This window comes from Schistocerca americana, chromosome 5, assembly GCF_021461395.2.
Source record: "Schistocerca americana isolate TAMUIC-IGC-003095 chromosome 5, iqSchAmer2.1, whole genome shotgun sequence".
NCBI lineage: Eukaryota > Metazoa > Arthropoda > Insecta > Orthoptera > Acrididae > Schistocerca > Schistocerca americana.
Window position 1 is genome coordinate 609,292,780 of NC_060123.1, and position 144,179 is coordinate 609,436,958.

Sequence of the window (144,179 nt, forward strand, 5' to 3'; positions counted from 1 at the left end):
ACGTTGATCATCCAACCAGGCGACGTCTCCATCAATCCATGGTCCAGTTTCGACGATCCTGCACTGCATTCATAATCCACAATGTCTTTGCATCAGCATAGGAAGATTACTCAAACATAGCAGAAACCCAAAATATATAGGGGTCACGCTTGATATAATACTTTGTTACAGACAACATCTATTCAGAAAAAATGACAAAATCCAAACTCGAAATACCATCCTTCACAACATCTGTGGCACATCGTGAGCATCAACTACATCAAGACTCCGTACTTCGGCTGTGAGGTTGGTTTACACTGTCTCGCAATGTTGCTCATCAACTTGGATGAGTACTGCTCACACAAATATAGGTGATATACAGTTCAGCCATACGATGCGGCTTATAACTGGTGTCACCACTCCGACACCTACTTTCTGGCTAATCATATATATCGCCTCCATCACTTCGGCAGGGAAGTGCACTTGTACGGGACTACAAACGACTATAGAAAAATCCTAACCTCCCTCCTCTTGTAGCCGTTCCAAGCATCGGTAAAGGTAGGCTTGCGTCCAATCATCCACCACTGGAAACCGCAAGATTATTAGTTGATAATAGCTTTAATACTGACGTATAAGATGCATATTTGACGATCAGCTGATTTTTACTTAAAAACCCAAATATCGACCGGTTTCAGTCACAGACCATCTTCGCGGATTCCACTCAAAGATACAAAAAAATATATGTAGTATACAGGAAATCTTACAGATTCTTTCTGAGGAAGTGAAAAATATGCAATTTAAGACACAACATCACGTCTGTCATTACTTAAATAATGGCCGCATTTCATGTGTAGATCATGCCATGAATTCCAGTATACGACACAGGACTTTGAAAGGTAAACACACTAATGACATGCGAAACAAAGCAGTACTGAAGAGAAGATCTGAGGTATAAGTGTTACAGTTTTACAAAATATTGAGCAATTGTTCAAAGATCTTTAGAAACTGTTTTCATCCTACTGCACAAAAACACCTCACTGATAAGTCTTTTGCACAACATAGGAGATGGGCTATCTTTGGCTAACATCTTTGGTATACTTCCACATGTAAACAGAAAAACGAAGTTGCTATCCCCAAACATAAAATAATATCGATCATACAATATAAGGTAGAAATCATTATAAAACTCTAACGTTAAGTAGTAGTACAAATATCCCATATACTCGAGGGGAAGTGTTAAATAAACGTCAGTTACATCATAGTTGTAATGAGAATAATATCCATAACATAAAAAATACAGCGTTCAGAAATGGATTAAAATGTCACCCACCATTCATATGCACCTGTTACGGTAGTTAACCAGTCCCACAAATTATTGACTACATTTAAACAATCATATGTAAACAAAGTTTAGTTAAAGTGTTTAATTAGGAGCCTAGAATACCAGTAAAAGTAATGGAATAAAGAAGGGGAGGGAGATAAATAACCACAGCACAACCAACTATGTGTTGGTTTTGGCGAATGTTGTTAAGACATTTATAAAATAGCGGTAGTGATGAGTAACTTCCTTTTTAAGGGTAAAACTTTAGGTAAAAGGCTCAGCAACTAAGGATATTAAGTGGCAAATAGAAAAACTTTAGCTAAAAGGCATTAGAGGCTTAGCAACTAAGGATATATTTTAAGTGGCAAATATAAAAAAACTTTTTCATCTAATCGAGGCAAGTGATTACTAAACATGATATGTGCCTGCACGAGTAGAGACTTGAGAACACTAAAACAGAATGTAGACCTCGGGCTACAGATGACTCAACTAATACATCAGTATATGAAGATTATGCACATAAAAGAATTTGACAATAACTGTTTTAATTAAAAAAGAAAAATGTGGCCTATTCCTTATAAAATTGGAACTACACATTGAGAGTAAGAATCTACTTCACACAAAAGGCTAGATGTTGACCAGAAGTCCATGTCAAACACAATAAAAGTTACAAATTGAATTGTTGAGTGTTTTACATACTAAATGTAAAACAACAGGAGAGAAGTTACAAACATTTTATAAAACAGGAACTAATCGAATAAAGCTACAGTAAATTTGTACCTTAATTGAAACATTGGCTGACAGGACCATGAGTTATCATATAACTCTTGGAATAGCTGTTTGCTATATGACAGATTCACAGTGAAATATAATTCTTCTGAAAGATATTAAAGAGAAAGCAAGAAATTAATATTGTATTGCTGTTTAACGCCAGAAACCTACATAATAATATTGATAGGATACACAAATACACACATATGTAAGAAACTACGAGGGGAAGATCAGCTTTGGTATGTACATCATTAAAAACAACAGCAAGGACTAGACAGGGTACATTAATAGTGAGTCTCACAGCCAAAAAAGTGTGTGATGTAACATTGTATTATAAACTGTGTGTTATAAGGGAGTATGACAAATTCAGACATATACACATATCTATGGCTAGTAAATTATTTGGATATTAAGCAACATTTTATGATAAACAACATTAATTACATAGGATGTGGATAACAAAGCATAATACAATCCATCTGTAGTGCAGTTGCATAATGAAGAAACATGACAGAAAGTACAGGAAAATTATGTGTCATAAAAGTGTCATTAGCATCAGCTATTGATATGAAAACAGTTTATGAAACTTGTCACATGTATGTCAGATTATCTCTTCATATTATAAAACTGAGTCATAAGGTATATCATGAAGAGAAACCTAAGGGACTGGGGGGAGGAGGGGCAAGGGTAGGAATAGTGGTAGAACTCAAGGAGACAAGTTATGGAATGGAACCAGGTAAGTGAAGGAAATCAGAAAAATTCTCTAATTTTGTTCATTGAAACCGTCATTTGGATGTTTTTTTAAAGTTACAAAATATTTCAATTCGATCCAGAAGGTTCATATTTCACCCTTTTCTTGCTTGACACAGTATTTTCTGTGTGATTACAAGCTTTAAGATGGTAGCCTAGGGCTGAAGTTTTTGAATGTTGTGTGTGTTCAAGAAAATTTGTGTTTAGTTTTCACCCAGTTTGGCCTATGTTAAGCTTTTCACATTGTTGACAGTTAGTTTTCAGATGCCTGGTCGGTCACATACTGACTTTTTTACACCTAAGTTCTTTTGCAGTATTGTTGCAATGCTATTATTAGTTTGGAAAGTAATTTCACATTATTTTTCTTAAATAGACTACTTAATTTATCTGAGATACTACATACATACCGAAAACGTATCCATCGTTTTTTTGATACTTTTGTCTCTAGTTAGGGTAATTTTTTTATTCGCCCTGTGTGCTTTACCTTTTTCCTTTTTATGTAAGACGTTGTCAACTAGCTGTTTTTGGTATTAATTAGTTACAGCTGCTCACTTCATTGTATTTGCTTCATTGTTAAATCTAACAACAGACATGAGGGTTCTTAGCAACCTGACAATCTTGCTATGGAATTATGCATGTTTATATCTATTCGGGTGCAGGATGTTGCTTTGTTGCTTTGACATCGACGGAGATGGACGATCTGACAGTGCACGACACCTTTCATATGTAGGGGGGGGGGGGGGGGGAGGTGATCGAGATGCGGGGCGATTACAGTAAGGTGACGAAAGTCATGAGCTAGCAGACATATGCAGATGAAGGCAGTATCACGTACACAAAGGATAAAAGGGTAGTGCATTGAAAGAGCTATTATTTGCGCTCAGGTGAGTCACGTAAGGAGGTTTCCGACGTGATTATTGACGCATGACGGGAATTAACAGACTCTGAATGCACAGTGGTAGTTGGAGCTAGGTGCAAGGGGCATTCCGCTTTGTAAATCGTTAAGGAATTCAATATTCTCCTATGCATAGTATTAAGATGTGCCGAGACTACCACATTTCAGGCATTACCTCCCACCATCGACAACGCAGTGGCCGACAGCCTTCACTTTAAGACTTTCCTTTGTGTAGAGATGCCACTGCTAACAAAGAAGCAATACTGCGTAAAATAACCGCGGAAATCAATGTGGGACGGACGATGAATGTATCCGCTAGGACAGTGAGGCGAAGTCTGGCATTCAATGGGCTATGGCAGCAGACGACCGATGATGGTGCCTTTTCTAAGAGCTCGGTGTCGACTGTAGCGCCTCTCCTGGGCTCGTGACTACATCGATTGGACCCCAGACGACTGGAAAATCGTTGCGTAGTGAAATGAGTTCATATTGCAGTTGATAAGAGCTGGTGGTATTGTTCGAGTGCAGCGCAGATCCCACGAAGCCATGGACCAAGTTGTCAACACTGTGCAGGCTGGTGGTGACACCCTAGTGCGAGGGACTGTGTTTACATGGAGTGGACTAGGGCCTCTGAATGTTCGGCTACTTGGTAACCTTTCGCGACCATTCATGGACGTCATGTTCCCAAACAACGATGGAATTTTTATGGATGACATTCTCCGTATCACCGAGCGACAATTGTTCGCAAATGGTTTGATGAACATTCTGGACAATTAGAAGCAATGGTTTGGCCATCCAGGTCACCCGACATGAATTCCATTGAACATTTTGTGGGAGATAATCGAGAGGATATTCTGACCCGCCAGGATTGCCGAGACCGCTAACGCACTGCTTCTTGGACTTCGCCTGGCGGTTTAACGACGACGGCCGATGTGCCGGCCAGCCTGGATGTGGTTTTTAGGCGGTTTCTCACATTCTATAAGGTGAATACCGGACTGGTCCCCACGTCCCGCCTCAGTTACACTACTCGCAGACATGTGAAACATGTTCACACTCTTTCACGATCTACACTAGACGCAGACAGCTGGGGTACACTATTTTCGTGCCGGGGGGGTATGGGGAGGCGGCAGGAAGGGCATTCGGCCACCCCTTAACTTAACCATGACAAATCCGTCCATAACCCTGCCGACCCTGCGCACAATGCGGCATATAGGCAGTAGCAAAAGAAAGAATCGAGAGGACATTCTGTGGATAAAATGCTGCGTAGGCAACACTTTCACAATTATGGACTGCTATGGAGGCAGCATGGATTAGTATTTCTGTAGGGGCTTGCAACGACTCGTTGAGTCAATGTCGCTTCGAGTTGCTGTGTGCGCCACACAAAAGACAGTCCGACACGATTTTTCCCCCCAGTGTATACTAAGGATATGTAGTATGGTGAATGTGTGTCCATATATTCTGGCCGAATTGTAACAGTGTGGCCACTGTTATTTTTTTCAGCCCTTCTACAAATGCTGACAACATAGCATGGCCATACAAGCTGAAGATGTTATGTAGAACACACACATGTTCGTGCATTCATTACAAACATTAGTTTTGAACAATGTACACAGGTGATGTTCTCGCTCCAGTGGACCGCCAACCCTCTTGTGATAAGTGACCCACAATGCCGATTTGCTGGATCAGAGCTTTCATGATCTTCTCCGTGCAACATGAAACAGAAAACATCAACATTTCATAATACACATAATACACTACTGGCCATTAAAATTGCTACACCACGAAGATGACGTGCTACAGACGCGAAATTTAACTTGACAGGAAGAAGATGCTGTGATATGCAAATGATTAGCTATTCAGAGCAGCACAGCCTGGAACCCTGCATTGGGCCGGGCGGAGTGGCCGAGCGGTTCTACGGGCTACAGTCTGTAACCGCGCGACCGCTACGGTCGCAGGTTCGCATCCTGCCTCGGGCACGGATGTGTGTGGTAGTCCTTAGGTTAGTTAGGTTTAAGTAGTTCTAAGTTCTAGGGGACTGATTACCTCAGCAGTTAAGTCCCCATAGTGGTCAGAGCCATATAAACCATTTTTTCAGAGCATTCACACAAGGTTGGAGCCGGTGGCGACACCTACAACGTGATGACATGAGGAAAGTTTCCAACCGATTTCTCATACACAAACAGCAGTTGACCGCCGTTGCCTGCTGAAATGTTGTTGTGCTGCCTCGTGTAAGAAGGAAAAATGCGTACCATCACGTTTCCCGGTTTGATAAAGGTCGCCTATCGCGATCGCGGCTTATCGTATCGCGAAATTGCTGCACGCGTTGGTCGAGATCCAATGACTGTTAGCAGAATATGGAATCGGTGGATTCAGGAGGGTAATACACAACGCAGTGCTGGATCCCAATGGCCTCGCATCACTAGCAGTCGAGATGACAGGCATCTTATCTGCATGGCTGTAACGGATCGTGCAGCCACGTCTCGATCCGTGAGTCAACAGATTGGGACGTTTACAAGTAACAACCATCTGCACGAACAGTTCGAAGACGTTTGAAGCTCGGAGACCATGGCTGCGGTTACCCTTGACGCTGCATCACAGACAGGAGCGCCTGCGATGGTGTACTCAACAACGAACCTGGGTGCACAAATGGCAAAACGCCATTTTTTCGGATGAATCCAGGTTCTGTTTACAGCATCATGATGGTCGCATCCGTGTTTGGAGACATCGCGTTGAACACACATTGGAAGCGTGTATTCGTCATCGCCATACTGGCGTATCACCCGGCGTGATGGTATGGGGTGCCATTGGTTACACGTCTCGGTCACCTCTTGTTGTCATTGACGGCACTTTGAACAGTGGACGTTACGTTTCAGATGTGCTACGACCCGTGGCTCTACCCTTCATTCGATCCCTGCGAAACCCTTCATTTCAGCAGGATAATGCCCGACCGCATGTTGCAGGCCCTGTACGGGCCATTCTCGATACATACAATGTTCGACTTCTGCCCTGGCCAGCACATTCTCCAGATCTCTCACCAACTGATTACGTTTCGTCAATGGTGGCCGAGCAACTGGCTCGTCGCAATACGGCAGTCACTACTCTTAATGAACTGTGGCATTGCGTTGAAGCTGCATGGGCAGCTGTACCTGTACACGCCATCCAAGGTCCGTCTGACTCAATACCGCCGGCCGGTGTGGCCGTGCGGTTCTAGGCGCTTCAGTCTGGAACCGCGTGGCCGCTACGGTCGCAGGTTCGAATCCTGCCTCGGGCATGGATGTGTGTGATGTCCTTAAGTTATTTAGGTTTAAGTAGTTCTAAGTTCTAGGGGACTGATGACCACAGATGTTAAGTCCCATAGTGCTCAGAGCCATTTGAACCATTTGACTCAATACCCAGGCGTATCAAGGCCGTTATTACGGCCAGAGGTGGTTGTTCTGGGTACTGATTTCTCAGGATCTATGCACCCAAATTGCGTGAAAATGTAATCAGATGTCAGTTCTAGTATAACATATTTGTCCAATGAATACCCGTTTATCTTCTGCATTTCTTCTTGGTGTAGCAATTTTAACGACCAGTAGTGTATTTTGTGGGTTGGCAGGAGAACCAACACCGTATTATTAGAGGAAGCCGAAAGGCACGCGGTTTAGCTCACGCAGGCTGGCGTGATGTCTTGAACAGGACAAGGAAATTAGACTTTAGGAAAACAGACGTAGCTGGTGGATGAGCGTCGCTCTTGACGGTACATGATTACAGTATCAATAGTAACGGGTACTGGCGCCTTGCTAGGTCGTAGGAAATGACGTAGCTGAAGGCTATGCTAACTATCGTCTCAGCGAATGAGAGCGTATTTTGTCAGTGAACCATCGCTAGCAAAGTCGGTTGTACAACTGTGGCGAGTGCTAGGAAGTCTCTCTAGACCTGCAGTGTGGCGGCGCTCGGTCTGCAATCACTGATAGTGGCGACACGCGGGTCCGACGTATACTAACGGACCGCGGCCGATTTAAAGGCTACCACCTAGCAAGTGTGGTGTCTGGCGGTGACACCACAGTGTATAAACAAATTTACATAATTACAGCGTATAGGCCTACTACTATGGCCTACCTGATGTTGCCCAATAAGATAGTAGGTACAGTGCTGCTCACTAAATTTGGAGCACCACAATGGGCAGACATTGCTGCTGCTAAGAGTCGCCTCCACCACACAGGGTCCGCGGCGTGGTTATGCACTTCCTGCCCAGAGCCGCGAGGCAGCTTCAAGACTGTACGGCCGCTGTCGTGATCCGCTGACCGGCGTTGCAGCCGGTGTCCTTGGCGAGTCGCTGCCATCATCATTTCATCGGCCAAGTGACAGCCAGAGGCAACAAGCCGCTCGGTGACCATTGCACCTTCTCACAGACTGTGTACAGGTCAGGCGGACGTTGGCCGCTCCGAACATAGTCATGACTGTTGTAATTTGTTGAGCAATAAATGACTTAATAATGCTTTTCTCGTGCCAAAACGTCGGACGATTATCACGTATCGACTAGCCGCTCCACCAGTGGTGAACTACTAGCTTCCTGACCTCTGAGAACCCACTTCCGCCAGCCACCAAAGAGGCCGACCATGTTCGACCTCTACATTGCTCAAGGCGAAGAAGATGACTTCACTCGCCTGTTGTACGACGAGGAATAACCTTGGGACAAACTGGTCTCGGCCATTACTGCTGAGAGAATGCAATATGCTTATATCAAGCAATTGTGTAAAACTGCATCAGTTCTAACACATCACACCTGCCGACTGTGAAATAACTCGCTGTGTTTAGTTTCCTGTTTTCCCTTGCGACTCAGTCTGTAGTTTCCTCGTTACGGATCCTGCAACACGTAAACAGTAGCTGCTCACAACTTAGCACAGTGGCGCAGACAAAGAAGAGATGAATAATTTGATACAGGACACTTGTGGCCTATCAAGGCGGAAACTGTCCAACGAGCTAGGTGGCTATGGCAGTGGCCAGCAAACTGGAGGACGACTGTTAAAATACGCGTCTGACCCTCCAGATGTAGGTTTTCTGTAATTTCCCTGAATTACTCAAAGCAAGTAGACAGACGGTTCCTTTGAAAGGGCAGGGCTGATATACTTCCCCACCCTTACACAATCCGAGTTTGTGCTCATCCTTTAAAGACTTGGATGTCGTCGGGATGTTTAACACTAATTTTCCTCCCTTCCTTGCGAAAGTACTTCAAATCGACCTACTGCGGCACATGTGCACCGCCCGAGTTTTTAAATTCCTTTCGCCCTCCTATGCCATCGTTGTAGTCAATGAGTGACGTTTTTGAAATTTTTATTTTGTTAAAATTAGTAATTTCCACTTTTCCACGATGGTAATGAAAGTAAAAGACTTTTGTGAATGTTAGTAGAAAAGGAGAACCAGTTCAAAGATGGATATACGGTGGGCGATGGATCACTTCCAGTGATAAGACAAAGCAGTAACTGATAAGTAGTAGGATATTAGTGTATCTTCTGGTCCAGATAACAATCTTATGTCAAAGTCACTGATAAGATTTCTAAGGTACTATGTTACGTACTGACGCAATTGGGCGAGATCACCCCTCATTTCTCCATTTCTCCCCCCCCTCCTCCCCCCTCCCAGGGCAGTACCGGCCCATCTATATACCTGAGACAAATGTATGTGCTACATTCAAGCTCAGCCAGGGGAAATCCTGTACTGCCCACATATCTGAGGTGGTAAAAGAAATAATCTGATACAGGTCATGTGGCCGTCGTGAAATTGTGTGAACAAAAACTGATGGGAAACCCCTCTCTTCCTCAGCCAGTGGGAATACATTAAAATGGCGGGACACCCCATTCCCTCACCCCTGGACCAATATAATTTAAGCTGCCCCTCTCCATCTTCATGCTTTATACTTAGTTCAAGTGTGTGGACAGCGTGAGTCTTGGGCTGAGCACTATGGGGAGATGATCATATTTGTTCTAAACAAAATATTATTAACAATAATATTTTCTCTATGGTGGAAGGATCAGGAAATAATAACAATGGTGTAAGAAGTTAACTTTTGGCTTTTGCTAAAAGTTTCCTTTGCAATACAATTATTTAAGGAAATCCCAGAGAAAACCGTGAAGTAATTAATATCAGCATTTGAGAAGAGTCATAGGAAATCAGAGAGGAATTAAAACCAGCATTTACGGAGAATCAAGAAAAGCAACATACGGCCATATGTAATGAAACGCAAAACGCACATATTCTTTTTCCAGAACGTTCAGTAGCAATGGAACTACATTCGAAAACACCAGAATAAAAAAAAAAAGGCTCTGACATTGTGGGACTTAACATCTGAGATGATCAGTTCCCTAGACTTAGAACTCTTAAACCTAACGAACCTAAGGACATCACACACAGCCATGCCCGAGGCAGGATTCGAACCTGCGACCGTAGCAGCAGCGCGATTCCGGACAGAAGCGCCAAGAACCGATCGGCCACAGCGGTTGGCCCACCAGAATTAGTTTTGTCTGAGATATTTAGTTTCAACCTTAGCATTTTATACATGCGAATTCAAATGACAAGGTGGACAGTAACGGCACAGATGTGATGGTGCAGAATCAGATGCTACCATTTTTACTAGAGTTTCATACACATAAATTTGAAGCATAGCATGTGAGGATTACCCTTGCACAAAACCTGGAAACATGGAGTGTAAAAGTTTGTTTAACTGGGAGAAAACGTGAAGAAATGTTATCTTTGAAGGAAGAAAAGAAAATTTTGGTGTATGCGCAGTTTGAGACGATAATCATCGCAAAATACTGTTCTAAAAGCAAATAAGTTGAGAGTTTAAATCTGATTTGCTACCATCGACACAAGCGGCAGTAGAATGATGTGAAGTGGTAGGAGGGGACGCGGGAGAGGTCAACCGCACGCTTATTGGCCAGCGCAAAACATAACGTTTAGGAAGAGGTAAAATTTATACCGTGGAAAAATAGGCCAAAGAAGACAGTGAGGATGTCAACCATGATGGGATTGAATATGGTGTACGAGAGCCAGACGACTTGAGTGGTGGCCACAAAAGAAAGAAACTCTCAAATTCTGTGAACAGTGATTAATATACTGACCTTTCTGTCGATGTCATTGTGTTGTATGCGCAATGATTGCTGTTATCACCAGACGAAATTACAATCGTCCGGCCATAACTGAGGACTCTAGAAGATGGCTCATGTGGACTACAACTGATGAAATATTAGTTCACGTTACTATATGAAGGATAAAAAGGTTTACTTAACTTGATACAATCCTTTGTCACAGGAGTGCTTGATAATTTACAACTGTCATTGACTGTTGAAACATTCCTTGATGCGCTAATTAACAAACTCTTTTCTTGAAGAACAGTGTTCAAGATTTACAAAAGTACAATTCCAGCTGATACTTTAATAACTCTTTAGTCCTACTCGATGATGTTTAGGCCACGAACTGGGGCAGAGATCTTCCATGCTCGGCTGCACACTGACAGCCATGCGAGGGCGCTGCAGAGCTGAGAGAGATGGCGTGTCTTCTTTAGTCTCTCGAATTCTTTGCTACGGATTGCGATCGATAAGTCTGTGGTATCGATGCATGATGCCGAGTGTGGTGTGGTGACGCGGTATTTGGACGATACCACAATAGCAGTAAAGCACATTGCCGTTTTTGCGAACAGTGGAACTTGACAATTCAGCAAGGGACTGATTAACAGTACTGCTGATTCTAAGGACATTACAAAAAGTCTGTGAGTGCACAAGCGGTGGTTTATGAACTTGCTATATTATCCGCAAGACACTTCTATGGTCATTGTGCACCCGCACAGTCGCAACAGATGGCTGCTGGCCATCTCTACGAGGACTACAGTGGGTCTGCACCTTTAATGGCCCACCAATACCATTATTTCGACAAGGACTGCAGTGGGTCTGTACCTCTGGTGGTCCACCAATACCATAATCTCTACCAGAACTACAGTGGGTCTGCTCTGTGATGGCCTACCTACCAATATTCATCAAAACTTCGACTGACTCTGCCGTGGGTTTGCTCTGTTGTGGACCATTACCTGTCTGCATGTCGAGAGTTAGCACTGTCTTTCCGTTGGAAGGGCAACACTACTACTTCAAGATTGCATGGAAATCCACTACTACCGTGTGCATTTTCTTTCACTAATCAGACTTTGTGCAATGTAATTCCTACTGTGATGAATGATCAGGACTGTCGTTATGGACAGTGGAAAATTTTTGCTTTTTACCAACATTATATCGATAAGTGTGTGCATTTAATATATTTATTAGTGTTAACATAAAAAAACTTAACAAATTTGTAGTGGCCATTGTCTAAAAGAAATTGTAAAAATTTTTGTGGGGAGCATGGGGGCTATGTAAGTAGGCTGTTTAGGTTTTGTTGGTAACGCCACGTAGTGTCTGTATGAAAATCGCTGACTGCACTGTGGGCAGTCTGTGGCTGGTTGGACTCATGGTTGGTATATTCGCTTGTGTAGTGTTGGGCAGTTGGAGGTGAGCTGCCAGCGTGCGTACTGTAAGACCTTCGGTACACACGCCATCAGATTATGTGACTTTTCGCTCTAACGAAGTAGGCGAGTGTCAGCAATATGTCTCGTGGTCTTATCGTGGCGTGTTTATCGTCTGCCGTTAGGTCAGACGATAGAAATGCCACTTGCACGCTTAGAGTAGCAGATTGACGGTCACCAACTTTAAACAGAAGTTGATTAATTTTCACACACATTTATTAAAATAATAACAAGCATAGATATTGCGTAACTTGATTCTGGATGCTGTTTACAATTGACAAAAAAAAAAAAAAAAAAAAAATGGTTCAAATGGCTCTGAGCACTATGCGACTTAACTTCTGAGGTCATCAGTCGCCTAGAACTTAGAACTAATTAAACCTAACTAACCTAAGGACATCACACACATCCATGCCCGAGGCAGGATTCGAACCTGCAACCGTAGCGGTAGCCCGGTTCCAGACTGTAGCGCCTAGAACCGCACGGCCTACAATTGACAATCGGAAGTTTCTTTGGTCTTGGTACGTTAATCTTATTCTCACATATCTCTGATACTTGAGAAAGTGTATAAACATTTCTCTTCATGGCTATTACAGGAATATGATAATCTTGTTAGGCGCAGACTGAAACTTGACTACAGACTAATGCAGACTGACTAATCGGAGGTCTGTACACTCGTTATAATACCTCGAGCGTTCAGGTATCACTGCGCTAGTGTGATCCTCGAGGAGAAAAGGTTCTACTTTAGCAGCAATCTCATTGGCAGCGTTACATATTAATACGCGGATCGGCGGAAGCAGAATTTGATCCGTCTCTAAGGCAGCGTCATCTCGGAGTGCGGAGAACGGACGAGCGCTGCGCCTGCGCTGTTGTGCTTAGCGGGGGGCGCTCTAGTGGGAAAGTTGTGTACGCGCTGACTACGCGGAACTATGTACACAACAGGTGGATGTGGGGAGAGAGATAAGCGGACGATCTGGACGTGTCTGCCAGCAAAATTCTAAAGATGGATGTCATGAATTTATATTATTAAGGTGAATACATTGTTTGTTCTCTATCAAAACCTTTCATTTGCTATCTATGGCTATCAGTAGTTAGTGCGTTCCGTAGTTAGAATCTTTTATTTACCTGGCAGTATTGGCGCTCGCTGTATTGCAGTAGTTCGAGTAACGAAGATTTTTGTGAGGTGAGCGATTCATGAAAGATATGAGTTATTGTTAGTCAGCGCCATTCTTTTGTAGGGATTATTGAAAGTCAGATTGCATTGCGCTAAAAATATTGTGTGTCAGTTTATTGATGATCAGAATAAGTAAAGAGAGAAATGTCTGAGTACGTTCAGTTTTGCTCAGCTGTTTGAAAATCAAATAACGTAAGAGGTTTACCAGCACAGTAATTTATGATTTTCCGAAGGGGACGCTTCCAAAGCAAAACGTGACACCCGGTGGGTGGAAGGCAACTGAGGCTCTCCCCTCTACCACCGCAGCCGTACGCACCCCCACCACCCAGCACGGCAAGGGCCGGCGAGGCGTTAACTATGGACCGGCAGGTACAAATACACGAGCCTGCACTAGACACTTCGGGGTTAGAAGCCAGTGGGAGGCCGCAGCAGCCACTTCAGTGGCTGAAGCCATCTCACCGCCCTTCTCCCCTTTCTCCTTGGGTCGCTTCCCAGAGGACGCATGCGTCGCGAATAGTGCCAGCAAGGTCGAGTTGCACCAGGGGTAGAAGACGCCCAGTGGGAAGAACTTCCCCACACGAAGATCACTGCTGAGAAGACGAAGAAAAAGAAGAACGTCGGAACTACGATCTACATGCACCTCTGTGCATCCAAACAGAGCAAAAAGACGTGAAGGGCTCCATCTCACAGCTCCTGCGGGTCACTGCACACTTAAATCGTTCAAATGCCTCTGAGGACTATGGGATTTAACATCTGAGGTCATCAGTCCCCTAGAACTTAGAACTACTTAAACCTAACTAATCTAAGGACATCACACACATCCATGGCCGAGGCAGGATTCGAACCTGCGACAGTAACGGTCGCGCGGTTCCTCGCCGAAGGACCTAAAACCGCTTGGCCAAACCGGCCGGCCCACTGCACATTCCCTGGTGCTACTCAGCGCCCTCAGCGACGCCGCCGAGTCGATGCCAAACAGCCAACGCTACAAGCAGGGGCTGTTCCCGAACATCACACCTGCCGCCATCGGAGAGGACAACGACGCCGCTCAAGACGGCACGAAAGACCTCATCCCTGAACCGATGGACCAGGAACGCATCTGTCTCAAAAAGAATACAGACCACACACCCGACACCAAAGAAGACGAGGCCTCGGACAAGAGACGATGCAACACAAACAACCCAGACGACCTGGACTTTATAGTCCGAAAGAAGACCGCCCGAGCAGCTACCCTCACCGCAGCTGCTCCTATAAGCACCCACAACCCCTTCTCACTGCTCACCAAGCCACCTGAAGACGCAGTGGAAGCAGCAGCACTGAGCGCACAATCTGCTAAAAACGAGCAGACTCGCACCAATCGTCGTCACATACATGTACGTAGAGCTCCATGAAGCCTTGGAGCAAATAGCGCAGCACACGTTCCAAGTGAAGACCGCTGGAAACGACACACTGAAAATCACTACTAAAAACGCGGAAGACTACGATAACATCCTCCGCGAACTGAAGAAGAGGGGCATACCCTTCTATACCTATTCCTCCAGTAAGGAGAAGCCCATCAGAGTGGTCATCCGCTGAATGCCATACTCATTTACAGCAAGTAAAATGAGAAAGGCGCTCACTGACCTCGGATTCACACTGCGATCAATCACGAAAATCAAGGTTACGAAGTCCAAGAAGGAAATGCCACTATTTGAGGTAGTTGTTTTTTTTTTAATGAACACGTTTCAATATACTTAGTGCCATTTTTAAGCTTACAAAATATAACAAAAATTTTAAACTGATAATAGCATCTTCAGTCCGGACTGAGACGTAGAACCAAAACGCAAACATATTAAAGAGAATTACAAAATACATATATAATTGACTGTCTTAACTAGAATATCAGTGCAATTGATTCACAACCGCAGAAACTCTTCACAGAAAGTCATTTGAAGCATACAAACGAATAACAAAGACATGCACAGGCAACATAAATTACGGAAAATGTCAAATGAAGTTAATAACATCGTTGAGAACTCGGGAGCAGTCCTGGGAACAGGTGTAACTCCTTATTTGTTGTGTATTTTGTCCTTTACATCGTCGTGCATGTGATTTGTGTCCTTACCGGCGTCGAGAATCACCCTATGCCTTGTTTTTCAAAAATTGTGTCTAACATGTTACCAAACATCGTCCTGAAATTTGGGTAACGTTTCATCTTCCAACGTGCAGTTCTCAAATGGCTCTGAGCACTATGGGACTTAACATCTATGGTCATCAGTCCCCTAGAACTTAGAACTACTTAAACCTAACTAACCTAATGACATCACACAACACACAGTCATCACGAGGCAGAGAAAATCCCTGTGCCGTTCTCATATAAGCCTCTAAACTAATGAGATTATCTTCTCTATTGTGGATGATGATATATGTCACAAACTGTCCTAACATCCACATCACGGTGTTGTTCTTGGTAGCGTGAAAATGTTTCGTGTCCGGTCAGAGCAGAATGTCGGTGCAGTGGCTGGCTGGGCTGCTGCGGGTAATCAGGCCCAGCCTCTGCTGCACCCATTCCCAGTTAATGAGATGACCGCCACAAGTGAAGCGATGCCGTAAAGTATCGACTAGACCACGGCGGACGCATTTATCACTGTCACATAAGCCGATTCTATGCAACCTTTCATTAGTGGGGATAACATCGTTTACCACTTTATACCGTGTGGACGCCACCTCAGCAGTGTGGACGGTCAAACTTATGTTGTCCCAAACTGCCTTCCAATGAACACTCGGGTATATAAGTTCAATGGGATTCCAGACTATTGGAGATGTCCATCTTTTTAATAACAGGTGCGTCGTCGGTAAATCCTGCGTGAGATAGTTGCCATCTAAATAGCTTACTTCAAGAAAAAACTGCTTGACATGTCGTAGTTTGTAATACATTTTACCTACATCAATGGGAGGGTGCATATCGGTGGGTTGTAAGGTTCGGAAGAGCCAACTGGTTACGCTGAGAGGTTCTTTGTCCAACAACTGGGTTATTAGTTTAATATATAACGCAGTACACCTTCAGTTGATGTCAGGCATGTTGGGTCCGACGCCCTGTCCGGAAGACGTCAGCGTGGTGTATTTCATTTTAAACAGATGCACTTGCCAGATAAATCTGTTAGAGAGTTTCATCACGTGTTTGGCCTACATCTTGGGGACTGGAAATATCTGGGGGCAACGAACAACCTGCGACATAGAGCACTGTGGCACCTCAAGACCATTAAGGCCGTAGACGTCATAGTGGAAGACCCCAAAAACAAGAGGCCACTAGCGCAATGCTTTTCATGTCTGCACCCCGGACACATCTCCAAATACTGCATCAGACTTCAGAGATGCGTCAAGTGCGCTGGCGAACACACTAATAAGGACTGCCCGCTAGCTAACGACCAGAAAGCAACATGCTACAATTGGGGGCAAAAACATCCCACCAGCTATGGTCGCTGCCAGAAACTTAAAGAACGCCAGAAACTGCTCCAACACGGCGCTGGACGTCACATAAGCCGACGCGCTAACGAGAAGACAGCAACCCTGGAGGGCCGCTCCTAGCACAAGATCAGCACAAGGACCTGCCACCCAGCACCGCCACAGGCAGCCGAGACCCCAGGGGAAGACCGAACCATCCGCCGCGCCTGTGCAGCCCGCAGGGTCGAAACAGCCCACCAACGCACCGCCTAGGGACCAAGAGCCACCCGCAGCAGTCCCCAGGCAGACGACTCCAAAGCTGGAGAGCTGCGTCCAAGAAGAGGCGGCAACTGCTGACTACCCTAGGCCCCGCCCACCGCCCAGAGGAAACCTACAGCCCATAAACACCAGAACAGAGCCGGCCGCGGTGACCGTGAGGTTCTAGGCGCTGCAGTCCGGAACTACGGGACTGTACGGTCGAAGGTTCGAATCCTGCCTCGGGCATGAATGTGTGTGATGTCCTTAGGTTAGTTAGGTTTAAGTAGTTCTAAGTTCTAGGGGACTGATGACCTCAGATGTTAAGTTCCATAGTGCTCAGAGCCATCTGAACCACAAGAACAGAGGCCCAACCAGCCCAGGCCGGCACTCGACAACAATCGCGCAACACATGGGCATGCCAGATGGAACACGACGAAGAAGACACGCAACAAACAGCCACAACCGCAGATCTCTCGACGATGGTTGTCGCAATGAAGGAGGCGATCGCCACTCTCAAAACAGTAGCAGAGAAACTGCCCTAGGAACTCACGTCCGCCGTCAAGGAGGCCTTCATGACCAACACCCAAGAGGCCACCGCCAACCTGTATGACCGCTAGACCAGCTACATTAGCTGGCTGGCGTCCTGCGATTACGGGACAGGTTCCGGCAGCCAGCCATGGCCAGACCTTCTGCGAACTGCCAGAAGAATCGACATTGTAATCTAATTAAGAAGATTGTAAATACCCTCCCACGAAGATCTGTTTCCTTGTAAACAGCGATGTGTGTATATATGCTTGAGTGAATGTGTGTGTGTGCACGTCAGTGTAAAAAAAAAAAAAAAAAAAAAAAGAGAGAGAGAGAGAAAAGAAAAAAGGTCACTGATGGTATCTGTTCTTTCGGACATGTCTGAAAGAACAGATACCATACATAATTAAGGCTCACCGGCCATTCGACCATCTTCTTCTGTACCGATGCACAAACAGTGCTCGAACTCTTAACGGGAATCGGCAAAAGTCGCTAGTAATGAGTATAATGGGCAGGGGCACTATGAATATAGTGCAGGACGATAAGTTGGGAATGTGGGTCTCACGGGAGGCGTGCCAGAGATAAGTCGCTGCAGCCGCACTATCTGTGTCCTCGGTGCCTCAGATGGATGGAGCGTCTCCCAAGTCAGCAGGAAATCCCGGGTTCGAGTCCCGGGCAGGGCACACAACTATCCCCGTTGACTTATATCAATGCCTGTATGCAGCTAGGAGTATTCATTTCAATAAAAAAAAAACCACTACCACAAAAAAGTAGCAACAGCAAAGATAAATAATAAAGGCATCAAAAGAGAAGATAACCATAAAGTGTATTGTATAAATGTATCCAAGTTTTGTTTAGTAATTCGCAGGCGTAACTCAAGTGGTTTGAACAGCATCAGACAACGAGCAGAAGAAGACGTCCCTCAAGAAGAAGATGCAGCGGCAGACACTTCGGAGCATGTCGCCATCTCACTGCCGCCTTAGGGCTGCTCTCCCTCAGGAGTTTTCGTAACTTTTGGCAAACTGTTTTGCGCTCCTCTGGAGCAAAGATGTCGTGTGCCACCTTGCGGATGCTCGTGTCGCGATCGTAGCGGTACCGTTTGCCGGTCTGCTTGCGAGTGCGGAGGCTGCGACCGAAGTTAGCGGAGCCGGTTTTTTGCGGCGGCCTTGCCCCGCCATCTTTCCTTGGCCGCCGCAGGTCAACCTCCCTGCTTCTCCATAGGTTACCCGCGTTTCCTGAGGCACAGTAACTGCCTCTGATGTCGGTACCTGCCGTTTGGCTGCGGAGGTGAGAACTAAGCATCAATCAGCGTCCCACGGTGCTACCACAAAAAATCTATCGACTGGCATTGCTTCATCAAATACCTGGAGGGAATCCTCATTATCAACCCAGTGCTGCAGTTGCGGGAGTACCCGCAGACAGAGTAGGGTCGCACAGACAGCACATGTCACTGCGAAAAAATATGCTTCAAATGACTCTAAGCACTATGGGACTTAACATCTGAAGTCATCAGTCCCCTAGACTTAGAACTATTTACACCTAACTAACATAAAGACATCACACACGTCCATGCCCGAGGCAGGATTCGAACCTGCGACCATAGCGGCAGTGCGGTTCCGGACTGAAGCGCCTAGAACCGCTCGGCCACAGTGGCCGGCCACATGACACTGACGGTGCTGGGCAGATGGTGCACGAGGGAGACAGTTCTGCCGAGGAGTGGCTCGTCATTGAAGAGAGCGAGAAGGCGACAGAGAATGATGGGGGGAGCAGTTAGAAAACCAGCCACTTATAGCCAATGACAAATGGAAAACGAAGACGCGGAAGGCGAGATGCAGACAGTTTGGCGGAAAAAGGAGCAGGTAGCCTACCTTACCCAGAGCAGCTCAGCAATTCTGAAGAAACTGCAGCACGGCATAAATGGAAAACTGACGACGGTCTACCACCCCAGGACCACGGAAATGCAGGCAGAGTTGACAGGGAACTAGCGGATGGTTAATACAGAACTCAAGAAAAAGAAATTGAGCTCCATACTCGGTGGATCCGAAACAGGCACAGAGCGTTATACTAAAATAGTCTATCTACAGATGCAAAGGAGGAAGATGTAAGAAAACTTTGCGGAAGGATTTTTAGTGTCATTTGTACACCATTCTCCAAATTGGTTCCGGTGGGGGAGGAAGAACACAGCTGCAAGAAGTAGCCAAACTTCTTGACGGTAATGGTGAATAATTAGGAGGACAAGAGGGTAAGTTAAGGTACATACTGAACTTCTGCGTAAGGGTAGAGTGATATAGCAAACCTGAAGGTCCAGGTCAGTGTCATAGGTACCAAAAATACAATTGCGCCAGCAAGAACTGCAGTTTGCAGCCTAGTGTATTAAGTGCACTGGTCCTCACCTATACGAGCTATGCAGAAAGGAGATAAACAGCCAACCTCATCTCCACCAACTACAAGAGTCCACTCTTGGTTAACTGCCGTGCCCGTGAGGTTTATCAAAAATATCGGAAAGTCAGTGGTAGCAAAAACTCCCACTGCTGCTACCACCACCTCGGGATAGCAATACAAGAGTTTTGAGTTCACCTCGGTCAGTTTTCAGCTCTACGCCGAAGATGGGCACCTTGGACATTCCCCTCCATCTCTGCTGTCGCGGTGTCCCATCCAGCTCTGCAGGAATAGAGCCCACTCGCATCACCAGTCCACCTCCATCACAGTCGCCCACAGAGATTAATGTAGGTACCAGTACAACCACTGAGCCAACCACACAACCACCTCAGGTGGAGCCAGACGCTGGCACTAGTCTTGGTTGCTGAGGAAACTCAGAGATATCAGGTCACTGTCCCAGGGATGAATCTGAGTTCATTAGTCCGTAAGATCAAGGAGGAGCTGAGGGCAGTCCACACTGACAAAGATAGATTCGCATAGGTATTGAGCTTAGCTAAAGCCGTTATGCTGATGGACCATCAGAATTTTAACATGGAATACCGATGCAATTTCTGCCAAAAACCCCCAGATACAGTGCTTGCTAGTCTGGAATGACATACATGTCACCTGCATCACACAGATGCATCTATGAGTGACAGATCGATTTACGGTGCACAGTTGGATGGTTGGTTTTGGGGGGATTAAAGGGACCAGACTGCTACGGTCATCGGTCCCTTGTTTCAAACTTTCAAACACACACACAGAATAAAAAAACGAACAATGGAAAAGACGACAGACGACACAGGACAAAGAAAGACTTAGACAGAGACCAGACAAAATAAATTAAAATCACACAGAGTGTGACAGTGGTTGGTCGACCATAGAAACAAAAACGGAAAGGCCAACCACTGAGAGACTCATTAAAAACTCAGTCTAAAACCGTAGGCTAAATGCCAGACTCAACACAAAAAAGGACAAACACTTAGATTAAGTGATAAAAGCCCCCTGCCCGAATAAAACGCAAAACTAAGCCTGTCATGGCAGTGTCATCTGTTAAAAGGGCAGGGAGCGTATCAGGCAGCGCAAATGTCTGCCTGACCACAGCTAAAACGGGACAGGCCCACAAAATGAGGGCCACTGCCAAAGCCGCCCCGCAGTGACATAGAGGAGGGTCCTCCTGACGCAGTAAATAACTGTGCGTCAGCCGGGTGTGGCCAATGCGGAGCCGACAAAGGACAAATGAGTTTCTGCGATTGGCTCGCATGGATGACCGCCACACAGTCGTCGTCTCCTTGATAGCATGGAGTTTATTGGGTGTGGTCAGACTGCGCCATTCAGCGTCTCATAGCGCAAAAACTTTGCAGCGTAAGAAAGCTCGCAAATCAGTCTCCGGGAGGCCAACGTCCAGAGATGGTTGACTGGTGGCCACTTTCGCCAGGCGGTCAACATTTTCATTGCAGGGTATCCCAACATGGCCTGGGGTCCACACAAAGACCACAGAGCGGCCGCAACGGCCGCAACGGGCAAGAGCATGGAGGGACTCCTGGACAGCCATCACCAGACGAGAGCGAGGGAAACACTGGTCGATAGCTCGTAAACTGCTCAGGGAGTCGCTACAGATAACGAGGGACTCACCTGAGCAGGAGCGGAGATACTCTAGGCAGAGGGGTCGCCATCCACGTGAGGCAGAGGGTTTTCTAGCGAAAGAGCGATAAGCGAAACTTGGCCTCAGTCGAGGCTGCCAGTTGCAAGTAGTTAAACACATTATTTCGACAGTTTCCACATACAAGCCTCCACAAACAAACTACAGCATACAGGGCCTTCAGAGTTTGTTCAGCACTCCAAAATCAGGGACTGGGGATACTGCACTAGAAATGGCAGTTGGTGGATCGAACAGCAATCCCTTTGTGGGGAAAGTTGCTTACAGTGACTCTACTCACATCCCATACCAAGCAGACTACACACCAGATATTCTGCATATCTTCCTTTGTAGTGGCCTGCATTGGAGAGCACCACCAACAGTGCACTAAGATCTGGACTCAGACCACAACCAAGTCGTCCTGAAATGAGGCAATGTCGAAGATAGAATCCGGAGTATGGCAAAAACAACATACTTAATGAGAGCAATATACACCCTAGGAAAACACCACTCTCCTCCTACAGATCTGTGCTTGGGAGACGAGTACCAGGCTGGCACTGAACATATGCTAGGGGTCTGTTCCTGGTATCTGGAACCCGAGAGTCACTAAGTGGCTCGTGAGGAAGGACTGGCAACAGCTTCCCCGCCGACCGTCGATTGCTTAAGCGGCTTGAAGCTCAGGTGAAAGAAAGATTACGGAGCCCAGAGGCCCTTGTTGGGAAGGACGGTAGAGAAATGTCGAGCAGGACACGAACCAAGTGTGGAAGGCCATGAATGCGCAGAAGGCTACTCCCAGGGCAGACAGGACAGTCTGAGCTGAATGTAGACTAGTATATGAAGACGAGAACAAAGCAGAAAATACTGGCGGCGTCGCTAGAGTCGTATTCCAAACTCACATCATCAGTTATGACGGGAGTGATAAGCAGGAGGATATAATAGGAGTGTTTAAATTGAGGCAAAGGTCCAGAGACAGATTTTACGACGGTTTCCGTTCGCCTTCTGCGTGCCTACATCAGACGACTAGGGAACGATAAATCTCCCAGTCGTGAAAATATCCGTGCCCCATACCAAATCCACCTACCTCCTACTGCAGTCGCCTACCTAACCTCTTTATACAATCAATGCCTCTTCCCAAAATACTTCTCAACTGTCTAGAGATGCCCGCATCTCGTGGTCGTGCGGTAGCGTTCTCGCTTCCCACGCCCGGGTTCCCGGGTTCGATTCCCGGCGGGGTCAGGGATTTTCTCTGCCTCGTGATGGCTGGGTGTTGTGTGCTGTCCTTAGGTTAGTTAGGTTTAAGTAGTTCTAAGTTCTAGGGGACTTATGACCACAGCAGTTGAGTCCCATAGTGCTCAGAGCCATAAGCCATAAACTGTCTAGAGAACTGATCAGGTCATAACCTTACCTAAACCAAATAAGTACCCACTCCTCCCTGAAACCTGTCGACCCACTTCACTCCTGTCCTTCCTAGGAAAAGTACTGGAGTGTTTTATCCACAAAGACCTCACCAAATTTCTAAGTGACAACAACATAATCATCCCTGAGCAATTTGGATTCCGTCCAGAACATATCACCACCATCAGCCCCTGCGTCTGGTGGAACACATATCTAGGGCAAGGGATAGGAAAGACAACAGCGGTGTTTCTCGAGATCGAGAAAGCGTGCGATAAAGTCTGACATAATGGCTTAATTTGTAAATTATCTCTGTCAGACATTTCATGACACACGATCAGCACGACTGACTCGATCTGGTAGGAAGTCAGTACTCTGTCAGGTGCAGCAAACGTGTCAGTACGATCAGGGATGCTGTGGCCGAGGTTCTGCAAAGCTCGGTTTTAGGCCCCATATTTTTACTCGCTGTCCACCAACTTCGTGCCAAATTTGGCAAGTGCTGAAATAGCGCTATGTGCCAATGATTCGGTGGTCTATAAAAGCGGCTGCAGCCCCAACTTCAACGCTAGGAAGCTACAGGGGCACCTAGGCGAAATCGTAAACTGGTGCAACAACTGGTAGATTAATATAAATCCAGAAAAATGCATAGCAGCGACTTAACGAACGAAAGGTCTCAGGTTCGAGTTCCGATCGGGCTCATAGTTTAAATCTGCCTGGAAGTTTCAAATCCATGCGTACTCCGCTGCAGAGCGAAAATTCATTCTGAACCTGATTACACGTTCATGGAGGATTTTGGCTTTGTAGCCGCTTGCCTTTGGTTAGATGCGTGTCCCAAAACTCAAATACATATCTGTTCGTCCTTTACTAAAAACTGAGCGTATTGTGGAAGGTGTCAGTTGAGCGAAAGTTTTAGACGTGTTAAGTAAATATGCGTCTGACCGGTCATTTGCAAGTAGGTAAAATACTATTTACTTCCGGCCGGCCGTTGTGGCCGTGCGATTCTAGGCGGTGCAGTCCGCGTGACCGCTACGGTGGCAGGTTCGAAACCTGCCTCGGGCATGGATGTGTGTGATGTCCTTAAGTTAGTTAGGTTTAAGTAGTTCTAAGTTCTAGGGGACTGATGACCTCAGCAGTTAAGTCCCATAGTGCTCAGAGCCATTTGAACCACTGTTTACTTCCGTCCAAGGATTACCACGTTGTGCAGAAGGAGTTATCATAGAGAAACAACTTTATTGTGGGTTAACATAGAAATGCTAAAGGTGTCTGTCAGACATTGCCGCATGTGACTTTCCCTTGTTTTGTGCTAAACTTATACTCGCTAAAAGGTAGTAATGATTTTTTGCCTTCTAGTGTTGTGTTCTTGGGTATCATTAGTATCATCGAACCTGAATGGCTACTTGAGAACTTTTCTTAGTAAATACATACGTATGCATAACAAGACTGTATTAGGCTGTTGCGTAAGTTAGTTGCGTTTATACTTCGCATGTTGGTGCGCAGGTTGCTATACGTTTATTTACCAACTGTCGTCTTTTATTTGTAGTTCAGTGTTGCTGTTTGGGATTACATATTGTCATTTGGAGATAGTGAAGCTGTGGACGCTATAAAATGGTGTGCCAAGTGGCGCAACCGGAACATTTCAGACATTGTTCTCCTGGTTGAGTTCAGTAGAGGAGTGGCAGCAGTGCAGGTAGCCAGAAACATTTGCGCCGTGTATGGGGTTAATGACACTGGACAGAGCAGGGAAAAAAATGGTTTTCTCCTTTTAAGGAGAATCGTTTTGACATTAGTGGCTCACCACTTTCAGGAAGACTTTCGTGGTTTGGTGAAGACCGTTTAAACGCATTAATCCGCAATGATTCATGTCAGTGTAGTCGAGAACAGGCAAATGTGACGGACCGTGATCATTCCGTCATCATGCGACGTTTGCATGCAACGGGAACGTTTCAGAAATCAGTTGTATGGGTACCGCACGTTCTAAGCCTAAATAACAAAAATTAGCGGGTGGCCATGTGTGCCTCTCTGCTTCCACATCATCATCTGACTCGTGAACAACTCCGACCACTCCTATACTTTACCGCGACTGGTGACGAGAAATGGTGTCTTTACGCTAATATAAGCAAACAAAGCCCAAAGCCCAAAAAAAGCAGCAACTGCCCGTAGGGAGACCTGCACGCATCCACAAAAGATAATGTTACGCATCTCGATGAACTGCGGCGGTGTGGTATACTATGAATTGCTTCTCCGAGGTGTAACCATCACTGCTTTATTGTCAACAAGAGAGACGACTTGCAGACGCAGTGCAAGAACAACGACGAGGGAGACTGTGTGAAGCGATGGCCCTCCTCGCTGGCGCCCGCCCGCATTCTGTTAGATTGACAAACAAAACCACATAGAAGTCGTGTTGGGTAGTCATTCCGTAACCACCTTAGTCACCTGACCTTGCGCTCTCAGATTTTCACCTTTTCCGCTCTCTATCGAATAACCTTCAACGAACTTCCTCCCCGGATGAAAATGCGCTCCGGCGCTCCGAACCTGGCTACATGAGTTCTTCACCTAAAAACCACGTGATTGCTACATACACGGAACCGAAAAGTCATCCCAGCGCCGGAAGATTGTTGTAATTATTGGAGGTGTATATACAGGGTGATTCAAAAAGAATACCACAACTTTAGGAATTTAAAACTCTGCAACGACAAAAGGCAGAGCTAAGCACTATCTGTCGGCGAATTAAGGGAGCTATGAAGTTTCATTTAGTTGTACATTTGTTCGCTTGAGGCGCTGCTGACTAGGCGTCAGCGTCAGTTGATGCTAAGATGGCGAACGCTCTACAGAAAGCTTTTTGTGTTATTGAGTACGGCAGAAGTGAATCGACGACAGTTGTTCAGCGTGCATTTCGAACGAAGTATGGTGTTAAACCTCCTGATAGGTGGTGTATTAAACGTTGGTATAAACAGTTTACAGAGAATGGGTGTTTGTGCAAAGGGAAAAGTTCTGGACGGCCGAGAACGAGTGATGAAAATGTAGCACGCATCCAGCAAGCATTTGTTCGCAGCCCAGGAAAATCGACTCGCAGAGCTAGCAGAGAGCTGCAAATTCCACAATCAACTGTATGGAGAGTCCTACGAAAAAGGTCAGTTATGAAACCTTATCGTCTGAAATTGGTCCAAGCACTGTCTGCAGCTGATAAGATTAAAAGAATCGATTTCTGTGATTTTATCCTTGCTCAAATGGAAACAGATGAATCTTTCGTTTCAAAGATTGTGTTTAGTGATGAAGCAACTTTCCACACTAACGGGAAAGTCAACCGTCACAATGTCTGTATATGGGGCACTGAGAATCCGCGGGAAACAACTCAGTATGAACGTGACTCGCCTAAGGTGAACGTTTTCTGTGCCATTTCAGCCAATAAAGTTTTTGGTCCCTTTTTCTTCGAAGGTGCTACTGTAACTGGACTACAGTATCTGGAGATGTTAGAGAATTGGCTGTTCCCTCAGCTCGAACAAGAAGCACAACAATTCATATTTCAGCAGGATGGAGCGCCACCACATTGGCACTTATCTGTTCGTAACTACCTGAACATCAACTACCCGAGGCGATGGATCGGCCGCCAGGCAGCCCGTGACAGAGCACTTCATCACTGGCCTCCAAGAAGCCCTGATCTTACCCCCTGCGATTTTTTCTTATGGGGGTATGTTAAGGATATGGTGTTCCGGCCACCTCTCCCAGCCATCATTGATGATTTGAAACGAGAAATAACAGCAGCTATCCAAACTGTTACGCCTGAGATGCTACAGAGAGTGTGTAACGAGTTGGAGTATCGGGTTGATATTGCTCGTGTGTCTGGAGGGGGCCATATTGAACATCTCTGAACTTGTTTTTGAGTGAAAAAAAACCTTTTTAAATACTCTTTGTAATGATGTATAACAGAAGGTTATATTATGTTTCTTTCATTAAATACACATTTTTAAGTTGTGGTATTCTTTTTGAATCACCCTGTATTATTGACAGCTAAAGTGTCTGTTATGTGTACCTGTAAATTCACGGAAAAACACTTCGAGCTTACGAACCAACAGGACAGTTAATATTCCCAACTGCGTAAACACTTCATGAATAGGTCTACGTTTACGAACGTCACAGGTAACTGTGATTACATTCCTTTGTGGAATGAATACTTTTCACCTACGTGAAAACTCACCTCGGAGTGGCTGAGTGAGGCCGAGGACGGCATTTGATTAAAACGTGCAGATTAAGTTCTTGGAAGCTATTCACGACGTGCTGATGGAGGTGAGCCAGAAATAGCGGAGGCAACTTTCTCTCACAGCTGCCGGAACCGGTCGGTCGGTAACGTCTAGGTTAAAGAGGAAGCGTTGTTGCGCACCGATGAGGTATGTTTCGTTTATGATTTTTATCATTTAAAGAGAGTTACATTCTAATAAAGTACAAATGAAATGCTGTTTCAGCCATTTCAGTGAATTACATACTTACAACAGAAGTAAGTGACGCAGAGAATAGAAGTTGCTAACACGAAGAAAGTCTTTGTGTACGAAAAAGCTCCTACCGTTGTGAGAGGTAGTCGTGAAGTTTGAATTGTCGCCTCGAAAATATTAAGTTACGTAATTATTTGTTTGTTTGTTGAAACCTTCCCGTCTCCTCTATATCTCTTTTGTTACGCAACCTTTCCTTCTACAATAACCTATGAAACCTTCGCTTAGGATTTCTATCTCTTGCTTAATAATAACAAATGAAATCTTCCCTTTGAAATTAATTCTCTTTCTCAATCTTCGCATACAAATTTAAATGCTGCTTATTAAAAGTGATTTTCTGATTATTTGGACGAAACATAGAATATGTCGTCGTCGTGGCCCTCAGTCGTTACCTGCGATAACCCAAAACTGTTCCTTACCTTTTTACTGTTACTGGATCGCCATCTGACTGCTACATCGAACTGCGATATGAGTATACTTACTCTGTTTTACTATACTCTATTAGCTGCTGGTGGGCTGTCGTAATAAGTGGCTGTATTTATTACCAAAGCTGATGTTATTCTATAATAGCAAAGCTGACGTTATTCTTTAATTAATTTGACTGAAGTTACGTAATTCATGGTTAAACATTTTCTTGACAGCAATAAAATTTTGCAAAGTTTTACGTTGATGGTTTTTGGGATGGATTATAATCAGTAATGCAATACTGCTCGCAAAAATTAATTATTTTCTGAATGAAATGATTTTACAAACGTTCAAATGGGACTTACTTTTTACAATAATCTTACAACTAGCATTGCGCAAACATACCTTCAGTAGTCTTGAGTTTCTCAAAAATTAATTCAATAATATTAGTTCCGCTTATGATAATAGTTAGCTGATGTCTCTGTACATCCGTTTATAATCTCTTGTAAATCATAGCTGGTGGCTGGCAGGCACACCGCTCCTCTCAAACTCTAGCTTCAGACCTGCTACCGACTCGCTTCACTTCTCGCTTACTTCTGACTTCCTACGAACGCTTAAGTGCGGTCTCTCCAACCATCAATGCTTTCTGGTGCAGACAATCCCTGATACCATTACAAAATGTATCAATGCGTGGTCTTTCCCGCACTTTTCTTAAAATGTATCCATACGCGGTCTCTACATCTACATCTACATTTATACTCCGCCAGCCACCCAACGGTGTGTGGCGGAGGGCACTTTACGTGCCACTGTCATTACCTCCCTTTCCTGTTCCAGTCGCGTATGGTTCGCGGGAAGAACGACTGTCTGAAAGCCTCCGTGCGCGCTCTAATCTCTCTAATTTTACATTCGTGATCTCCTCGGGAGGTATAAGTAGGGGGAAGCAATATATTCGATACCTCATCCAGAAACGCACCCTCTCGAAACCTGGCGAGCAAGCTACACCGCGATGCAGAGCGCCTCTCTTGCAGAGTCTGCCACTTGAGTTTTCTAAACATCTCCGTAACGCTATCACGGTTTCCAAGTAACCCTGTGACGAAACGCGCCGCTCTTCTTTGGATCTTCTCTATCTCCTCCGTCAACCCGATCTGGTACGGATCCCACACTGATGAGCAATACTCAAGTATAGGTCGAACGAGTGTTTTGTAAGCCACCTCCTTTGTTGATGGACTACATTTTCTAAGGACTCTCCCAATGAATCTCAACCTGGTACCCGCCTTACCAACAATCAACTTTATATGATCGTTCCACTTCAAATCGTTCCGCACGCATACTCCCAGATATTTTACAGAAGTAACTGCTACCAGTGTTTGTTCCGCTATCATATAATCATACAATAAAGGATCCTTCTTTCTATGTATCCGCAAGACATTACATTTGTCTATGTTAAGGGTCAGTTGCCACTCCCTGCACCAAGTGCCTATCCGCTGCAGATCTTCCTGCATTTCGCTACAATTTTCTAACGCTGCAACTTCTCTGTATACTACAGCATCATCCGCGAAAAGCCGCATGGGACTTCCGACGCTATCTATAGGTCATTTATATATATTGTGAAAAGCAGTGGTCCCATAACACTCCCCTGTGGCACGCCAGAGGTTACTTTAACGTCTGTAGACGTCTCTCCATTGATAACAACATGCTGTGTTCCGTTTGCTAAAAACTCTTCAATCCAGCCACACCGCTGGTCTGATATTCCGTAAGCTCTTACTTTGTTTATCAGGCGACAGTGCGGAGCTGTATCGAACGCCTTCCGGATGTCAAGGAAAATAGCATCTACCTGGGAGACTGTATCTAATATTTTCTGGGTCTCATGAACAAATAAAGCGAGTTGGGTCTCACACGATCGCTGTTTCCGGAATCCATGTTGATTCCTACATAGTAGATTCTGGGTTTCCAAAAACGGCATGATACTCGAGCAAAAAACATGTTCTAAAATTCTACTACAGATCGACGTCAGAGATATAGGTCTATAGTTTTGCGCATCTGCTCGACGACCCTTCTTGAAGACTGGGACTATCTGTGCTCTTTTCCAATCATTTGGAACCGTCCGTTCCTCTAGAGACTTGCGGTACACGGCTGTTAGAAAGGGGGCAAGTTCTTTCGCGTACTCTGTGTAGAATCGAATTGGTATCCCGTCAGGTCCAGTGGACTTTCCTCTGTTGAGTGATTCCAGTTGCTTTTGTATTCCTTGGACACTTATTTCGATGTCAGCCATTTTTTCGTTTGTGCGAGGATTTAGAGAAGGAACTGCAGTGCGGTCTTCCTCTGTGAAACAGCTTTGGAAAAAGGTGTTTAGTATTTCAGCTTTACGCGTGTCATCCTCTGTTTCAATGCCATCATCATCCCGGAGTGTCTGGATATGCTGTTTCGAGCCACTTACTGATTTAACGTAAGACCAGAACTTCCTAGGATTTTCTGTCAAGTCGGTACATAGAATTTTACTTTCGAATTCACTGAACGCTTCACGCATAGCCCTCCTTACGCTAACTTTGACATCGTTTAGCTTCTGTTTGTCTGAGAGGTTTTGGCTGCGTTTAAACTTAGAGTGAAGCTCTCTTTGCTTTCGCAGTAGTTTCCTAACTTTGTTGTTGTACCACGGGTTTTTCCCGTCCCTCACAGTTTTACTCGGCACGTACCTGTCTAAAACGCATTTTACGATTGCCTTGAACTTTTTCCATAAACACTCAACATTGTCCCGCCCTTTTTAAAATTATATCAATGTGCGGTCTCTCCTGCCAACAATACTTTGGTGCAGACATTCCCTGCTACCACAATTATTTCCAACATAACAAATATTAATTATTCCTACATAATCCTATTAATAAAATATAAACATCTTTCATACATTGTGGTGTGACAATAGACAATAGAGATATACACGTCATACATTGTTTACAGTTCCTTGTCCGCTGTCGGGGTACACATTGAGATTCCTGCGGCACAGTACCGTACCAGGCCGCTACAGGAGTGACATCAAAATATCGTAGCCCATTATTGAAGGGGACTTGGATTACAATTGAATAGAGATTGAGCAGACCCTCTTGCCTTTGCGGAGCGAAAACTGCCTCTAAAGGCGAAAGAATCAGCAACGCTGAACGGCAAGACGATGCGGAACGATGGAAACCACTGGATCAAGGAATGTTGATTTGCATCCTTAGAAAATATATTCTTTAACTGAACTAAGTCATGATGATTCTCCGTTGGCAAAAGATACCTTACAGACTAATTCCTTGTGTGGATGTCTGGGAGGGGACTGCCACGAGAAAACCATGAGAAGACCGTGGGAAAATGACTGAATAGCCAACGAGAGGGTAACGTTCTGCGAGATGGAGCGTGCAAAGCTTGAAGTCCGACCCTGGTATGGAAGACAGGAAACCTAAAAAGAAAGGCCTCAGTCTAGATGTTCAGTGAAGTGAAATGAAAAGGAAAACGAGTATATGGTAATACCAGCAACGGCAGAATAGGTAGAACGGAAGCAGCATCCGTTTGTTGTAGGAAGGAAGGGAAAAGAGTAAGTCACTACTAACAATTTAGCGATAGGAATATTCTCATCAGATCTGGAACGAATCCAATCCAAATACTGTTCCTCAAATTGACGTGCTAACGTAACAATCACGCGATGACAAAATGGAGACACTATGCGTGGGAACTGAAACAGTAACTCGGTATATAGAGAGAGTTGAAACTCTAATAATCATGGGACACTTGACGTATATAGCATAGGAAAGATTATGAAGCAGAGTTATGGAATGGACAATAAAAATGAAATAGGAAAAAGACTTCATGAGTACAACAGTAGCGCTGTAGGTGATAGTAATTGTAATTTATACTTCTGTGGTTTTCATATCATTCACAAAAAAATTGTGTAAAGAAAATGAATCATGAGCGTATGAGGATAAAATCCCACGATTGAGTAAATCAACATTCAAAGTGCGTATCTTCGTTGTCTCAGGTGTAAGAGAACATTTCAGGAGCAAGCAATTTGACAAAATGTAGCGTGGCGACGAGAAGGGTGCCTAGCAAAGTTTTAAAGAAGTTTGCTTCAGTTTCTTGGAAACAAGTAAGCACAAAATTATAAGGTGCCTATGGGGAATTTGTCTCATGTTATGAAAACCTTGTCTGTAACATGTCACTGGAATTCACTTCTTTCATGATCACCTCGAATTCTTTCCCCAAGGTTCTGGAGCGTTTTTTGACAAACATAATTTTTTGACAAACATAACGAGCTATTTCATTAGGACGTAGCAGGCATGGAAAAGACGTACGCAGGCGAGTGGTCTCCTGGAATTTCGATGGAGGAATACTGTACTGCCGGTATGGATGTTCCAGACGTAGTTTATAAGCGAAAAGCCATGCGAAAACGCGCAGCCGATTTAGTGTTTGATCAAAAACTGTTCGCAATCTCACGTCAATACATTGATGCTGATAAAAATTTTCATAGTGCTGAATATTATGTATTCTAGCAGCAGTTATCGTTATTTTCTTTATTCATTAATGGATTTTCTGTGCACACTTGATAAGTTTTTTAAGAAAATGTGAAAAACATGAAAAACTCTTCAGGTTTTTTGTTTAACACAGTAATTTATGGCAGTTGATGTTTATTGACTTTCGTCAGCGCTGGAGTTACGTATTATTCAAGTGATTCTTGACTTCAGGTGTTCGTAATTATTAACAAATTTCTAGTGTATATTGTTACTAAAATAAATGTCTACGAGGGGCGTTCAATAAATAAAGTGACACGTTTTTTGTCTTCCTATTTCGATTTAAAACTTGAGAAATTTGTTGTGGGACATCGTGGCCCGCATCTCGTGGTCGTGCGGTAGCGTTCTCGCTTCCCACGCCCGGGTTCCCGGGTTCGATTCCCGGCGGGGTCAGGGATTTTCTCTGCCTCGTGATGGCTGGGTGTTGTGTGCTGTCCTTAGGTTAGTTAGGTTTAATTAGTGCTAAGTTCTAGGCGACTGATGACCTCAGCAGTTGAGTCGCATAGTGCTCAGAGCCATTTGAACCATTTTTGAACATCGTGGAATATTCCCACTTCAGATCCTACAGTTTTATGAAGTTCCGATAGGCGGTGGCGCTATGCATAAAAATGGAGTCTGTAGCGAAGATGCGTTCCAAGCAGAAAGCTGTCTTTGAGTTTATTTTGGAGGAAAACCAAAGCATCGCAGATATTCATAGGAGCTTGCGGAATGTCTACCGAGACCTCGCAGTGAACAAAAGCAGGATGCGTCGTTGAGCGAAGCGTCTGTGAATATCTCAACAGGTGGGCGAAAACCTGTCCGATCTCCCACGTGCTGGCTGGCCGCAAACTGCTATGACACCTACAGTGGTGGAATGTGTGAACACTCTCATTCGATGTGATCGAGACATCACGCTCGCATACCTCGCTGCAGAACAGGACGAATCTGTTGGTAGTGCTGACACGCTTGTCCACCAGATGTGCTGCTCAAAGGTGTGTGTCCCGTGAATTTCTCAGCGCCTACGGAGCTTTCATCTGTTTGGTCCAATGGAGGATGCACTCCGCGGGAGGCAGTACTTGGATGATCGGGAGGTTAATGATGCAGCAAGATGTTGGTTCCGACGTCGACCCATAGAGTGGTACTATGAGGGCGTACAGGTATCCCAGTAAGGTGGCGTAAGACTGTCGCATCGAATGGAGATTATGTTGAATAATAGAGTTTTTAGCCAAAATGGTGGGGAATAATATGGAGTATTGGAATATTGAATAATATTTGCTTTTAGAAAAAAAAAGTGTTGCATCACTGATTCAGTGCATGAGGTGTATTGACAGTATAAAAAAGACACGGATTTCGAAAGCTGAAGCTATTTGTTTTGATACCTGCATACAGGTATCCCAGTAAAGTGGCTTAAGGCTGTCGCATTGAATGGAGATTATGTTGAAAAATAGAGTTTTATAGCCAAACGAGTGGGGAATAATATGGAGTTTTGGAATCCTGAATAAAAATTACTGCTTCTAGAAAAAAAAGTGTTGCATTATGATTCATTGCGTCGCGTGTATTGATAGTGAAAAAAGGAAACGTATTTCTAAAGCTGAGGCTATTTGTTTTAATGGCTGCTTTACGTCATACACTGTGAAGTCACATTAGTATGACCACCCGTCAAAAGCCTGACTAACCACATTTGACAGTGTGGACTGTTGTGAGATGTGCAGGTAGAGATCTTCTGGAAAGTACTGACGGGGATGTGGGGCCATCCTGACTCCAGTTCCGTGGCCAGCTGCACTAAATTTTTCGGTTGAGGATCAATGGCGTGTACAGCCTATTACAGGCGGTCTCACAGATTCTTGATTGGGTTTAAACCGAGGGAGTTTGGTCGTAGATGCCATTGTGCTGAGGAAAAACAGTCTGCATCTAATGATGGACATAGTTCCCAAGGATAGATGGGTATTTGTAGTGGTCCATTGTGCCTTCTACAATGACCAAATCACCCAGGTTGTATGGTGACAGATTGAATGGATCTTCATCTCGCACCTTGCATGAGATTCTATACGTCGTAACAAGTAGATGGATATGTCACCTGGCATACTTCAGTGATAGTGAGCAGATTTGGCTATCAGAATGTACAGTATGTAATGCAAAGGGAGGATATTCGATTCGACGGTAGTAACACACTGAACCCATTTTGTATCCCGCCTGGAAAGGCGGCGCGTGGGTCTGCTCCTGGGAACTGCTTCTGTAATATAGGGCGAGACTGAAGGAAGCGAGTAGGGGCAGTAGAGGTGGAGCACTTCGGTGCTGCATATAACTTTAACACTTTTAATAGAGTCAAAAACAAAAGTAAATATCAAATGCATACATAAATTTGGCTAGGATGAGCAATGTCTAATCCTGTGAAGTTAGGATGACTGTTCTGTATAATCTCAACGTTAACAAATAGTCGTTGCTGTCCAAATTTTAACTGAACAAGACTATATCTTTACAAACATTCATGAAAATACGTATCCTTCATCTAAAAGTAACACTTTATCGCTTCCTCGAAGTTTTGAAGTTATTCTGATGAATATGCTTCAAGTCTTCGAAAACAAAAAAGGAAAAGAAAAGGCCAGAGGACTTCATCAATTTGAATTCTATCAGAAGATAACGCGATGGCTCTAAATTAGAAGTACAAAATACTTAGGTTATGCTGATTATACCAGTATGTGGCTGCTTTCCTTTTTAGAAAAGACTACAATTACAGGTAGAAAAAGAGGATGGGCATGTTCACTAGATAGCATGTAACTATGTGAAGTACAAAGTACTTATTTCTTAAAAAACATCAAATAGCAAGTGGTGACTGAGAATAAGGAAGGTCCTCTCTTTGCCTATTATCTCAACATAGCTTTGAAACAGGCATTGGCTGACTTAATTAAACTTCAAAGTAAGGAATTATTAACTCTAAAGTATTTTTCATTTGCGTTATATACTTTTCCGAATATGAGATTAGTAATTAAAATCACAGTTCCTTGTGCCAGGATTAAGTAGTTTTGAGAAATTTCTTCATTTGAGTGGTAAATATTGAAATACTGATTTTATCTAATAATAAGTAGTCTTCATGCCCTTAAGTGGCTAGGCGATGGCATTGGATTTGAGAAATATTTGACTGAACATAATAGAATGTAGACTCGATGTCTTCTGACGTCTAGCGGACGGTAGATCAATTCAGAAAATTTTTACTGAGTGTAAATCAAAGTAGACTCCGTGTCCCCTGTCGGACTGGCGCCGGTAGATGAATTTAGAGCCGCGTTGACAGGCCGCGTTGTTTGAGGCGCCTTGTCACGGATTGTACCGCCCCTCCCGCTGGAGGTTCGAGTCCTCCATCGAGCATGGGTGTGTGTGTTGTCCTTAGCATAAGTTAGTTTAAGTAGTGTGTACGTCTAGGGACCGATGATGTCAGCAGTCTGGTCCCTTAGAAATTCACAAACATTTGAACATTTTTGAATTCAGAATTTTTTTCTGCGTATTAAGCTCAGCCGACTCGTTGACTTGGGACGGACATGCGGCGGGAGATGAATTTAGAATATTTTTGCTGAATGTTAAACAAAGTACACCCGTTGTCTTCATATACTCAGTAGCATCAAGTTCAGCCTGGAAAGGGCCGCTGGGCCCCGCTCCATCTGGCGTTGACGTCAGAGAGGCGCCAGCACGTGATCAGTTCAGCTGCAGCAGTCTCCATAAACAGCTTTTGATCGCGTACAGACAGGTGGACTAATGGTGCTGCTGCCAACTGCTTCCAGTTACTTAACGTGCTCGCTATCCGTAGCTGTAGGGACTGATATTATTCACTGGTTTTACGCTGGTGCTAGTATTTATATTTGCTGGCTTTACGAAGTTCTATTTCTAAAATTAAACTGATTTATTTTGCTCCTAATGGAATCTGTGGCTTAGCGTTCTTTTATTTATTTGAAATACTTTGTCACACGCACTACAACAGTGTCCTTTCATGGCAGAAGTGTATAACCGTAGCGTACTGGATATGAAGCATGCGACAATTGACAGGTAATCGGCGTGACGTCACGAACTGAGTGCCAAGCCTCGGGGTTTCCGAAGCGGTATTCGTGCGTTCATTACACTTTTAGCGATAGTATGAAGACCATCGCCTGAGCTTTTCTGGAGTTGAATTTGTTTCAATCGTAGTGTGTCTCCATATTAGGAAATAGTCCGTCAACTGTCGGAGATAATACGTGATTACAAACAGTCCTTGCTCAATCGTGAGTATCACGGTTTCCTTGCTTTTTAAAAAGGAGATCTCGGTCCGTTACTTGCTGTAGGTGTTCGCAATGTGGCGTACTTGCTGTGGACCAGGTTATACTGCAAATAACACGACGAACGAGGAACAAAATATTTCAATATTTTCATTACCAAAATACGCTAACACTCGGAAATTTTTGGAAATATGTGGTCGCTAACACTCGGAAATTTTTAGAAATTTGTGGTAAGGTCTTCTGGGACCAAACTGCTGATGTCATCGGTCCCTAAGCTTACACACTATTTAATCTAACTTAAACTTACGATAAGGACGACACACACTCACACCCATGCCCGCAGGAGGACTCGAACATCCGATGGGGGTGAAGGGTGGGGGTGGGGGTGGGGGTGGGGAGCTGCGCGGACCGTGACAAGACGCCTCAGACCGCGTGGCTACCCCTCGCGGCTGCTAACACTCGGTTCAAGTTTAATATTGAATAACAAGTGCAACAACGCGGGCTAAGTGTTTGCGGTCAATTCATGGCGCAAATTTCACACCTGGAGAGAATTCTGTAATTTGTGCTAAATATTTCGCCGAAAAGCGCATAATTACTTAAGATAAAATGAGGAGAGCAAATGGTTCTGTGCTGACAGTTCGTAGGACGATTCCCAAGTTGGTACGGGATGCTGTTCCTTCCCTACAGAACGATCCTACATGTCTGTTCATTCGTCTGCTGAAAGAAAGTCGTCAGAGGAAAGAACAGAAAAGATTTTGTGTCGAGAGGAACGAAATTCCAGTGCAAGGTTTGCACAGAACGAGATTACAAATTATGATGCTTTTACAAATAGAGTACGTGAACTACATGTGACTTCTCCTTTAAGTCTACCATGGATCTATTACTTTACAGATGTGTCAAAGACATTCCATTTATTTTATATTTTATAAGACTTATAAAAGATAGGAGTTCGTAAATACGTCAGAATAGCTGTAAGGTGCCTTCCAGCAACTTTAAGTGGTGTTTAAGTGATTCTCTGCTTTGAGCAGCTGTCAGAATAATGCCTGTGGATACGGCATTAAGGTGAAACTGGGCAATGTTTGCACAACGATGGATCAATCCGCTAGTGACTTAAAAAGAGATAATGATGAGTCAAGTTTTACTAGCAAGGTAAAGTTTTTGAAGAGAAAATTGAAAATAGTTTACTTAATCGACCACGATATTCGCGAGAGACTAACCTGTGGGCTTATTCAGTGTTTTTTCATTTCGTGGTGCTTACAGCCACACTAACTATTTGTGTGTTTGATCATTACCCTACCAGTCGCATTTGAGAAAACTTTCAGGTGACATGAAGAGTGAAGTCGCATTAAAAGCGGGTTTGGTTGCCTATTTTACAGAGACATGTAATTGGTTGCATCCAGACTGGAAAACTGTGAGTGTGGTTTTAGATGAAATACATATTTCGCCAAGGGTTACTTACAGATTTGGGCCTTTAGAGGGAATCATGGAACTTATGTGCTGACTTCTTTATTTCCCGATAATAATGATGTGATTGGCCTTTACCTTCAAAGACACATGACGCAGATGAGCTTGAAGATCTTACTGGTAAGGCCATTTAAACACAAACCGACGTGAGACACACCATTTTGTCACTGATAAGTGATAATAACAGACTCAACCGTAATTTTTTTCAACTTGTTTGTCCTAATGCTAAAAAGGGGTTCATACGTTATCCATTTAATCCGACAGATTACTGTTTGTATTCATGACTACGTCGCAGCTTGTGAAAGTATTTCAGCTTTTTGATTCTGTCCATTTGTTTAAAAGTATACGTAATAACTGATCATATCATTGTGATGAGGAACCGATTTTTATGTTTCCTTGTTTTCAGGATTCATCTAAAGTTCTAAATCCTAGTTTGAAAGATTTAAAAATCCTTCGTAATTCCGAAGACGGTAAATTAGTCAAGTTGGCGCCATCATTGTCGAAGACAGTACTATATCCCTCAAACATTCAACGTCGAACGTTGGCAATGTGTCATTTTAATGGAAAGAACACGTGAGGTCTACATTCATTTTTCAAGGAGCAATGTTCCGTAGACAATGCATAATTTATTCAGATTATTCTTTCGTGGGCGGAGATTGCGGATGTTTATTCTCCTAAGACTGGTTTTTGCCTCAGAGACCCCTTGCAAGAACCAAAACGCTGTGTTGATGATGCCAGTTTCAGTATCTGAAAACTTCAAAATGTTCAAATGTGTGTGAATTCCTAAGGAACCAAACTGTTGCGGTCATCGGTCCCTAAACTTACACACTGCTTAAACTATCTTATGTTTAACAACACACACACCCATGCCCGAGGGAGGACTCGAACTCCCGGCGGCAGGGGCCGCGCAATCCGTGACATGGCATCTCGAACCGCACGGTCACTCCACGCGGCTCTGAAAACTTCTGCCAAGTTCCTAATGCGCTGGAAATACTTACCACCACCTGCATCTCCGTCTAAACGTACTGGAAAATTAATACATGATAATTTTTTCCTTGCTACATGCAACAACAACAACAACAACAACTCATTTAACTGGATACGTTTTCAGCAATGTTGTGGGCTGCAAATATTTGTTATTAGGTATGTTTCAGACGAATCCTCTAGACTAGAGAGTAGGTTTGTTCGTTGCAGACAGACGTGTGGTGCATGTTACTACATGTTTGTAGTTGCGCAGGTCTTAGACTGTGACAAGAAACTGAAAACTATAAGTGTCTCTAGAATGAAATTTTCACTCTACAGCGGAGTGTGCGCTGATATGAAACTTCCTGACAGATTAAAACTGTGTGCCAGACCGAGAATCGACCTTGGGACCTTTGCCTTTCGCGGGCAAGTGCTCTACCGACTGAGCTACCCAAGCACGACTCACGCCCCGTCCTCACAGCTTTACTTCCGCCAGTACAGAACTAGTGCTCCTGAAAGAAAGGATATTGCGGAGACATGGCTTAGCCACAGCCTGGGGGATGTTTCTAGAATGAAATTTTCATTCTACAGCGGAGTGTGCGCTGAAATGAAACTTCCTGGCAGATTAAAACTGTGTGCCGGACCGAGACTCGAACTCGGGACCTTTGCCTTTCGCGGGCAAGTGCTCTACCGACTGAGGGGGGTAAAAATGCGATTTGCGCCGTTTGGGAACTTCTGTCTAAAAGTCATACCAAACCTGACCAACGAGTTTCTATTATGAATTTGGGGCACGTTCACGAACACGCAAATAAAATAGAAACCTCTGAAAATGATTTAAGTGTGCTGTTCTATATTGGAGGTTAGTTTCTCACCTTTTATTACAATTCATGTAAGTGGGTGCGATAAATGTGAAGCACTTATTGTTAGTGCTGATGAGTTCACATCGTGCACAACAAATAGTGAGGTTAACACATACTAACTCAGTATGTGTAGAGGTGCCTTGCAGCAACCATCTGACTTAAGATTTCAAATTGTCCGTGAAGGATACAAATATTTCAGCAACTTATATATGATGACTCTGAATGTTTGTTTCCAAGCACCACAGATCCTAGGGAAGTATTCAAACAGCTTCTGGAAAAAACAGTTCTCTGTTATCACTTTCCTGAGGCAAGTACCTGTGGCAAAGGCCTCAAAGAAGTAGTTCCATAAACACGTCACATTTTGGGAAATATTTTCACAAATACTGATACTGAAATAAGGAGCAACTGCCTTGAAACCAACATTAGATGCAAGTTATTTAAATTTCCCTAATACATGTAGGTTTATGCGCAGTGGTGAGCGTTTTCTTTATATTTCTTTCTTTTTTGTTTAGAACGTTTATTTCCCTTTGCTGTCTCATGCAAAAATCGTATTTTTGATATTACATAATGTTCCAGGATTGCGTGTTTCACAAAAGTTCGGAACTGAAGCATACTTTCAAGTAATCACCTTTGCGCTAAGTTGCATTGATACTGCGAAAAATGGTTACAGTTTCAAGTTCCTTTTCGAATTTTCTTCACAGGTGTAATGTAATCTGCGGGAAATGTACAATGCATGACGAATCACACCGTTGCACCGAAATTTCCAACTGGAAACGGCACCGTCACCCGCTAACCCCGTCGCTCGTGCGCCTGCGCGTAGCACCCATGCCGTGACGTCACTAGAGGCTGTAGCAGGCCGCCCTGCACGGAAGGCCTCGCTATAACCAATGCACTGCGAGAGGTTTACACGTGTACACACGTACAACGCGGCAACCATTAATGCCATGGCAGAACCCAGTACTCTCGGCTGCCATTTTACACAGGCGGCTCTTCGGAGGAATACTACACAGGGTCAGGGCGTGTGCTTTTCAAAAGTGTCTGTGTTACTAGTGTCCCACAGATTTACAAGATTCTGTAGTTTCGTTGAAGTCGTCAGTCGTCTGCACCCTACTTACTGCTGAGCAGATGTGAGTACTCCTTCATTGTGCACGTTCGTATATTTCACCGGCATTTTGTTTTCACATCGATGAGACTGTTTCTTGTACACAGCGTTATAGCATGACCATTTCGTTCATCCAAGGCGTCACTTTGAAATATAGTGTTTGCGCTTCTGCGCTCTCGTCGTTTTCTTCACCGAAACTACCATTCTTTCATTCTAGTCGCCAGATTTTGATAATCACTACTTCCAAAGTATTTTCCCACTGTACATGCTTTTTCTATTAGAAAGTATAATGATAGGATGCACATAGATTTTTAAGTATAGATATCGTTACTTATTCGCCGTGTTTCCAGTTGTGGAATATACCTGTCAACAACTTACATCTTGGCCCAGTGTTCTAAACAACAGAAAGAATGACGCGAAAATGGTTAGAGCATCAGGCTTTCTAGACCCGCACGTGACGTGACTTACGGTACCTAACCTTTCGGAATGAGATGAAAAATAACAAATCAGGAAGTTCGCGAGTGACACAAACCGTTAAGGCATAAAAGAAGTTCACTAATTACTTTGCGTCCTCAAACGTTTAGAAAAACAACCCATGGTCCACTTTGCCTTTTGAAACCACAACGAGTACACAGAAAAAATTGAAACAACATTATAAGAAGAAGACAAGTTATTATGTGTGAAGTAGATTACTAAAAACACAGTATAACGACCTATCATCTAAGTAATCATTTCCTCTGGCTTGCTACTTAAACTAAAGAACGTCACTGCATATAATTATTCTCACAGTGATTTCAGTGTACACAAGCAATACTCCGATACTGGCAGAAGATTTTCTATTTAGTGGTTAGGACTACCCTTTTGTACAACAAATAGATTATAATACTTGACAGACCATGTGTTTTAAATTTTCTACTATATTCAGGCTTTTGCTGATCAAACATGTTCACTGCTAAGAAATAAGATAAATCTAAATTCTAAATCGGTATTTACAACATAAACAAAATTATAAAAACATCACTTGGTGGCTTACTAGCTACGAAAGTTTTTTGATAAATTTTTAAAACAAATGATTAAATAATGGTTTCATCTTACAATTCACGTGGCACATTTGTCTAGATTACATGTCCATGGGCCTGATGGGTTTTCACACCAGGAAGTTTCCCTTCATACTTAATTACAAAACAAAAATAACACATCACGTCATAGAACAGTATATACATGTATATACAATCGAAAAACAAAATTTACAAAATTTCATTGTCGTTATCTTCTGATCCACTGCATTTCTCTAAGCTCATGGAATGGAACACCCCTGGTGTGAAAAGGTATCGTGGGGAACGACATTCACATGATGTACATAACATCTTATCACTCCTTGGATACTGGACAAAACATGAACACATGACAGTAATATCTCCGCCAGTTCAGCCTGCAAATGTTCGCTAAGGAACGCAGATTGTTGTGCGTTGGCATAACTCTCATTGTTAGCAGGCAGATCACTTTTTACATTCTTTGACACAGACTCGTCACATTTGTAGTCGTCACCGTCTGCCTGCAGCACCGAGCATGCTACTATTTCTTACTTAAGATTCTTGCAGAATCTGCCTCGACGTGTTCGCATACGAATTTAATTTAACACTATTTCGTTCGCTCCATTATTCAATAGGTAAGTTCCACTTCGGTGGTCGACTCTTGTATCAATTGCGTCAGTTTTGACATATTAGTTTCCATTATAGTTTGAATACTTCTTAGTTCCTTAACGTCCTCAGACAGTTTGTTTACTACGCACGATATTTTTCGATATGCTTCCGTACATACCTACATACATTAATCCTTGTTCCATAGATCATGAATACGACATTTCGTAATGATGTGGAACGTGTAACTTTAACGTAAGTTTCCTTTACACAAAATAATTATTTTTTTACAGGTACTACTTCATATCTAAGAATTCATTTATTGAGTAGGAGTTGTCATTCAGAATTTTTTTTAATTTGATATTTCATTTGTCACTGACTGTAAAGTGGCGGTAATTTGATTACTTATACACTCCATCCTAATGGATAATAGCGCACTGTTTCCTTCCAATGTGAGAAAAATTTTCATTCCTTTTAGTACACTGTTCCTTTAGCCTACGACCTATTTTAGTTAATTAGTTCAGCATCACGAGAAATTATCCTTGTAGCTATTCTTTCATCAGTTTTACTTGCTAATTCACACCATAATCTGGTGTCACGTGTAGCTACTTCATTCTTTTGTTTAGCGTTCTCAAACGTTATCAGTTCAGTCAGTTTTTCAAATAAACCATCGAACGACATGAAATGTCTGCTCGGTGTAACTTAACGCACAAACTAGCGGTTGTATGAGAGCCATCACAAACAAATCACTTTTATCAACAACTGGGAATGTGAAATGCCAACAACATAATCTGCCTTTTCCTTACTCATATTGATAATGTTGTCGCCTTCGACATGAACTTGTTATTCTCTATCGGGTTCGACGTCCAACTTCTCTAGGTTTCGAATTTTGTGAAATTCCAATCTCACAGTACCTAGTAATATGTATAAACTGAATCATCCACAGAGGTTGAGTTTTCTCGTTCAATAACTAGGCACTGCATAAATTATTGACTAGTACAGGTTGTTGTTGTTGTGGTCTTCAGTCCACAGACTAGTTTGATGCAGCTGTCCTTGCTGCTCTATCCAGTGCAAACTTCTTCATCTCCAAGTATCTACTGCAATCTACATCCTTCTGGATCTGTTTGGTGTATTCATGTCTTGGTCTCCTTCTAAAATTGCTGCCCTCCACGCTGCCCTACAATACTAAATTGGTGATCCTTGATGCCTCCCTTCTTCTAGTCAAGTTGTGCCACAAATTACTCTTCTCCCCACTTGTATTCAGTACCTCCCCATTAGTTAAGTGATCTACCCATCTGATCTTGAGCATTTTTCTGCAGCACCACATTTCGAAAGCTTCTATTCTCTTCTTGTCTAAACTACTTATTGTCCATGTTTCACTTCTATACACGGTTACACTCCATACGAATACTTTCAGAAGAGACTTCCTGACACTTAAATCTATACTCCATGTTAACAAATTTCTCTTCTTCAGAAACGCTTTACTTGACTTTGGCAGTCTACATTTTATATCCTCTCTGCTTCACCATTATCAGTTATTTTTCTCCCAAAATAGCAAAACTCATCTGCTACTTTAAGTGTCTCATTTCCTAATCTAATTCCCTCAACAGCACCTGATTTAATTCGATTACATTCCATCGTACTCATTTTGCTATTGTTGATGTTCATCTTATATCCCCCTTTGAAGACACTGTCCATTCCTTTCAACTGCTCTTCCAGGTTCTTTGCAGCCTCTGACAGAATTACAATGCCATCGGCAAACCTCAATGTTTTTATTTCTTCTCCATGGGTTTTAATTCCTACTCCGAATTTTTCTGCCTGCTCAATATACAGATTGAGTAACATCGGGGATAGTCTACAACACCGTCTCACTACCTTCTGAGCCACTGATTCCCTTTCATGCCCCTCGACTCTTATAATTGGCATTTGGTTTCTGTGCAAACTGTAAATAGCCTTTCGCGTCCCGATTTTACACCTGCCACCTTCAGAATGTGAAAGAGTGTGTTCCTGTCAACATTGTGAAAAGCTTTCTCTAAGTCTAGAAACGTAGGTTTGCCTTTCCTTATCTATCTCATAAGATAAGTCGTAGGGTCAGTATTGCCTCATGTGTTCCAACATTTCTACGGAATCCAAACATATACAGGTATTCGCGTTAGTATTTTGTAGCCGTGACTTATTAAACTGATAGTTCGGTAATTTTCACATCTGTCAACACCTGCTTTCTTTGGGATTGAAATTATTATATTCTTCTTGAAGTCTGAGGGTATTTCGCATGTCTCATACATCTTGCTCACTAGATGGTAGAGTTTTGTCAGGGCTGTCCCAAAGCTATAGTAGTTCTAATGGAATTTTATGTACTCCTGGGACCATGTTTCGATTTAGCGCTTTCAGTCTCTGTCAAACTCTTACACAATATCATATCCCCCATCTCATCTTCATCTATGTCCTCTTCCATTTCCGGAATAGTAACTTCACGTACATCGCCATTGCGTAGACCCTCTACAGACTCCTTCCAACATTCTGCTTTCCTTTCTTTGCTTAGAACTGGGTCTCCATCTGAGCTCTTGATATTCATACAAGTGGCTCTCTTTTCTTCAAAGGTCTCTTAAACTTTCCTGTAGGCAGTATCTATCTTGCCCCCCAGTGATATATGCTTCTACATCCTTGCATTTGTCCTCTAGTCAACCATGCTTAGCCATTTTGAACTTCCTGTCGATCTCATTTTTGAGACGTTTGTATTCCTTTTTGCCTGCTTCATTTACTGCATTTTTATATTTCCTTCTTTCATGAATTAAACTCAATATGTCTCCTGTTACTCACGGATTTCTACTAGCCCTCGTCTTTTTACCTACTTGATCCTCTGCTGCCTTCAATATGTCATCTCTCGAAGCTACCCATTCTTCTTCTACTGTATTTCTTTCCCCCGTTCTCAATCGTTCCCTAATGCTCTCTCTGAATCTCTCTACAACCTCTGGTTCTTTCAGTTTATCCAGGTCCCACCTCCTTAAATTCCCACTTTCTTGCAGTTTCTTTAGTTTTAATCTACAGGTCATGACCAAGAGAATGTGGTCAGAGTCCACATCTGCCTCTGGAAATGTCTTACAATTTAAAACCTGGTTCCTAAATCTCTGCCTTACCATTATATAACCTATCTGAAGCCTTCCAATGTCTCTGGGCCTCTTCCAAGTATACAACCTTCTTTCAAGATGCTTGAAACAAGTGTTAGCTATGATTAAGTTATGCTCACTGCAAAATTCTACCAGGCGGCTTCCTCTTTGATTCCTTAACCCCCAGTCCATATTGACAAACTACTTTTCATTCTTTTCATTTTTCTGCTATCGAATTCCAATCCCCCATTACTATTAAATTTTCGGCTCCTTTTACTCTGAATAATTTCTTTTATCGCATCATACATTTCTTCAATCTCTTCGTTATCTGCGAAGCTAGTTGGCACACAAATCTGTACTACTGTGGTAGGCGTGGACTTCGTGTCTATCTTGGCTACAATAATGCGTTCACTATGCTGTTCTTAGTAGCTTATCCGTACTCCCATTTTTTTATTCATTACTAAACCTACTCCTGCATTACCCCTATTTGATTTTGTATTTATAACTCTGTATTCACGTGACCAGAAGTCATGTTCCTCCTGACATCCAACTTCACTAATTCCCACTGTATCTAACTTTAACTGTTCAAATGGCTCTAAACACTATGGGACATAACATCTCAGGTCATCAGTCCCCTACTTAGAACTACTTACACCTAACTAACCTAAGGACATCAAACACATCCATGCCCGAGGCAGGATTCGAACCTGCGACTTTAGCAGCAGCGCAGTTCCGGACTGAAGGGCCTAGAATCACACGGCCAGAGAGGCCGGTCTAACTTTAACCTAGCCATTTCCTTTTTTAAGTTTTCTAACCTAGCTGCCCGATTAAGGGAGCTGACATTCCACGCTCCGATCCGTAGAACGCCAGTTTTGTTTCTCCTAATAACGACGTCGTTCTGAGTAGTCCCCGCCCGGAGATACGATTTGGGGACTATTTAACCTTCGGAATATTTTCCCCTACAGGACGCCGTCAAGATTTAACCACACAGTAAAGCAGCATGCCCGCGGGAAAAGTTACGGTTGTAGTTTCCCCTTGCTTTCAGCCGTTCGCATTACCAGCACAGCAAGGCCGTTTTGGTTAGTGTTCCAAGGCCAGATCAGTCAATGATCCAGACTGTTGCCCCTGGAACTACTGAAAAGGCTGCTGCCCCTCTTCAGGAACCACACGTTTGTCTGGCCTCTCAACAGATGCCCCTCCATTGTGGTTGCACCTACGGTACGGCTATCTGTATCACTGAGGCACGCCAGCCTTCCACCAACGGCAAAGTCCATGGTTAATGGGGGGTAATACAGTTAGACAAAATGAGTTCTCATTTAACTAACATATGAGCAGCTAGCACTCCATCCTGCCAATGGGCGGCGAGGTAGCGACGATGTTTGATAACTTCTGTATAACAATGTGATACAATGAAATTACAGATAATAAAGTTTATCACTTTAGATCCAGTATGAACCAAGAGTTATTTAAGAAAAATTTCAAGAAAGTTGTCGAACATGTGAAGGTGGGCTAGTTATTCTGGTGTCCATTACATTTTCCTTACAGTGTTCCTTTGGAACATAACTGTCCTTTTGTACCAGAAACCACTTTAGATCCAGTATGAACCAAGAGTTATTTAAGAAAAATTTCAAGAAAGTTGTGGAACATGTAAAGGTGGGCTAGTGTAACCTCCCCACAAAAATTTTAAAAGGACAGTATTTAATAGAAATGGGACCAAAGCGTAACCTCTCTAGCAATTAAATATAATGACAATGAAAATGAGAATCGCAATCTGACCCAAGTATAAGTTCCTCACAAAAAAATGAAAGTCAATTCAGTGATAAGAAAATCTCAGTGATAATGATAATTCAATTAAACCGAAATATCGGTCTTTGGCCCTGTGCAAAAATCGTAATTAAATTCTTACCTCATTGAAACTGCTTGTCAAATTTATGCTCTTATTGTTGCGCACGGCTCGGAGGAACTGCATTGCAAATAATATATTTTTTTTTATTTTTAAATTTAACTGAAACTTTTCTTTAAGGGAAATGAAGGAAATCGTAATTAAATGATTTTTTTTTTTGTAAAAATTGCTTTGAAATCATAATTATTTTTGGGGCACTTGTTGAAAATTAATTACAATAAACAAACTTTACATTATCTGATGATTACCTCAATTAATAAAATTCTCATTCAGCATCTTGACCAGAATGCCATGTCGACGCTCGCCGACTCCTCACACATACAACTGCACTCGACTGCTATTACCGACATACTGCCCTGCTCACAGACTGCCCACTGACAGACTGCTCGCAACTGTACTGCACGACGACTACTAGCGTACTGCTATCCACAGACTGCACTGGCCTACTGCTACTCGCGTACTGCTCGCAACACTCGCACGGTCAAGCGCAGACTAACTACGATAATAGGCTCTCTGGTCAAAGATTTTAACGTGCCTCACCATCGCTGCTACGTTACATACGTGTTTCATAACCCTCCACTGGGGGGGTAAAAATTTGGCAGCGATGGTGAGTCATTTGGACTTGCCATCGCAAGAAATTTTTACAGTTTACAGAATATTCAAATTTAGTACATAAATTAAATGTGGTGCACACGCACCGAGTACAAAACATTTCAGACAAAGACAAGATGTAAGTACAAAACATATTAGCAAAACAGAAAACTGTATATACAAATTATTTGACAGATAACAGAGTGCACACGCACTGAAAAAATTCTTTAGCATAAACAGAATGGCAAAAAAAAAAAAAAAAAGAAAATCATGTTGACAAGTGACATGAGTGCACATGCACTGCAGTTCAGAACATACAATGAGTAAGAAATGACATAAGTGCATACGCACTGAAGTATTGAATATACAGAATGAGTACAAATCATATTGAAAAGTGAGAAAAGTGCACAGGCACTGAAGTTCAGTAGAAAACATATTAACACCTAACATAAGTGCACATGCACTGTAGTTCAGAACATATCATCAAAATAAAAAATGTATATACAATATAAAAGACAAGAGTGCACATATACTGTACTTCAGAACAAATCGAAAAATGTCTTTAGCATTTTCACAACAAGTAAACATAATGGCAAAAAATCATATCGACAAGTGACATAAATGTACTCGCACTGGAGTTCAGCGAATCGAAAAAAAATGTATAGCCATGAACATAAATGATGGTAGCAAAAAATGATTTTCATTATGTGACAAGAATTAGGATAGGAAAGGGAAGGATTGCATCATGGTTGTAGCACTTTAAATTGCACACAGCTGTTCTCAAAGTCCATATCTTTCCATAGAAGTACAACACCAAGTGACACAATTTGAAGTTCTTTTCCCATCAGAATTTATCAGCGTAGCCAAGACACTGAACTGTCGTAGTAATGTTCCATATTTTCACTTTGGCAGTACATTAGGTACACCAAACAGTGGGACCATAATAACGTCTTCATCGCTCACGGTGGTGGACAGCATGTCGCGTCAACACCACGCTCTTACAAGGCACACCAACGTAGAATTAGTGCAAAACCAAAGATAGTGCTCCATGATCACTAGGATAGACAGGGCAAATGGACATTGCAGTAATTCAGGGTATTTAGCTCATAAGGTGAAGGACATTAAGTCACATACCATTCTTCATTAGTAGTTTGCGGCATTCATAGCCCAGTTATTGAACATTTCTGTACCATGTATGTACTATTACAGAAAAATGTTCATTAATTGTTTTACATAGAATCAGTAACCTTCTTTTCCTAGTTACAAAGCATTATTAAATAATCGCATTCTTTTCCAGTTACAAAGTATAGCATAGTTAATTAATCATTTGTCATTCCAATAGTAATCTCATTCTTGTCCAGTTACAAAGCGTAATTAATCATTTGTCATTTGAATACAGTAAGAATTATTAGCCTTCTTCTGATTACAAAGCATTATTAAACAATCGCATTCATTTCCAATTACAAAGCATAGCATACTTAATTAATCATTTGTCATTCCAATAGTAATAATCATTAGCTGGCATCATGGGTAATCGTATTACAATAAACAGTGGCAGTCCTTGGCCAGTTACAAAGCATATTTAGTATGACAGAATAATGTTCATCAGAAGTCTTAATTGAAAAGGAGAGTCAATTATTGGCCTAGCATTAACATAATACATTGAGTGATACAAATTATTGGCACTCATTGGTCATTTACCAAAATATGAAAACTCAATGTTGAAAACAAGAGCTAATTAATGGCATAATTAATAACATAATTCATTGAGTGACATTAATTATTGGCACTCAGTGGCTAGCAAGTATTGAATAGAATAAAACATTGTTCATTATTCAGTATTATTCAGATCATTACGAAGTCATTATTAAAAATCAGTTAATTATAGTCATAGCATTAATAATCATGGCCATTATAAGTAGTCTCATTACAATAAAACATTGTTCCTCATTCAGTATTATTCAGATCATTACGAAGTCATTATTAAAAATCAGTTAATTACAGTCATAGCATTAATAATCATGGGCATTTTAAGTAGTCTCATTACAATAAACAGTGGCAGTTCTTGGCCAGTTACAAAGCATTATTTTATATATATTTTTTTGTATCATTAAGAAATCATTACTGAAGTGACATACTGTTCAGAGCTAATCAGCATTACTCAGAATTATCATAAACTAGTGACATTATGTGGGACTGGTAATACTTTTTTTTTTGTTAGCAATGCATTGCGTTGGGATCGATAATTAATTGCTGAGGCATAACACTATTTGCTTTTGACCTATTGCTGCAAATGAGGATAGGTAACGTCATTCGTCATGAGTCAGCTGTAGCAAGGTTATGTAACAAGGCAGTATATGTGATCACATTTATAAATGATAAACACAAATGGGTAAAAAATAAAAATGCAAGTACTAGAACAGGTATAATAAGTAACAGGTTTAGTAAGTATCATGAAAAGCTTCTCCTGGAAAAAATACAAAATGGATTATTGACCTGAAAGAAGAAACGCACACTATGCTGAAAAGTAGTGAACTTCGAATTAACAGGTAGTGAAATGTGTATAAAAATGTATTCCATAGCTGTCCATTCCAAAACTTTCCGTCATCCTACTATGCAATATAACACCTGCTGTCAAAGCAAACTGCAACAAATACTTAAATAACTACATAGCATAAATACATAACTTCAACATTATCCTCATCTGTAAAGAAAAAACTTCATTATCAATCACTTCATTATCCATATTATCATAACTTCATTATTATCATCACCTGTAAAGAAAAACTTCATTATTAATAACAGCATATCCTTCATCATTATTCATCAGCATTCATTATCATCTGCAAAAAAATCACTTCATTACTCATTATACAACTATCCCTTGTCTCTAGCATATTTCATCACTAAAACTAAGATGTGTAGTTCTGTCTGACAGCCTGCATCAATCACCTTGTATTCTGAAAGAAAATATTAGTTAAGACTGCTATTCTACGATGAGGATAGTATATTCTTGTTAATGCTTGTTAATCCTGATCCATTTACTCTTCCTCATAAAGTTATTGCATCTTCTTTCGTTTATTCCGTAGGTGAAATTCCCATTTCTGTTGAATTTATTTCTTACACGCATTATTTCTTTCTGAAATTGATGAACAAAGATTAATGTCCTGCATTTAAATCATATACCCACTAAATAATGACTGGTTTATGGTGACACAATTAACCATACAGCATAACATGACAGAAAACGTAATATGTCAGAGACATTGACAGTGTTCAGATGCAAAAATGTACAGAGAACATCACAATGCAGCAGCAAAAAAGAAAAATGTAAAATAGTCACGACGTTGAGATGTCATAAGGCAAAAAATGTCAAAGTCAACTGGTGTGTGTTATATCTTAACTATTTCACAGTGCATACAAACAAAACTTGAAAACAATCATACATAAAAAGACAAATGTGACGTTCGTTGTGTTCAGCTTGTATGTAGTGTAGTTAATCGAGGCGAGAATTAAAGACTTATATGGAGAGAGAATTTGATAAAATTACTACGTCATTACATAGAATTGCATAATTATTCTTAAAATACGTAAGTTCATCTGGAAAAATATGCACGGTCTGATGTGTAACGACAAGAAAAGCGACCTGCTAACCTTACCTTGCCGGGCACTTGCCAAGAAAAAATACGATAATCATCAGTAATTAGTCATGTGAATATAATTGCATTAGTAAATGGCATCATAGCATGTTACATCATAAAGTGATTTCATTCAATAAACTGTTTAATGTTTGAGATATGGTGACTGCCTTTCGATTTTCTGGTTCTCAAAGTTTCGACGTGTACAACATTGGGGTGAGGGATGCTGCGAATCCGATATGGACCTGCGTATAGAAGTTCAAATTTACTGCACTTACCTTTTATTCTGCTGGATAAATAGTGTGTACGTACTAATATTTTCTGTCCAACGTGAAAGTCGCGGCGTCTACAAACCTGTTTTTGCTGTCTTCTCCGGCGCTCTGCGGCACGTTTGATGTTGTTCAGCGCAATGTCAATTATTTCGTGGTGTCTTAGTCGACGACATTTAGGGAAGTTTACTAATTCTTTAATTTTGTTTGGTGGTTCAACATTTTTCAGTATAACAGACGGAGATAGCATAGTGGATTCATTTGGAATGGAATTAATTACATCTTGGAATGAGAGTATGTGTGTATCCCAATCAATATGTCTTTTGTGGCAGTATATTCTACACAGTTTACCAATTTCTTTCATTAACCGTTCACAAGGGTTCGAAGAAGCATGGTACTTGGATATATAGATCGGAGAAATGTTTCTAGCTCGTAACATGCGTGTCCATATGCTACATCGAAATTGTGATCCATTGTCAGAAATTACTCTCATCACATGCCCTACATGAAATAGAAAATGTTTTACAAATGCTTTCGAAACAGTTTTAGCAGTAGCTTTGCGTAACGGAGTGAAAGTAACAAATTTTGAAGTGAGCTCAACAGCGACAAAGATGTAGCAAAAACCTCTGTTAGTTCTCGGAATAGGACCAAAAATATCTACTGCGGCCATGTGTCTTAATTTAACAGGTACAATGGGATATAAAGGAGGAATATGTGAAGTGGTGTCTGATTTAGCCTTCTGGCAAATTTTACAAGACGCTAAAACTCGTCGTATACGTTTCTCCATGTTAGTAAAATAACAGTTCTGTCTCAGTATAAGAAAACATTTTCTTGCTCCGTAATGTGCGTAACTTAAATGAGTGTACCAGATTAACTTGTTAACAAGTTCGTCAGGAATGCATAATAACCAGTTGTTGCTGTCAGTATGAGAGCGGCGAAACAGAATGTCATTGCGTACAGTGTAATGGTTTCTAATCGTAACATTATTCTTATCTTGCCAAAGGTGTTTAATTTCTTTCCACACATTGTCTTTATTTTGCTCTTGTGCGATGTCCTGTAATGACGATGAAATAAAATTTTCAAATGCAACTTGCTGAATGTACATGACACTGAAATTTGCTTTGCAGAAGTTGGTTGCTACGTCTTGCTGATTGTTGCCGAGAGAACGCGATAATGCGTCTGCTATAACATTTTGTGTGCCGGGAATGTGAACAATCGTAAAATTAAATTCCTGTAAATAAAGTTTCCATCTGCTTAATCTATCGTGCGTGAATTTAGCCGAAAGTAAAAATTGTATCGCTCTGTGGTCTGTGTAAACGGTGGTATGTCTGCCATAAAGAAAGTGCCGAAATCTCGTAAAAGCCCATACAACACATAATGTTTCCAATTCTGTAACGGAGTAATTTCGTTCAGCAGGTGACAAAATGCGACTTGCAAATGCGATGTTTTTAATTACTGTTGAACCATCTTCTTCAATTTCCTGGAAAATGTGTACGCCTAAAGCGGTATTGGAACTGTCGGTGGCAATGGAAAAATTTCTAGTAAGATCTGGGTGCGACAAAAGTGGAGCATTCAACAAAGCATGTTTCAGGTTCATGAATTCAGAGTGTGCTTGCTTATCCCAAGACCAAATACTGTTTTTACCTGTTAATTGGCATAATCTGGGTGTGTCTAAAGCAGAGTGATGAATAAATTTACGAAAAAAGTTAATTAAGCCCAAAAAACTGCGTAATTGCTTCTTCGTCGTAGGAATAGTAATGTCACGTAGAGCTTGAAGTTTTTCCGGATCAGGCGCAATGCCTTCTGCTGAAATTACGTGTCCAAGAAATTTTATGGAAGTTTTGCCAAAGTGCGATTTACTGAGATTAACTGTGAGTCCTTGTGCATGGAAAGTTTGTAACAGACGTTCAAGAATCATATTGTGTTCAGACCAGTTAGCTTCTGCGATAAGAATGTCGTCTACATACGTCGTAATTCTGTCCTTAAGTTCTGTCGGAAGTATTGTGTTCAAACCGCGAATAAAAGCTGCAAAAGAAATAGTTAAGCCGAATGGTAATTTGCAAAATTGATAACAGTCGCCGAAACAGAGAAAAGCTGTACATTTTCTGCAATTTGGATGAAGTTGAATTTGCCAAAATCCCGATTTTAAATCTAGTGTAGAATAAATAGCAGTACCATGAAATTTCTGTAGAAGTTCCTCTAATGTCTGTGGTCGATCAGTTTCATTAATAATAATGTCATTAATGTGACGTGAATCAAGTACAAGGCGAAGTGAGCCATCTTTTTTCTTAACAATATGCAGCGGGTTTATGTACGGACTAACTGCCGGTTCTATAATTCCTTGGTCAAGCATATCCTGCAATTCTTTCTTAACTTGTTCTCTATGGATATGCGGAATGGGATAATGTTTAGCTTTAAATGTATAGTGCTGTTTGACTTGAAATTCATACATAAATCCGGACATAGTACCAGGAATATTGTCAAAAACTGGAGCTTGCTGTAAAAGAATTTTGTGTAAGTGCGTTCGTTCGTCGTCTGTAGTTGCACTGCTTTGTCTAACTTTATCGGAAATCATTTGCATTACGTCGTTGTCAACTTCGTCTGGAGTATTACAGTTGTGTACGTACGTATCTGTGAACAATGTGGGATTACAGTCTATGTTACGTGTTGCGGAAATGACCTCTGTGCGGTTAATTGTTTGTTCTTCCGCAGATAATGAGTGCTGAAATTCTAAAGCAAGTTGTACGTTTTCATCCTTTAGCATTAAATAAGAATTCTGAAAATCAATGACTGCGTCGTGTTGTACCAGAAAATTCGTACCTAAAATAACGTCTGTTGTCAATAAAGTAACAATCCAAAAATTAGAGTGGAAAGTATGACCTCCAATACAAAATGATAAATGCGTCTGTAATTTAACGTCTACTCCTTTATTCGATACTGCTCCTTTCACTTTTGTTTTGCCTAAAGGTAATGTCGGATAGGTATTCTCTTTGTTGCACTCGTTGAAAGTCTCCTCATTTATTACTGATATAGGTGAGCCGGAATCGATTACTGCTGAAAATTTCGATGAACCAATTTCAATTTCGATAACAGGATGTGAAATGGTTTTCTGAATAACTGGTCTTTCCTGCAAGAGAGTGTCTCTGATATCGTCAAAAGTAATTACATTTTCGTGAACAACATTTTGCGTGTCAAAGGTAGTGCTTGTGTTATTAGAAGATGCGTCCTGTGCAGTATCTAGTCAGATTCTATCTGACGTGTTATTATTATTAGGAGGATTCTGTGGCATTTCTACTATTTGAACTGTTCTACTACTTCTTCCAGACGTGTTACGCTCTGGATGGTACCTAGTGTCGGGTTCATTCATGAGAATATGTTCTTGCGTATAATTTTGCTGTTGGTGAGACCGACTATTGTTAGATGTACGCTGATAATAGTGCTCATCGTTTTTACGTCTGTCGTAATAGTCATTCCTATACGGTGCATTACGATAGGAATTGAAATACTGCCTTCTTTGTACGTAGTTGTTTCCTTGCTGCCGTACGTTACTATTTCTTATATCAGGGACTATACGTGCACGCGGCGAAACCTTAAAGCCTGGTTGACCTTGTGCACTCCATTGTTGGTTAGGTATGCTAACCGGCTGGTTTTGATGTTGTTGTTGTGAAATACCTCTATTGTTACTAAAGTGTGGTTCCTGTTGCTGAAAATTTTGATGATATTGATAATTACAATTTTGGCTGTTATTAGAGTTTTGGTAGTTGTTCCTAAAGCGTCTGTTATCTTTCCTATTGAAATTACGTGTCTGATCATAATTGCTGTACTTTTGTTGACCTTGGTTATTATAAGAAAAATTTTTGTTTACAAAAGAATAATCAGATTGTTGTACTTCCAAGAGCTGTAAAAGATCTCTGAATGCTGAAATGTTTTCCTTTTGCTGCCCCGTTAGAAGTGACACTCGTAATGACCGTGGTAATTTGGAAATGCATAATTGTATAAGTGCAGATTCACTGTACGGTTCACTTAGGTACTGGTTTTGTTGGACCATATGCTCAAAAAACTGCGTGACACTGGGAAAATTGGAGTTCTCACAATTTGGCAAACTAATTAGTTGATCTTTAATTCCGCGCTGTGTCGTCTTCGACCAGTACGCTGACAGAAAAGCATTCTGAAATTCCTCTACCGAGTAACACTGTCTCGCGATCGGTATCATACGAGTTGCCGGTTCGCCTTCCAAAAAACTGCAAATAAATTCAAGTTTGTGTGTTATAGGCCAAGTCGGTGGAAGAGCAAAGCTAAATTGTTGAATCCAATCCAGTGGGTGAATCTGCGTTCTATCGTTTTTAAAAACTTTAAACTTTCTCACTGACAGAAAATGTTTGTAATCGAAATTATCATATCTGTGTGATGGCACAGGTTCAGGATCGTAAGAGAATCTATTGAACTGTGGTTGATAGGAATCTAAGTCCCGTACTCTCTGTAGATTACCCAAATTATACGCGCTGCGTGAGTCTGACAAATGTTCATAAAGTGGCGTCTGTTGTGGTATGTTATTAACTGAAATGTTTTTTATCTCTGTTACTTCTTGTTGTAAACTCGACAATTTTCTACGCAACGTGTTATTAGACGAATCGATCTCATTAATTGTCTGCTGTAAATTTTGAAATTCAGGTGTTTGATTAAATGAAACCGGTGAAGTATCGTCTGATTTATTGTCATTAGCACTTTCGATAGCATCAATACGACTGGCCAATTCATCATATTTTTCAGTCAGTAATTTTGCCTGATCATCGGTTTTAGTGTCAGTGGCATTAATCTGTTTTTGCAATTTACGCGTAGTTTCATTCAGTTTTTTAACGTCAGTTTTGACGACATCTGAATCATGTGCTAATTCTAATTGTTCTAGTCTGTCGGTCACTGTTTGAAAATCGGTTGTGTATGTGTCTGTATTCGACTTAAGATTGGAAATTTCGTCACGTAATTCTGTGTTCGACTGTTTGATGGAATTAATTTCGTCGGACACTGTAGCAATATTATTGACTACATACGTTTTTGCCTTCGCAAACATTTTACGTTTGTCTTCTTGTCTTTGTGCAGTGATTGTTTCCATGACCTGACGTTTGACTTTATTTTGATCCTGAATAAATTTGCGGAAACGCGTATCACTGTTTTGTATGTGAAGATTAAAGCGTTCGTCAATCTGAGTGTTCTGCTGTTCGAATTTCGCGTCTATCTTTGCGTCCACTGTGCGCGAAAGTTCTACCGTCATTGCTTTAAACTCGTCCCGTAATTGTGTAGCTTTTTCAGAGCATTGTTTAGCGACTCCGCTAATTTCGTCTCTGAGTGTTTCTGTTGCAGCTCTTTGCAATTCCCTTAATTCCTGAGCAACAGACTTAATTTCTTCGCTACTTTTTTTTGAACAAGCCTCAATTTCCACTCGCAACTGTTCCTTAGTGTCATGACACTGCGCGGCAACGGCTCTTATTTGTTCACTAAGCTGTCTGGAATTGTCGTCTAATTTTTCATTTAACTGTCTGGAATTGTCGTCTAATTTTTCATTTAACTGTTGTTTGAGTTATTCATTATCTTGTTTGACCTGTTCACTAAGTTTGTCTTGTTTTTCGTTCTGTTGTTTGAAATTGTTGTCTATTTTCTCACTTTGCTGTTTGTTTGATTCAAGAATTTGTAGCAACAATGCCTTAAGTGGATCCGACACAAAATTAGCATTTCTATTCTCCGTGCTGTTTAATGGTGGATCTGGAATTGTTTCGCTTTCTGTAACCATTTGGTTATTTTGAGATTTACAAAAAGGTTTGTCAGTCGAATGTACACTGTCGCTCATTATTTCTGAATTACATGGATCCGTCGTACTTTCAGAACCCTGTCCATTTTCATTCGAAAAATTTGTCGGTACGTTACTTGAATTTTCCAAACTGGTTGTGTTAGGCTCGGCAGCGCTCATTACAATAGAGCGTCCCGCGTCATCAATTGTCGTCAAATTAACAGAAGAGACAATTGAGTTCGTTTGTTCATCATTAAGATAAAGGTCATCATTAATGGTTGGAATGCACTGATTGTTAGTGAACGCAGGATTGTCATCATTACACTGCGTGTCACAATTACTATCGGTCACGTTGTTTAAGTCGGTAATTTCATTCACAATACTTCGCGATACACTATTCACAGTCTTTCGCGGCATTTTTACAATAGTCACAAATATTCACAAAACAATAAGCACAATGCAAAAACAACACACAAATACAACAGAGCAACGAATTGCCGTTGACCTGTAGAGAGAAAGTCACAAGATTAGTAAAAGCGTTGCGCCAAATCCTAATTATATCTAAGCAAATAAGAGCAGATATCTGACTGTTTTTCAAAAGACTCTCAACGAAATACGATCCTGGACTGGGTGTCGCCGAGTGTAACCTCCCCACAAAAATTTTAAAAGGACAGTATTTAATAGAAATGGGACCAAAGCGTAACCTCTCTAGCAATTAAATATAATGACAATGAAAATGAGAATCGCAATCTGACCCAAGTATAAGTTCCTCACAAAAAAATGAAAGTCAATTCAGTGATAAGAAAATCTCAGTGATAATGATAATTCAATTAAACCGAAATATCGGTCTTTGGCCCTGTGCAAAAATCGTAATTAAATTTTTACCTCATTGAAACTGCTTGTCAAATTTCTGCTCTTATTGTTGCGCACGGCTTGGAGGAACTGCATTGCAAATAATATATTTTTTTTTTATTATTTTTAAATTTAACTGAAATTTTTCTTTAAGGGAAATGAAGGAAATCGTAATTAAATGATTTTTGTTTTTTTTTGTAAAAATTGCTTTGAAATCAAAATTATTATTGGGGCACTTGTTGAAATTAATTACAATAAACAAACTTTACATTATCTGATGATTACCTTAATTAATAAAATAACTCATTCAGCATCTTGACCAGAATGCCATGTCGACGCTCGCCGACTCCTCACACACACAACTGCACTCGACTGCTATTACCGACATACTGCCCTGCTCACAGACTGCCCACTGACAGACTGCTCGCAACTGTACTGCACGACGACTACTAGCGTACTGCTATCCACAGACTGCACTGGCCTACTGCTACTCGCGTACTGCTCGCAACACTCGCGCGGTCAAGCGCAGACTAACTACGATAATAGGCTCTCTGGTCAAAGATTTTAACGTGCCTCACCATCGCTGCTACGTTACATACGTGTTTCACTAGTTATTCTGGTGTCCGTTACATTTTCCTTACAGGGTTCCTTTGGAACATAACCGTCCTTTTGTACCAAAAACTATAATTACGTCTGTCATGGGATTTTAAGACTGGTTGACCTTCTCCTTCATTCGCAATCAATCTGTACTCCCAATGAGTGTTCGGATAAAATGCATGAAACATAACAGCACAGTCATGTAATACAAATACAATTATTTTTATGATGCCCCACGATGGGCGCCAGAATGATGCATTGCGTTTTTCTTTTTACCTTACTTTACCCTCATAATTTCACAGAACAATACCGAGACACCCGCTAAACCCGCAGGGCAGAAGAAGTGATTAGAATTGTGGAAAGGACCAAATAATGTGTCGATCATGTTCACCTTCAAACCAAAACGGCTCTTACCCGAACCTTTAGATCTATGAGATTCAAAAAGGCAATTATTTCACGGCTCCAAACAGGAAATCTTAAAAGTCAACAAAATTAAAAATGCAGTTAAAATGGCAAATAAAATAATTAAAATACACATGGATTCACAGCTATGCTGGAAAGCCTCAAGGTAAAAGTAAATAGAACAAACATATGCAAGGTGCAATACAAGTGGCTGAGGGCCACAATTAAGTTTGAAAATTTTAAGGTATATTACAATAATCTTTAAGGCAGAATGCCGCAATGTTTTTCTTAAAGATTAATTTCAAGAATAAGGTTTTAAGTGGCTTGAGGGCCACAATTGATTTTCCAAGATTCAAAAAACACATAAAGTCAAGTAAAAACTAGATTTTTAAATTATTGGCTATGATAGATCATAAACAGACTATTAAACACCGGTGAGAAGGACAATAAAGCAAACGGCACTCAGAAGTCTCCAGGGAGGTTCACTTAGAGCAGACAAGTGGTGAGCCCAACTAGACTTGATCCGTCGGAACCCAAGCAGGGGACAGCCACGGACCGACCGACACAACGACTTGCTTGCCACCAATCAGTACATGAGAACGCAATTAAGTATGTATTATCTGTCAAAACTACACACCATGTTTGACAGCGACAACAGGTGAGGAAAGGACACTGCCTAAAATTATGTTAGTGGCCAGCGCAAGAACAGTAACAGCTACAAGGCAGAAAATTCCACTGGTACACTTGAATTTGAAATACGGTAATATAGTTAACTTCACCCAAAAGGAACACTACCTGAATTTACATCAGTAGCCAGGGCAGGTAACCAGAACACTAACGGCCACAAGGCAGAAAATTCCGCTGGTGCACTCGAATTGTAGTCAACTTTGACGTCCTGGGTCGGTGAACCAAGAAGCTCGTAGCGATCGGACAGCTCCACACACGCTCCGACACTGCGCAGGGACCGCCAGCGGACCCAGCCAACTTCCCTGATCCGCCGCAATCGACCGACTCTTCTCTCAGAATGCCGACATTATCTAAAATAGTCATCAGTGGAAATAATGCCAACTACACACACTACCTGACAAACACTGCACGAAGACCTGAACAATACCCAACAGTAACTAAGCACGCACGATGACAAGTCGGGAGCCGTTGCACACACACACACACACACACACACACACACACACACACACAGCCGACTCATGAACGATCGGTGAGCCAAAACGCGTCGTCCGGTAGGACGACCAACCGACGATCCTCCAAGACCGTGGCCCGGCTCCCCAACTGGCAGGTCCGGACTGCACTCCAGACGCGTTCCAACTGACTGGCAGACCCGAACTCGTGACTCGAATTCACTTACGACAGACAATGACCGGAAAGTAATAGCAGTCAAGCAAAGATACTACTAGAGGGGATATATGGGATATATCGATACGCGCTGCTAACGCCGCTCAGGCTCAGGCAAAGCAGCAGCTCAGTGACAGTAGTAAATTAAGGTAGTGAGGTGGAAGTACGTTAAAAAAAAGGTGTAAAATACATGATTGGGGGAACACGAGCCACGCACAGCTCAAAAACATCAATGTAAGATAGCTTATTGAACATTGATTGGAGACGAACAACCTAATCATTCCCACACCTCTTGCAGGAAATGAAGGTAATGTAAGTTAAAATAATCGGCCTTTAATCTCAGATAAATGAATGCGTGCACACAGTACACTTTCAGTCATTGTGGACCTTCTTAATGATCTGTCTTCATCATTGGATCGCGTCTGTGACAAATTATACAGTAGCAAAGAATCACGTAGTTATATACTCTGGGAGTAGGGAGATTTAAAATAATCACAGAAGTTCTAAAAGGGTACCAAATTTAAATTCTTTAATCCGGCGAATATTATAATTTAAACACTACTCACACAGCAGTCTGCTCACTAAGACAGACTACAAGAGAAAGACAAAGTAAGAGTGACTGGGACCGTGCTCTTATACAAAAAGAAAAGAAACATTTTCCCACCTCTGTTTTGTTTCAGCAACAAGCTATTTCAATATCGCTGATGAACGATGAATTTTCACTTTGCTGTCACAGAATACAATAATAATTATTATTATGTTTCATTGAACATCTAGACGTTGAGTGGAGTTTTTCTTGCTCCTTTTATAGCAACTATTAAAAAAAAAAACCATATGCACAGGGGACTGGCGCCTTACATACATTAACGAAAATGTATTCTTTTGTGAGTGTGTGAGTTTTATTTTGTCAAGTTGCACAATGGATTGATCGAACAAATACCCATTGGCTCCTGCAAGAAACAATTTCCAGCTCACGCTACTACAGAAGTCAGACACTCCTAATGTACCAACAAGAACTGTCTGAAAAACATTCAGCAACAAACATCTTCTGGAGTCTCTGCTATAAGGAAATAACACAAAAATATTCTATATTCTTATGTAACTAGTGGAATAGTTGGGAACTGGACACCTACACAACTTGAATAACTTTTCTAGGTACGGTCAAGGCTGTCCCATGAGAAATGTAATGGAGTGTATTGTCATGGAGGACAGATGGGGTCACATACACTGTAGCGCACAATACCGTGAGCTGCGACAACTGCTGCTTGTGTCGCTCGCTGCTGACAAATAACACAACTATCTCTTTCTATCTGGATTGACCTTCGCCAATCAAACTCTCCCTGCGCCTTGATGAAGTCAAGGACTTCTATCCGCCCCTAGTCTAATTATTGGCGTGGTACACCGGTGAGATAACCAGTTCACTGCGATGACACTCAATATTCGCTCGTAGGCGTTTAACTTGTACTCTGCCCGTGTTCACACTGCACAATAAGTGTGGCGGACAACACAGTGAACAACGCTTAATCGTGAGCTACTCAATATAGAGTATCACTCCGATTCGCTAACGACAGAGGTGTTCTCCCAGTGAAGTACTGAGGAGAGACTTTATTCCGCGCTCTTTGTGTACACGAACGAGCGCTCTTGCTCTCGGTATGTGTTCCCGCTCTAAGAGCGACAACGGAACAGCCTTTTTCTGGAAAAGTTGCTATGGTATATCATTCGCTGTCTCCCCTTACTCCTCTGGCTCATTGCGTCAGAAATATTCCGCCAATTACAGTTGGTCTTTTAAACGGGAGAATTCCGTTTCGTTTAAGTCGACCAATGCGGAAATATGTAGCATCTCCATTAGGTGTATACTGTCCTCCTGTGAGAACTCAGTAACTACGCAGTTGGTCCATGAAAAAATGCGTTTTCTGGGCGCTCCCACACAATGTAGCGGAATTTGCTTTTAAGTTGAACACGGGCTCTTTATCCCTTCGCTCTGGCAAACAGTGTCCTCTCTCTGGGTGGTCGCTTTGACCGAAGTAGGTGTGCGCCTACCCCTCTGAAGAGACGGACCTCCCAGCTGGCCGGCCACCTCCCTAGAACGAAAATTCCTGTGGCCATCATATTGTGTACGCCAGCCTCGACTTTTTCAACCTCGGTGCGCACTTGCGATTTACTTATTAGATTTTCATATCGTTTACATGAATTCATACAAAATGGACTCTATCTTATCGAGTTTGGGTTGAAATGAAGCGTCTTGATGTGCAGAATACGATTGTGAGGACGGAATATGTAAGAAATGAAGTACAGGAGACTGCGCCACCTTATACTTTCTCCAAAAATTAACATTTCAACTGTTCATTCTTTAAACAGTTGAACTATACGAAAATGCATTCTTACTCAACTTGTTTACAAGGTGTTTGGTAAGTTCATGTTGGAAATATGTAGGAGCTGTAGAGGGGAATAAGTGCATAATGTTTTGAATAGGTACTCTAGAGCGGAAGCCCCTTGAAAACGTGTTTGCTAGGTAGGTATACAACCCAGTAATCATGGTGGAGGTGCTTACGTCGGTTCGGCTGATGTCATTTGAAGTCTATTCTACCTCTCTGACCTGGTTTTAGCCTCATTCTCAGAGTCTGACAGAGCAACATGTCTGAGTACACATTTGCAGAACACACCGACGTGAATGTTTTGAATGGCGAAGCTCCCGGTAATGGAAGAGCTACTTACTTAATTACTGTGTAGCGCTGCAGCCCCTGGACAATCTCTACCCACTCTTCTTTGCTGGCTGCCTTGGCTGTCCAACTTCTAACTCCCATTCTTCTCAAGTCCTGCTCCACGTTTTCTAGCCATCTGCTCCTTGACCTTCCCCTTATACGGCGTTCAGCATTGTTTCTACATGTCCCAACCAATGTAGTGTATTACACTCTATTTCTGCCAAAACAGTTGGTTTGCTGTATAAATCTCTGATCTCCTTCTTATTCCTGATTCGCAAAAACCCTCTGTCATTCACTGGCCCGAAGATTTTCCTAAGTATCTCCCTTTTCCATCTCTGCAACAACTCCTCATCATTTTGCGTCATAGTCCAAGTCTCCAAACCGTACATCACCACAGGTCTCACTACTGTACGATACACTGTCAGCTTCAGATTCCTACTTGCGTTTCTTCCATTAAATACTTTAATTAGTGGAAAGTAACTCCTTTTACCTTGCATGTATTTCTTCTCTCATATCATTATTGTCAGTTACCATGACCCATGACATTTAAAGCTCTTACAGAGTTCGTATTCTTTCCTTTTCAAAGTTATGCATCTTCCTCCTTCACTATAGCTTTGCCTAGATGTTAACATAGACTTAGCCTTTGATTATTTGTCAGCTCCATCTCTGCTCCATATCTTTCTAATTTTTCAAGCATTTCTTCCAGGTCCTGTTTCCTCCTGGATAACACATCAATATCATCTGCACATCTAAGATCCTGTGTCACTTTATTAAACAGTGTAGCTCCCAGTGTTGCCGCTTTGTGTTTTTGGCATTATCCTCTCCAGGGCGACAGTAAACAGAATTGTGGAGCGCACATTAAACTGTCTAAATCCTTGGTTAACTTAAAATGCCTTTGATAAAGCGCTCTCAGCCTTTACTTCAAATACTGTTCTCCTCAAAGTCATTTGAACCAGTCTTATCAGTTCGTTGGGGATACTTTCCCGAGTCGATCGCTTTTGATACTATCATAAGCTTGTTTGAAATCAATGAACAGCTGGTGGACATCGATGTTGCACTCATAACATATTTCAAGGACGCATCTGATAGTAAAAATCTGATCTGTAGTGGATCTGTTAGTTCTGATATAACTCTGGTAGTCTCCTATATATTATTCTACGGGTGTTCTGAGTCTCCCAGCCATGATTTTTCCTAATACGTTATATATTATACAGAGCAGTGCAATTCCTCTATAATTCGCACAGTTGACCTGATCATGTTTCTTATGTATAGGGCAGAGTATTGCTGTATTCCACTGTTACGACATATTTTCTTTCCGCCATATTTCAACTATAATCTCATGCAAAACCATTATCAGTTTTTCTCCGCCATATTTTGTCATTTCTGCTGTAATATCGTCTTCTCCCAAAGCTTCATTATTTTTAAGAATCTTGATATTAGCTTCAGTTTCTTCCAGTTTAGGTTTCTCGACGGATTACTGGTACTCTTCTTCTCTGTTTACTTCTCGCTCCAACTCTTCTACCATAGCGGCATCAACTTTACCTTCGTTTTCCGATTCTGTATTCAGTAGTTTACTAAAATACTCCAGTCATCTGTCTTACGTCTGATCTTTTCTTCCAATCAGATTTCCCTCCTTATCTCTACAGAATACTGCTCTGCGTTGGAATCGTTTTCTTTATATCTCTCACCCTCATATAGAATTTCCTTGTTTACTGAGCAGTGTTCCTCTCTTCTAACTCATCAATCCACCGTCTTTCAAATTCTCTCTTGTAACCTCCCCACAAAAATTTAAAAGACAATATTTAATAGAAATGGAACCAAGCGTAACCTCCCTAGCAATTAAATTAAATGACAATAAAAGTGAGAATCGCAATCTGACTGAAAGTATTAGCTGTCACGGAAATGATGAAAAACAATTCAGTGCTAATGAAACTTCAGTGACAATGAAAATTCAATTAAACCGAAATATCGGTCTTTGCCCTGTGCAAAAATCAGAATTAATTTCTTACCTCATTGAAACTGCTTGTCAAATTTCTGCTCTTATTGTTGCGCACGGCTTGGAGGAACTGCATTGCAAATAATATTTTTTTTTTTTGAAATTTAACTGAAACTTTTCTTTAAGGGAAGTGGAAGGAAATCGTTAGTTCAATTAAATAATTTTTTTTTTTGTAAAAATTGCTTTGAAATCAAAATTATTATTGGGGCACTTGTTGGAAATTAACTACAATAAATAAACTTTACATTATCTGATGATTACCTTAATTAACAATATGTCTCATTCAGCATCTTGACCAGAATGCCATGTCGACGCTCGCCGACTCCTCACACACACAACTGCACTCGACTGCTACTACCGACATACTGGACTGCTCACAGACTGCCCACTGACAGACTGCTCGCAACTGTACTGCACGACGACTACTAGCGTACTGCTCGCAACACTCGCGCGGTCAAGCGCAGACTAACCACGATAATAGGCTCTCTGGTCAAAGATTTTGACGTGCCTCACCATCGCTGCTACGTTACATACGTGTTTCATAACCCTCCACTGGGGGGGGAAAAATTTGGCAGCGATGGTGAGTCATTTGGACTTGCCAAGCGCGGCAAAATTTTTTCTTTAATTAATGAACTTTTACAATTTACAGAATATTTAAATACATGAATTAAATGTTGTGCACATGCACCAAGTACAAAATATATCAGACAAAGACAAAATGTGAGTATAAAACATAGTAGCAAATCAGAAAAATGTACATACAAATTATTTGACAGATAACAGAGTGCACACGCACTGAAAAAATTCTTTAGCATAAACAGAATGAATAAACAGAATGGCAAAAAAATCATGTTAACAAGTGACATGAGTGCACATGCACTGCAGTTGAGAACATATCAGTAAATGATGAAATGTATATACAATGAGTAACAAATGACATAAGTGCATACACACTGAAGTATTGAACATACAGAATGAGTACAAATCATATTGACAAATGAGAAAAATGCACAGGCACTGAAGTTCAGTACAAAACATATTAACACCTAACATAAGTGCACATGCACTGTAGTTCAGAACATATCATCAAAAAAAAAAAATGTATATACAATATAAAAGACAAGAGTGCACATATACTGTACTTCAGAACAAATCGAAAAAATGTCTTTAGCATTTTCACAACAAATAAACATAATGGCAAAAAAAAAAATCATATCGACAAGTGACATAAGTGTACTCGCACTGGAGTTCAGCAAATCTAAAATGTATAACCCATGAACATAAATGATGTTAGCAAAAAAATGATTTTCACTATGTGACAAGAATTAGGATAGGAAAGGGAAGGATTGCATCATGGTTGTAGCACTTTAGATTGCACACAGCTGTTCTGAAAGTCCATATCTTTCCACAGCAGTACAACACCAAGTGACACAATTTGAAGTTCTTTTCCCATCAGAATTTATCAGCGTAGCCAAGACACTGAACTGTCGTAGTAATGTTCCATGTTCTCATTTTGGCAGTACATTAGGTACACCAAACAGTGGGACCATAATAACGTCTTCTTCGCTCACGGTGGTGGACAGCATGTCGTGTCAACACCACGCTCTTACAAGACACATCAACGTAGAATTAGTGCAAAACCAAATATAGTGCTCCATGATCACTAGGATAGACAGGACAAATGGACATTGCAGTAATTCAGGGTAGTTAGCTCATAAGGTGAAGGACATTAGTTGTTTGCGGCATTCATAGCCCAGTTGTTGAACATTTCTGTACCATGTATGTAGTATTACAGAAAAATGTTCATTAATTGTTTTACATAGAATCAGTAACCTTCTTTTCCTAGTTACAAAGCATTATGAAATAATCGCATTCTTTTCCAGTTACAAAGTATAGCATAGTTAATTAATCATTTGTCATTCCAATAGTATTAATCATTAGCCTTCTCCTAATTACAAAGCATTATGAAACAATTGCATTCATTTCCAATTACAAAGTATCAACATTGAAAACAAGAGCTAATTAATGGCATAATTAATAACATAATTCATTGACTGACATTAATTATTGGCACTCAGTGGCCAGCAAGTATTGAATAGAATAAAACATTGTTCATCATTCAGTATTATTCAGATCATTATGAAGTCATTATTAAAAATCAGTTAATTACAGTCATAGCATTAATAATCATGGGCATTATAAGTAGTCTCATTACAATAAAACATTGTTCCTCATTCAGTATTATTCAGATCATTACGAAGTCATTATTAAAAATCAGTTAATTATAGTCATAGCATTAATAATCATGGCCATTATAAGTAGTCTCATTACAATAAACAGTGGCAGTTATTAGCCAATTACAAAGCATTATTATATATATATATATATATATATATATATATATATATATATTATTTTTAAGAAGTCATTACTGAAGTGACATACTATTCAGAGCTGATCAGCATTACTCAGAACTTTCTCAAACTGGTATCACTATTTGGGACTGGTAATACATTTTTTGTTAGCAATGCATTGCGTTGGGATCGATAATTAATTGCTGAGGCATAACAATATTTGCTTTTGACCTATTGCTGCAAATGAGGATAGGTAACGTCATTCGTCATGAGTCAGCTGTAGCAAGGTTATGTAACAAGGCAGTATATGTGATCACATTTATAAATGATAAACACAAATGGGTAAAAAATAAAAATGCAAGTACTAGAACAGGTATAATAAGTAACAGGTTTAGTAAGTATCATGAAAAACTTCTCCTGAAAAAAATACAAAATGGATTATTGACCTGAAAGAAGAAACGCATACTATGCTGAAAAGTAGTGAACTTCGAATTAACAGGTAGTGAAATGTGTATAAAAATGTGTACCATAGCTGTCCTTTCCAAAACTTTCCGTCATCCTACTATGCAATATAACACCTGCTGTCAAAACAAACTGCAACAAATACTTAAATAACTACATAGCATAAATACATAACTTCAACATTATCCTCATCTGCAAAGAAAAAAAAATTCATTATCAATCCCTTCATTATCCATATTATCATAACTTCATTATTATCATCACCTGTAAAGAAAAACTTCATTATTCATAATACCATATCCTTCATCATTATTCATCAGCATTCATTATCATCTGCAAAAAAATCACTTCATTACTCATTACACAACTATTCCTTATCTCTAGCATATTTCATCACTAAAACTAAGATGTGTAGTTCTGTCTGACAGCCTGCATCAATCACCTTGTATTCTGAAAGAAAAAATTAGTTAAGACTGCTATTCTACGATGAGTATAGTATACTCTTGTTAATGCTTGTTAATCCTGATGCATTTACTCTTCCTCATAAAGTTATTGCATCTTCTTTCGTTTATTCCGTAGATGAAATTCCCATTTCCATTGAATTTATTTCTTACATGCATTATTTCTTTCTGAAATTGATGAACAAAGATTAATGTCTTGCATTTAAATCATATACCCACTAAATAATGACTGGTTTATGGTAACATAATTAACCATACAGCATAACATGACAGAAAACGTAATATGTCAAAGACATTGACAGTGTTCAAAGCCAAAATGTACAGAGAATATCACAATGCAGCAGCAAAATGTAAAACAGTCACGATCTTGAGATGGCATAGAGCAAAAAAAATGTCAAAGTCAACTGGTGTGTTATATCTTAACTATTTCACAGTGCATACAAACAAAACATGAAAACAATCGTACATAAAAAGACAAAAAGTGACGTTCGTTGTGTTCAGCTTGTATGTAGTGTAGTTAACAGAGGCGAGAATTAAAGACTTTAATGGAGAGAGAATTTGATAAAATTACTACGTCATTACATAGAATTGCATAATTATTCATAAAATACGTAAGTTCATCTGGAAAAATATGCACGGTCTGATGTGTATCGACAAGAAAAGCGACCTGCTAACCTTACCTTGCCGGGCACTTGCCAAGAAAAAATACGATAATCATCAGTAATTAGTAATGTGAATATAATTGCATTAGTAAATGGCATCATAGTGTGTTGAATCATAAAGTGGTTTCATTCAATAAACGGTTTAATGTTTGAGATATGGTGATTGCCTTTCGATATTCTGGTTCTCAAAGTTTCGACGTGTACAACATTGGGGTGAGGGATGCTGCGAATCCGATATGGACCTGCGTATAGAAGTTCAAATTTACTGCACTTACCTTTTAATTTACTGGATAAATAGTGTGTACGTACTAATATTTTCTGTCCAACGTGAAAGTCGCGGCGTATACAAACCTGTTTTTGCTGTCTTCTCCGGCGCTCTGCGGCACGTTTGATGTTGTTCAGCGCAATGTCAATTATTTCATGGTGTCGTAGGCGACGACATTTAGGGAAGTTTACTAATTCTTTAATTTTATTTGGTGGTTCAACATTTTTCAGTATAACAGACGGAGATAGCATAGTGGATTCATTTGGAATGGAATTAATTACATCTTGGAATGAGAGTATGTGTGTATCCCAATCAATATGTCTTTTGTGGCAGTATATTCGGCACAGCTTACCAATTTCTTTCATTAACCGTTCACAGGGGTTCGAAGAAGCATGGTACTTGGATATATAGATCGGAGAAATGTTTCTAGCTCGTAACATGCGTGTCCATGTACCAGAACGAAATTGAGATCCATTGTCAGAAATTACTCTCATCACATGCCCTACATGAAATAGAAAATGTTTTACAAATGCTTTCGAAACAGTTTTAGCAGTAGCTTTGCGTAATGGAGTGAAAGTAACAAATTTTGAAGTGAGCTCAACAGCGACAAAGATGTAGCAAAAACCTCTGTTAGTTCTCGGAATCGGACCAAAAATGTCTACAGCGGCCATATGTCTTAATTTAACAGGTATAATGGGATATAATGGAGGAATATGTGAAGTGGTGTCTGATTTAGCTTTCTGGCAAATTTTACAAGACGCTAAAACTCGTCGTATACGTTTTTCCATGTTAGTAAAATAACAGTTCTGTCTCAGTATAAGAAAACATTTTCTTGCTCCGTAATGTGCGTAACTTAAATGAGTGTACCAGATTAATTTGTTAACCAGTTCGTCAGGAATGCATAATAACCAATTGTTGCTGTCAGGATGAGAGCGGCGAAACAGAATGTCATTGCGTATAGTGTAATGGTTTCTAATCGTAACATTATTCTTATCTTGCCAAAGGTGTTTAATTTCTTTCCACACGTTGTCTTTATTTTGTTCTTGTGCTATGTCCTGTAATGACGATGAAATAAAGTTTTCAAATGCAACTTGCTGAATGTACATGACACTGAAATTTGTTTTGCAGAAGTTGGTTGCTACGTCTTGCTGATTGTTGCCGAGAGAACGCGATAGTGCGTCTGCTATAACATTTTGTGTGCCGGGAATGTGAACTATTGTAAAATTAAATTCCTGTAAATAAAGTTTCCATCTGCTTAATCTGTCGTGAGTAAATTTAGCCGAAAGTAAAAATTGTATCGCTCTGTGGTCTGTGTAAACGGTGGTATGTCTGCCATAAAGAAAGTGCCTAAATCTCGTGAAAACCCATACAACACATAATGTTTCAAGTTCTGTAACAGAATAATTTCGTTCAGCAGGTGACAGAATGCGACTTGCAAATGCGATGTTTTTAATTAATATTGAACCATCTTCTTCAATTTCCTGGAAAATATGTACGCCTAAAGCGGTGTTGGAACCGTCGGTGGCAATGGAAAATTTTCTAGTAAGATCTGGGTGCGACAAAAGTGGTGCATTCAACAGAGCATGTTTCAGGTTCATGAATTCAGAATGTGCTTGCTTATCCCAAGACCAAATACTGTTTTTACCTGTTAATTGGCATAATCTAGGCGTGTCTAAAGCAGAGTGATGAATAAATTTACGAAAAAAGTTAATTAAGCCCAAAAAACTGCGTAGTTGTTTCTTCGTCGTGGGAATAGTAATGTCACGTAGAGCTTGAAGTTTTTCCGGATCAGGTGCAATGCCTTCTGCTGAAATTACGTGTCCAAGAAATTTTATAGAAGTTTTGCCAAAGTGCGATTTACTAAGATTAACTGTAAGTCCTTGTGCATGAAAAGTTTGCAACAGTTGTTCAAGAATCAGATTGTGTTCAGACCAGTTAGCTTCTGCGATAAGAATGTCGTCTACATACGTCGTAATTCTGTCCTTAATGCAAACGTGTGTCGGATGGCGTCAAAATTAATAACATTTTCGTGAAGAAGATTCTGCGTGTCAAAATTATTGCTTACGTTACTCGAATATGAAACCTGTACTGTGTCTGGTCAAATTCTGTCGTACGTGCTATTATTTACGCGAGGATGCTGTGGCATATCCACTATATGAACTGTTCTGTTATTTCTTACTGACGTGTTACGCTATGGATGACACCTATTGTCTGTTCCATTCATGATTATTTGTTGTTGCTGATGTTGTTGTTGCTCATAAGATCGACTGTTATTAAATGTACGCTGAAAATTGTGCTCATCATTTTTTTTTACGTCTGTCATGATAGTAATTTCTATACGGCGCATTGCGATACGAGTTGAAATAGTGTGTTGTCTGTACGTAGTTATTTCTTTGCTGCCAGGCGTTACTATTTGTTTGAGCTGGGACTATACGTGCACGCGGCGAAACATTAAAGTTTGGTTGACCTTGTAGACTGCATTGTTGGTTAGGTATGCTAAGCGGTTGACTTTCATGCTATTGTGGTGTAAAACGTCTATTGTTACCAAAAAATGCGTTTCCTGTTAATTTTACACATACTGATGATTACGATTTTTACCTGTTATTAATATTCTCGTGGTAGTTCTGGAGTGCCTAATGAAAATTGTCACTTTCGGTAAAAATTTGTCATATCCGGTTTTCATTACATATTCTTAATCCTAGATAGAGCAACAGTTAAAGAGCAGTTTTGATAGATATAAAGCATAGTAGAAGAGAAGGCAGCAGTGCAGAAAACTAAAGATGAAACAGCACTACTACAGCTCGGGGCCCTATGCTCGCTACGGCACATATTCATTAAAGCGTAATGAATCCCCTGAGGTCTATTACGCACTGCAAATCAATTTTAGCTTTTGCGTTGCAGGCAATGGCGGTAAAATTCCAAAGGCAAATTGTTGTATCCGTGCTAATTCAAATTTGTGCATTATAGGCAATGCTGTTGTAAATACAAAAATAAATTGTCGCATCTGGTTCAAAGCTAGCTTCTGCATTACAGGTAATAGCGGTGAAAGTACAAAAATAAATTGTCGTATACAGTGCAAATCGTGTATCTGTGTTCTGTCATTATTAAATTCTTTACATTTTCTTACAAATACAAATTGCTTATAATCAACGTTCTCGTCACTGAATTTGATAACACGTTCGGGTTTGCGTGTGAATCTGTTTGTCTGTGTCATTTCGTACTTCAAGTTACGTAGCTTTTCAGATTTTAAGTCGCGTAGCTTTTCGGATTTTAATTCGCGTAGTCTCTGTAAATTGTTCACATTATACACGCTGCGTGACTCTGACAAATGCTCGTAACGTGGCGGATTCTGTGACGTATTGTTGACTGAAATAGTTTTTAATGCTGTTACTTTAAAACTTTCGACATTTTGGTTGTTCTGTCGTTCACTTTTATTATTGACTTCCGTATTCTGAGTGTGTGAAACTTCCAGTGACTCTAAATTAAACTCGTCGCGTATCTGTACTGCGTTTTTAGGGCATTGTTCAGTGACTGCATTAATTTCGTGTTTCTGTGTTTCGTTTGCTGAACGTTGTTCAGTGACTGCTTTAACTTCGTCTTTATGTAATTCTGTTGTGCTTACACGTGTGCTACTTAATTCTTGTGCAACAGTGCCAACTCCTTCATTACTGTTATTAGCACAAGCCTTAGTATCCTCACGTAATTGTACTTTAGCGTCATGACATTCCACGGTAACCGTTGTAATCTGTTCACTAACTTGTTCGTTCTGTTCGTTAAAGTTGTCGTGTTTTTCTTTCGGCTGTTCAATACTTTCACAAAATTGTTTGTTATCTTCACTCTGTTGTTTGGAAATTTCACTAAAATATTGTTTGAGATCTTCCCTATGTCGTCTGAAAATACTGTCTAATTTCTCACTTTGCTGTTGTATCAATCTTGTCATAATTCGTACCAAGTCAAAATTAGCGTATATACTATCTGTACTGTTTAGTGGTGGATCTGGAATTGTCTCGCTTTCCGTGACCATTTGGTCATTCTGTAATTTACAAAAACGTTTATCAGTCGGATGTACACTGTCGGTCACTATTTCGGAATTAAATGAATCCGTCCTACTTTGAGTATCCTGATCATTTTCATTAGACAAATTTGTCTGAATGTTACTTGAATTTTCCAAATCGGGTGTGTTAAGCTCGGCAGCGCTCATTACAATAGAGCGTTCTGCGTCATCAATTGTCGTCAAATTAACAGACGAGACAATTGAGTTCGTTTGTTCATTATCAAGGTAAAAGTCATCACTAGTGGTTGGAATGCACTGATTGTTAGTGAACGCAGGATTGTCATCATTACACTGCGTGTCACAATTACTATCGGTTAAGTTGTTTGAGTCGGTAATTTCATTCATAATACCTCGCGATACACTATTCACAGTCTTTCGCGGCATTTTTACAATAGTCAAAATTTTTCACAAAATAAATAAGCACAATGCAAAAGCAACACACAAATACAACAGAGCAAAGAATTGCCGTTGATCTGTGGAAAGAGTGTCACAAAATTAGTAAAAGCGTTGCGCCAAGTCCTAATTATATCTAAGCAAATAAGAGCAGATATCTGACTGTTTTTCAAAAGATTCTCAACGAAATACGATCCTGGACTGGGTGTCGCCAAGTGTAACCTCCCCACAAAAATTTAAAAAGACAGAAATATAAAATGAATAGGAGCCAAACGTAACCTCCCTAGCAATTAAATTAAATGACAATAAAAGTGGGAATCGCAATCTGACTGAAAGTATTAGCTGTCACGAAAATGATGAAAAACAATTCAGTGCTAATGAAACTTCAGTGACAATGAAAATTCAATTAAACCGAAATATCGGTCTTTGCCCTGTGCAAAAATCAGAATTAATTTCTTACCTCATTGAAACTGCTTGTCAAATTTCTGCTCTTATTGTTGCGCACGGCTTGGAGGAACTGCATTGCAAATAATATTTTTTTTTTTTTTGAAATTTAACTGAAACTTTTCTTTAAGGGAAGTGGAAGGAAATCGTTAGTTCAATTAAATAAAATTTTTTTTTTTTTGTAAAAATTGCTTTGAAATCAAAATTATTATTGGGGCACTTGTTGGAAATTAACTACAATAAATAAACTTTACATTATCTGATGATTACCTTAATTAACAATATATCTCATTCAGCATCTTGACCAGAATGTCATGTCGACGCTCGCCGACTCCTCACACACACAACTGCACTCGGCTGCTACTACCGACATACTGGACTGCTCACAGACTGCCCACTGACAGACTGCTCGCAACTGTACTGCACGACGACTACTAGCGTACTGCTCGCAACACTCGCGCGGTCAAGCGCAGACTAACCACGATAATAGGCTCTCTGGTCAAAGATTTTAACGTGCCTCACCATCGCTGCTACGTTACATACGTGTTTCACTCTTCAATGGAAGAGCTGCTCGTCACGTGTATCAGGATCGTTATGCACAACGTCTGACTACAACGCATACCCTTTTCGCCACAATTACGCTACAGCTTTAAATAAGGGATACCTCCACCGTCAGTGGGTGTGACTGTGGTGCTCCAAGAAGACGCCGCACACCCAAACTGGAGGAGGCCGTATTGCATCAAGTTGAACAGAAAACGTCAGTGAGTACACGAGAATTGCTTTGACTATCAATGAGTGGAACTGTAAAACAAGTGATGTACTGGGTCACGTTTAAATAGTTACTTGTAAAGGTGGTCGGGCTTCTAACTTGTTTGAAATGGGTGTAGCAAGGAAACAGCACGTTTCCGGACATGGGTCCCGATTCAAAATATTTTCTGCTCACTCTCCTCTACAATTCGTAGAAATCTGTAACGGGAATTTCTAGATATGCTGTATACAAGTAACAAATAGTACAACACTGATGCCGGCCGAAGTGGCCGTGCGGTTAAAGGCGCTGCAGTCTGGAACCGCAAGACCGCTACGGTCGCAGGTTCGAATCCTGCCTCGGGCATGGGTGTTTGTGATGTCCTTAGGTTAGTTAGGTTTTAACTAGTTCTAAGTTCTAGGGGACTAATGACCTCAGCAGTTGAGTCCCATAGTGCTCAGAGCCATTTGAACCATTTTACAACACTGATGAGACAAAACATTATGACCATTTTCCACCGCGAGGTTGAATGACTCCTGTTGCTGTTGCGGGCACGAGACAAATGGGCAGTCACTGCAGAGAAGGTACGGGTCGCAAGTGCGGAAATCCATTGTTATGAGTGGTTTTGACAAAGGGCACATTGTTGTGGCGCTGTGGCTGGAAACGAGAATCTCTGAGCCGGCGATGCTGGTCGCCAGTTGGCGTACCACTGAGCACCTACGGAAAGTGGTTAAGAGATGGTGAAGTAACGAGTAGGCCGTATAGTACTGAACGACCACGTCTCGTCACAAAACATGGAGGTCGGAGGAACCCCCACTATTTAATCCAGGATAGGCAGCGATCTGTGGGAGATCTGACGACAGGGTTCAATGCTGGTGCAGGCACAAGTGTTTCAGGGCACACCTTTCAATGGCCATCTTTGAACTTGGAGCTCCACATCACACGACCCCTACGTGTTCCTGTGTTGGACCAATGACAACTTTGCTTATGACTGCAGCGGGCACAGCATCGCTGAGTTTTCAATACCGACCAATAGAAATGCGTCGCCTGCCGAATTCCTTATTACATCAGGTCGATGGTTGGGTCCTTACACGCCGTCATCCAGGCGAATGGCTTCACGAAACACGCACCGCGCCAGAGATGCAGGCCGGTGAGGGCAGGCAGGTTTCAATGAGTTGGACTTCCATTGTATCTGTGGTGGTAATCAAAGGCACCGTGACAGCAGTGTCCTATGTGAAAACTATTGCGGACCACCTCCATCGCTTCATGCTTGAAGTCCCCACTACGGCTGTGACATCTTCCAGCAGGATAACTGTCCGTGTTTCAAGGTCAGAATCGTGCTTCAGTGGTTTGAATGGCATTCAAAAATGTTCAAATGTGTGTGAAATCTTATGGGACTTAACTGCTAAGGTCATCAGTCCCTAAGCTTACACACTACTTAACCTAAATTATCCTAGGGACAAACACACATACCCATGCCCGAGGGAGGATTCGAACCGCTGCCGGGACCAGCCGCACAGTCCAAGACTGCAGCTGAGTGGCATTGTAGTGAACTCACATTGCTGTCTTGGCCAGCAAATGTGCCTGATATGTACCCATTGGAACACATATCTGGCGCCAGCTGTGTGCCTGTAAGCCACCGTCCCATAATTTGCGCGAATTGCTTGACCTGTGTGTAGGTATCTGGTGTCACATACTTTTTGGTATCCTGTCAAGGACTTGTCGAATAAATAGCGAGCAGAATCTCTGTTGTGTTTGAAAAGTGAAACAACACGCTAATGTTTTGGTTCATCGGTGCAGTTATCATGCTCAAGTGTCTCCACTAACTATCGATATCCAAACAGTACAATTTTACAATAAACATGCTTTGCAGTTCACTAGGAAACGTATTTATATTCAAGTCACTGCCGTTTTGAAAATGGAAATGAGCGTTTGGCGTCATTGGCCGTGAGGCCCCGTACGGGGCAGGTCCGGCCGCCTTCGTGCAGGTCTTACTGCATTCGACGCCAAACTGGGCGATCTTCGCGCCGGATGGGGATGAAATTATGATGAAGACAGCACAACATCCAGTCCCTGAGCGGAGAAAATCCCCGACCCAGCCGGTAATCGAACCCGGGCCCGTATGACGGCAATCCGTCGCGCTGGCCACTCAGCTATCGGAGCGGACGTTGTGAAAATAACTCACGGTCATGTGTGATTACTGCCGTTGAGCTGACGTTGCGATGCCGACGCATGCTGTACTGCCGCCACCGACCAACACCACCTAGACTACAGGCCTGCGCGCACACTTGTGACGTCACATACTGATGGCCGGGTCTGTATCGGAACGCTCGTGTTAAGCACTCTACAGCTATACAAACTTTACGAGTTTTAGAGCTGAGACCGCATAGGGATTCTCGTGCTTTTCTCTTCTACAAGGCCTTGTAATGAAAGTATGGAAATTTATGCCATTGCGTAAAGTAACTGAACAAAACTGCCCTATGATATTTCAAGATGTACAATTATTTTGACGATTGGCCTTAAATACGCGTTTCTAGGCTCGAATACAAATTGTAATTTTATATTCTGTCTTTTACCTCAGGAACTATGTTTACTTGCAGTAAAAAATCGGCAATATGCAACAACAAGCAGACGTTTTCGGTTTTAAATAAAGCAGCTGGAGCTCCTACAGAATTTAAGAATTTGTTTCCCTGGTTATTTTCGTAAATTTTCCTCTCTACTTCAAAATTTGCTGACCTCACACGAAACTCAAATCATTCGACGAAATGGAGCACCTCCTGACGTAATGTTTAATAAATCAAGAAACACGAAAAAAAATTTATTTCACTGTTTCTCCAGAACTTTAGAACCTTAAACGTGAAAAGTTTATTTCTCCTATATCCTAGACTGAAATTCGTGTCACAGAGTGTTGTTAATTTAATCACAATGCACTTACATCGAAATTCTGCTTTCTATACTGCTTAATCTGTCGAACACTGAATTCATTAAGGGAATTTTCTAAGGTAGTTTACTCAAATTGAAATTATTTCCGAATAGCTGCATATGTAAAACTGAATAAAATCATTCTGTGGCTCTTCCAAATAAAAGTACTGGAAACTCAATAATCTGGTAGGAATGATAAGGAATACTAAACATTTTCGAGCCACGCTAATTAATATAAGAATTTTGTGTGACAATAGTTTCTTCGTATTAAACTCGCAGCAATGGCCGAGAATTAAGAAACAAATTATACTGGTACATGATACATAACTGCTTTTAAAAACAATTGGCAAATGTGGTGCAATGGAAACAAATAACACGCTATAAATTTTTTGTCATTTACTTACCGTTGAATGCTGCGTAGACACAAATTCCTGTCTGGGAATAGCTGCAATCCAGCGATTTCTCAATTTCACACATTTGGGAAATCGAAACATGTGCGCTATCATGCCTTTCTGGGATTTATAATTTCCTTGGGTAAAGGGAACGCAACACTTGTATCCCAAACTTCGAAGAACTGTAGGCGAATACCTTATGAAATATATATCACTTTCACGTGGCACACACTTTCAACACAACATACACGCCAACAGGACTGCCGACTACAGATAAGATGGCCAACAGTTTGTGACGCCAGGTGCTAATACGGCCGCTGTGCGTAGGCCTTGTACGAGGGGCGTTCAGAAAGTAAGCTCCGATCGGTCGCGAAATGGAAACGACTATGAAAATCCGATAAAGCTTTGCACAGATGTGTTGGGTAGTGTCTCTAGCATAACCCCAGTTAGCATCACGTCGCTCTTCTCATTTCTGAGCTCGCAGTGAGTGCGTAAAGATGTCTAGAAAATAGTGTCTGCCGCCAAGTACGAGGGCCTGGAGAGAAATTTCGCCTGAAGCTATGCAGCTAACATTACATAACTGTCGTGCTGTTTCTTCTTCAAGACAATTCTCAGCCGCATTCTGCAGGGGCAATGAAGATGGTCCTGCATCGTTTTCAAATGGAAATGTGAGATTACCCACAATACAGTCCGCAATTGTCTCCCCCTGAGTTTCATCTCTGGTCACATGAACCGATGTCTTTGAAGACAACATTTTGACACAGACAACGAGGTGTAGGCCAGCGTGGAGAATTGGCGGAAAGCACTGGCGGCTGCCTTCTATGATGAGGCTATTGAAAAGTTGGTACAACGCTATGACAAAAGTCTAAGTCTGAACGGCGACTACGTAGAGAAGTAGCTGAAAGGTGTAGCTAATTGTTACAATTAAAACATTTCTGATGTTCACTGTGGTTTTAATTTGGCAATCAATCGGAGCTTACTTTCTGAACAGGCCTCGTATCTAGAAGGCTTTGCTCTGACTCGCCACAGATGCAGCTGCTGCTAGATGGTCTGCCGACGGCTACACTCTGTCGGCTGTCGAAAACTGTTGGCATTCACTCGTAATCGCCCGGTACCAGCACCGACATCTCGTAAATGCAGCCCTGTCGACCCCGTAAGTGGACAACTGAACTGCACTTACATCTGTGTCTACATGGATACTCAGCAAATCACACTTACGTGCCAGGCAGAGGCTTCATAGAACCACAGTAATTCTCTGTGGGTTAGTATGGGCAGATGTCATTCCGGGACACCGGAATGAAACAATAATTTTTGGAGAATTTTGGGGGTTACAAAATTCAGTCTCGCTACAACAATCCTGTGTTCACCAATCCCTGTCCTCGTTTTAATGGTCGTTAGTAGCTCAGGATTATTTGTTGCTCAGAGGGCAAGTGCATTTTCACAACCGTTTGCTATTCCCGTGGGATCATGAATTAACTACACGAAATAATTTTCAGAGACTCCGTTTAGCACAATTTCGGATGATGTTTTACGCACACCTCCGAATTTAAACATGTATTTTCGGCAACTTACGAAGGGTAAATTGAAGTCACTATCCATTATAATTGTCTATGTCTGGTACGTGTTTGAAATTAAACTCCAGTTTTCTTTGAACTCTTCAGCAACCTTACCATCTGAGTTGGGAGGTCGGTAAAAGAATGAGAAGCAGCAGAAATGAAAATCGCGATAAACTTAACATCAGGATTGATAGTGACGAACTATATGAAATTAAGGAATTCTACTACCTAGTGAGGAAAATAACCGATGACGGACGCAGCAAGGAAGACATCAAAAGGAGACAGCACCGGCAAAAAGGGCATTCCAGGCCAAGAGAAGTCTACTAAGATCAAACATAGCACTTAATTTGAGGAAGAAATGTATGAGAATGTACGTTTCAAGCACAGCATTGTATGGTAGTGAAACATGGACTGTGGGAAAACCGGAACAAAAGAGAATCGAAGCATTTAAGATGTGGTGCCACATACGAATGTGAAAATTAGGTAGAATGATAAGGTAAGGAATGAGGAGATTCTGTGTAGAATCGGAAAGAACTATGTGCAAAACACTGTCAAGGAAAAGAGACAGGATGATAGGACACCTGTAAAAACATCAGGGAATGACTTCCATTGTACTAGAGGGAGCTGTAGTGGGTAAAAACTGTAGAGGAAGACAGAGATTAGAATAAAATCTGCAAATAATTGAGGACGTAGGTTGCAAGTGCTACTCTGAGATGAAGAGGTTGGCACAGGATAGTAATTCGTGGCGGGCCGCACCAAACCCGTCAGAAAGCTGATGACTCAAAAAAAAAAAAAGGGGGGGCATTGATTTAAAACCCTCTATTGTTGAATTTATGAAGGAAATAGCAGCGCAGAAACGAGAGTTAGAACATTCAGAATGACTGCAGACGTCGGACATAAGTGGACTTAACTGAACACAGCCCACAGTAAGATATCGCCAAGTGATAAACGGCATGTTTTTGATTCAATAGGGGTCCGTTCAAAAAGCAAATTGCATAGTGGAAGGACAAATTCCAACAAAAGCATAGTCCAGTTCCGTAAGTTCACTGGCGATTAAGAAAACTCGAGCTTTGAAGAATTCATTGTGACCTTGAAAGAATTACAAGGACAGTTTTCTAAACTTTTGAGTACACAGCCAATCTTACAAGCAGTTTTCGATACCTTTTGCCGTTTCAGTTGAAACTGTTTCTTTGCAAGTGCAGGTGGAACTGACTTATCTGCAAGATAATTCCTGTTTTAAAGACAAATCCTTTTACTTTAAAACGGTCCACGACTTCTACATGGTTTTTCTCAGGAAGAGTTTCCACGTGTTCATAATCAGGTCACAAACGTGATAAAATGTTTCGATTAGCATACGTCTGTGAAAGGTCTTTTTCGATTATTAAAGTAAATACACTCCTGGAAATTGAAATAAGAACACCGTGAATTCATTGTCCCAGGAAGGGGAAACTTTATTGACACATTCCTGGGGTCAGATACATCACATGATCACACTGACAGAACCACAGGCACATAGACACAGGCAACAGAGCATGCACAATGTCGGCACTAGTACAGTGTATATCCACCTTTCGCAGCAATGCAGGCTGCTATTCTCCCATGGAGACGATCGTAGAGATGCTGGATGTAGTCCTGTGGAACGGCTTGTCATGCCATTTCCACCTGGCGCCTCAGTTGGACCAGCGTTCGTGCTGGACGTGCAGACCGCGTGAGACGACGCTTCATCCAGTCCCAAACATGCTCAATGGGGGACAGATCCGAAGATCTTGCTGGCCAGGGTAGTTGACTGACACCTTCTAGAGCACGTTGGGTGGCACGGGATACATGCGGACATGCATTGTCCTGTTGGAACAGCAAGTTCCATTGCCGGTCTAGGAATGGTAGAACGATGGGTTCGATGATGGTTTGGATGTACCGTGCACTATTCAGTGTCCCCTCGACGATCACCAGTGGTTTACGGCCAGTGTAGAAGATCGCTCCCCACACCATGATGCCGGGTGTTGGCCCTGTGTGCCTCGGTCGTATGCAGTCCTGATTGTAGCGCTCACCTGCACGGCGCCAAACACGCATACGACCATCATTGGCACCAAGGCAGAAGCGACTCTCATCGCTGAAAACGACACGTCTCCATTCGTCCCTCCATTCACGCCTGTCGCGACACCACTGGAGGCGGGCTGCAAGATGTTGGGGCGTGAGCGGAAGACGGCCTACCGGTGTGCGGGACCGTAGCCCAGCTTCATGGAGACGGTTGCGAATGGTCCTCGCCGATACCCCAGGAGCAACAGTGTCCCTAATTTGCTGGGAAGTGGCGGTGCGGTCCCCTACGGCACTGCGTAGGATCCTACGGTCTTGGCGTGCATCTGTGCGTCGCTGCGGTCCGGTCCCAGGTCGACGGGCACGTGCACCTTCCGCCGACCACTGGCGACAACATCGATGTACTGTGGAGACCTCACGCCCCACGTGTTGAGCAATTCGGCGGTACGTCCACCCGGCCTCCCGCATGCCCACTATATGCCCTCGTTCAAAGTCCGTCAACTGCACATACGGTTCACGTCCACGCTGTCGCGGCATGCTACCAGTGTTAAAGACTGCGATGGAGCTCCGTATGCCACGGCAAACTGGCTGACACTGACGGCGGCGGTGCACAAATGCTGCGCAGCTAGCGCCATTCGACGGCCAACACCGCGGTTCCTGGTGTGTCCGCTGTGCCGTGCGTGTGATCATTGCTTGTACAGCCCTCTCGCAGTGTCCGGAGCAAGTATGGTGCGTCTGACACACCGGTGTCAATGTGTTCTTTTTTCCATTTCCAGGAGTGTAGTTCATGTTTACGTCATAACTGAAGTGTGAATATCTGTGAAATCGTCTGTGTCTGTCCAGGTGCCAAAAGTTTGTACCAGATACATCACAAGCGAAAGAAATGTTCAGTATTATTTACTTATTTTGGCGCACTCAAGACATAATATGATTTCTATGTTGTTGATAAATATGAAATATGGAAGCAAGTCGCGTGTACTGCTACTGCACTGCCATCTAAATCTGGCGCGAACACAGATTCTCCCTCTTCTGCCTCTTCATGCGGAGAGAGTGCGGTGGGGGAAGCGTGCAGCCAGGGCACAGCTCATGAGCAAAACTCTCGTCGGCCCCTGCACTGGAATAATATTCTAGAACTGGTCGCACTAGCATGTCGTGTGTGTTTTTTCGTGACATGACACCAGTGTGCTACACCAGGCAACACAAATCATCAGACACAGAAAACCATGACTAAAACAGTGCTTTTCATCAGACACATAACATATTCTGTTCATAAATCTACCGTTAGCTGCCTGTGGTGGCAATTTCCTGTTTCAGTAATTTGCGTTAATTTCAGACATAAATCTTGGGAACTTAGAAAAACAAAGTCTCATACAAGAAAATGTAGGCATACACTTATCATGGCACATAACAACAAATTGTGCCCGACGTTGGTTTTTGGTCAAGGTTGCATTTCATCATTTTCATCTTCCTTTCAAGGATGAGGCTGTTGCCTGTTCTGAACTCACAGACAATACCATCCCCATCTTTTTCGAGGTCTTCCAATACCTCTTTTCCCCTCTTTACCTCTTTTCCCTCCTCTTGGGGAACTCTTGAAAGTTGGCATTGTCATGAGGTATCACCCCATTCTTCAGATATTTTTGATTTTTTTTCATTCGTATTGAAAAAATTTAATTCTGTTCTAATATCTTCATTTCTAGTCATGTCTTGTCATGATTTGTTTTTTTTTCCTTTTTCTTTTTTTTTTGTGGTAACCCAGCTTTCGCTTCCATAAAATAACACTGGACCCGCCATCACTATATAGAATTTCATAATGGTCTATTTTTGTACTTTATGTTCCGATGCTCAGCAAATGGCACCACAGAGACGTTGGAATTTGTGTATTTTATTTCCTATACCAGACTCAAAATCATAATTTATAGCACACCCTAAGCAGGAGATTTTAATTACTTGTTTGAAAGCTGAATTATCCAAAGCAATTTTTGATCTGGCTGAATATTTTCCTAGGAATGCCATTATTTTCGTTTTGTTGCTAGAAATTTTGCACTTGTATTTGTTGTATATTCCCTTCACTTCCTATACTGATCTTTGGAGGTCATCTTTATTCTTTGAATAATGACGGTATCATCTACCCGCCACGGTAGCCGAGAGCGCTAAGTGCGCTGCTTCCTGGAGTTGGGTAGGTGCACCGGCCCCGGATCAAATCCGCCCAGAGGGTTGACGTCGAGGGGTGGTATGCTGGCCATCCTGGAAGTGGTTTTTAGGCGGTTTTCCACATGCCGCTAGGTGAATACCGGTCCGGTCACCACGTTCCGCCTCAGTTACACGACTCACAGAAATCTGAACACGTTCGCATTATTTCATGGCTTACACTAGACGCAGACATCCCAGGAGCTCCGGGGTGGCGGCAGGAAGGGCATCCGCCAACCTCTGCAACTAACACTGCCAAATCTGTCATAACAAGGCCGACCCCGCGTTGTCGCGGGACAAGGCCCAAAGAAAGAAAGAAAGAAATGACGGTATCATCTGCAAACAGAAGCACAGTCTGGTATTCCTCTTGGTTTTCGTATACGACGGCTTATGCAGTAAAACCGTGTAGTTGCTCGAAAAGTAATGCCAAAACTCTAACAACGCCGCAACGCTATCACGAAAAAAGTATGACACCTCATAGCCTTAATCCACTTCGTGGCGTGATGACAAGTAGGAGGGTAGTAATGACGTCAGGATGGTTCAGTTCGGCGAAGTCTACGAACCGGGGCGTCCGTCGAAACAACAATGACAACATGCAGCGTATGAGGAGCCAACGGTCGGAGGCGGTATCACGATCGAAATGGTGCACGACGGAGTCGACAGCGACGCATCTGGGACAGAGAGGATCCTCAGCAAGATGTATAGGGTGTTCCAACTTTAAAACAGAAAATTCATAAAAAATTGTATAAATTATTCATAGTACTTACAGAGGTGACTGTAATGTGAATTTGTAGGGAAATAGATCACGTTTTGTATCGCGTGGTTCGTTAGTGCCGAATTGCACCGTAAGGACGCGCTAGCGGCAGTTGCGTTGAACATGGCTGTCTTCACTGGACCCTAGCTTGCAGTTCAGCGCAATTTCCGTGCCAAGTACTCTAAAGATCCTCCTAGTAGGCCTACAATTTATGAGTGGCAAAATATAAAAAAGGGTGCTCGGGTAGACATGGGAAGACATGTTCAAGCACATCTGATGTCGTCGTTGGGCGAGCGAGAAAACGTTTTGTCTACAGCCCTACGAAATCCACCCGGCATGCATCTCGCCAGCTGCAAATCTCACATACGGCTATATGGCGTGCGTTGAGAAACCGCTTTCGTTTGAAACCGTACAGATTGACGATCGTACAAACAATAAAAGACACTGATAAAATTGCTCACAAGGACTTCTGTGCGGATATGTTAAATCGATTACATGAGCATGAACATTTCTAGGACAAGATCATCTTTCCTGACGAGTCGACTTTTCACTTAAGTGGCAAGGTTAACATACTTAATTGTAGAATTTGGAGCAGCAAAAATCGACATCAAACATCGCAAAGTGTTCGTGATGGCCCTAAATTGAACGTTGTTTGTGCATTGAGCAAGAACAAAGTGTACTGCCCCTTTCTTTCTGTCAGAGAACCATCAATGGGATAGTGTACCTGGATATGTGACAACAATTTTTGACACCACAGATCGATGAGGATGACGAAGAACTACCTGGCCGACGACCGGGATTTTCTCAGTGACCGCTTTCCAGGTCAATGGATTGGCCATGATGCACCAGTTGGATGGCCCCCGCGTTCCCCATACGTGACATCACTCGATTTTTTTAAAAAAGGATATCGCGTTTGTACCTCCTGTGCCAGCTCCTGTCTGAACATAGAGCAAGAATTTACCATCACTGAGCAAGCTACACCTACAATGCTACAGCAAGTTTTGGAAGGAATTGACTTCCGATGGGATAGGCACATGCAATATCTTTAAGGCAAAAAAAAAAAAAAAGAAAAGTGATGTGATTCCCTACAAAATAACATTAAACACAGCTCTACATCTTCTTTCAATAAATTTATATGAATTTTTAAAATTTTAAAGTCCTTTCTGAAAGAGCTTGTATATTTTGTAAGCGTTGTCGGGAGGGGAATTTTTCAGTCGTTATCTGATAGCACAGCGATCTCACCGCGGTGGACAGGTAAGGTTATTTATTTAGCTTATGGAATGACACACTACATTGGAAACAGCATAAAAGGTAATATAAATTGTTAAAATATAGGATACAAACATAATAAAATAAATTAAATTGAACAGTGGCACATAACAATAAATGTAAAACTATATTACAAAACAAAAAGTTTGCATAAAGTTCAGGTTCCAGTATTCTCAGCAATCACAATTCCACACATCCACACATAGATTCTGCACCCACTCCACAGCTTGTGGTGTTGCCCTCAGGAAGTCGTCATCAGTGCCGGTGAACGCCCACACGGCTTCCTCTTACGTCGGGAGGAGCCCCCAGTATGTCAGAGACGCGGTACACAGCTGTCGGTACGACATATTTTGGGTGCGTGCGTTTTGTATGACGACCTGGGGGTTGAACTGGGTCTCCCACAGGATCTTCCCTGTATTTTAACTGATAGCGAGGCGAGTGTTGTTCGTGTCTTAAAATTTTGTGCGGTGTCCGGAATTCTTCCCAACACACTTGATGTGTCACAGAGTGGCTGGGCCACGTATTATTTCTAAGTCGTCATCCAGCCACGCTTATTTGTCTCTTTCTTAACAGCATCTTTAGAGGTATTTTCTCCATGATTTAATTTCGTTATCCCGCTGTGTCTCGCTGGTGTCTTATTACGGGCTTGTCTGAACCTCGCCTTCCTGGTGTTGCTTTACATTTCCTGTGGTGGGATCAAACGTAGTTTTCCGGTTTATTGATCTCCTTCCATAGATTATGAAAATCTTCTTCAGTATAACATTAATGCAAGGGTGCTGATGACCTAACTGTTTAGCGCCCTCCACCACAAATCATCATCATCAGTGGACACTCGCTGACGATGTGGTGGATGGTTTGTTCCTTGGTACCACAGTCGCAACCAGGGTCAGGTCTCAAGTTCCATATGTACATCGAGGATCCGCATCGGCCATGACCTGTCCGTATTCTCTTCAGTGTTACCCAAGGTTTCCTTGGGAGGTGAAATCCCACTGGATGGTTGGTAGTCTCAAATAAAGTATGCTATCTTAGATCGGCTCTGTTTCTGTAGTCCGTTTGCCAGATTTCAAGGCCATTGTAGTTTTGCCTCAGAAGTTGCTGAGCAGTCTTCACAGGAGGATTTCAGGATTTGAGTCTTCTGAATACAGTAAAGTATAGGTGGATTGTCAGGGCTGTCTTACTGGATATCTTTTTAAACTCTCTTATGAGTATGTTGCATCGTCGTGTATAAGGCGGTTCGATGTTACTGAGGATTGGTAGCCAGTAGAGTGGAGTGGTTTTAATAGCACTAGCAACTATTCTCGTCGTCTGATTTAGCACCGCATCTACTTTTCCCACGTGCGCTCTGTGTAGCCACACCGATGCGCAGTGTCCAGCTGTTGAGTAGACCAAGCTTAGAGCGGTGGTACGGAGTGTCTCTGCACCAGCTCCCCAGGTCGTTCCCGCTAATTTGTGGAGGATGTTGTTTCGGGATTTCAGTTTTATAAAAAAAAGACAGGTAAGGTGAGTATATGTTACTCCACATTCGCTTTGAGCCAACCGCAGGATGTTGGCGTTCAGTCTCATGAGCACACAGTGTCCGTTGAAAGTAGCGATAGAAGACCTTGGTTCTAGAAGCCCGCATGGTCGGTGTCCAGCAGTAATTGGTGGCCGGAGGGATTGAGCCGCCACCTCCTCAGTCAGTGTATCAGAGAAGATGTTCTTGTGCGAAGGACGTGGGTGGTGTATCGCTCGCGGAAAGAGAGCACGTTTATCATTCCCATGCCGCCCGCATGTCCAGACAACCTCAGTGTCACATAACGGTTCTTGAACGCCCTACCATCGCTGACGAATGACCAAAGGGCGCCTGGAACATGACGGCCACTGTAACGGGCAGTGGGAGACCATGTGTGTAATGACTAAGTTTCCGAGCGAGGTAGACTTACACAAAATGTCAAGCGATCTAGAGGTATGGAGATGAACTTGTGTGCAGTCGTGTGAAGTACGGTACTGTGCGATACGTATCTGCTTCTGTACGCTCCGCGTTCCCACGGAAGGGTACTCCCAAAAATTTTATCGCTGGGACCATGGTAACTCGCACCGGCGCACTGATGGTCGATCATCTAGTCATGTCCGTGTAGTCCGACTTCCGCAGGTTGTTACGACTGCCGGCCACCTCACCGTAACGCTGATGCAATGCGATCGCCGCACATACGTCTTCTGTCGACATCGCCAAGAAAACTATCGCCTTCGTAGGCACAACACTTAAAACGCACATTGCGGAGGTGAATGCCCTCCAAACGCCGCCATGAAGTGCAGGCTCGAGGGCGACGGCGAAGAGAAAGGCTGATCGAGGGCAGCCTTGTCGCACCGAGCTCTCAATAGTGAAAAATGGTGGTGAGCGGTGGCCATTGACCAGTGTAGTGGGACGCGAAATTGAAGCGTCACCCATCCACCAGTGTCAGCCCAGTTTGCAGGTGAATATAAGTTTAATTTAGTTTTTGTTTATGTATTTTTGTAATATTTGTAATGGTTGTGAATTGTCTAAAGTTTTGTATTTATTTTTTACGTTTCATGTTCGGAGAGGGCTGCGCAACGAACGGAGACAGCATCTTCGCTGCCGGGACCAGAGAGAAAATTGCTGGCCACTATACGTCGCGGATCGACAGCCAAAGAGCAACAGAAGATCCTGAAACCGAGTTGATGCGTCGTGCTTTTAAAAATTGAAAATTAAGAATTTGTAATGTTTCTACAACAATGACGTCATAGAAAGTTTAATCATGTTGTAAATGTTCAGTTCTATCTTGTCAAGGCTCAGGTTCACGTCTATATGTAGAAAGATAATAAACTAGCGGATGCTACTAAAGCTTAAATACGTGTTCCGAGAATTTATTTATGAAGAATTATGTTACGTAATTTATTTGACAAGATTATTAATTTTTGACAACGTTCATCACGAGTTGGAATCTTTAAAGTTTACTCAATGTGGTTCAAATATCTATTAAAGCAGATAACTTGCATTAATATAGTTTCTGAGGAGAAACAAACGACATCTAAATTGAAAAAAGTTTGCGCAAACCAACTGGCCTGAGTGACGAAGTTCTGCGCATACGACTCAAATGATGATGTTTTAATTACAGTTTCGTTCAAGAACCATTCTGAGACAATTTAAAAAGAATTTAAATAATTTTGAAGTGTGTTGTAACTGACGTAGGTGACGAAGTATGTCAAAAAGAAAATCATTCATACAAAACTTGCGTCGTTACACTACACCAGGACTGTCGATGGCCCGCAGAGAGACGGAGAACAAACACCAGCCGACACCGGGGACAGACTCATCTTCCTTAAATGTCTGTAAGAAACCGAGCTCACCTCGGTCGAATGCTTGATCCAGCTCAGCCACCACGAGGGTACCTTCTAAACGACACACCGACATGAGCGCCACGACATCTCTAAAAGAGCTTAAGGGGCTCCGGAAAGGCTCAAAATCATGAAAAGTTCAATTTTTACTTTTTTGCGTTTTCTGAATCTGCAGACTATTACCTTTTAATAGATATATAATTTATTCAATTCCGAAGACTACAACTATTTTTAAATTTTTTTTGAAATGTGTTCTACATGGGCGTGACCCACTGTGGCGCTGTTAAACTGCTGTCAAATGGTGTTATTATTAACGTCCGTGTTCATCAGGTACGTTTTAGTGATGTGAGATAAAGTATGTGTTGTGGCTAACCTGTGGTGGTTCAATATATCTCGCTGGTGTGATTGTCGATTGTTTCATGTTTATTTACTCTGTCGTTATCTCGAAAATATTTTTAATTAATTCTGTTTCTTGAGTCTCTGTTTTGTTGAAGTATAATAATGAGTAAAAGTAAAGTTATTAGAAATCCTCTGAAGGCTTTTAAGAAAAGGAGAAATGTTGGAAAGCCAAAGGTATGTGTTATTACTGTAAACAATAAAGACGATAACCAAGTGAGTGAACCTGACCTCTCAAGTACACCTGCCCATTGCAGTCAAAGTGGGAAAGAAAATACTTCACAGAAGAAGCTTGGTTCAATGAGTGAAAACTATGAATGTTTTATGGACGAATCGGATGTGAATGAAATATTTGATATGTCGGTTCTCAAAGGAATTTTTTCAAACTGTGTAAGATGTATCCATTGTAGTGAAGTTGGTCTGGAACTCTCCATAATAAAGCACGTAGGACTTGCTAGTGAAATACAACTGAAATGTGATAAGTTTTCATACATGACCACCTTTTGGAGCAGTGTTGCAGTAACTGCAACTGAAGAAAATGGTAGCGAAATCTACGAACACAACAACGAGCGATGCTTGCTTTAGACAAGGAACGCCTTCGGGCTGCAGACAGGGCTGTAAAGAGTCTAGAAATACAAGCAAGAGTAAACAGGAGGAGGAACAAGAGGAAGCTGGAGGAGGAGTTTGCAGAGGATGAAGATAATCCATCCTATGGACCTGGAATGCACTAAAAAGTTAATCCAATCTTTGTCGCTCGATTCCCAAAACTTTTATTTTCTCATACTGATTACATGTTTTCTAAGGATCTTCCAAACATTTTTGTTTCAAACTTTCAGTAAATGTTACACAGTACCTTCTGCATAATTTAACACAGCCTTTTTCCAAAAAACTGTATATTTTTGAATATATAAATAAAAAATTGCAAAAAAATGTTGTGAATTTTCATTACAATTGAAAAAGAATCATCTTTAATAACTGAACTAAAATTTTGTAAAATCCCTGTGTTAAGTTGTAGCCCATATTCCAATAAATAATCTGTAAAAAGTTCAACTTCCTACCTCAAATACTTTGTGAGGAAAGGTGTAATTTATAAGCGTTATTTTAACATTGCAAGTATAGGGCGTTCCGGAGCCCCTTAACGCTGTGTGTATAATACTGCCACCTGCCAGACACGTTTGTTCGGCGTGAATGGCATCCTCGACGATAGCGAGGAGGCGAGCGCGAAGTATGCTTGCCAACAGCTCGTAGTCCGAATTCACTAACGTCAGCTGGCAGAAGTCTTGTAGTCTGCACGCTCCGGTTTTGGGAATGGACATTAACACGCCCTCCAAAAATTCCAAGTCCGCGGAGGGGGGGGGGGGGGGGGGTGAGGGGGGGGGGGGGGGAGCGGGACGCGAACGCGAACGCGAACGTCCGGTTCCAGAAGTTCGCAGCACATCTGTCGGCAAACGTCGTCCCCCCCCCCCCCCCACCAGGTTAGAAAAGGTGCTACAAAATTCAACGGAAGACCATCACGTCCAAGAGGATTTGTTTCTCACGATCCGCGACAGGGCTACGCATAATTCTTCCAGCGTGAGGCCTCCAAGTGTCGTCTCCTTGTGCCCTATTCGAACGCGGCAGGTCATGCTGGACTTCCTCAACGTCACTTTAGGCCGCTGACCCGTTTGAGTTATCTAAGCAAGACTCACGGCCTGCCCTCACCGTTGTAATTCCGCCTCCTACCTTCCAAACTTCGCAGGAGTTCTCCTGGATATCCTGCCTCCACTCTGCCGCAGAGTGAAATGCGTTCTGCAATCCATCTCCGAGGCTGTGGCTAAGCCATGTCGGCGCAATAGCCTTTGTTCTTTGAGTACTAGTTCCGGGAGGTATGCAGAAGAGCTACTGTGAAGTTTGGAAGTTAGGAGACGAGGTACAAGCAGAAGTAAAGCTGTGAGGACGGGTCGTGAGTCGTGCTTGGATAGCTCAGACGGTAGAGCACTTGCCCGCGAAAGGCAGAGGTCTCAAGTTCGAGTCCCAGACCAACACGTAGTTTAATCTGTCAGGAAGGTTCAAGGTTGCTTTTATTAATTGTGGTATAGCTACACTTGTGTACATTATTTGTATTATAATAATAATAATAATAAAGGAAGGATTCTCTATAATACAGTTGCTATTCTTTAGAACAATGAAGAAATAGGACGTAAGTGGAATGACACAAGAATAATCAATCAACTGTATCAGAACCAAAGTACAAAAATATACATCAGTAACGTAGATGAAGAGGCCCAGATTAAAAAAGGAGTGACACCAGTGTATTCTCTATACTAATGTTTATTTCATATTTGGCACATAAACCGAGTCCAGCTGTACATGAACCTTTATTTATAGGAACACGACCGGTTTCCGGACGTCATATCACATCCTGAGGTGTACATGCGTCCCTAGCACATTAACCCCATAAGATGGGAAGGAGGGGGACTCAAACGTCTCAAAATAAGATATCGTTACCCGCAACAAGCACGGCGTTACGAATCAATTTCATACGTTGAAAAAACTGACATTTTGAACCGGTGACTTTGATTCGTGACGCCGTGCTTGTTGCGTATAACGGTGTTGTATTTTCAGAAGTTTGAGTTCCCCTCTTTCCCATCCTATGGGCTTAGTGTGTTAGCGAAGCATGTACACCTCAGGACGTGATCTGACATAACGAAACCGGTCCTGTTCCTATAGATAAATGTCCATATACGACTGGAAACGGTTTATGTGTCAAATACGGGTGGGTTCAGTTGAGGTTACTCACAACATGAAACTATTTGTAACTACGTTTATTTAAAGTGTTGACTGCGGAAGCTATGTAGATCATGATGGAGAAATCAAATACACTAAAAGTCCGTGGTGAAAGGACGCATTGTGTTAGATTTGCTGATTCCGGAAAGGAAGTGAGTAGAATGTTGCAGGGACTGTCAGACACCTTCAATTAACGGCAATTAAAAGCGAACAGACGCAAAACAAAATTGATGGTAGAATGGAAGAATATGGGAGAAATTAGATCCAGTATAAAAATTTATATCATCTGAGTTGAGCAAGTGAAACAATATTGTTTTCTCGGTAAAATCAGAGACGACAATAGATACTTAATTGAAGTATAGAGAAGGAAGAATAGCACTGGCAATGTAGGCATGTGTGACTAAGAAAAACATTTTAAGCAGCAGCTAATTTTTAAGCAGCAGTTTGGGTAAATTATAAAAGAATCTGGCTGATATGTAGGTATGACAGAAACTGACAAGAACGTGCTGCATGGAGCCGGCCGTGGTGGCCGAGCGGTTCTAGGCACTACCGTCTGGAACCGCGCGACCGCTACGGTCGCAGTTTCGAATCCTGCCTCGGGCATGTACGTGTGTGGTGTCCTTAGGTTAGTTAGGTTTAAGTAGTTCTAAGTTTTAGGGGACTGATGACCTCAGAGGTTAAGTCCCGAAATACACAGAGCCATTTTGCTGGATGGAAGGAAACACCAACCTGCAACTCTTGAGCGAAGTCTACCTTGAAGAGCGTGTAGCAAATTACATTCCACCGGTCGCTGAATCCCTTAAGGCGAAATTCCAGATATAAGTACTGGCCTTGAAAGGCTTCATTATATCTCGCCAGTCCCATTCGTTTCCATCTCATTAGTAGACGATGTTGCAAACGACTGCGACTGCACGGCGCCCACTGGAAGATATTTTTGGCACTGCGGTGTTAGTTAAAACACGATCTACTCTGTTCCCCCATATATCTGGTTTCTTTAGTATAAATATTCTTCCTACACGCTAGCTGGTTACAGCGTTTACCCTGAGCCGGACAGTTTACGAAGCGAGCTCCGCCACACACCGTTGGGTGGCTTGCGGAGTATAAATGCAGATGTAGATCTAAATGTAATAAACCTTAAAGAAGTTTCTCTGTTGCGCCCAACCGTTTCAAATTACGTTCCAATTTGTGGCGAGCTTTGCACAAGAGATAACGCTCTTTACTGGATCTTTCTGGTTCTGTTTACAAACAGTACAAGAAAAAAGTCGCAGCGACGGAGGTCAAGCGCATAAACTGCGCTCATTAAATATAGCATATTACGTTGGTCCAAGGGCAGCTTGGCGCGCACAGTAAAGGACAGATGCGCGCGCGTCATCGTTACGCGGGTGTAACGCGGCGGACACTGTCTTTCAAAGCTCGCGCAGACCTGATGCACTGAAGCCGCTGTGCCAGCATCTTCTATATATATATATATATACCTATATATACCTATATATATATATATACCTTTTTGTAACACCATATATATATATATATATATATATATATATATATATAGGGTGTTACAAAAAGGTACGGCCAAAATTTCAGGAAACATTCCTCACACACAAAGAAAGAAAATATGTTATGTGAACATGTTTCCGGGAACGCTTACTTTCCATGTTAGAGCTCAATTTATTACATTTCTTCAAATCACATTACTCATGGAATGGAAACACACAGCAACAGAACGAATCAGCGTGACTTCAAACACGTTGTTACAGGAAATGTTCAAAATATCCTCCGTTAGCGAGGATACATCCACCCTCCGTCGCATGGAATCCCTGATGCACTGATGCAGCCCTGGAGAATGGCGTATTGTATTACAGCCGTCCACAATACGAGCACGAAGAGTCTCTACATTTGGTACCGGGGTTGCGTAGACAAGAGCTTTCAAATGCCTCCATAAATGAAAATCAAGAGGGTTGAGGTTAGGAGAGCGTGGAGGCCATGGAATTGGTCCGCCTCTACCAATCCATCGGTCACCGAATCTGTTGTTGAGAAGCGTACGAACACTTCGACTGAAATGTGCAGGAGCTCCATCGTGCATGAACCACATGTTGTGTCGTACTTGTAAAGGCACATGCACAGGTAGAGTATCCCGTACGAAATCATGATGACGTACTCTATTTAGCGTAGGTGGAAGAACATGGGGCCCAATCAAGACATCACCAACAATGCCTGCCCAAACGTTCACAGAAAATCTGTGTTGATGACGTGATTGCACAACTGCGTGCGGATTCTCGTCAACCCACACATGTTGATTGTGAAAATTTACAATTTGATCACGTTGGAATGAAGCCTCATCCGTAAAGAGAACATTTGCACTGAAATGTGGATTGACACATTGTTTGATGAACCATTGGCAGAAGTGTACCCGTGGAGGCCAATCAGCTGTTGATAGTGCCTGCACACGCTGTACATGGTACGGAAACAACTGGTTCTCCCGTAGCACTCTCCATACAGTGACGTGGTCAACGTTACCTTGTACAGCAGCAACTTCTCTGACGCTGACATTAGGGTTATCGTCAACTGCACCAAAGCCGGCCGAAGTGGCCGTGCGGTTAAAGGCGCTGCAGTCTGGAACCGCAAGACCGCTACGGTCGCAGGTTCGAATCCTGCCTCGGGCATGGATGTTTGTGTTGTCCTTAGGTTAGTTAGGTTTAACTAGTTCTAAGTTCTAGGGGACTAATGACCTCAGCAGTTGAGTCCCATAGTGCTCAGAGCCATTTGAACCATTCAACTGCACGAAGAATTGCCTCGTCCATTGCAGGTGTCCTCGTCGTTCTAGGTCTTCCCCAGTCGCGAGTCATAGGCTGGAATGTTCCGTGCTCCCTAAGATGCCGATCAATTGCTTAGAATGTCTTCCTGTCGGGACACCATCGTTCTGGAAATCTGTCTCGATACAAACGTACCGCGCCACGGCTATTGCCCCGTGCTAATCCATACATCAAATGGGCACCTGCCAACTCCGCATTTGTAAACATTGCACTGACTGCAAAACCACGTTCGTGATGAAAACACTAACCTGTTGATGCTACGTGCTGATGTGCTTGATGCTAGTACTGTAGAGCAATGAGTCGCATGTCAACACAAGCACCGAAGTCAACATTACCTTCCTTCAATTGGGCCAACTGGCGGTGAATCGAGGAAGTACAGTACATAGTGACGAAACTAAAATGAGCTCTAACATGGAAATTAAGCGTTTCCGGACACATGTCCACATAACATCTTTTCTTTATTTGTGTGTGAGGAATGTTTCCTGAAAGTTTGGCAGTACCTTTTTGTAACACCCTGTATATGGCGCTGCAGTCACCTGGCCGTCTCGTACACGACAGACACGAAAAACGGCTCGTCTTACACTCAGCAAGAAACAATTCTGCCCTGATAATCAGTGCTCTGAATCTGTTTGTCGTTACTCGGAGACATGTACTCGCATCCTAGCAATTACTGTGTGGTGGGCGAGAAATGAATCTCGATTGCCATTCTAAATACCACACTCTGATTCGCGAATACGTCCTATTTCAGCCATAACTAAAAGGTCGGCATTCTCTTTCAGAACAGATAACTACCGATATCAACTACTGAGAATATTTTAAATGAAGACGTTCAAAAATACGGAGGGATTAAAAAAAAAATGTAGACACTCTTTGATGGTTAATATCTTTGGAACAAAATGACATGAAGTCACAATTTTGCGCGGTAGGGTAGTCTATTGTTTTCTCAACAGGTCTTGGCGCGCATCTACCAACAGATGGCAGTGCAGTAGTGAATGAAGTAAGATTGTCGTTTGAGAAACACAAGGCGTGTTGAAGTGGTACCGACAGCACGAAAACATGATGGAGGTAAAACGGCAATAGCGTAACGTGTACGGAACTCAGCCACCAACATGTACAACAATTTATCGTATTCGAAATAAATTTGAAGTCGACGGTTTTGTTTAGGATGTGCACAAGGAAAGGTCCGGCCGACCGAAAACGTTACAAGTCCAGCTTCCAACGCTACTATTCTAGTAGGTCACTTCAAAAATCTGTGAAGCAAGGTGCAAGGGAAAGCTGGGTAAGCCGATCAAGCGTACGACAAATTCTGAAGGCTGCAAAGTGGGAAATGTACGTTCCAAGATCACTGCACACTATGAACGAGGACGACCCGGATCGAAGGACGGTGTATTGCTGATGGTTTGAAAGCATACTTCGTGAGGATGAACGGTTTGCGCGGATGGTTATCTGGTGTGACGAGGCGCAATTAAAATTGAACGGTACTGTAAACCTCCACCACTGCGTGTACTGGGCTCCTGAAAATCCTCATGTTCACTTCGACAAACATGTTCATCCACCGGGTGTTGGTGTGTGGTTTGGTCTGTCATCGTGCAGTTTGATTGGCACGTTCTTCTCTGACGCTACCGTAACTGTTGGGGTGTATCTTCAGATGCTGCAAACATCGATTTTACTTGCCATCTGAGAGGTGTTTGGAAACGAAAAATTTTGCCTACAACAAGCTGGCGATCCGCCTCGCTACCACGGAGATGCCAGAGCCTACTTGAGTGAAACTCTACCAGGGCGATGGATAGGTCGAAGAGGAGCTTTTGAGTAAGTACCACGGTCTCCAGACCTTGAAAAACGAAGTTTATCGACATAAGCCAGCTACACTGAAGGAGCAACGAGAAACCATCGAGGTGTCCTGTGCGTTTATCACACCGATGACAATGACAGCCGTAGTTCTGTCAACAGTTCAGCGGCATCATCATTGTTTGGCTGCTAATGAACGCATAAAATGACCTCCCCTCACCTTGCAGTGCAAGAATTGTAACGATACGTCATTTTGTTCCGTTAGTATTGACTATTAAAGAGTATTTACATTTTTCTGGACCCCTCTGTGTGTCTTTAAAATATAAAAAGGTGCTATCCGTTACTCGAAGGTCATAAAAACCCTTAACACAGCTGCTTACTTTACATTTGTATACGATGGGGTCCAGAAAAGTAATGCCTCAAAATTTTTTATCTGAAAATTCTTGAAGCTGTTTAAATACAGGAAACGTTATTAACATTCTACATCTTTATGACAAAACTCTACCATCTGGTGAGTAAGATGTATGAGACAGGCGAAATACCCACAGACTTCAAGAAGAATATAATAATTCCAACCCCAAAGAAAGCAGGTGTTGACAGATGTGAAAATTACCGAACTATCAGTTTAATAAGTCACAGCTGCAAAATACTAACGCGAATTCTTTACAGACGAATGGAAAAACTGCTAGAAGCCGACCTCGGGGAAGATCAGTTTGGATTCCGTAGAAATGTTGGAACACGTGAGGCAATACTAACCTTACGACTTATCTTAGAAGAAAGATTAAGAAAAGGCAAACCTACGTTTCTAGCATTTGTAGATTTAGAGAAAGCTTTTGACAACGTTAACTGGAATACCCTCTTTCAAATTTTGAAGGTGGCAAGGGTCAAATACAGGGAGCGAAAGGCTATTTACAATTTGTACAGAAACCAGATGGCAGTTATAAGAGTCGAGGGGCATGAAAGGGAAGCAGTGTTAGGGAAAGGAGTGAGACAGGGTTGTAGCCTCTCCCCGATGTTATTCAATCTGTATATTGAGCAAGCAGTAAAGGAAAGAAAAGAAAAATTCGGAGTAGGTATTAAAATTCATGGAGAAGAAGTAAAAACTTTGAGGTTCGCCGATGACGTTGTAATTCTGTCAGAGACAGCAAAGGACTTGGAAGAGCAGTTGAACGAAATGGACAGTGTCTTGAAAGGAGGATATAAAATGAACATCAACAAAAGCAAAACGAGGATAATGGAATGTAGTCAAATTAAATCGGGTGATGCTGAGGGGATTAGATTAGGAAATGAGACACTTAAAGTAGTAAAGCAGTTTTGCTATTTAGGGAGTAAAATAACTGATGATGGTCGAAGCAGAGAGGATATAAAATGTAGACTGGCAATGGCAAGGAAATCGTTTCTGAAGAAGAGAAATTTGTTAACATCGAGTGTAGATTTAAGTGTCAGGAAGTCGTTTCTGAAAGTATTTGTATGGAGTGTAGCCATGTATGGAAGTGAAACATGGACGATAACCAGTTTGGACAAGAAGAGAATAGAAGCTTTCGAAATGTGGTGCTACAGAAGAATGCTGAAGATAAGGTGGGTAGATCACGTAACTAATGAGGAGGTATTGAATAGGATTGGGGAGAAGAGAAGTTTGTGGCACAACTTGACTAGAAGAAGGTATCGGTTGGTAGGACATGTTTTGAGGCATCAAGGGATCACAAATTTAGCATTGGAGGGCAGCGTGGAGGGTAAAAATCGTAGAGGGAGACCAAGAGATCAATACACTAAGCAGCTTCAGAAGGATGTAGGTTGCAGTAGGTACTGGGAGATGAAGAAGCTTGCACAGGATAGAGTAGCATGGAGAGCTGCATCAAACCAGTCTCAGGACTGAAGACCACAACAACAACATCTTTATTCTTCATGAAAACATATTTGCAGCCGTCTGCTGCTTGAGGGCTCTGATCTGCAACGTGTAACATGGCGGTGTGTGACGTAAGTATGTGGGTGCGTGAGAAACAGAGTGCTGTGATCGAGTTTCGGGTTCGGATAGTTCGTCCACACGTGGAGTACCCTCTCCCTCTCTATGACGACGACAGACCACACAGGAACCTGGCGATGTCTGCAACAATCCGACGCCTTGGGTTCGCTGTCATCGATCATCCTTCGTACAGTCACGTCCTTTTCCCATTCGATTTCCAGCTGTTTCTGAAACTTAAAGAACACCTATGAGGACTTCACCTTGACAGTGATGGAGCGGTGCAAGCAAAGGTGAGGTAGTGGCTCCGTCAGCAAAGACAAACGTTCTACAGTGGCGGTATCAGCAATTGACCCTAAATAACTAAAAGTGTAACGTCATCCACACCAGTGCTAAAAGGAATCCGTTAAACTTCGGTTACATGATAAATCAGTCGAATCTAAAGGCTATAAAATTCAACTAAATACCTAGGAATTACGAACAACTTAAATTGGAAGGAACACTTAGAAAATGTTGTGGGGAAGACGTTTGATTGACAGGACATTTAGAAAATGAAACAGATCTACTAAGGAGACTGACTAAACTATGCTTGTTCGTCCTGTTTTAGAATACTGCTGCGCCATGTGAGATCCTTACCAGATAGGAGTGACGGAGTAAATCGAGAAAGTTCAAAGAAGGGCACCACGTTTTGCATTATCGCGAAATAGGGGAGAGAGTGTCACTAAAATGATACAGGACATCATTAAAACAATGGCGTTTTTCGTTGCGGTGGAACCTTCTCACGGGCTTCCAGTCACCAACTTTCTCCTACGAACGCGAAAATATTTTGTTGACCTATGTAAGGAGAAACGGCGCCATGATAAATTAACGGGAACGGAATCGGAGCTCGTGCGGAAAGATATAGGTGTTCGTTCTTTCCGCGCGCTATACGAGATTGGAATAATAGAGAATTGTGAAAGTGGTTCGATGTCCCCTCTGCCAGGCACTTAAATGTGACTTGCAGAGTATCCATGTATATGTAGATGCGGATGAAACTGCTCTCTTATTGGGAGAAATGAGTTCGTCAGTAGCGCGATTGAGAAGTAAGTATGTAGACTTGGAGAATAAATATGTGGAATGTTAATAACCTTTGAGAGTTTTGACATAAAAAACTTAAAGCCATTACTTTTCAGAGCGCCCTCGCAACTACATTGCTTTTGACAGTAATTAACAATTCAAACTGCCAAATGTTTTGAACGATATATACGAATAATGGAATGCAGAAATATGTGGTACTCTGACTCTCAGAAATTCGTAGTTAAAACATATTTAACACTTTGGACAATTGAAGAAAAGGCTTTGGAAAATCACGCACCTATGTTAAATATACCGTGTTAGAACTAACTCTTTTTTCCCTGCAAACGTAATCTGTCTTGCCTCCACCCGGACTGATTTAGCGGTAGTCGGAATATCAAATTTTAGGGTTAGTTAGTCCAGCCTACCTATCTGCCGATCATTCGGTTTCACGTTTACCACATTCGTTACACCACTATGCGGAAGAGTGTTGGGATTATGACACGATTATAGTCCAGTATCCTTGAAATCCATGTCATGTATACTCCTCGAACATATTCTGAGCCCAAATACAAAGAAGCATCTCGAACAGAATGGTCTCTTCCACGACAACCAGCGTGGATTCCGAAAAGAAATTTTGGTCTTATGTTAAATTAGAAAATGGATCGAGGCCGTCTGTCCAGACAGGCTGCGAACATAACTGTATTGAAACGGAGGACAGCACGGAAAAGGCAGAAACACTAAACGTCTTTCTCCAAAACTGTTCCACAAAGGAAGATCTCACTGCAATACTTCCTTTAAATCGTCGCACGAAAAACAAAATGGCTGATACCGAAATAAGTGCCCAAGCGATGCAAAGGCAATTGAAATCGCTCGACGTAGAGAAGGCTACTGGACCTGACGCGATAGCAGTACAGTACTTCATAGAGTACACGAAAAAACTTGCCACTCTTCTAGCAGCACTCTACCGTAGGTACCTGGAGGAGTAAAGTGTTACTGATGGTTTAGAAAAAGCACAAGTCATTATCGTTTTCAAAAAGACTCGTCCAACAGACGCCGAAAACTACAGATCTTTATCTCTGACGTCGGTCTATTGTATATTGGAACATTCACGCTTATTATGACATTCCTGGAGACACATAATCTCAGTGGCAATCAACATGGCTTCCGAAACAACGATCGTGTGAGGCATAGCTCTGTTCACCCATGAGATCCAGAAGGCAGCAGATATGGGCTTCCAGATAGATGGCGTGTTCTTTGACTCCCACAAACCATTCGTTTCAGTTTCGCAATGCCGACTAATGAACAAAATACAAGTGCACCTAATATCAGACCAACAGTGCGACTGGACTGAAGAGTTTCCAGCAAACAGAACACAGCATGTCATTCCCATTGGAGAGAGGTCTTCAGACGCAAAAAGGTATTTCGAACGTACCCCAAGCGAGCTAAAAGTCCACTACTTTGCGCGATATATATAGGATTTCTCAAGCCTTTTGAGTGAAATTGAAACAAAGAGGGTCCACAACCGATTACATTAAGGGGGGAGTGGGGGGGGGGGGGGGGGGGGGAGGGGGAGGGGGGTAGTACGTGAAACGGGCCGACATGGAGCAGGAGAGGCACCACAAGACATTTTAGTTTACACTGTCTATACTTTTACAAATAAATTCATAAAACTTTGTTAGCATTACCAGGAAGGATACAGGATTTACACTCATAGCGGAGGAAGTTCAAAAATATAACAAAACAATTTTTTTCACATGTGAAATTTCATCATTTTTTTCACTTGCTATTGGCTGCATTTGTTGCTGTCGGTACACTTTTCTTCATAAGTAAGAGAGATTCTTCGAAGAATTTTTCACAGCATACAAAGCATACTTACAGGTGTATGAAACTCTAGAATCTCCTAAATCTGTTAAAAACTGTGGTAACAATTGAGGTAATTAACTATAAAATTCGAGTTTTCTCTAAACACGAAGTTTAAAACGTAACAGCAAAATTCATTTTTCCATAGATTAAATAAATTCTAGAGTTTCATACGCCTGTATGTATAGTTTGTAAGCTGTGCAAAATTAATCAAAGAATCTCTCTTACTTGTGAAGAAAAGTGTACCTATAGCAACAAATGCAGCCAACAGTAAGTGCAAAAAATCATGAAATTTCATATTTAAAAAATATTATTTTTTCGTGTTTTTGAACTTCCACTGCTATGAGTGTGAATCCTGAATCCTTCCTGGTCATGCTGACAAAGTTTTATGAATTTATTTGTAAAAGTATAGACAGTTCAAATTAAAATGTCCTGTGCTGCCTCTCCTTCTCGAAGTCGGCCCGTTTGGCGTCCTACCCCCCTTAAGGTAGCGAATCAATGGTAGGGAACGCTTATTTCTTGTGTTATGGACACACAATGATTAGACAGAACATTACGCTCACTTACCTAGTAGCCAGTATGTCCACCGTCGGCGCAGATGACAGCGGCGACGCGTCGCGGCATGGAAGCAGTGGGGGCTTCATAGGTCTCTGGAGGGAGTTGGCAGCACGTCTGCACACAGAAGTCGTCTAATTCCCGCAAAATTCCGGGGAGGGGCGATAAGCTCTGAAACCACGTCAATCACATCGCAGATGTGTTCGATCAGGTTCAGATCTGGCGAGCTGGGAGGACAGCAGATCGATTTGGCTCGCAGCTGAGTTCCTCGTCGCTCCATTACACTCCTGGCCTTGTACCATGGGCATTTCCTTCTTGAAAAATGCCACTGCTGTCGGAAAACATGATCGCCATCAAGGGATGTACATACACTCATGCTCATAAATTAAGGATAATGCTGATACATGGTGAAACAACGCTCTGGTGGGCGGTTTGAGGGTTTAAATCAGCTCGGGGTATGACGATGTGGTACATTTGACCTGAGGTCGACGCACTGTGGCGCTGGCAGCAGTCCACATACGCAGAGGTGGTCCAAATGGTTCAAGTGGTTCTGAGCACTATGGGACTTAACATCGGAGGTCATCAGTCCCCTAGAACTTAGAACTACTTAAACCTAACTAACCTAAGGACATCACACACACCCATGCCCGAGGTAGGACTCGAACCTGCGAGCGTAGCGATAGCGTAGTTCCAGACTGAAGCGCCTAGAACCGCTTGGCCACACCGGCCGGCAGAGTACGGTGCAGCGAGTAAGTGTGCAGACGTTTTCAGACGTGGTAATGGTGACTGTGTGTTGAAAATGGCTCAAAGAACACCTATTGATGACGTATTGAGGGGTAGAATACTAGGGCTGGTCAAACACAGCAGGTCGTAGCACGGGCCCTCCGTGTGCCACGAAGTGTGATCTCAAGATTATGGCAACGATTCCAGCAGACAGGATACGTGTCCAGGCGCTACAGTACGGGACGTCCACAGTGTACAACACCACAAGAAGACCGATATCTTACCATCAGTGCCCGCAGACGGCCACGGAGTACTGCAGGTAGCCTTGCTCGGTACCTTAGCGCAGCCACTGAAACAGTTGTCTCCAGACACACAGTCTACAGACGACTGAACAGACATGATTTATTCGCCCGGAGAACTGCAAGGTGCATTCCACTGACCCCTGGTCACAGGAGAGCCCGTAAAGCCTGGTGTCAAGAACACAGTACATGGTAATTGGAACAGTGGTCCCAGGTTATGTTCACGGACGAGTCCAGGTATAGTCTGAACAGTGATTCTCGCCGGGTTTTAATCTGGCGTGAAGCAGGAACTAGATACCAACCCCTTAATGTCCTTGAAAGGGACCTGTATGGACGTCGTGGTTTGAAGGTGTGGGTTGGGATTATGACTGGTGCACGTACACTCCCGCATGTCTTTGACAGAGGAACTGTAACAGATCAGGTGTATCGGGACGTCATTTTGCACTAGTATGTCCGATTTTCAGGGTTGCAGTGGGTCCCACTTTCTTCCTGATGGATGATAACGCACGGCCGCACCGAGCTGCCATCGTGGAGGAGTACGTTGAAACAGAAGATATCAGGCCACTAGAGTGGCCTGCCTGTTCTCCAGACCTAAACCCCATCGAGCACGTCTGGGATGCTCTCGGTCAACATATCGCTGCACATCTTGACACCCCTAGGACACTTCAGGAGCTCCGACAGGCACTGGTGCAAGAATGGGAGGCTATACCCCAGCAGCTGCTCGACCACCTGATCCAGAGCAAGTCAACCCGTTCTGCGGCCTGTGTACGTGTGCATGGTGATCATATCTCATATTCCAGAATGAGATTTTCACTCTGCAGCGGAGTGTGCGCTGATATGAAACTTCCTGGCAGATTAAAACTGTGTGCCCGACCGAGACTCGAACTTGGGATCTTTGCCTTTCGCGGGCAAGTGCTCTACCAACTGAGCTACCGAAGCACGACTCACGCCCGGTACTCACAGCTTTACTTCTGCCAGTACCTCGTCTCCTACCTTCCAAACTTTACAGAAGCTCTCCTGGGAACCTTGCAGAACTAGCACTCCTGAAAGAAAGGATATTGCGGAGACATGGCTTAGCCACAGCCTGGGGGATGTTTCCATAATGAGATTTTCACTCTGCAGCGGAGTGTGCGCTGATATGAAACTTCCTGGCAGATTAAAACTGTGTGCCCGACCGAGACTCGAACTCGGGACCTTTGCCTTTCGCGGGCAAGTGCTCTACCAACTGAGCTACCGAAGCACGACTCACGCCCGGTACTCACAGCTTTACTTCTGCCAGTACCTCGTCTCCTACCTTCCAAACTTTACAGAAGCTCTCCTGCGAACCTTGCAGAACTAGCACTCCTGAAAGAAAGGATATTGCGGAGACATGGCTTAGCCACAGCCTGGGGGATGTTTCCAGAATGAGATTTTCACTCTGCAGCGGAGTGTGCGCTGATATGAAACTTCCTGGCAGATTAAAACTGTGTGCCCGACCGAGACTCGAACTCGGGACCTTTGCCTTTCGCGGGCAAGTGCTCTACCAACTGAGCTACCGAAGCACGACTCACGCCCGGTACTCACAGCTTTACTTCTGCCAGTGCCTCGTCTCCTACCTTCCAAACTTTACAGAAGCTCTCCTCGCAGGAGAGGCAAAGGTCCCGAGTTCGAGTCTCGGTCGGGCACACAGTTTTAATCTGCCAGGAAGTTTCATATCTCATATTGATGTCGGGGTACATGCGCAGGAAACAGTGGCGTTTTGGGGACGGTTTTCTCAACTTATCACCAATACCGTGGACTTAGAGATCTGTGTCGTGTGTGTTCCCCATGTGCCTGTGCTATTAGCCCCAGTTTCGTGTAGTGCCACGTTGTATGGCACCACAATCTGCAATTATCCTTAATTTATGAGCGTGAGTGTAGTTTGTAGCCAGTGTACGATACTCTTCGGCCGTCATGGTGCCTTGTACGAGCCCCACTGGACCTATGGATGCCTACGTGAATGTTCCTCATAAGTCATAATGGAGCCAACGCTAGCTGAGTCGCGCCCTCGCAGCGACCTGATGAAGAAGGTATTGGGACTCATGAGATCATGCAGCGCTCTGTCACTGTGCCAACGTCCAGTGTCGACGGCGACATGCCAATTTCAGGTGCAGTTGACGATGTTGTGGTTTAAAAATTGGCACATGCATGGGTCGTCAGTAGTGGAAGCTCGTCGTGAGGAGTGCTCGGTGCACAGTGTGTTCAGATACACTTGTACTCTGCCCAGCATTAAAGTCTGAAGTTAGTTCCGCACAGTTCACCGCCTATCCTGTTTTACCAGGCTGCGCAACGTTTGACGTACGACATCTGTAATGAGTGGTCGACGACCAATCCTGCGATGTCTGGACTTGAGTTCGCCTTGGCTTCACCGCGTGTTGAATACGCTCACCACAACACTCCTCGGGCACCCAACAATTGGTGCAGTTTCCGAAATGCTAGTGTCGAGCGTCCGGGCCATCACAACCTGCCCTCGGCCAAACTGAGATAGACGGCGCGCCTACCCCATTCTACACACGGACAGCACGCTCACTGATGTTACATGCGCTGTGTGTGTGCCTGACCAGCAGCAATTTCTCGCCAGGTGACTCTGCTATCGCCTGGACGGGTTTATATCGGTAGTAGGTCGGCTGTTCAAAATGGCTCTGAGCACTATGGGACTAACATTTGAGGTCATCAGTCCCCTAGAACTTAGAACTAGTTAAAACTAACTAACCTAAGGGCATCACACACATCCATGCCCGAGGCAGGATTCGAACCTGCGACCGTAGCAGTCGCGCGGTTCCAGACTGAAGCGCCTAGAACCGCTCGGCCACTACGGCCGGCAGGTGGGCTGTCATAATATTCTGGCTGATCAGTGTACACAACGTACACCATACAACAGTAACGTAGATCATAGTAATTGTTCAAAGCGATGACCGCTAATCAGAGTGCATGTATTGAAGCGGCGCTTGCAGTTCTGCTGCACTATCGCAAAGATCTTGGGTGTCTGCTGTACGTTGAAACAGGCGGCGAGTGGTAAACACCATACACCCATGACCACCAAACACACATACTGGACACAACTTAGGTCTTAGAGCATGTGTCATGAGACGGTCGCATGCATCGCACCAGCGCGTTAACCTGTTTAACCTGTGACGCACGCACACCACTCACTACCTCTGCTGTCAGTTGTACATTGCATCAGACAGCTTGTGATGTGTCCATCGTGATGCGTGTTACGGTGCGCAGTGCATGCGTATAGTCAAAGACAGAACATTATTCGTCACAAAAGCTGCATTTAATGTACGGTGCGACTGGATGTAGTGCCCATAAAGCAGCACAAATGTGGAGAGAACACTTTCCCAACAGGCATTATGCTAAGTGGTAGAAGTTTATTTCCATCGATACCAGCTTACGAGAGACGGGGTTATTTACGCCACAGAGAGCCAGCCAAGGTTCAAGCCAAAGACATGTCCGAACACCAGGCTTTGATTGAAATGTACCGGCATTGCTGTAAGCTGCCAGTTTGCAATTGTTCAAATGGCTCTGAGCACTATGGGACTTAACATCTGAGGTCATCAGTCCCCTAGACTTAGAAGTACTTAAACCCAACTAACGAGCCGGTCGCGGTGCCCGAGCGGTTCTGCGCGCTTCAGTCTGGAACCGCGCTGCTGCTACGGTCGCAGGTTCTGCCTCGGGCGTCGATGTGTGTGATGTCCTTAGGCTGGTTAGGTTTCAGTAGTTCTAAGTCTAGGGGACTGATCACCTCAGATATTAAGTCCCATAGTGCTTATAGAGCCATTTGAACTAGTGTTGGATCGCGTAGACGACCACCCAGCAGTAAGCACCCGTCAACTTGTCCATCAAACACACACCTCGAAGGATACAGTGTGGAGAGTATTGGTGGAACAGGTTTTACCCGCCTGTCACAAGCAAGCACTGGGACCAACCGATTGTGAGCCCCGCAGTCACATCTGTCAGTGGATTATCCACCGCAGTGCTGTAGTACCGAACTTGGCACTTTGTGTATTGCCCAAGGAAGAGGCCTCATTCAACCGCGATGGTGCCTTCAGCAGCCATAATAGCTACTCGCATGTCTGCAGTGAGGACAATCCACTCACTTTGATGGCCACCAGTAACGGCGCTCTGTCAACATAGGGACGAACATTGCCCAGGATCACTAATAAGACCTTATTTGATGCTTCCCCCTTTGACTGGTCCACGTTACCTGATGTCCCTGCCACAGTTCTTAGAGACTGTACTCCATGTTGTCCGAGAAAGGGTGTAGTTTCAACACGACGGTGCACAAGCTCACGTCATGTTAATGTCCAAGAGTCCTAAACAATGCGTACCCTCATCGTTGGACTGGAAGGGAGGGCCAGTCCCAAGGCCAACGCGATCGCCGGATCTCTCACTCTTTCGACCAGTGCTTGAATACCGTTCGTCAGAATGGTATCCGTACCAGATAGAACTGACAGAGAGAGAAGATTCGAAGAAGAGCAGCACGCGCCGTTACAGGTGAGTTTAGTAAGTAAGAAAGTATTACGGAGATGATCAACAAACTACAGTGGCAGACACGCGAGAGTTCTTCATCATGGTGTGGTTTCCTGTTAAAGTCCGGAGAGCTTATGTCCCTAAAAGAGTCAACAAACGTATTGCCTCCTCCTGCGATACTTCGCAAAAAGACCATGAAGATAAATCTAGAGAGATCAGAGCTCACATGGAGGTTAACCTTCAGTCGTACTTCCCTCGAACCATTCAGTACTCGAACTCGAAAGCTGGGATGGGACACCGGTTCACAAAGCACACTCCACCATACAAGGTGGCTTGCGGAATGGAGATGTAGATGTAGCAACATCGATCATGTAAAACCAATCTCGCACTTTTCTCAGTGACATACTGAAAGTAACGGATAAAGACAGTCAGGTGAACGCAGTATTTATCAATTCCCGTAAAGCATTTGACACGGTACCACGTCTATGCTTACTATCAAAAGCACGATCTTATGGTGTGTCAGGCTAAATTTGCTGCTGGAATGAGGATTATTTTCATAGAAAGCTGTATTGAACGAGCAGTCATCAACAGACATAGAAGTACTTTCTTGTGTACCCCAGGGAAGTGTATTGGGACCCTTGCTATTCACGTAATGCGTTAGTGACCCTGTAGATAATATTAATAATAACCTCAGATATTTCCCACAGGATGCAGTCATCTAAAACGAAGTTCTGTTTGAAAAAATCTGCACAAATATCGAATCAGCTCTTGCTAGCATTTCAAAGTGGTGCAATGACTAACAACTTGCTAGACATGTAAAATTTCACAACACGAAAAAAGTAGTGTCCTCTGACCAACAACGAGTCAAAGTTGCAATTGCTTAACTTATTCAGATACCTTGATGTAACAGTTTCTATGAAATGGAAAAGTGTGTACGAAATGGAACGGTCATATAGCCTTAGTTTTGGCCAAATAAGGTTGCAGACTTAATTAAGTCCCCCCCCCCTCCCCCCCATGAACCATGGACCTTGCCGTTGGTGGGGAGGCTTGTGTGCCTCAACGATACAGATAGCCGTACCGTAGGTGCAACCACAATGGAGGAATATCCGTTGAGAGGCCAGACAAACGTGTGGTTCCTAAAGAGGGGCAGCAGCCTTTTCAGTAGTTGCAGGGGCAACAGTCTGGATGATTGACTGACCTGGACTTGTAACACTAACCAAAACGGCCTTGCTGTGCTGGTACTGCGAACGGTTGAAAGCAAGGGGAAACTACAGCCGTAATTTTTCCCGAGGGCATGCAGCTTTACTGTATGATTAAATAATGATGGCGTCCTCTTGGGTAAAATATTCCGGAGGTAAAATAGTCCCCCATTCGGATCTCCGGGCGGGGACTACTCAAGAGGATGTCGTTATCAGGAGAAAGAAAACTGACGTTCTACGGATCGGAGCGTGGAATGTCAGATCCCTTAATCGGGCAGGTAGGTTAGAAAATTTAAAAAGGGAAGTGAATAGGTTAAAGTTAGATATAGTGGGAATTAGTGAAGTTCGGTGACAGGAGGAACAAAACTTCTGGTCAGGTGATTACAGCGTATTAACACAAAGTCAAATAGCGGTAATGCAGGAGTAGGTTTAATAATGAATAGGAAAATAGGAACGCGGGTAAGCTACTACAAACAGCTTACTGAACGCATTATTGTGGCCAAGATAGATACGAAGCCCACACCTACTACAGTAGTACAAGTATATATGCCAACTAGCTCTGCAGATGACGAAGAAATTGAAGAAATGTATGATGAAATAAAAGAAATTATTCAGATAGTGAAGGGAGACGAAAATTTAATAGTCATGGGTGACTGGAATTCGAGTGTAGGAAAAGGGAGAGAAGGAAACGTAGTAGGTGAATATGGATTGGGGCTAAGAAATGAAAGAGGAAGCCGCCTGGTAGAATTTTGCACAGAGCACGACATAATCATAGCTAACACTTGGTTTAAGAATCATGAAAGAAGGTTGTATACATGGAAGAACCCTGGAGATACTCAAAGCTTCAAATGGTTCAAATGGCTCTGAGCACTATGGGACTTAACATCTTAGGTCATCAGTCCCCTAGAACTTAGAACTACTTAACCCAAACTAACCTAAGGACATCACACACATACATGCCCGAGGCAGGATTCGAACCTGCGACCGTAGCAGCGCCGCGGTTCCGAACTGCAGCGCTAGAACCACACGGCCACCGCGGCCGGCTACTAAAAGGTATCAGATAGATTATATAATAGCAAGACAGAGATTTAGGAACCAGATTTTAAATTGTAAGACATTTCCAGGGGCAGATGTGGACTCTGACCACAATCTATTGGTTATGACCGGTAGATTAAAACTGAAGAAACTACAAAAAGGTGGGAATTTAAGGAGATGGGACCTGAATAAACTGAAAGAACCAGAGGTTGTACAGAGTTTCAGTGAGAGCATAAGGGAACAATTGACAGGAATGGGGGAAAGAAATACAGTAGAAGTAGAATGGGTAGCTCTGAGGGTTGTAGTGAAGGCAGCAGAGGATCAAGTAGGTAAAAAGACGAGGGCTAGTAGAAATCCTTGGGTAACAGAAGAGATATTGAATTTAATTGATGAAAGGAGAAAATACAAAAATGCAGTAAATGAAGCAGGCAAAAAGGAATACAAACGTCTCAAAAATGAGATCGACAGGAAGTGCAAAATGGCTAAGCAGGGATGGCTAGAGGACAAATGTAAGGATGTAGAGGCTTATCTCACTAGGGGTAAGATAGACACTGCCTACAGGAAAATTAAAGAGACCTTTGGAGATAAGAGAACGACTTGTATGAATATCAAGAGCTCAGATGGAAACTCAGTTCTAAGCAAAGAAGGGAAATCAGAAAGGTGGAAGGAGTATATAGAGGGTCTATACAAGGGCGATGCACTTGAGGACAATATTATGGAAATGGAAGAGGATGTAGATGAAGATGAAATGGGAGATACGATACTGCTTGAAGAGTTTGACAGAGTATTGAAAGGCCTGAGTCGAAACAAGGCCCCGGAAGTAGACAACATTCCATTGGAACTACTGACGGCCTTGGGAGAGCCAGTCCTGACAAAACTCTACCATCTGGTGAGCAAGATGTATGAGACAGGCGAAATACCCTCAGACTTTAAGAAGAATATAATAATTCCAATCCCAAAGAAAGCAGGTGGTGATGGATGTGAAAATTACCGAACTGTCAGTTTAATAAGTCACAGCTGCAAAATACTAACACGAATTCTTTACAGACGAATGGAAAAACTAGTAGAAGCCAACCTCGGGGAAGATCAGTTTGGATTCTGTAGAAACACTGGAACACGTGAGGCAGTACTGACCTTACGACTTATCTTAGAAGGAAGATTAAGGAAAGGCAAACCTACTTTCTAGCATTTGTAGACTTAGAGAAAGCTTTTGACAATGTTGACTGGAATACTCTCTTTCAAATTCTAAAGGTGGCAGGGGTAAAATACAGGGAGCGAAAGGCTATTTACAATTTGTATAGAAACCAGATGGCAGTTATAAGAGTCGAGGGACATGAAAGAGAAGCAGTGGTTGGGAAGGGAGTAAGACAGGGTTGTAGTCTCTCCCAGATGTTGTTCAATCTGTATATTGAGCAAGCAGTAAAGGAAAGAAAAGAAAAATTCGGAGTAGGTATTAATATCCATGGAGAAGAAATAAAAACTTTGAGGTTCGCCGATGACATTGTAATTCTGTCAGAGACAGCAAAGGACTTGGAGGAGCAGTTGAATGGAATGGACAGTGTCTTGAAAGGAGGATATAAGATGAACATCAACAAAAACAAAACGAGGATAATGGAATGTAGTCGAATTAAGTCGGGTGATGCTGAGGGAATTAGATTAGGAAATGAGACACTTAAAGTAATAAAGGAGTTTTGCTATTTGGGGAGCAAAATAACTGATGATGGTTGAAGTAGAGAGGATATAAAATGTAGACTGGCAATGGCAAGGAAAGCGTTTCTGAATAAAAGAAATTTGTTAACATCGAATATAGATTTAAGTGCCAGGAAGTCATTTCTGAAAGTATTTGTATGGAGTGTAGCCATGTATGGAAGTGAAACATGGACGATAAATAGTTTGGACAAGAAGAGAATAGAAGCTTTCGAAATGTGGTGCTACAGAAGAATGCTGAAGATTAGATGGGTAGATCACATAACTAATGAGGAAATATTGAATAGGATTGGGAAGAAGAGAAGTTTGTGGCACAACTTGACCAGAAGAAGCGGTCGGTTGGTAGGACATGTTCTGAGGCATCAAGGGATCGCCAATTTAGTATTGGAGGGCAGCGTGGTGGGTAAAAATCGTAGAGGGAGACCAAGAGATGAATACACTAAGCAGATTCAGAAGGATGTAGGTTGCAGTAGGTACTGGGAGATGAAGAAGCTTGCACAGGATAGAGTAGCATGGAGAGCTGCATCAAACCAGTCTCAGGACTGAAGATCACAACAGCAACAACTTAATTAATTGGTACAATGCTAGGGAAATGTAATTAGTCTGCAAAGGTGGTTAGTTACAAGGCACCCATGTGACTCATCATGCAACACTGATCAAGTGTGTGTGAGCAGAACCAAATATGACTAACGCAGGAGGTTGAACAGTAAGAAGAAGGGCAGCACGAATGGTCACTGGTTTGTTTGATCCATGGGAGAGAGTCACGTTGATACTGAAGAAGCTTAAGTGGTAAACGCTTGAAGACAGATGCAAATATCGCATGAAGGGCTACATTGTGACATTCAAGAACCAATTTTAAGTGATGAAACTAGGAATATGCCTGTACTACAATTCCTGTTTCTCGCTCCCATAGGGATCGCGAAGACAAGATTAGACTAACTACAAACACGTTCGGAGGCGTTAACACAGTCATTCTCCGTGAGCTCAAAAAGCCATAATAACTGGTACGCTGGGAAGTGTTTTTTCCAATGCACTTCAGATTGGTTTACTGCTTTTGGATATAGATGTACTCCTAGATGTAGGTATAGGCACGAATATTGTTCCTCTGACTAATCTGGTCATTTTTGTTTTTGAACACTTACCTCTGTAGAGTTCATAGTATGAAGCATAACGTTGTTTTCTAACAGTGAGCTTTAACTGCACAACAGTATCGTGAAAATTAATATGAGCGATCTTATGATGTGTATTCGACAGGTTACTTCTGCATATATGTTGAAATGCATCACTTGTGAGGCACTCTGATTTGTTTATGTTTCATATTTTCGTTAAACTCTTCCTGAAATTCGTTGTGTGTGACTTACATATGCAAGTTTATGGACGAGGAAAGGCGTTGTTTCGTGATTCGATTTAACACATTGCCGAGTAAAGAGGGACATGTGCTTCGTGGAATATTGTGGTCTCGATGCATGTTATGATATTAGTAACACAGCACAATTCTGAGTAACAGTGCACCGTCGTGCTACTGTACGTGAGGAGTAATAACTACAATTCTGAATGATCTGAGTGCTCTTGGATCACTACTGGTTGCTACTGAAGCTGTGGGAATCATGCTCACTCTGACCTTCGGTGTTAAATGATTTGCTGAAGGTTAGTATGTTTTGGTCATGTGATCGCAAGACTTTGAATACATGACTTAATGAAGGTAACAAATGCCAGGAGATTTAAAAATCCAAAATGGCAGTAGATGGGAAAATTTGAAACACAGAAGATGGTACTGTGAGGTAATTAAAGGAAATGAAAGACGACGTTGCCAGGTAAATTTAAAAGTGCAGGTGGGAAAATTAAAAAGATTCAGGGTGGCGGGGAGAGTCCCTTAAAAATGAAACAACCTAGGTGACAGTGGCGGGGAAAGCTAAATTTTTTTTCACATTCATTAAAATGATACAAACAATGAGAGCACAGTATATCTACCTAAAACGAAACAGATCAGTCAGTATGTACGGCCTGGAATATTCAAAAGAAACTGAAATTTTTGTTTGCACCATTTTCACAAAAGATTTTACCAGTTCTACAGTATTTCCAGGAAATTACATAGGCTTATTCCTTACATCTGCCGCATCAGTAAATTTCATTAATCTTTATGAGAAACCCTGTACTGCCTCTTCATCGGTATATTTCATCTGAAATCCTATACTGCCCAATCAGCAAATTTTGTCTTTCTCTTTGTAATGAATTACAGAGTGAATGGGGAGGTAAAAAACTCTATCAAAAGTACTCCAGATATAAAATTCATTAAAGAACGGCTGCTTTCCAAACAATTTACATCTACTGTTGGTTGACTGTGCATATTTGCATAGAGTCTAGCTATGACAAAGGGTATTCAGAGTTTAAAATGTACAATGTTTTCCATTAAATGTTTTACATTTGTCACGCATTTGATATTCTTACAGTTTCTTCACAATACAGAAATACTCTATTAGATATAAAACAGATTACATGCCATAGAAAATTCACATATACACACTTGGTTTACTGTAATCATTTACGTAAGCCACACAGCAAAGCCTATTACACAAAAGCAAGCGATGACAAGTGATACGGTTTAAATTGGCAAATGTTTTTCCATTTTGTCGCACATTCTTTATGTAATGAAACGCGTCACAGCCACAGCCAAGTACCGAATCTAGAACATCCACCGCTGTCTCTGCCAAACACACTGATCTGCTGGCACAGCAGGGGTGAGGTGCTTCAGTGCTCTCAGACTACCGACTTGGGACACAAACCAACCTTGAGGAAGGTTCCGAAGTTCCACCCACAAAGTCTAGCAAGAATCAAGATCGGCGGACCTTGTTTGAGATGCTTCCGAGTGGCCTAGAAACACCTTCCACATAGACTACCACAGACCACTGCATTTAAGCCCCCACGGGCAGCCTGTCTGTATCGAATAGGCGTGTAGTAGTGTGACGACCAGTCAACACTCGTCAGTGCCGTATGAACGACACTGCTACTTCCACCGTCCTTGGCCATAAAACTTCTGCCTGCCATCTGACCATATGGGCACTTGGGCAGTTCAGCACTGTGTCACCTTCATGGGACTACGATACTGCAGACTACTCACCCCCACATGTGTCGAGATTCTGATGGGTGCCACCTTCATCCTGTGAACCGTGTGCGGCTGGCGTTGATGTCGTTCATAGCTTAGCATCTTGTAATAGCGATAGTGGCGTCTCGTTTTCTTAGTGTGTTCACTGGGGCCACTACATTTGGTCCCCTTGTCTGTCCGTGAGTGGCAGCAGCAGCGCTTATCGATAGCGCGTACTGGGGTACCATCTTTGGAGCGGCCTCTAGCATTTCTGGGTCGTCGTGTGTCGAGCGAGTTGAGTTGGGACGGAGCAGCAGTGGGGTCCGGATAGCCAGTACTCGCTCGACCGCTGGTGACACACATGCACTGTCCGACGGAAGAATGTGGTCGCGAAAGTACACGACCACGTCAAGGACCGGACTCAGCGAGTTTTAATTGAATGGACTGTGATATGCGAGTAGTGCAATTTTCAAATGTGTGTGTGTGTGTGTGTGTGTGTGTGTGTGTGTGTTCCGCCCGTCGAAGTGACCTCATGGCAATATGGGGTCAGTCGACGATTTATACTGGGATCTTTCCCGTACCTGTCTTGTGGGGACGACCATTGGTTGGTCGTTCGGCTGGTCGTTGCAGCGCACAGGAATGTGATGCAGTCTGTTGTATTTGCGCTGACGGCAGCTGACACCAGGCCGTCCAACTATGCACTGATAACACAACACTCTACTTGACGTAATAGCTGCAATGGTAGCACATGGCCCAAACCACTGGAAGGAGATGCATTGTTGGCGTATTTGCTGCGCTTGCTTGGGATCAACACTGGTGACATCAACGACTGATGGATGTAAATGAACAGTAAAAGAGACTTACTTGCATCCACTAGCTGCATTTATCTGCTGCACTCACATCCATAGCTCGTTGAGAATCAATGCTCACTCCAACCCACCTTGACATCCTGTTATATGTTGTCTGAAGAGCTACTGAAGATGGAGATGGATGACAACCTTAGGACAGCATCCTGTTCCATCGTTCTGTAGCAGGGGCATCCTATGCGGCAATAAGTGGCGGTTTTAGAGTTATTAAGGCCTGTACGGTTGTTTTCCTATCCTTTCTTGTATTTTTGGGTGTACTGTGTTCTTTTGTTGCCGCGCAATATGTCTAATGACATTCTGGCTCAGGATGCGATTCAGCGCCTACTCTTCAGGTAGCACAGTTATAACAGAAACAAGAAAACTAAGCGAGGAATCTACATCTACATATACATTGTTACTCTACAATTCACACTTAAGTGCCTGGCAGAGGGTTCATCAAACCATTTTCGCATCGCGGGATTAGCCGAGCGGTCTAAGGCGCTGCAGTCCTGGACTGTGCGGCCTACTTCTCTACGATTCTACTCTCGAATGGAACATCTAAATCTTTCCGTTGGACCTCTGATTTCTCTTATTTTATTATGATGATCATTTCTCCCGACGTAGGTGGGTGTCAACAAAATGTTTTCGCATTCGAAAGAGAAAGTTGGTGATTGAAATTTCGTAAATAGATCTCGCCGCAAAGAAAATAGCCTTTGTTTCAGTGACTGCCACCCCAACTCGCGTATAACATTTGTGACACTCTCACCCCTATTGCCCGATAACACGAAACGAGCTGCCATTCTTTGCACTTTTTCGATGTCCTCCGTCAAACCTACCTGGTAAGGATTCCACACCGCGCCGCAATATTCCAGCAGAGGACGGACAAGTGTAATGTAGGCTGTCTCCTTAGCGGGTTTGTCGCATCTTCTAAGTTTTCTACCAACAAAGCGCAGTCTTTGTTTCGCCTTCCCTACAATATTATCTATGCGGGCTTTCCAACTTAAGTCTCTCGTAATTGTAGTTCCTAGCTATTTAGTCGATTTGACAGCCCTTAGATTTATGCGATTTATCGTATACCCTCAATTTATCGGATTCCTTTCAGTACGCACATGGATGACCTCGCACTTTTCTTTGTTTAGTGCCAGTTGCCACTTTTTGTACCATACAGAAATTCTCTCTAAATCATTTTGTAACTGGAATTGATTGTCTGATGATTTTACTAGGCGGTAAATTACAGAGTCATCTACAAACAATCTAAGAGGCTGCTCAGATTATCACCTAGATCATTTATGTAAATCAGGAACAGCAGAGGGCCTCTCTGAGAGGAAATCACGAATCCAGTCACACAACTGAGACGATACTCGATATGCACGCAATTTGATTAATAGTCGCTTGTGAGGAACGGTTTCAAAAGCCTTCTGGAAACCTAGGAATATGGAATCGATCTCTTGTCGACTTTATGGGAATAAAGAGCTAACTGTGTTGCACAAGAACGATATTTTCTGAATCCGTGTGGGTTATGTATCAATGAGTCATTTTCTTCAAGGTGATTCATAGTGTTAGAGTACAGTATATGCTCCAAAATCCTACTGCAAATTGAGGTCAGAGATATGGGTCTGTAATTCAATGCGTTACTCCCATTTCCTTTCTTGAATATTTATGTGACCTCTGCTACTTTCCAGTCTTTAGGAACAGACCTTTCGTCAAGTGAGCGGTTGTATATGACTGCTAAGAAAGGCGCTATTGTGTCTGCATACTCTGAAAGGAACCTGACTGGTATACCATCTGGACCGGAAGACTTGCTTTTCTTAGGTGATTTGAGTTGTTTCGCAACACCTAAGATATCTACTTTTATGTCATGCTAACAGCTGTTCTGGTTTCGAATTCTGGAATGTTTACTTCGTCTTCTTTCGTGAAGGAATTACGGAAAACGGTATTTAGTAACTCCACTTTAGTGGCATCATCATCGGTAACATTTCCATCGCTATCACGCAGTGACGTTATGGAGGAGACTGTCACATTCTAGTCCACCTGTCCTCGATATTAAAACCACTTTGTCGGTAAACTCATTTTCTGGTAAATCAGGGGCAGATATCTTTGTATTTATTTGATGATTTGGATACTTCTGCCAGTTTGGTAAACTGCAATAATTAGCAATTGTTAAGTGTAGCGAGACTAAAGTTAGCAAGTGCTACTGGGGCTTATTTAAAGTGCCACGAGACACTAAGCGATGCACAGTCATTTCACGACTTGAGACAAGGGTTAGCAGAGAGCTATTGGAGGAAAATACATCGAGAAGCTTAACAGGATATTTCAGAAACATGGATCAGTAGACAGTCTTGTACACCCCATTCGGAAAATTAATATTAACATGTGTGAGCTGTCTGAGAATGATAATGCTAATAGGGCTTAAGTACAGGCAGCACAACAGAGAGCAGGCATGGAATTCCTACAGAATTTAAATGAAAAGGAGGACACAGGGGCAGCACTAAATGAAATTGATGTGGTCACCAAATCATGGGAAAAGAAAGAGATAATTAAGACAGGTCATATTAATCATAATTGCTGATAACAACAAAGTCAAGCATGAACACCGTTTGGGCACTCCGAATGGAATTATTAAGCATAATTGCTGATAACAACAGTGTCAAACATGCAAACAGTTTGGGCACTCCGAATGTAACTGTATGTCGAAAGGTACAGGGAAGAGGGTCATAGGCTAGACCTCACACCCACCCTCTGAGGCTGAGAGTGTTGTGTATATTGTAAAACACTTCCAGTGAAGCCCCTCATGAGCCACCTCTGTTCAGAATCAGCGGCACACTTTTTCTGGCCCGCTACGTGAAAGGACAGTTGTGAAGTTTCCTACTAGGTACTGGATCTCAAGTATCAGCAGCAATCAGAAGTATACTTGGGGAAGCAGAACTGCATCCGCCGCACTGGAGATTAAACATCATAGATGAAGGTAATGTTACTTCACTCGGTTCAGAAATGGTGCGATTCTGTGCGAGGGGAAGTAACTCTTGGGTTAGTGTAGAAATTCTCGCTAAAGATGGCTAAGATGGTAGCAGTTATAAAGCTATGCTTGGTTTAGACTTCCTTGTAACACATCACGTTGAAATTTATTTAGAACAGCATATAGCAGACCTAGAAGGAACATCATTTTACCTCAGTTTTACAGCTCGAAAACTGACATGTCACGAGGATCACTCTTGGGTCAGGGGCAGCTGCTTAAACTGTGTACGAGGCCGCTTAAAGTCATCTCATGAGATGTAGCAAAAGAGTCAAGAAAGTTAATCCGGGTAAATGTAGGAACTGATCTTCCAGTCAATTCTTTGTGTGCGATTGAGCCTTTGCCTGACAATAGAAAGGTAGATAAAGTTCGATGTTTTACATGGTGCCGGTGTGTCCTGAATACAGGAAATGGATGGAAACCGAGTTGTGCCTGTTAGTGTTGAGAACTTTAGTTCCAAAGAAGCAAAGCTATTATGTGCTACCTTGGTAGACATATTAGAGGTACTGGACGAGGATGAATTATATAGAGATTTCAGGTCAGTCTACGCAACGTTGGGACAATCTGTCAGTTTAACTACAACTGAATAGGAAGGTATCACACTCAGAGGAACTGAATTAGGAGCTCACGGAGAGACTGTCGGAAGAAGAAGCTGAGTTATCTGATCATCCTGCACCATTGCCTGCCACACCACTAACTTACATCATAATCATACTGTGAATGAGCCTCTATAAGAAACCATACAGAATTCTACAGTATGTGAAGCCAGTAACACGAGAGCTTATACATCAACAACTTTGTGATGGAATCATAGAAGAGTGTAAAGACCCCTGGGCTACACTGGTTGTAATTTCAGACGTCATTGCAGCATAAAGGTTTTGTTGCGACCACTGCTAGTTAAACCAAATTAGAGTCGCAGATGCCTGCCCTATTCCTAATATAGAAGAACTCTTAGATAACCCTTTTTACTACAATGGTCCTACAAAGTGGGTACTATCAATTAGAGGTAACGCCAGAACATCATTCGCAAACTACAATCACAGTCACGTCTGTTGGTTATCAGTGTCGTTGGATGCTATTTGGACTAAAAAGTGCTGCAGTAATTATCGACACCTGTTAGATGCTGCATCGCAGGGCAATGCATGGTTCAAATGGCTCTGAGCACTATGGAAGTTAACATCTGAGGTCATCAGTCCCCTTATACATGTCCGAGGCAGGATTCGAACCTGCGAACGTTGCAGTCGCGCGGTTCCGGACTGAAGCGCCTAGAACTGCTCGGCCACAGTGGCAATACAAGATCTACTTGTATTGTACCATTGTGTTCTCTAGGGATAGACAGGAGCACATAGGACATCTGCGTGAAGTTTTTTTTATTGTTTTTGCGCAGCACGATTAAGGCTTGGATTGGAAAAGTGGCATTACAGGAAGTACATTACTTAGGCCATACATTATCAGCCAGGATGGCATATATACTGAACTGATATGTACTGAACGCGGTTATAGGTTGATAACGGACGTCCGAGAGTCTGTTTGCAACCTGTAACCGAGTAAGTAACGAGCAGCCCTTAGTGGCTCGCCATCACAATTTCTTATCTTAAATATCTTGTGACTAATGTCCTTTTGGAATATTTATTTTTTATGAATGACATATAAGTACAGCCAGTCTTTCACGATGATTCTGTACTTATACTCTGTTTCATACGTTTTTAGTCATAATTCTGTGACCATGTTATAGACCATTCCTCGATTTAAATTCTGAGGAAGACACTCTTAGCGATGTTGAAACCCGGCTAATTCGTTAAAAATAGTGATCGAGAGCTGTTTTCTTTCAATTATAAACGCTTTTCCGATTTTGTCAATGCCCGTGTCTTTAGAAAGCTATTAGCATAAACCTAAATTGGCATGAATTACAGATATGTAACTTGAATGGTACATGAGTTATTGGAGGTCAAAGTGGCCGATTACTATCGATCGCGTCAGGCAATAAGTACTCCACAGTTACACGATAAAACGGTAGCAGCATGCTTATAAATATATTTATTCATCTATGTCTTTGTTTAAATCCGATATATACTATTCATGAAGAAATTGGTTAAATATTTACTGTGTTTTAGAAAGCACAGAGACATTAGGCTCCTGCCCTACCTTTTGTTTCTTTTCTTTTGATATATGTTTATTTAATTGTTTATGCCTGCAGAAGTAAATCTGTGAGGACGGGGCGTGGGTTGTGCTTGGGTAGCTCAATCGGTAGAGCACTTGCCCGCGAAAGACAAACGTCCCGAGCTCGAGTCTCGGTCCGACACACAGTTTTAATCTGTCAGGAAGTTTCATATCAGCGCACACTCCGCTGCAGAGTGAAAATCTCATTCTGGGAACTTTAAACCCACCAATATCAAATTTCAACAAGAAGTTCCTTTACAACATTATTCTTACTACTACGTCATGAAGTTGGCCAATATAAAGATAAATCGTCGGATTCCAGTTCTAAGTTCGGTACTATTTAGGATGACAATCAAGTCTACAGAGGATGGTTAGTTCTGTGACAAGCTGAGCAAAATATTACCCAAGGTTGCTCGAGTTCACAGTGGTCGCAAGCTGGTGAACCAAAAATTTATGCCTCTGCTCGCAGTATATACCTTAGCTGTGATGAGGTGTCACCTGCATGGCTGCTCTTGTCCTCTGAAATTCCTATAAAAGCTATTCAAAACTTTTCCTGACTTTATCAGCAGAAATTATCCTTCGTTTCTTGTGAGGCGAGAAAACATGCACTCATCCCTAGTCTTGGAATAAGGCGATATGCACGCGCATGGCTGGAGCAATGTATGTATTACAATGCCTTCCCAGTTCTCGCAAGGATAATTGACTAAATGGCTGGTTCATTTCTCTGCAGTTGGAGGTCAATGACGCTACAGCTAATATTTAGCTGAATGTCAGCTGCAGTGAACGCAGTGTTCACATAAATTCTCCTCTGCGTCATACACAGAGTTATGTGGCCCGTTCTGCATTTGATGCCAGTTCAGAGGAGAGTGTCACCGAAAATTTCGGTCTCCTACATCCACATCTACATCCATACTCCGCAAGCCACCTGACGGTGTGTGGCGAAGGGTACCTTGAGTGCCTCTACCGGTTCCCCCTTCTATTCCAGTCTCGTATTGTTCGTGGAAAGAAGGATTGTCGGTATGCCTCTGTGTGTGCTCTAATCTCTATGATTTTGTCCTCATGGCCTCCTCGCGAGATATATTAGGAGGGAGCAATATACTGCTTGACTCTTCGGTGAAGCTATGTTCTCGAAACTTTGACAAAAGCCCGCACCGAGCTACTGAGCGTCTCTCCTGCAGAGTCTTCCACTGGAGTTTATCTATCATCTCCGTAAAGATTTCGCGATTACTAAATGATCCTGTAACGAAGCGCGCTGCTCTCCGTTGGATCTTCTCTATCTCTTCTATCAACCCTATCTGGTACGGATCCCACACTGCTGAGCAGTATTCAAGCAGTGGGCGAACAAGCGTACTGTAACCTACTTCCTTTGTTTTCGGATTGCACTTCCTTAGGATTCTTCCAATGAATCTCAGTCTGGCATCTGCTTTACCGACGATCAACTTTATATGATCATTCGATTTTAAATCAATCCTAATGCGCACTCCCAGATAATTTATGGAATTAACTGCTTCCAGTTGCTGACCTGCTATATTGTAGCTAAATGATAGGGTATCTTTCTTTCTATGTATTCGCAGCACATTACACTTGTCTACATTGAGATTCAATTGCCATTCCCTGCAACATGCGTCAATTCGCTGCAGATCCTCCTGCATTTCAGTACAATTTTCCATTGTTACAACCTCTCGATATACCACAGCATCATCCGCAAAAAGCCTCAGTGAACTTCCGATGTCATCCACAAGGTCATTTATGTATATTGTGAATAGCAACGGTTCTACGACACTCCCCTGCGGCACACCTGAAATCACTCTTACTTCGGAGGACTTCTCTCCATTGAGAATGACATGCTGCGTTCTGTTATCTAGGAACTCTTCAATCCAATCACATAATTGGTCTGATAGTCCATATGGTATTACTTTGTTCATTAAACGACTGTGGGGAACTGTATCAAACGCCTCGCGGCATCTACCTGGGAACCCGTGTCTATGGCCCTCTGAGTCTAGTGGACGAATAGCACGAGCTGGGTTTCACACGATCGTCTTTTTCGAAACCCATGCTGATTGCTACAGAGTAGATTTCTAGTCTCCAGAAAAGTCATTATACTCGATCATAATACGTGTCTTCCTCATAGCAAAATTGTCCCCCACCTGGGTCCTTTCGTGCTGCACGTCACATCTTTTCCCAACCACTAGGACATTCCTCGTATTTTGTGGAAACTCTCTCTGCCAATCACATAGGCCCTCCATTGAACTGCATCGAAATCTCGGCACTTTAACTCCTTCCTAGTTCGCTTCCGCCAATCGGACATTTTGTGCCCACTCCAGACGCCTAAAAGTTACATGCGTACAGCATGAGCGTACCACGCACCGTTCATGCGATCAACTGCATCACTGGTTTGTTCGTATCCATTTGGAAAAACCGAAGCACAGTTTTCTAAAGCTTCTTTCCATTCCACTCTGGTGGCCCGCTACTTGCTCTCTTGCATGGGTCACCTGTCATCTGTTCATTGACTCTCGTCGCGGGACGCCCCCTAAGAGCTTTCTGTTGTGCTGCCCGTGATGTGCCCTTCATGCCTGCTCTTGCCTGCTTCCAAACAAAACGTTTCCTCTAGCTGATTGTTTCACCTGTATCTCATTGACATTCAGTATATAGGATCGGTGTGTTAATACTGTCGATTCAGTGTCAACCCTTTGCATTACATACTTATAGACAAATCTGCTCATTTTCGCTGAAGTAAGTTAGGTGTTATATTCACCTTCCCGTTACAATGTATAAAAACTCTCATGCAAGGTGCGAAATTGACCTTCATTTTATCTGCCATCTTAAATGGCTACTGAGATGAGTCCATGATGTATAGTGTTGTAACATACATTTCTCTACATCTGACATTTTGTATACCTGTTTCGTGGAATGTCTGTAAAGAACAGGGATCACAGTTCTTTTAAACTTCAGTTTTCTTATGCTCGTTGTATTATGTCTTTGACTGCCTCCATGGGTCAACGAGATTTCGTGCCATAGTCATTTAGATGTAGCTTATATATTTTTCTCTTCTTCGTGCTTTACGTATTATGTACCCTACCTTACTTGTTATCTTGTAAGTTACTTGGTTAATGTCATCTAGGGGATTTGACATATATTAACGACAGTCGTCTTAGCTGCACACCAGTAGTTTTTAACAACTATTCACTGTTGCAACTTTGAGATCGGCTCCTGCGAAACGTGTACGCTGCTTCGATGGTAGACAACGTCGTTGGTCAAGCAGTATTTTCACTGGCACCATGACCTAAGTGCTATACACAGTTACTTGCATGTAGTTGTACAGCCGGCCGTTGTGGCCGAGCGGTTCTAGACGCTTCAGTCTGGAACCATGCGACCGCTACGGTCGCAGGTTCGAATCCTGCCTCGGGCATGGATGTGTATGATGTCCTTAGGTTAGTTAGGTATAAGTAGTTCTAAGTTCTAGGGGACTGATGACCTCAGATGTTAAGTCCCATACTGCTCAGCGCCATTTGAGCCATTTGTTGTTGTACATGTCGGCCTGCATGCCAGTACATATTTGATATCCAGCCGCTATCGATGCTCTCTGATTTATTATTATTTATTCAGGATGGTCGATTTTTGGAGCAAGAAAGCCAATTCCCTTACTTCCATAACAAAAACTCTCTCACAAATTCAAATTCCAACACGATAATCTGTCACGCCTACGAAAAACAAAAGAGACCAATTCGGCCATGTGCACTAACCTAAGTCCACCTCAGCCTACGAAGTTTGAATTTTTCGTTGTCACTTATTGTTTCGCTCCTAAGCTATGAAAATCGCGTAATATAATGATAAAGTGCACTTTCACTAACGTAAGTCACCTCCTTTGAAATCGTGGGAAATGGAATGAAGTCTTTATTTCAAACAGTACCGCCATCACTTGTTCTCCAGCGAAGTTAGTACACATTCTAGAGGTCGCAGTCCAGCCGCCACGAGGTCCCCAGTCCAACTGAATTAGTTCACATGGTCGCCGCCGACCCGCACCGGACCGCGCGCCACCGGCAAGCGAGCGGTCGCCTCGCGTGACGACCGGCCGGATGCATCAGTGCGCGCTGCCGGTCCAGCGGCCGCTCACGTCACAGCCTACCGCCGCCGACTCGCTTCGCAGGTCCGCGTTGGTCCAGCGATGTAAACATGTTTTCGTGGACAGTGGAATCCGCCCCCCACCGATCAGTTGGCGCTAAAGCAGGTTGGAACCTGCCGATGCAGACTTTATAACGGTCGGTCGGTTGATCCAGCACCTGGTTGACAAAGAATGCCGTGCCGCACGTTTGGAGCCAAAGTTTGCTCGAGAGTGGAATCAGCTATGACGTCACAACAAGTGGTCCAGCACATGTGCTCGCCACGTCGTCCCTCGCTAAGTTAATTGATCACCCAACTCTCATTATTCAATCCACTTTCTGCACTTACCTAATCCAAAATCGTCGAGAAAACACACGCCCGTACACGTGAGCCTTTGCGATCGCCGAGCATAGTACCTCCGCAAATGCATGTAACAAAGTTCGCATGACCACTTAATTAATTTGATCAATTAATTAACCTCTCTGATGCGGAAAACTGCCACGTCCACCTAGACTTGGAATCAATTTTCGCCAGCGCCACGTCCACCTGGACTTGGAATGAAATAGTTAAAGTCTCTACCGACCACCACGGCTCCTTACCGACACATGTTCGTCGGCTAACATGTACTAATGTGTACTGCCGTTTACTAACGTGTACTAACCTACATTAACCTATATCACATTTTGTCTATACAAATAAGCCGTTTGAATTCTGATGGTCAGTTCGTGTTTCGCTATCATCACAAGAAAATTGTGGCAAACGAAGCCACTAACCTAAGTCACCTGTGATGATTCCAAATCGTCTGCTTTGCGTGTCTCATACACCACGAGCGTGAGACGGCCCACGTCACAGGCTGGACCTTTATACTCGCGTCGGACATACTCCTCTGTAAATATTTTAGCTAAACTATGACCCGACTACTGTGGTTCAATTCACACGGTCTAGGACATAGCCACAGCACACCCCCAGTACCTAAGCCGAGTACATTGCTCGCCCCACCTGTAGTTAACCGCTGAGAGACGGAGATATGTTGCAATCACATCCCTCTCGCTCTCGTAGCTACTTGCCTCAGCAATTTGATCTAACAAAACCTCCAAGTAGAAAAATTAAGAACCAACTCGAACTCTCTCATATTCTATATCGTTCCACAAATACTTAACGTGCATATTATTTAGGCATCGAGTGTATCTATCACTCTCATACAAAAAACACTCGCCTTGATGTACCTGATGTCATGTTGCACAGTCGGCAGACACGCAAACAGCTTCTAATTTCAGTGCACAATATCAAACTGCTCCTAAAAAATGCAGTACACATAACTGTAAACACCATCAGTACTTGTAATCTGTCCAAATACAATACTGACTACATGCCCCAATTCTCTCCATTCCTAAGAAAGCGCTGTGAAACTGCTCTTTCTTTCTACACACGTGACACTCAGTGGTAATCAGCCCTTCTACATCAACGGACAGACGTCCCTCTCAGAACTGTTCCACAAATTCGGCGATCGCTTCCCCTCAACACAAATGCGTTACTGTTCTTCTTCTTCCTTGCCTGCTCGCTTTTTTCCTACAAAACATCTCCAGACTCATAGACTACAAGAACACACCAAATTTTTTCTAAATACAGCATCCTCTAAACCACTGAGTAACTACAAACAAACAGACCAAAAAATGATATTCGCACTCTCTAATACCGAAGTCGTTGATGTCATTATACCTGCAGTAAAATCTTACGATCGCGGTATCAATGGATTGGCATTCCACAACGAGCTAAGTATCGGAAATACACTCTCTTGACCGCTGTTACTCTTGAAAAATCTCTACCGTCCTTTGGACTTCCTCTCTACTCATCACATAACATAAACAATATTAACTTTACAATGCAATATATACAGAAGCTACACAATTTAAACCATACTTACTTTCCAATACAGTACAATACATATTTGACACAAAACAGTGGACTTACCCAGTATATCTCTACAGCATGCGATGAAAATATCCTATTCCTACAGCGTCTATATAGCGCAATTCTCTCCAATCCTAGGAAAGCACCGTAAACCTGCTCTTTCTCTCTACAGACCCGACACTCACATCTAATCTTCCCTCTTACATCAGCGGACCTAAGTCACCCTCAAAAGTCTTTTTAGAAATTCGGTATCGTTCCTCCTCAGCACAAACGCCTTACTGTCTCTCCTTCCTTGTCTCTTCGCTATTCTACAAACATCCTCAGACTCATAGACTGCAAGAACATATGTACTTTCTCGATAATATTACGCCATTTTGGCTGTACTTCTCAATATCATGCACTAGGCTACACCCTACCGATCACTAGTTCATCATAATTCCCAAGATATAGACTTCAAATTAATTCTCTACAAAAGCCGAACTTTATCTATGTGCAGCATGCTGTAAACCACTGACTAACTAGAAACAAACATGTGTAAAATGATATTTCCACTCTCGAATACCAGTCTCAGTCATGTAACATATTCGAGATCTTGGCTATAATTTACACGTCAACTAAGGTCCATCCCAGGTCTAGAGAACAGACAAGCGTGTATCCAACACACCACAATCGATCTTCACTCAACTAAATAATGGAAGCAAATGTGGAGATGTAGTCAACCGAACAATCTACAGCGCATCGAATAACACTCCAACCCAAATCAATCATCTTCTCAAATTCTCACTTCATCACCAAAGCCGCCCCACACATACTATTACTTCGCTATTCGGTCGTCCAGATCGATACATTCCAACAGGTCTCCACAATCGGACAGCTGCTCCAGTTATTTATTATTATTTGTTATCATTTATGATCATTTATTATTATTTATTATTAGTTATATCATGCGCATGTGTTCGCCACGAGGTCCAGAGTCCAGCTGGGTTAGTACACATCGCCACCAGCAGCAGGCCTCATTCAAGATGTCCGATTTTGTTAGGAAGTTTGAATTTTGGTGGAAGATAATGGAATTCGTTTACCTACCAAAAATGGCTCCAAGTTCAACTGTGCTTAGCTCCTATCACAACCACCGGAGCACTCTGTCATCACGTCAGTTGAATACGCAATTACCATTATTCAAGATGGCTGCACCCAGTGCAAAACGTGTCACCTTTCCCGAACCTGCATGCTACACTAAAATTCCAACTTGGCTTTAGTCACACCCTACACATCGTTCAGCTGATCCCATTTCCAGATCATTATGCATCTGATACATGCAATTTAAGTCAGAGAAAGACATATCCATTACCTTCTGCAGCCTGTCTAGAAAACAGAAGGACCTCAGTTACTGCAACAGGACCTTGTCTTGACCATTCGCTGGAAATTCGAGCGCCGGCGGCGGCATGTCAAAGGCACATATCTGTCCATCTAAACAGCCGTCCACTCAGCCCCAGGACCAGCATGCCAAAGTGGGCTCTCTCTATACCTGCTCTCCAGCTACTGCATCTCCAACTCAACATGTAAACAGTGTCTCCCCCAGCAAGCGAACCCGACATCATTCACGCTGAGCTGACAATTTCCACTCACAAATCTTAAATACTCTCATATATAAAAGCCTATTCACTCCTGTCAAAACTCACTTAATAATAAAAAAGCATTCTCCCTTTCTAAGCATAGATGAGCATGCATTTAGAACAAACAGACACACATAATTCAAAGCAGAAGTCATACATATGATTAAAAAGAACAAAAATAACCTGTTTAGATTATCCAACATTTATTTACGTGTCCTAATGATACAATCGTAGATGAGTCGTGTCATCCACTCGCTCACTCCTTCTACACACGCTTTCACAGAACTTGTTCTACTTATATGCCACCCACCCTGTTATAATAATTTTGGACAAGCATTTACGCCCCCACATACACAGACATCTCCAGACTCGTGTATTAGAAGACCAAAAATATTTTTAATATAATATTATAAAATTCACCTCATACTCGTCGACATTAACCACTGTCCTAGTACTTTAGCGTGCCATAGACCCCTGACTAACTAGAATTCCTGCACTGCACAGACATTAACATGGACTGATGCATGGCCTCTCACAGGAAACTGTAACTTGACCTTGTAAATCATATTCTTACAGTCGATAGCATAACATTGAATTATTTTAAATAAAGGACAGCCACAACACAAGGAAACTAGACGAGCCTTGTGGCGTTGTGGCGACTTTCCAAACTTCCCCCCCGAAAGTGATTGACAGCCTCCACATTTAAACTCATATGTCACAATGACCCATAAGTTGATAACTCTGCGTGCCATTTCTAGTGATTGTTCATTTTGCACACAAGTACGGGATCACCGTTTTCGGTGCTAACAACCCCAGAAGTTGCGGTCCATCAACCAAAATTTCTTCCCCAACTCAAACAAACATTGTGACTCAGTCATTATGTGGCACCCAATGCACGGATGGGATGGATAAGACACCACCGATCTACTGTAATATTATCCATCACAGCTGATACCGCGAAAAATTTTACAGTAAGTCCAACACTGGCCAATCATGTGACAGCATGTTTTCCTAATTTCAGTATCATAGCTAAACCTCGTCTCCTCTACTTTGCAAGTATCATTGTGAGCGTTAATAGATGACTGCTCAGTATGTCCATTCACACTTAATTCTCGAACACATAAAAATGATCTAAGTATACCAGACAACGATATACATATTTCTAAGACCTTCCGCATAGTACTCGATCATTCTCCCTGCGTATGGCAGCCACAGAGCAATTTCGCCCTTTTATGTTAAAAGACCATCCTCACTTCGGCATTGACCAGCCTACCCCACAACATCGCTACCCAATTAATCCTTAACCGAGCAGACGAATATGGCTACACTTACCCTCTCTTGACTGAATAGAGTTTTCCTAGTCCTAACCCCTCCAACTGCACCACATTTCTCGAGATGAAACCACGTCTTGGAGCTTAGCACACCATATCGACCTATAGTAACAGATCTCAAAGTGCCTTAATTTAATAGCATACAGTTAAGAAGAACAAGAACGGAGCGATATTTATTCGCAATGTAGTTCGACACATTTTTACGTAAATCATTCAATCTATCATGTGTAAAGTACTGTAGCCACATACGACTAGAACGCAGACTGTATCACGTGACTAAAGCATCCAGATAGAACACTGGGAAAAAAAATTGACCTTCACCAACTTGTCCTTATCTAGAATAAATGAGTCAACGTTTAAATCGCACCTAGTAACAGCTCTATCTCAATCGATCATCCTGTACGCTCTCTGTTATCATTTAACACAGATGTGAGTAAGTTTACACGTGAATGATTCTCTGTCCTCCTGAAAATCATCAAATACAGTATTCAACTCGTGTGTATCACTGCTACCTCAGTAGACATACACTATAATTCGAACTCAACGAGAAGAAAAATGACTACCTTCCTGATTCCGCTCGATTCGATGTCATCGTTTTCCTGCATTCCTCTTGTTGCCGCATACTTGACTCCATGTACGAATTGCTAACTGCGAACCAGAAGATAAGCAAGCACGTCCTCATTTTCACCGCGTTTTGGCGTATGTTAGGTTAGTTTATACATATGCCCTAATCAGTTTTTGCGTTTCTTTCGATTTTAAATCAGATCCATCCATGCGACCGCGATATAACATATCGTTCTGTGTTATAAAATTGCCTGTAAATGTAACGCAGGCGTATCCAGTCACCTCCACATTCGTAGAGCACTTGCTCTGTTTTCTGTATCTCCGTGTACATGCACAACTCGCGGATGGCTCCAATCAATTGAGACCGCGATCGTAAGATTTTACTGTAAGTATAATGACATCAACGACTTCGGTATTAGAGAGTGCGAATATCATTTTTTGGTCTGTTTGTTCGTAGTTACTCAGTGGTTTAGAGGATGCTGTATTTAGAAAAAATTTGGTGTGTTCTTGTAGTCTATGAGTCTGGAGATGTTTTGTAGGAAAAAAAGCGAGCAGGCAAGGAAGAAGAAGAACAGTAACGCATTTGTGTTGAGGGGAAGCGATCGCCGAATTTGTGGAACAGTTCTGAGAGGGACTTCCGTCCGTTGATGAAGAAGGGCTGATTACCGCTGAGTGTCACGTGTGTAGAAAGAAAGAGCAGGTTCACAGCGCTTCCTTAGGAATGGAGAGAATTGGGGCATGTAGTCGGTACTGTATTTGGGCAGATTACAAGTACTGATGGTGTATACAGTTATGTGAACTGCAATTTTTAGGAAAAGTTTGATATTGTACTCGATGCCTAAATAAAATGTACGTAAAGTATTTGTGGAACGATATAGAATATGAGAGAGTTCGAGTTGGTACTAAATTTTTATACTTGGAGGTTTTGTTAAATCAAATTGCTGAGACAAGTAGCTGCGAGAGCGAGAGGGATGTGATTGCAGCATATCTCCGTCTCTCAGCGGTTAACTACAGGTGGGGCGAGCGATGTACTCGGCTTAGGTACTGAGGGTGTGCTCTGGCTATGTCCTAGACCGTGTGGATTGAACCACAGTAGTCGGGTCATAGTTTAGCTAAAATATTTACAGAGGAGTATGTCCGACGCGAGTATGAAGGTCCAGCCTGTGACGTGGGCCGTCTCGCGCTCGTGGCGTGTGAGACACGCAAAGCAGACGATTTGGAATCATCACAGGTGACTTAGATTAGTGGCTTCGTTTGCCACAATTTTCTTGTGATGACAGCGAAACACGAACTGACCATCAGAATTCAAACGGCTTATTTGTGTAGACAAAATGTGATATAGGTTAATGTAGGTTAGTACACGTTAGTAAACGGCGGTACACATTAGTACATGTTAGCCGACGAACATGGGTCGGTAAGGGGCCGTGGTGGTCGGTAGAGACTTTAACTATTTCATTCCAAGTCCAGGTGGGCATGGCACTGGCGAAAATTGATTCCAAGTCTAGGTGAACGTGGCAGTTTTCCGCATCATAGAGGTTAATTAATTGATCAAATTAATTAAGTGGCCATGCGAACTTTGTTACATGCACTTGCGGAGGTACTATGCTCGGCGGGCGCAAAGGCTCACGTGTACGAGCGTGTGTTTTCGCGACGATCTTGGATTAGGTAAGTGCAGAAAGTGGATTGAATAATGAGGGTTGGGTGATCAATTAACTTAGCGAGGGACGACGTGGCGAGCGCATGTGCTGGACCACCTGTTGTGATGTCATGGCGGATTCCACTCTCGAGTAAACTTTGGCTCCAAACGTGCGGCAGGGCATTCTTTGTCAACCAGGTGCTGGATCAACCGACCGACCGTTGTGAAGTCTGCATCGGCAGGTTCCAACCTGCTTTGGCGCCAACTGATCGGTGGGCGGGCGGACTCCCCTGTCCACGAAAACATGTTTACATCGCTGGACCAACGCGGACCTGCGAAGCGAGTCGGCGGCGGTAGGCTGTGACGTGAGCGGCCGCTGGACCGGCAGCGCGCACTGATGCATCCGGCCGGTCGTCACGCGAGGCGACCGCTCGCTTGCCGGTGGCGCGCGGTCCGGTGCGGGTCGGCGGCGACCATATGAACTAATTCAGTTGGACTGGGGACCTCGTGGCGGCTGGACTGCGACCTCTAGAATGTGTACTAACTTCGTTGGAGAACAAGTGATGACGGTACTGTTTGAAATAAAGACTTCATTCCTTTTCCCACGATTTCACAGGAGGTGACTTACGTTAGTGAAAGTGCTCTTTATCATTATGTTGTTGTTGTTGTGGTCTTCAGTCCTGAGACTGGTTTGATGCAGCTCTCCATGCTACTCTATCCTGTGCAAGCTTCATCATCTCCCAGTACCTACTGCAACCTACATCCTTCTGAATCTGCTTAGTGTATTCATCTCTTGGTCTCCCTCTACGATTTTTACCCTCCACGGTGCCCTCCAATGCTAAATTTGTGATCCCTTGATGCCTCAAAACATGTCCTACCAACCGATCCCTTCTTCTAGTCAAGTTGTGCCACAAACGTCTCTTCTCCCCAGTCCTATTCAATACCTCCACATTATTTATCATTATATGACTCGATTTTCATAGCTTAGGAGCGAAACAATAAGTGGCAACGAAAAATTCAAACCTCGTAAGGTGAGGTGGACTTAGGTTCGTACACATGCCCGAATTGGTCTCTTTTTGTTTTTCGTAGGGGTGACAGATTATCGTGTTTGAATTTGAATTTGTGAGAGAGTTTTTGTTATGGAAGTAAGGGAATTGGCTTTCTTGCTGCAAAAATCGACCATCTTGAATAAATAATAATAAATCATAATAAATGCTAATAAATAATAGTAAATGATAATAATTATATATAGAAGTACGGTTTTCCAGAGATTATGGAGTGTGAATTTGAAAATGACGCGATTTTCTATGTTAGTGGAGGTAGGCCTATAATAATAAATACTAATAAATGATAATAAATAATAATAAATGATAAATGATAATGAATAATAATAAAGGCAAGTATGGTTTTGCAGTCATTATCGTTTTGGAATGTGAATTTGGGGTGAATTTTCTTGTGGAGGTAGGCCAATGATAATAAATGATAATAAATGAGAATAAATGATAATGAATGATAATAAATGATAATGAGTGTTAATAAATGATAATGAATAATAATGAATAATAATAGAGACAAGTACGGTTTTGCATGCATTGGAATTGAATCTTCCTGCTATTTTTTTTCTTCTGGAGGCTTAGGGTAGTGAACATAGCACAATTGGTCTATTTTCTCGTCAAAATTGAAAATTCCCACCTTTATTTCTGGAGGCTGGGTTAGTGGACGTAGCGCAATTAGCCTATCTTCCCGCCAAAAGCCGCCGTCTTGTATGACGTCATGCGCTGTTGCCAAGTCTACATGCCGTCATCTTGTATGACGTCATCGCCGCCATCTTGGATAAATTTGGCAACAATGGAAAGTGGGGCCGCACATTGGTTGCCGCACTACTCAGGATGAGTTAACCAAACGTCTCTGGCCACCAAACTCTCCGGTTTTAAACCCAATTAAGAATCAGTAGGACAACCTCGGTCGGCTGTTCGCATCATGGATCCTCATCTGAGTGAGAGCTAGCACAGCTCGCTATGGCACTGGAAGCGGTATGGCTCCACATTCCTGTCAATACCTTCCAGAACATCACTGATTCTGTTCTGTCACATCTTACCGTGGTGTGCACTCCAAACGAGTTTATTCAGGCTTTTGGTAGGTGGTCACGGTTATGTGACTGGACAGTGTATTTCTTACGCGTTAAGGCTGGTACTCGTGCCCCGTGTTCGAGTTCTCCTTGTGTTATCTTTCAACAAAATAATGCAAGATCACAGTTTGTTCATATTTTCCTGACCACATACAGATGGTAATATAAATAAAAAATTTCCGGTACGCTTCAGCATACATTTACATCCATATATATTTTTACTGACGGATAAATAGACCGCTTTTTATAAGTACACTACTTTTTTTTACAAGTTGTACAAAAGACTCTTTTATTGTATCCTAGTGTATACTTATGGTCGTAAAACATAAACAGAACTTAAATAATTAACGTTTTATTGAGGAATGAGAAGAATTTAACTTCAGATCATTTGATGGGAAGGAAAAAAAGAAAAGAACATAGGGTAGAATGTGTTCTCAATCACATCAGCAGAGCTATTCCAAATCCGAGTACCTCATAGAACACTATGATTCACACGTGTCTGCTTGGGGTAATGGCTTAGTCCTAGTGACTGATCGATTGTACGGAAGGATCTCTGAAGCATAAAGTGTTCGACTGTTGTGCTGTCCAGCAGGGTCTCCAGATGTGCCACCTGCTGGAAACATACGGTCACTAGCCGCCGTGAGACTAGAATGCCACCACTCGACTGATCAGCTCTGCTCCTAGAGCAGAATCAGTAGGGAAAGACGTACCGTACCTGTCATCCAAGCTCAATTCCACTGGATACCTAGTCTGATTACAGTCATCCCTACCAAAGGTGGCGGCTTTTTGTACTGTATTACGCATTCTGTATACACCTAGATTGCCTTTAAATTAAATCACGTCTTATTTCTATCATATTCCAAATGCACAATAGGTAAAATTTCGACATTTGTTGTCCTTCTCTGTGTCACGTTTTTGATGGCCAGCAGTGCACGTAGCTGGTAATAAACGCGAGCTGCTGAGACACCTTACCGATTTAGCCCATACTCTCACAGCTCACAGTAGACTGGTACCTTTAAAAAAGATAAAAAAGAAATCATTACTTCTCAGGGAAGGCGGAGGGTGGTGGTTACTGACACTTAGAAAGTGCCACTTTCTTCGTATTGTTGATCTTTCCTAAGCGTGTTTTATGACATCTGAGTATGGACTATCTGTGGTAGCTTAAACTAATGTATTTGAGCCTGAAATACGTATTGTAGGACGCGGTTCCATTACATAGAAGAAATGAGGCTGCTGTACAGTACTCCCAAAGTAACGTAATAGTGGAAATTAATTTTCGAGAAACAGCCAAACTGTATCTTGATTCCAAATACTCCTAGATACAGATCCCTGTGTAAGATCTTGTGCACTTGGATGAGTGTTGTGTGTAATATTGTTGCAAAACAGTCTTTGCTGAACTGCAGTTACGGACTCGGCTTGCTCTGTTCCTTCACGAGACATGGAATGGTTACTGACACTTAGAAAGTGCCACTTTCTTCGTATTGTTTATCTTTCCTAAGCGTGTTTTATGAAATCTGCAAATTAGCTGCAAATTAAATCAGTGCAGTGATGTAGTGAGGATTGCTCGAAGACAATGCGAGGAGAGCTTGCAACCTCTAACTTTATCGTACGAAAGCGAGAATGCTCTGTGACACCCATCCGCGTACGGAGAGGTGGTCAATCATAGTCGTGAATTACGCACTATGATCGAAATGCTAGATATATGTAGCTCGTTATGGGACACTGCCTGCTATACTTTAGTATATATATGTTCGTGAGTTAACAATGATGGACATACTACACAATCATCTTTCTACATCCACAAATGTAGTATATGTGAAACATCCCCCTAGAAAAATTTTATAAATGACATGCCGGAAAACCTCTACGTTATTTTATTTTCAAACAGATGAGCAAAACTGAACGTACTCAGACATTTCTCTCTTTACTTATTCTGATCATCACTAAATTGACACACAATATTTTTTTTAGCGCAACGCAATCTGACTTTCAATAATCTTTACAAAAGAAAGGCCCTGACTAACTATAACCTATACCTTTCATCAATCTCTTACCTCACAAAAATCTTCGTTACTCAAACTACTGCAATACAGCGTGCGCCAATACTGCCAGCTGAATAAAAGATTCTAACTACTGAAGGCACTAACTACTGACAGGCATAGTTAGCAAATGAAAGATTTTGATAGAAAACAAACAATGTATTTACCTTAATAATGTTCAAAAGTCATCATATATATATATATATATATATATATATATATATATATATATATATATGTATAAAACCAGGCACAGACTGCACACAGCACAGTCAGTGATTTTCATACAGAGCGCTACGTGGCGTTACCAACATAAAAACCTAAACAGCCTACTTACATATCGTATTCGCAAAGTAGTGGAGGGGTGGTTTAGCGATGAAACAAAATTGCGAAGCATTCTGTCCTGTCGTTGGTTGGCGTTCAAATTATGGAAAAAAACTGTTAAAATGGCTAAAATTGACCGCACTATCCCCTGTTCCCAATCCCACCGACTCCCACTCATCCCGGGCCCATAAATAGTTGAAGCGCCCTCTCTTTTGTATATGGGGAAGAAGCTTAATTTCCTGGCACGGAAGAGGACTTTCTTATACAACGCAGTGTGATTTTCCAAAGTTCCCGTCCCAACAAACATTTTCATCTCTAGCCACGGAGCGAGGGAGGTGAGAGGTAGAGTGACGGATCATTCGTAGTAAGTTCACAGAGCGGAACAAGCAACTGCCGAGAATGATTTTATCCATTGACACTGGGTCATCAACCGAATGGAATACTTTTGGAATGCAGTCGAGAGATACGTTGCGTCCAGAATCCATCATCGGCAACCACTGCTTGCCAGCGTGGAACAACCTAGCAACCTAGTATCCCGGACTATACTGGAGTGTCATGGAAACTACCGGATCATGCTACATTACCTGTCGATTGCTTGCCCTGCGAGGGGCTGAACCAGGTTCTAAATGTAGTGGCGTGGCAAGACGGTCAAGCCTCTCGGAGGTAGCCGAAAGGCACGCGTTAAGCTCACGCAGATTGGCGAGAGGTCTGGCACAAGGTAAAGTAATTATCCTATAAAGAAAAGAACGTAGTTCTTGGAATACTTAACTTTAATCCACAATTGGAGAACATCGCTCTTGTTTAGACACTATTACACTGAATATAAACTGGTAATGGCGCCTTGCTAGGTCGTAGCAAATGACGTAGCTGAAGGCTATGCTAACTATCGTCTCGGCAAATGAGAGCGTATTGGTCAGTGTAGCTTCGCTAGCAAAGTCGGCTGTACAACTGGGGCGAGTGCTAGAACGTCTCTCTAGACCTGCCCTGTGGCGGCGCTCGGTCTGCAATCACTGTCAGTGGCGACACGCGGGTCCGACGTATACTACCGGACCGCGGCCGATTTAAAGGCTACCACCTAGCAAGTGTGGTGTCTGGCGGTGACACCACACTAAATATAATACTTTAAAGAAAGTTTGGTTGAGACTTCTCAGTGACTACTGTTACATTACCGGCTTACTCTGCACTGCCGGCCGCGGTGGTCTAGCGGTTCTAGGCGCGTAGTCCGGAACCGCGCGACGGCTACGGTCGCAGGTTCGAATCCTGCCTCGGGCATGGATGTCTGTGATGTCCTTAGGTTAGTTAGGTTTAAGTAGTTCTAAGTTCTAGGGGACTGATGACCACAGATGTTAAGTCCCATAGTGCTCAGAACCATTTTTTTACTCTGCACTATCGTAAACAACAAAGCGTGCGTAGCTGTCGCGCTGTTCTGGCATCATAACTTTGGGCGTGGTGCTGTTGTCGCATGTTGAGAACCGGATCTGGAGCCGAGGCCTTTGCTTGTAAGTGCGTAGAAGGTGCCCACGTAAGAAACTGTCTTCTCTGGAGAGACGCCGTATTCCTGCAGCCGTGTCACGTGACTGCAGAAACGTCTCTAACGATTTATGAACACTTGACAAAGCGAACCAATTATCTCTACATACGTTGAAACAGAAAAAGTCAAAGTAACAACAAAGTACATGAAATCCAGGTTTAATAACTCTACAGCAGTGTCGTTTAATATTGTATCTGTATCGCCAGAAAGAAAGAATAAATGGTAGGCCTAGGCTTCTCTGACGAGTGGAGTGCAAACCAGAATTGTGGCAGGATGGAAAAGCGAAACATCTGTGTGCTTTCTGAGGAACCATCCCTTCATTCGCCTTAAGCGATTGAAGGTAACCTTGGAAAACATAATTCTGAGTAACGAGGGAGCATTTGTACCAGTGCCCTTCCAAATGCGAGTCCACTGGGCCGTCTTTCGTAGTATACTGAAGCGCCAAAGAAACTGGTACAGGTATGCGTAATCAAATAAAAAGTTATATAAAAAGGCAGAATACGGCGCTGCGGTCGGCAACGCCTATATAAGACAACAAGTGTCTGGCGCAGTTGATAGATCGGTTACTGCTGCTACTATGGTAAGTTATCAAGGTTTAAGTCAAACTTCCTGGCAGATTAAAACTGTGAGCCGGACCGAGACTCGAACTCGGGACCTTTGCCTTTCGCGGGCAAGTGCTCTACCAACTGAGCTACCCAAACACGACTCACGAGCCGTCCTCACAGCCTAATTCCGCCAGTACCTCGTCTCCTACCTTTCAAACTTCACAGAAGCTCTCCTGCATACCTTGCAGAACTAACACTCCTGGAGGAAAGGATATTTGCGGGGACATGGCTTAGCCATGTTTCCAGAATGAGTTTTTCACTCCGCTGCAGAGTGAAAATCTCATTTTAGATGTAAATTTCGGGAGTTTCCTAGGGCAGTGTTATAGTGACGTCTTTATAGTATACACAGAGTTTCCAAACGCCATAGTTGCGATGTTAATTGCGAGTAGCTCCCCTGTGGGCTCTCAAAACAGCAGTAACTCGTCGAGGCGTGGAGGTGATGGAATCGTTCTGGATACATATTGATCCAATAATTTTGTACAGATACCCACACCTGTTCGTGTGTAACTGGTGCTGCTTTCATGTAGCGTACATGGATATCGACAGCATCTTATAAGTTCTGGATTGGAGCAAGATCGGATCGGGGTAACGAATCCATGCACGTGAATTCACTGGTACCACCTGAGGACAAAAAAAGAGCGATGGAATGTCGCACTGTACTTCTGCCAGGGCACATTAACGGTAAAATGGATGCACATGGTCTGGAAGACCGTCCACGTAATGTACATCTTTCATCAGTGCCTGCAGCTGAACAGTGGGGGCTAACAGCGACCACATCGCGAACCGTAATTGAAATATCTCCTACTTGGAGACTACCATGTTGACACGCAGTATCCACAGCTTCATGGGGCGTACGCTACATTCTCACGCCCCCATAACTCGATATTACATAAACCATACTTCATCGGACAACGGTCCACATTGCAACTGTTCGATTGCCCACTGACGACGTTCGCGAGTCCGTGCCAGTCGTTGAGCTCAGCGACGATGCGTCACCGAAGCAACTAGAGTCGCTCGTCAACTTCTGAAGCCGTGGGATCCAATTGTATCCGTACAGTCCTGGCAGAAATGGGTTCCTGGCGCCGGACAGTCAGATCGGCGGCTAGCTGGTTGACAGTACGTCGTCGGTCGCCCCGTGCCGCTCTGCTAAAGCGAGGTGACACATTTCGCCTAGTAATTGGCTTGTGTGGCGGTTTCCGCTTAAGAAAATTCTAGAACCAGGCTAGACACTGTTGATCCTGGAAGTCCGAATTCTTGTCTTTCCAGAGGCGAAATCGGCTCTGATTTAATTTTCATGGATGACAATGTGCGATCGCGTTGAACCGCACGGGTTGAAGAGCTCTTGGAACGATAAGATATTCAGGGAATGGACTGGCCTGCGAGTTGCCACGACGTAAATCACATCGCGCAACTGTGACATACTGCAACACGTCCAGTGGCACCAACGACCATCCAGCTATCGTTACCACGCAGGTAGAGGAGTGGAACACGATGACACGAGAACTGCTTAGCCGCCTTGTGGCCGGCATGGGAGAACTTTGTGCAGCTAGCTGTTAATCATTCCTATGCGTAATTAGGCTGGCGACCGTTATCTTTTCTTCAGTATTTGGACAGTTTTGATAGATAAAATATTGTTTCTTACTTGTTAAATCTTTACGTAATTCTGACTTTCACGTCCGATAAGCCACCTCCTTAAGGTACAATGTGCGTTCACCGCGATGTCGCCAAACACGGATGCGACCGTCATGATGCTGTAAACAGAACATGGATTCATCCCAAAAATTGACGTTTTGCCGTTCGTACACCCAGTTTCGTCGTCGAGTACACCATCGCAGGCGTTCCTGTCTGTGATGCAGCGCCGGCCGGAGTGGCCGAGCGGTTAAAGGCGCTATAGTCTGGAACCGCACGACCGCTACGGTCGCAGGTTCGAATCCTGCCTCGGGCATGGATGTGTGTGATGTCCTTAGGTTAGTTAGGTTTAAGTAGTTCTAAGTTCTAGGGGACTTATGACCACAGCAGTTGAGTCCCATAGTGCTCAGAGCCATTTGAATCATTTTTTTGTGACGCAGCGTCAAGGGCAACAGCAGTCATGGTCTCCGAGTTGATTGTCCATGCTGCTGGGAACGTCGTCGAACTGTTCGTGCAAATGGTTGTTGCCTTGCAAACGTCCCCATCTGTTGACTCAGGGATCGAGACGTGGCTGCACGATCCGCTACAGCCATGCGGATAAGATGCCTGTCATCTCGACTGCTAGTGATACGAGGCCGTTGGGATCCAGCACGGCGTTCCGCATTACCCTCCTGAACCCACCGATTCCATATTCCGCTAGAGTCATTGGATCTCGACCAGCGCGAGCAGCAATGTCGCGATACGATAAAACGAAATCGCGATAGGCTACAATCCGATCTTTATTAAAAAAGGAAACGTGACGGTACGCATTTCTCCTCCTTACACGAGGCATCACAACAACGTTTCACCAGGCAACGCCGGCCAACTTCTGTTTGTGTATGAGAAATCGGGTGGAAACTTTCCTGATGTCAGCACGTTGTAGGTGTCGCCACCGGCGCCAACCTTGTGTGAATGCTCTGAAAGGCTAACCATTGCATGTCACAGCATCTTCTTCTCATCGGTTAAATTTCGCGTCTGCAGCACGTCATCTTCGTGGTGTAGCAATTTTAATGGCCAGTAGTGTATTACATATGTTGGAGATATGAATTAAACCACACTGTTCATTTTCCACTATTTTGCACATATTTTCCGCGTTCTACTTACGAAATTCACAACCTGACAATAAACCATTTCGTGACAGGAATATGCATTTCACATCATTTCATCTCATTCAGGAGAAGAATTAAAACATGTATTAAGACAAATTAGACCTGACGATTGACCCACAGGGTCCCAAATGCATCGTGTAGTTAATAAAACACGAAAAAGAGTGTGACTGAAGCTAGCCGCCATGCTGTTCAGAAAGTTATGAACCTCTTCTTTCACTTCTTCGTCGGAGCTGAATCTCTGGGACCACAATTAACGCTGACAGGTACTGTGATTCCCGGCGGGGTCAGGGATTTTCTCTGCCTCGTGATGACTCCAAATTTTAAATACAGTCACGTTTTAAACTGAGAAATATGGATAAAATTATATTAAATATGTACTTTGAGTCATCAGCGTATGTCGTATTGACTTTTCGTCGCATTCTCAGATTTAGCGAGAAAAATACTTATCAACTGCCATGGGTAATTTTTAGAAATAATCATAGATTTGTCGGAGGAACACTTCTTTTTTACTCGCTTTTTCGGTGATGTATTTAGTGTTGCTACCACTCTGAGAAATGGACACAGTTTAAGTAAGAGCAATTAAGTTTAAGTACGAGCAATTAAAAGCTCATTTGCTCTTGGGAAGCAGACATTTACTCATATTTTCATAAAGACAGCAATCAAAAAATTACGCTACAGACAGAAAGGAATCACAGTAGCAACGATCTTGCAAGGAGTTCTTACTCCTTCTCTGGAGCCGTCTCGCAGATGAAGCGTTTTACATGACACGATGAGAACAAATTATGCGAATAGTTTGCCAATCCAATCCAACTTTTGAGGCAAGCGTGATCAAGATGCCAACGGCGGCTTTGTACAATCCAGATGAAAATTGAAACTTTAAGTGCACAATAGGAGTGTCAGAAACAGTGCACATTACTATGAGAAAGTCGGGCGTCCGAAGATACAATATTGTTGAATGATCACCCATATTTCGTCTCACAGCGTCACATTGTTGATGGCTCCTCACGATTTTGTTCGCTGGATACACATATACCCTCTCGTATCGAAACAGCCTTCCCCATTGAAAATCACTTTGCCTTGAAATTAGTCTCCGGTTCAAAATGGCTCTGGGCACTATGCGACTTAGAACTAATTAAACCTAACTAACCTAAGGACATCACACACAGCCATGCCCGAGGCAGGATTCGAACCTGCGACCGTAGCGGTCGCTCGGTTCCAGACTGCAGCGTCTAGAACCGCGCGGCCACACCGACCGGCAGTCTCCGGTCACACAGGGCTAAAGTAAGCACCGCGTAAACACTTCACGAAATTCGAAGTCAGCCGGCATTCGTGTGAGTGCTCTTGCTGGTGGCCAATGTGCAGCTGCGCTTGCACCAGTTTCCAAAGAGCCCTGCTGACCTCATCAACTTGGCCTGTAGCTAAAAGTGTTTGCTGGTCGTTAATCAGCTGCTCGACCGAGCACTCTCACTACTTCTTATTTTTCTTCTTGGTCCTTTTCTGTAGTTGTTGCAGTTCTCCTCATTTGTTGAAAAAAATTTGCCTCGTGGTGTTCACTGTACAACTTTTGAATGTGCACAACTTTTCTTCTTGCTTAACGGCTCTGTTGGCCCGTCCGTATCATGTCAACTTGGACCTCGAGAATGTAAT